Below are 118,708 nucleotides of genomic sequence, written 5' to 3' on the forward strand. Positions count from 1 at the left end.
TCCACTCTCTCTCTACCTATTCAACATTGTACTTCAAGTCCTAGCTAGAGCAATTAGACAACAAAAGGAGATAAAGGGTATACAAATTGGAAAGGAAGAAGTCAAAATATTAATTTTTTGCAGATAATATGATAGTATATATAAGTGACCCTAAAAATTCCACCAGAGAACTCCTAAGCCTAATAAACAGCTTCAGTGAAGTAGCTGGATATAAAATTAACTCAAACAAGTCAATGGCCTTTCTGTACACAAAGGATAAACAGGCTGAGAAAGAAATTAGGGAAACAACACCCTTCTCAATAGTCACAAATAATATAAAATACCTTGGCGTTACTCTAACTAAGGAAGTGAAAGATCTGTATGATAAGAACTTCAAGGCTCTGAAGAAAGAAATTAAAGAAGATCTCAGAAGATGGAAAGATCTCCCATGCTCATGGATTGGGAGGATCAATATAGTAAAACTTGCTATCTTGCCAAAAGCAATCTACAGATTCAATGCAATCCCCATCAAAATTCCAACTCAATTCTTCAACGAATTAGAAAGGGCAATCTCCAAATTCATCTGGAATAACAAAAAACCTAGGATAGCAAACACTCTTCTCAAGGATAAAATAACCTCTGGTGGAATCACCATGCCTGACCTAAAGCTGTAGTACAGAGCAATTGTGATAAAAACTGCATGGTACTGGTATAGGGACAGACAAGTAGACCAATGGAACAGAATTGAAAACCCAGAAACGAACCCACACACCTTTGGTCACTTGATCTTTGACAAGGGAGCAAAAGCCATCCAGTGTAAAAAAGACAGCATTTTCAACAAATGGTGCTGGCACAACTGGTGGTTATCATGTAGAAGAATGTGAATCGATCCATTCTCATCTCCTTATACTATGGTCAAATCTAAGTGGATCAAGGTACTCCATGTAAAACCAGAGACAGTGAAAATTATAGAGAAGAAAGTAGGGAAAAGCCTCGAAGATATGGGTACAGGGGAAAAATTCCTGAATAGAACAGCAATGGCTTGTGCTGTAAGATTGAGAATCGATAAATGGGACCTCATAAAGTTGCAAAGCTTCTGCAAGGCAAAAGACACCGTCAATAAGACAAAAAGACCACCAACAGATTGGGATAGGATCTTTACCTATCCTAAATCAGATAGGGGACTAATATCCAATATATATAAATAACTCAAGAAGGTGGACTCCAGAAAATCATATAACCCCATTGGTATGAATTTCTTATCTTGATACAAAATTTGAAATTAATATTGTTACTCATAGATAGGGCTAGTAAATCTGTTTAGGTTGATTAAGTAACACAAGTTAATGGCTAGATAGTAAATGCATGGTTATATTAGATTTTGGTTTAGTTAAAATAGTGTCTTCAATATAAATAGAAACTGCTTAACAGTTCAGATATACGTTACATAGATTGATAGTCTCCAGAAATCAGAAATCCACTGAATGCCATTTAATATTAATTCATTATTAAAGATCATTTGACTATGAGACATGTCTGCTCCTGATAATACCCCCCTTCATGGTTCAAAGAAGAAGCTGAGCATCAAGACCTCCATATAGAGTTGTTCCAGTTATGGAAATGTAGCTACTGGAGAAAAAGTGCCCTATTCATTACAGCAAAAAAGAAAAAAAAAATACTGTCCAAGAAAGGATGTACAATGCAGGAGAGTTGACAGATTAGCTTTGCAAAGACAGAGTAACCTAGTCTTTCATAATTCCTGCTTCATTTAAGATCTGTTAGATGATCCTGGTCCAGAAGGCTGAAGACAGATCTTCCAATATTTTGAGAAATAGAGGACTGTCCAGGTAGTCAGCTGTCTCTAAAATTTGGTTAAGTTTTGGAAGTTATGTTTTTGTGCTTCCTATATATTCATGTGACATTTAATTCATTCTTGGATTTCTGATGGGGTTGAAGACTAATTATAATCTCATAATCAAACCTAAGTTATTTAGCATTGAATAAGATGATATAGAAAGGATGGTTTTCATATGGTAATATAAGTTAAAGTCAGAACACCATTCAGGTATAGAATTATAAACTCTTTAAGTCAGGATAGATGGTAGAATACTTTCTCTAACTGACAAATATGATGGACTGGATGTTAATTGTATTTCATGGTTGATAATTTACATAATTGCTATGGTTATGCTCAATTTATGTCTGAGAGAAGAGCCTTTTTAATGGACAGAAAGGGCGAGATGTTGGAGATTGGTTCTAATGCTTTGTCTTAATTTGGCTCTGAAAAGTCATGCTTCCAGATGCTGAGGGTCCCTGCCCCCAGCTGACTTTGATTAGTAATCAAGAATTGTCTTACAGCAAATAGCTGGGCAGGGAGATGGAGCCAGGACTTTTAGATTGTGTGGGCAAGGGACAGAGGGGGAAGAACAGACAGAATTCCCATGATGGGGAAGCAGAAAGATGAAACTTAAAGGCCTGCCAACATGTAAAAATCCGGGAAAGTGGCCCTAGGGGCCACTCCCCTAATTAGGTATAGAGTAGAAGAGATAAATATAGACTTAGCGAGACTTGGTGCTCTTGGAGATCTTCTCTTACCTCCCTGTCCGGGACCGGATCCGCATCTCCAGGTGCGGCCCCGCTCCTCGGGGGAAAGAGCCGGGCATGGGCTCGGCAGGAGATGCGGATCCGGTCCCAGCGGGCCGGGGTCGTTCTAACGGCCGGTCCACTCCTCCAGGGTCTGTCACCGCTGGAAGAAGGTAGTGGATGACCGGTGGCTATGGCGACACGTCGACCTGACGCTCTACACGATGCGGCCGAAAGTCATGTGGCACCTCCTGCGCCAGTACATGGCGTCCCGGCTCCACTTGTTGCGCATGGGCGGCTACCTGTTTTCTGGCTCTCAGGCCCCACAGCTGTCCCCCGCCTTGATGCGGGCCCTGGGTCAGAAATGCTCCAGTCTGAAGCGCCTGTGCCTGCACGTGGCTGACCTGAGCATGGTGCCTATCACCAGTCTCCCTAGTACACTGAGGACCCTGGAGCTGCACAGCTGCGAAATCTCCATGATCTGGTTGCAGAAAGAGCAGGACCCCACGGTGCTGCCTCTGCTGGAATGCATCGTGCTGGACCGAGTGCCGGCCTTCCGTGATGAGCATCTTCAGGGCCTTACCCGCTTCAGAGCCCTGCGCTCGCTGGTGCTGGGCGGCACCTACCGGGTCACTGAGACCGGGCTAGATGCCAGCCTGCAGGAGCTTAGCTACCTGCAAAGGCTTGAGGTGCTGGGGTGCACCCTGTCAGCTGACAGCACCCTGCTGGCCATCAGCCGCCACCTTCGAGATGTGCGCAAGATTCGGCTGACCGTTGGGGGCCTCTCAGCCCAGGGCCTGGTCTTCCTGGAGGGAATGCCTGTCCTGGAGAGTTTGTGCTTCCAGGGTCCCCTTATCACCCCAGAAATGCCCACACCTGCTCAGATTGTGTCCTCCTGCCTCACCATGCCTAAGCTCAGAGTGCTTGAGGTGCAAGGGCTAGGCTGGGAGGGTCAGGAAGCAGAGAAAATCCTGTGCAAGGGCCTGCCCCACTGCATAGTTATTGTTAGGGCTTGTCCCAAAGAATCCATGGATTGGTGAATGTGAGGGCGTCACCCATCCATCTCTGGAGCCTAACCTAGCTTGGAGAGTGACCTTACAAGCAAACTGAAGCATGTAAATTCATCAGGCATGAGGGAACTGGAAGTGTCAAGGAAAGGAAGCTAGGACCTTGGGGCTTCCTGAGCTGGGGTTATCTGTAATCTGGCTCACCTCAGGCTCGTCATCAAGCCTCTGGAAGGCCCCGTTCACACATTTAGGAATAGGCATCATAGCTACCTCATGATTCATTTTAAAATCTTTTAACACCCCCTCCCCCTCTTTCTTTTTCAGTACCTGGGACTCAAACCCATGGCCTTAGGTCTGGTAGAGAAGCACTGCTGTGCTGCTGAGCCACCCCAGAGACCTTAGAGAGGGCTCATTTTCAAGTGGAGGTGTGTGGGGTTCAGGGCTCCGAGGTTGGCCTGATTTTCTACATACATGGTTGAGAGGCATGGAGGGCAGGGGCAGGGGAGCATGCTATTGGATTGTCCTGGTTTTCTAGAAGGTTCTCAGTCATATTTACTGTATTTTGTATCCTGCCTTTTTCAAGTTTTCTACAGCATATATTTTACTATTAAAGAAAAATAATGTTTTCCAAAAAATATATATATAGACTTAGCAAATATTAATTCAAGAATACTAGAGGGGAGTGTGTGCTAGCCCTGGGGAGGTTTGGAAGTGCCCAACCATTGACCTAGTAATAACATTGCATGTGTGTGTGTGTGGGTGTGTGTGTGTGTGTGTTTCATTTGCAAATCCAGAGAGCTCTGGCAGGTGGTTAGAAGCCCATCCTGCTGGGAGCTCAGAGAAGATTAAACTATTCACTGTTATAGAGCTTTCTATGGTGGAGATTTCCAGGTGTGGATTGTGGGTTTTCAAGTCCAGAGCTGGGAACAAGCTCAAAATTGGTTGGATTTCACGTTCTGATCTTGAGCCTTTTACTCTGTAGGCCAGGGCCTGCTAGGTCTGGCTTTTAAGGCAGTTAGAGCATTTTGCAGAACACTGGTGGTTGGGAGTCCTCAGTGGAGGGAAGTGGCCATTTCTGTGTGCCTCAAGGCACTTAACCAGAGGCTGGTTACCCAGAGACCTAGGATAGAACCAAATAAAATTGATGGAAAGTCAATTAAATTATTCCTAATAATACTTTGCTATACTTGCAGACAGAAACATAGCATAATCATCATCAGGGGGCTTCATCCAGCAATTGATGGAAATAGATGCAGAGAACAACATACAGCCAAACATTAGGTGGAGCTCAGGGAATCCCTCAGAAGAGCAGGATGAAGGATTGTAGGAGACAGAGTGGTCAAGGACACACAAGAAAACACACAGAATCAACTAATCTGATCTCAAAGAGGCTTACAGTGAGTGAACCACCAACCAGGGATTCTGCATGAAATTGACCCAGGTCCTCTGCATGTATTTTGTGGATGTGTAGCTTGGTGTCCTTGTGAGACCCCTAACAGTAGAAATAGAGGATGCTCTGGTTCTTTTTCCTGTTCTTTGGACCCTTTCCCTCTCTTACTTGTTTGCCTCATCCAGGCTTAATATGAAGAAATGTGTTTAGTCTTACAGCAATGTGATATATGATGTTTGGTTGATATCCTTGTAAGGTCTGCCCATTTCTGAAAGGATAATAATGGATCTGGGAGAGAGGGGAAATTAGGGACAGGCACTAGGAGGAGCAGAAGTAGGGGAAAACTATAGTCGGATGTAATATAGAGATTAAAATAAATAAAATAATAATAAATTAAGCAAAATGGGGTAAAAAATCCAGAAAAAGTTAACAAATTCTAAGTTTGGCTAGATGCTTCAGCAGATACATTTACTTAGTACACAAATCTGATGACCTGCATTTGATCCCAAGAACTCATATAAAGGTAGGAGGAGAGAACCAGCTCTACAAAGTTGTCCTCTATTCCACATGGGAACCATGGCAAGCACACACACACACACACACACACACACACACACACACACACACACACACACACATTTCATATGTACACAATAGGTAATTTTTATATAAAAAGATAAATTCCAAACTCTGTTACTCCAAATAATAAATATAATTTCCTAACATCACCATAATTCCATTCTTGAAGTTAAAAACAGATTAAAAAATTGGCTCAGTAACTTAGTAAGCAAACACACCTGCTGCTAAGCCTGAGGACCTTTATTACATCCTCAAGTCCCAGTGATTGAAGAAGAAAACTTACTTCTTCCATTTCTATTTGACTCACACATATGTAGTATGGCATTTGCATATCCCCAAACATGGAAACAAACACAGAAGGAGCACACAGAAACACACCAGTCTATCAATCAATAAATATAAAATTAAAAAGAAATAGAAATATCAGCAAAAACTCCAGTTCACCAGCCTATTATATTTCAGCCTATAGTTATTTAACATCAACTTTCAATAATTTGATCTATTTTTATAAGTCAGAATATAAAGAAAGGTCACATTCTGTATTTGATTGATAATTCTTTTAAAAATACTAGCTTTATTGAGACATAATTTACATATAGTATAATTCATTCATTTACATTGTGTAATTTTCCAGATGTGGGAGCACACCTAAAATACCTGCACTTGGAAGGCTGAAACAGCAAGATTGCTACAAGTTTGAAGCCAATGTGGATGTTGTGGAAAGATGCTGCCCAAAATAAATAAAAGCAGATGACAAATAACTTGTCTTAAATATATATTCATATTATTTTACAACAAATACCAAATAATTTTATTTATTTTAATTAAGTGTAAGTGTCAGTATGAGCACATGTGCTCACAGAGGCCAGACCTGTTGGATCCCTAGAGCTGTAACTACAGGTGGATATGAGCTGCCTGGTATGGGTTGTGCTGCCAATTGGAGTCCTCTGGAGGAAAAGTAAGTATTCTGGAACACTGAGCTATCTCTCTAGTCCCACAAAGTCACTTTTAGAACTTCACACCTCAGAAATAAACACTTCATACTTTAGTCTTCACTCCTCCCTCCCCTCCATACAAGTCAAGAAACCTGTAGTCTAATGTGTGCTGCTATGAACCGGTTTACTTCATCAGAATATTTCATTAAATGGAATATTAAAATATATTATTTTGATTGACTTCCTTAACTCAGTATAAAATTTTCAATACTTAACTGTATATTAAACAGTATTCTACTACTTATGCTTAATACTTATTTACAAATAATGCCATTGTCATTGAGTAAGTCTTACAAAACATTCATTAACTGATAAGCATTTAGATTCATGCAACTTTTATTATATAAATAATGCTTCTCTGAAGTTTTGTTAACAGTCTTTACAGACATGATTTATTTTTCTTGAGTATATATCTAAAAGCGAGATTGCTCAGTCACATGATAAGTCTCTGAAGGAATTGTCAGTGAAAGGTTCAATCACCAGTACTCCTACTCTCATAAACAAACAAACAAACAAACCTCAAAACAACCCCCCAAACCCAAACCCCCCAAATCAACCAAACAGATTATCAGATCAACAACTGCCTGTCAATTTTACACACCCTCAGCAGCCCTTGACATTATCATCATCATTGCTTCATTATCCCACCTTTGCGTTGATGTTTTGTATGTATGCATGTGAGGAGTGTGCTGTTGTTTACAAGCAGATGTCTGAGAAAAAAAATCAGTGATGTCATTTCACTACATCCACCATGTGTGTCCTAGGATCACACACAAATTGCCATGCTTACTGACAAGCGTTTTTACCCATTGAACAATATTCTAAGCTCACCTTTCCAAGTTTCTTAACTGTGATGACTTTTAGCAATACATATGGAGAGAATAGTCAGTGACAGTCTATAAACCCATTCTAAACCCAATAGTCACTTCTTTTGTTCTAAGTATCTCAGTTTAATCTTGATCTGTCTTTTAAATATCGTTTGCTCCACATACAAACAGTGAGCTGAAATCATTCACTTGGTCTTGATGACTCCCCTGAGGACTAGATCTTGAGGCTTTTTGGTGGTGATTTGGGGACATGCATTCTCTGGGGCATCTCACCCTTTTTTTCTTGCTGAACCTGGTGGTCTTGCCTTAGCCAGGCAGGGGTGTTCTTCTCAGGTTTCAGTAAGATGATGTAGCACTTGGGGATGAAGATGCCACCCAGAAGCCCAGCAGTGGAGGCCAGGATGGAGAAGATCTCTACAGCCACAGTGGACTTTCCCCGGGCACTGTGGTACAGGGGAAGGAAGGCTGTCCAGACACTGCAGAAGAGCAGCATGCTGAAGGTGAGGAACTTGGTCTCATTGAAGACATCTGGAAGGCCCCTGGCTAGAAAAGCCACAGAGAAGGTACCCCCTGCCAGGAAACCCAAGTAGCCCAGCACACAGAAGAAGGTGGCACCAGAGCCTTCCTGGCACTGGATGACAATGTGCTGGGGCTCTGAGATCATATCCCTTTCTGGGAATGGTGGGGAAGTCACCAACCACACCCCACAAAGAACAACTTGTATTAAGGAAGCAATGAGGACCACGGAGGTCGAAGCACTGGGGCTAAGGCATACCTGGATCCTGCTCCCTGGCCTGGTGACTCTGAAGGCCAGGACCACTGTGAGAGTTTTGGCCAGAACAGAGGAGACAGCCACTGTGAATACCACAGCAAAGGTGGTCTGACGGAGGAGGCAGGTGGTGACAGTGGGTCTCCCAAGGAAGAGCAAAGCACACAGGGCACACAGGGAAAGAGAGATCAGGAGGAAGTAGCTGAGAGTTCTGTTGTTGGCTCTGACCACAGGTGTGTCTCGATGCTTCAGGAATACTCCAAGAACCATAACAGCCAGACCAGTCAGCAAGAGTGCCACCAAAGCCAAAATGAATCCCAATGGTTCCTCAAAGGCCAGGAAGATCTCTGTTCTGGGCAGGCAATGGTCTCTGGTATGACTCGAGTACTGCTCCTTGGGGCACAGAAGACATCTTTTCATGTCTATGGGAGACACAAGGACACAATATCTGTAATACAATAGGAACTACACTAGCTCTAAAGGAATGTGTCCTAAGTGCTAATTGTTCTTGCAGTTTTTTCATGAATTAATGTATTTATGACTTATTATTAATGTCCAGGTTTAGAATTGGTAATATTACATGCAGAGGCACAAAGACAAATTTGTTCTCTCTCTCTCTCTCTCTCTCTCTCTCTCTCTCCATATATATATATATATATATATACATATATATATATGTATATATATATATTATTTGAGGGTTTTGTTTTTGCCTTAAAACAGTGTCTCCTGTAACTCAGCCTGGCTTTGTACTGGTTGAGACTCAGATTACCTTCAATTTCTCAGCCTCCTTCCTTACCCTCTTAAGTGTTGTGGTTAGAAAAACTGTACTACTTTACATAACTTATTTGAATTGCGGTGTGTGTCTGCATGTTTGTATGTTCATACATGTATGGTGTGGATGCACATGGAGACCAGAGATTGTCATCAGATATTGTTTCTCAATCATTTCGCACACATTATTATTTTTTAATCAAACTTATTTATTTTATTTGTTTATATATTACATATTTATTCATTTTGTATACATTGTATGTCTGTGTGTGAGCTCAGGCATGCCTTGGTGTGCCTTTGCAGGCCAGGACAACTTTCAGGAATCTAGTCCTATCCTTCCAATATGTGAGTCTCAGGAGATAAACTCAGGTTGTCAAAGTTGACAGAGTGTTTGAACCCATTTCAGTTGTCTCAACAAATATGTTGAGTATGCTCATATATATATATATATATATATATATATATATATATATATATATATATGGAATGATTTACTTTATTTCACTTGTTGAGTGTTTTGTCTGTCTGTATGTATTGTATGTATGCACATTATGTATCCTGGTAACTGCAGAAGTCAGAAGATGTCATTACATTCTTTGTAACTGGAGTTACAGATGGTTATGAGTCATCATGTGGGTACTCCTAACTGCTGAACCATCTCTACAGACCCTCTCTTTATTAGTTGTTGAGACAGGATCTCCAACTGAACCTGGAGACTACACTGCTCAGCCACAAGAATTTTCTCTTATGTGAACTTTTTAGTGCTTAATTTTTCTCTCCAATAGAAAAATTTATCTTAACAAATGTTTTAGACTGAATTATACCCTCCAAATTCATTTTTAAAAATCCTTTTCCTCAGTATCTCAAAATGGGATTATATTTCACAATAAGTCAGAGGGACACATGCATACACACATATCTCCCCTCCATACCCTTCAGGAAAAACATCCTGGGGACAGCTTGGCTTTGCATTTCCAGTTTTCAGCGTGTAAAGGAGTAGGTTCTATATAAAAACAGCCCAGAATATGGTGGTCTGTTGCCATTCAACCTCTGAGATGAACCCAACTAATACAGAGAAAGAAGGAAGTCACACAGAACAACCATGATGCAATACCACTTAAAAGAGTTTGAAAAGCAAGTGAAATTCATCAGTCTGCATGGAAGTCAAGTGTTTTTATAAGGTTTGTAGACACTTGTGGAAGTAGCTTATGCCATGGTTCTTTTAATTTTTTTATGTTTTTCATTTTTTCAAGACAGGATTTCTGTGGGTATTGCCTTGGCCATTCTCAGACTCACTCTGTAGACCAGGCTGCTTTCAAAATCACTTATAAAGATGAGATAGACTCTGCTCCCAGTGCTGGGATTCAAGGCCTGCAGCACTCTTATCCAGTGACACTATGTTTATTGATATGGGGACAAAGGGTAAGCAGTGTTTGCTATTAGACATTTCATTGGGTTGTGCAATTATGGATCATTCACTTGTCCTACTCAACAAAGCACTTCATTATTCACCTATCCTATTTAATAAAGCACTTACTTAAGACCAATTATAAGAGTAGCATTCTCTTTGTTATGGAATAGTTGGAAGAATATTGGCTCTTCTTTGAAAGTCCAGTAGAATTCTACACAAACACTATCTGGCCCAGGGCTTTTTTAGGGGAGGGGGGAGTTGGGAGAATTTTAATGACTGCTTCTATTTCTTTAGGTGTTATGGGAGTATTTAAGTAGTTTATCTGGTCTGGGTTAACTTTAACTTTGGTTAGTGTTATCTGTGTAGAAAATCATCCATTTCATTAAGATTTTCCAATTTTGTGGACTACCGTCTTCTGAAGTAAGACCTAACAATTCTCTGAATTTCCTCAGTGTCTGTTGTTAGGGTTCCCCTTTCATTTCTGGTTTTGTTTATTTGGATATACTCACTGTCTTTTGGTTAGTTTGGCTAAGGGCTTTTTTATCCTCTTGGTTTTCTCAAAGAACCAATTCAATTTTGTGTTGTTTTCTTTGTTTCTAAGTGATTGATATTAGCCATGATTTTGATTATTTCCTGCCTTCTACTCTGCTTTGGTGTGCTCAAGTCTTTTTTTTTCTAGAGCTTTCAGGTATACTTTTAAATTGCTAGTATGAGAGCTTTCTCATTTCTTATTAAGGTATTTAGTGGTATGAATATTTCTCTTAGCACTGCTTTCATTGTGTCCCATAAATTTGGGTATCTTGTGCCTTTATTTTCATTGAATTCTAGAAGTCTTTAATTTCTTTCTTTTTTTTCCATGTCCCAGAGAGTAGAGAGTAGAAAGTTGTTCAATTTCCATGAGTGTGTAAGTTTTCTTGTGTTTTGTTGTTGAAGTCCAGCTTTAAACTGTGATGGTCTGAGAAGATACAGGGCATTATTTTGATTTTCTTATACCTGTTGATGCTTGCTTTGTTACCAACTATATGGTCAACTTTGGAGAAGGATCCATGAGGTGTTGAGAAGAAGGTATATTCTTTTGTGTCCCGGTGAAATATTAGGACCATTTGATTCATAATATCTATTAGTTCTGCTATTTCTCATTAGTTTTTGTCCAGATGACCTGTCAATTGCTGAGAGTGGGCTATTGAAGTCTCCTACTATTAATGTGTGGAGTTCAATGTGTGATGTAAACTTTAGCAATATTTATTTTACAAATGTGGGTGCCATTGTGTTTGGGGCATAGACATTCAGAACTGAGATATTACCTTGGTAGATTTTTTTCCTTTGATGAGTAAGAAATGTCCTTATATGTCTCTTTTGATTAATTTTGGTTGAAAATCTATTTTATTAGATATTAGAATGGCTACTCCAGCTTGTTTCTTGAGTCCATTTTCTTTGAAAACATTTTTTTCAGCCCTCTACTCTTACGTAGTAGTTATCTTTAATGTTGAAGTGTATTTCTTGCATGTAGCAGAATGATGGATTCTATTTTCACATCCATTTTGTTATTTTGTGCCATTTTATTGGGGAGATTGAGTTCATTGATGTTGATCGATATTAATGACAAGTGATTGTTATTTCCTGTTATTTTGATCTTGGTAGTGTTAGTATGTTTGTGTCTGTGTGTCTGTGTATATGTGTGTCTATGTGTGCTTCCCTTGTTTTTGCAAGTATGGAATTACTTATTTCCTGTATTTTCTTAATGTACTTACCCTCCTTGGGTTGTATTTTCTATAGGGCTGAATTTGTGGATAGATTTTCTTTTAATTTGGCTTTGTCTTGAAGTATTTTGTTTTCTCCATCTATGGTGATTGAGTGTTTTGCTGGGTATAGTAGTCTAGATTGGCATCCAACAGAATAAACTACACATGGACCCTTGGGGCTTTTATAGACTTGAACCAACAACCAAAGAACATACTCAGACTGGATCTAGGGCTCCTTGTACTTATATACCAGATATGCAGCTAGGTTTTCATGTGGTCCTGAACAACTGGAGTGAGAGCTATTCCAAAAGCTGTTGCCTAGACATGAGATATGTTCTTGTAGCTGGGCTACCTTGTGTGGCCTCAATGGGAAAGGATATGTATAGCTTACCGAAACTTGATGTGACATGGTAGGGGCATACCCAGGGAGACCCCACCCACTCTGAGGAGAAGGGAATGGTGGAAGGATTGTGGGAGAGGGTGACTGGGAGGAGGAGGGCAGTGAATGTGATGAAAAGTGAATAAAAAATAATAAATAAAAATAAAATTAAATTAAAATGCTCAATGGTGCTCCTTCCTAATGTCCACATAAAGCAGAGATTGTGTAACATCTCAGTAGATGGGTGCAGTGGTTTTTAACCTCAGTAGATGAGAATTATCCCTATAGCTCATATATTTGAATGCTTGATTCCTAGTTGATAGACTGCAGGTGGTGGATTGTTGATGTTTCTGATTGTGGTCTTTGAGGGTTCAAAATTCCAGACCATGCCCACTCTCTACATCTCTGCCCCTGCAGATAATTCTCATCTACTGAGATAACCACTGTGGCCTGTGGATCAGCATATAAGCTCTCAGTTACTGCTGTAGTACCATGCCTGCCTGCCTATTGCAGTGTTTCCTGTTGTGATGGTCATAGATACAGCCTCTAAAACTTTAAGTAAACCCCCAGATCATTGCTCTTATTTTAGAAGCTATCTTGGTCATAGTTTACTTGCACAGCAGTAGAACAGTAACTAAGACAATGGAGAAATACAGCAGGCTCACAGTGCTCTGTTTGTCCTTCAGATCCCAAGTCCATATGCCCTTACCTCTTTGGTCTGCAAATTGTCCCTCAGGGCATGGTCTGCAATCAAAACAGCAGTGGGGGGCTCCCAGTCTGGGCACTTGGCTGAATCCTGGAAGGCAGCTTTCACTGCAGACAGAGGTGGGCACCTAGTAACAGTGAGCATAGTGTCATTGTGACTCTCTAGGAAATCATGCTTAGCCTCACCCTGAGAAGCAGAACAGAACAGTTTCCTCTCAGCCTACTAGATGAGATGCCCTGCAGAAAACATATGTATCCTAAGAGATGCTAGACTGCAGAAGTACCATTGTATGTAATTGGAGAAGGGCTACATATAGCTTCCTTGGCTAATGACTTCAAAACTTAGCTAAACAGTCTTCTAATCTCTCTGTGGTACCTAAATCAACAATTGAAGGCACAGGGCTACAGAGATGGCTAAGCTGTCAGAAGTATATACTGCTCTCTCTGAGAAGCAGGGTTCAATTCTCATCACCCACAGAGCACCTTACACTGTAACTCCAGTTCCAGAGGATCTAATTCCATCTTCTTACCTCTGTAGACACCAGGTGTACACATAATATGTATGCAGGAAAATATGCACACATGCAAAATAAACTTGAAAAGAAACTGTAACATGGTCAGACATTACAGAAGCACTGCCATGTCTGTCTGTCAGTTCAGCCTGCTTGTCTCAGTTACTCAGAAAACCATCATTCTCTCTCTCTCTCTCTCTCTCTCTCTCTCTCTCTCTCTCTCTCTCTCTCTCTCTCTCTTTCTTTCTTTCTTTCTTTCTATCTTTCTTTCTGGAATAGCCCATAACCTGGGAATGCTTCCCTTGCAACTTTTGGCTTTCTTTCTGTTTCTCTGAAGTTCCCTGCAGCCTTGTGATTGCTTTCTGGACTCCATGCCTAACTCAGAAGACATGGCTGTCTCAGTTCCTTTTCCCCATCTCCCTCCTTTGTGAAGCTGCTGAGATTTATAGTTTGACTGTCCTGTTTGTTATTTTTGTATATACTCTAATAATTAAGTATCCTTGAGCTTCAGAAAGAGAAAATTTACAGGTAGTAACCTTTAACACCTTAGCACAGACATAGACACACAGACACAGACACACACAGACACACACAGACACACACAGACACACACACACACATGCACATACCCACACATGCATCCCCCCACTTCCAGTACAGACCTACAAAGGCTGCCTCAGTTTCTTTTAGCACACCTCCAACTCTAGACAAGGATTATCAAAAGGGCAGTGAAGATCTCTGAGATCTCTGCCATAAAAGAAGAAATTAAAACAATTTCCCAGTGCAAGCACATTAAAAGGTATTCCATAAGAGTCTTCTGAACACTTAGCATGTGTCTATGAATCAGAATCTCATTCTGATGAAGAAATCTTTAAGGTCACCATTGACTGGAGATGCCACCAGGACAAACTTAGAGGAAGTTGCAGAAGGAGGGGGATTCTTTGTCCACTGGTATAGGACAGGAAGCTGAAGCGTTTCTATGTGGCAGATTACATACATAGATATGCCTATCTCAAAACAGCTGATTTATTAACATTTGTTAATAAGTGTTAACATTTAAACCTCAAGTTATTTCCCAAAGTCTTGTGTATTTTGGACCACTGATTAACAGAAGGTGGGATTTTGAAGAATGTTTGGATCTTGATGCATCTGATATAATCAATGGGTCAATTCCTCAGTAGACTCATAATTTGATGAACTATTGTAGGTGGAAATAGGATGTGGGATCTAATTGGAGGAAGAGAGAAACAGGGGCTATGCACTAGTAAGATCTAAGTTGTTTATGTATCTAATCTATCTATAGCCTCACCTCCCACTTCCTTGGTCCCACGAATGGGGAAACTTCCACCACACATCCCTGCTGCCAAGACATATTGTCTCAACCACACACACTCAAAGCAATGGATCCATCTGGCTTGGCCTTCCATGAATCAATAAAAACCTTTCCTCACTTCACACCATTTCTAGGGTATTTGTTATGATTGAGAACATCTAACACAGCAAGTACCCAGAGAGTGTCTGCTGAGTCCATTTCTCAGGTGACCCATGGGAAGGTGTCTGGTTTAGTGGGTCACTATCTTCCTTTTCATTGAGCAGGTCCTGAACACAGACAATGAAAATATTCTCAAAAGATCACCAGGTACAGATTCTGATTCTACTTTGGGAGACTAGTATGTTTTTGCCCCCATTTTACACAAGTATGCATTGTGTAATTATGTGTATGTGTGTTTTTACATCTATATGTGATTATGTGCATGTATGTATGAGTGCATGTAGAGGCCCAAGGATAATGTTGGGAATCACCCTCTATTGTTTTTCCACTATGCACATTGAGGCACAAAGTAAAATCCTGAGATAACTGATATGGTGAGTTTTACTTGCTGGCTTGTTTTGGGCATCTCCTTGTCTCCAACTTCCAAGAATACAATTACAGGTGGACCACACTGTCCAATCCACATATACAAGTGTTCTAGAGACCTAATGTCTGGATAGCAAACACTTTAACTGCTAAGCCATCTCTCTAACTCCAGCTCTGATATATTTATATTTACTGGTGAGCGAGTATCATTCAGAGAATGCTCTTTTATGAGGTAAAGAACATAGTCAGTTATAATTGACTGGTCATATCTAGAGTGACATCTACTTACACAGAGATCAAGAACCCTGGACTTTAAATTTTTCTGTGACTTTATCATGGTAACACACAAGAGTCACCTCTGCATCTAGGCAACTTACTTGGATATCCTCCTTCAAATGGACCTTCATTTTGTTCTCTGAAGAGGCTTGAGGGTCTATGATGCCTACATGAACCAAGTGGAATATGCCCTTGGGGATCTTCTGTCCTTGGAGAATGTCAAATTTTGACACCAAATCTCCATTGGCATCAAACGTAATTTCAATTCCATCAGGAGTCTTAAAGTGAACCTTTCTGAGGGCATGAAGCAGCTGAGGAAGAATGGGAAATATTGTAGACTGGTCATGGCAAGTACCCAGGGAATTATTCAAAATTCCACAGGCCATTCACCTCTGCAATTGTACAGATCCTCCTCATCTTAGGACTGGCCCCAGTGGCCAGTAGGTATAAGAGGGCTTAAGGATGTGTGATATTTTCAGAGACTCACAAACACGTTCTAGCTTTTATAAAGTAATCATTCATAATAATTAATCCTGATATTTTAACCTCTTTCTCTCCCTCTGTCTCTCTCTGTCTCTCTGTCTCTGTCTCTCTCTGTATAGCTCACACACTTTAGGCATTTCAGAGGACAGCTATCAGTTGTGTTCTCTCCTTATGCTGCCATATGTTATTCAGGAGTCTAACTTAGGCTTGGGTACAAATTCCATTATCATCTCACCAGCCTTAAATTTACATCCCAAACATCACAATGTGGTGTTATTTCCAGGGTCTCATTTGACTATGTACTACTGGCTTCAAACTTCCCATCAAAACTATTTAGACACCAAACCATAGTAAGACTTCCACAGACTGGCCCCAGCCCACCTAGGTCTCCTAATCACTCTGACCTATATGGCACATTCCTTTAGTACTCATGTGGCTCTTCTTTTTTGTTACCATTCTAGGGTGTTGATACATGCTATCCCTGCCATATGCAATGCTATTACTTTTTCACATGGTGAAATTTCTCATTTTCTATTTGGAACTCAGATATTTCCTGAAAGAGAGAACTTCTCAGACCATACTCAACCCTTTCCTTGCTTCCCACTCCTTCTACTTTACATTTTTTCATAGATTACTGACACAGTAACCACCAGCCTCCTTTTGTTTATTTTGAGACACTATCTTGCTGTGTAGTTTAGATTGGCATTGAACCTGATTCTCTTGCCTTGACTTCCTGCAAGCTAGGATGACAGGCTTGGATTGCTAAGCCAGGTGTCATGTAATTTCTAATCAGTCACTCTCAGCCAAAATGCCAACAATTATCACTGTACATCTGGCTCATATGTATCTTTGCCAGGCACACAGTAGAGACTCAAGTCACCTGAAGGAAGCTAATTAAAACATACCCCTCCTAGGCCACCAATCTTAATGTGTTTACTCTCAGTGGATTGCAGAAGATAGACAGACAAATAGAGATAGGGTGGAGTCAAAAAGGAAAAAAAAACATTATATAAATGTATGAAATTGGTATCCTCTCTGCCTGAACACCATCTTCTATCTGATTTGCACCTCCACCAGGAGCAGATTGGTGTGCTTGCCCTTCTCCAATACCCCATAGCATGCATGTCTCCCAGGAGGTCTGCCACAACCAGAGACACAGGTAAGACCCACACCTCAACATTCATGTCAGTTAGAACCCCCGTAGAGCCCAGCAGATGTGGGATTAATCCTGTCTGCCTGAGCACCACCTTCTCTCTGGACTGCAACCTCACTATGGGGTATAAGAGAGGGGCAAGCATGTCACTCTGCCCTCTCTTATACCCCATAGTCTGCCTGTCTCCCAGGAAGCCAGACATAACCAGGGACACAGGAGGTTCACCCTAACCAGAGATACAGGAGGACTGCTATTACCAGGTATACAGGAGGCCCATTATAACCAGAGACAGTACTGTCTGATTCCCAGAAGGCATGATTTAACCCATCTCACCCATGCCTCCAAGAAGGTAGACTATAGTCAGAGAAACCCAGGCCAGTTAATACCAGAGACAAACAGATGGTAAGAGGCAAGAACAAGAACATGAGAAACAGAAGCCAGTATAATTTGGTGCCATCAGAACCAAGTTCTCCTATCACAGCAAGCCCTGGGTACCCTAGGACACATGAAAAGCAAGATTCTGACCTAAAATCCCATCTCATGAAGATGATATATGCCTTTTCAGAGATATAAATAACTTCCTTAAAGAAAAACAGAAAAAGACAGCCAAACAGGTAGGATCCTTTAAAGAGGAAACAAATAAATTCCTTAAAGAAATACAGGAAAAGACAAACAAACATGTGAAGAAATCGAACAAAACAGCCCAAGACCTAAAAATGGAAATAGAAACAATAAAGAAGAGGGATGCAGGAACCCCTGTTAGGCCAGTGACACAGGTTCCTTCTGGTCTGAGCCTGTGCTCTAAATGGACCTTGGGTGCTGGTTCTACACCCAGTCCCACAACACCCAGAGGAAGCTCAACTTTCAGGTGCTCTAACATGCCCAGGATCAGAGGTGAGGCCACAACATCAGCCACAACACCTGGAGTAACTGAGTCCCCAGAATCCAGGAACACAGGAACCTCTGCCCAAACAGTGGCACAGATTCCTTTCAGTTTGAACTTGCACCAGGAGCAGAATTTGGGTGCTGGCTCTGCACCCAATTCCACAACACCCTAAGGAAGCCCCACTCCCAGGTGCTCTAACATACCCAGGATCACAGGATCACAGGATTACAGAGGAAACTCAATGCCAAGAAACTCAGATACACCCAGGATCACTGGAGCTGTGACATACTCAAGATCAGAGCTGAGGCCACATCATCTTTCCTAAAACCCAGAGAAAATGGGACTCCCCCCACCCCCCCAGGAACCAGGGAAACACAACCCCCAGCCCAGCCATAGTCATGGGTATCTTCCAGCTTGTACCTGTGCCCAGAGCAAATTGGCTCTGGCTTCCCAATCACCCCTGCAACACCCAAAGAAAATTTGACTCAGAAGAGGTCTGAGAATCTCAGGATCATAGGATCAACAGAATCTCAGGATCATAGGATCCCAGAATCACAGGATGCCAGAGAGAGCTGGACTCTGAGTAGTTCTGATACAACCAGGATCACAAGTGCTCCAGTCAGAGGCAGCAGGGGCAGGTAGCAGAAGAGATAACCAGATGGTAAAAGGCAAGTGCAAGAACATAAGCAAGAGAAACCAAGGCGACTTGACATCATCAGAACCTAATTCTCCCAATACAGTAAGTCCTGGATAACCCATCACACTGGAAAAGCAAGATTCAGGTTTAAAAATCACTTCTGATGATGATGATAGAGGACTTTAAGAAGGACAGAAGTAACTACCTTAAAGAAATACAAGAGAACACAGATAAATAGGTAGAGAACATTAAAGAGGGAACACAAAAAAATCCTTTAAAGAATTACAGGAAAACGCAAGCAGACAGGTGAAGGAATTGAACAAAACCATCCAGAATCTAAAAATGAAAAGAGAAACAATAAAGAAATCAAAAAGGGAGATAAATTTGGAGTTAGAAAACCTAGGAAAGAGATCAGGAGTCATAGATGCAAGCATCACTAAGAGAACAGAAGATATAGAAGAGAGAATCTCAGGGGCAGAAATATCACAGAAAACATTAACACAACAGTCAAAGAAAATGAAAATTGAAAAAAGATTCTAACCAAAAGCATCCAGGAAATCCAGAACAAAATGAGAAGACCAAATTCAAGGATAATAGGTATAGAAGACAGTGAAGATTCCCAACTTAAAGGGCCAGTAAATATCTTCAATAAAACTATAGAAGAAGATCAGGGGCACAAGTCCCTTCCGGTCCACACCAGCACAGGGGTACCTTGGGCATGGAGTCTGTGGACACCTGTAAGGTATACACAGGAACCTCCACGGAATCTTAAGACCTCTGTGAGTGGATCACAACTACTGCCAGGAGGCAGGTTCGAACACCAGATATCTGGGCACCTTCCCTGCAAGAGGAGAGCCTACCTGCAGAGAGTATTCTGAACACTGAAACTCAGGAGAGATCTAGTCTCCCAGGTCTGCTGATAGAGACTAACATAAACATCTGAGGAAAAAGATCTAACCAGAGACAACTACAACAACTAACTCCAGAGATTACCAGATGGCGAAAGGCAAACGTAAGAATCTTACTAACAGAAACCAAGACCAGTCACCATCATCTGAATGCAGCACTCCCACCCCACCCAGTCCTGGGCACCCCAACACACCCGAAAAACTAGACCCAGATTCAAAAGCATATCTCATGATGATGGTAGAGGACATCAAGAAGGACTTTAATAACTCACTTAAAGAAATACAGGAGAACAGGGCTAAACAGGTAGAAGACCTTAAAGAGGAAGCACAAAAATCCCTTAAAGTATTGCAAGAAAACACGACCAAACAGGTGATGGAATTGAATAAAACCAATCAAGACCTAAAAAGGGAAGTAGACACAATAAAGAAAACCCAAAGTGAGGCAACGCTGGAGATAGAAAACCTAGGAAAGAAAACTGGAACCATAAATGCAAAAATCAGCAACAGAATACAAGAGATGGAAGAGAGAATCTCAGGTGCAGAAGATTCCAAAGAGAAAATCGGCACAACAATCAAAGACATACAAAACACAAAAAGATCCTAACTCAAAACATCCAGGAAATCCAGGTCACATTGAGAAGACCAAACCTACGGATAATAGGAGTAGATGAGAATGAAGATTTTCAACTTAAAGGGCCAGCAAATATCTTCAACAAAGTTATAGAAGAAAACTTCCCAAACCTAAAGAAAGTGATGCCCATGAATATAGAAGCCTACAGAACTCCAAATAGACTGGACCAGAAAAGAAATTCCTCCCGACACATAATAATCAGAACAACAGATGCACTAAATAAAGATAGAATATTAAAAGCAGTAAGGGAAAAAGGTCAAGTAACATATGAAGGCAGGCCTATCAGAATTACACCAGACTTTTCACCAGAGACTATGAAAGCCAGAAGATCCTGGACAGATGTTATACACACCTTAAGAGAACACAAATGCCAGTCCAGGCTATATACCCAGCCAAAATCTCAATTAACATAGATGGAGAAAACAAATTTTTCCACGACAAAACCAAATTCACACATTATCTTTCCACGAATCCAGCCCTTCAAAGAATAATAATAGAAAAAAAACCAATACAAGGATGGAAACCACGCCCTAGAAAAAGCAAGAAAATAATCCCTCAAAAAACCAAAAAGAAGATAGCCACAAAAACAGAATGCCAACTCTAAAAACAAAAATAATAGGAATCAACAAATACTGTTGCTTAATATCTCTTAATATCAATGGAATCAATTCCCCAATAAAAGATATAGACTAACAGACTGGCTATACAAACAGGACCCAAAATTCTGCTGCTTATAGGAAATCCATCTCAGGGAAAAAGACAGACACTACCTCAAAGTGAAAGGCTGGAAAACAATTTTCCAAACAAATGGTCTGAAGAAACAAGCTGGAGTAGCCATTCTAATATCAAATAAAATAGACTTCCAACCCAAAGTTATCAAAAAAGACAAGGAGGGACACTTCATACTCATCAAAGGTAAAATCCTCCAAGAGGAACTCTCAATTCTGAATATCTATGCTCCAAATGCAAGGGCAGCCACATTCATTAAAGAAACTTTAGTAAAGCTCAAAGCACATATTGCACCTCACACAATAATAGTGGGAGACTTCAACACATCACTTTCATCAATGGACAGATCGTGGAAAAAGAAACTAACAGGGACACAGTGAAACTAACAGAAGTTATGAAACAAATGGACTTAACAGATATCTATAGAACATTTTATCCTAAAACAAAAGGATATCGCTTCTTCTCAGCACCTCATGACACCTTCTCCAAAATGGACCATATAATTGGTCACAAAACAGGCCTCAACAGATACAAAAATATTGAAATCATTGCATGCATCCTATCAGACCACCATGGACTAAGTCTGCTCTTCAATAACAACATAAATAATGGAAAGCCAACATTCACATGGGAAATGAACAACACTTTTCTCAATGATACCTTGGTCAAGGAAGGAATAAAGAAAGAAATTAAAGACTTTTTTTGAGTTTAATGAAAATGAAGCCACAACATATCCAAACTCATGGGACACAATGAAAGCATTTCTAAGAGGAAAACTCATAGCTCTGAGTGCCTCCAAAAAGAAACTAGAGAGAGTACACACTAGCAGCTTGACAACATACCTAAAAGATCTAGAAAAAAAGGAAGCAAATTCACCCAAGAGGAGTAGAGGGCAGGAAATAATCAAACACAGGGGTGAAATCAACCAAGTGGAAACAAGAAGAACTATTCAAAGAATCAACCAAATGAGGAACTGGTTCTTTGAGAAAATCAACAAGATAGATAAACCCTTAGCCTGACTCATTAGAGGGCACAGGGAAAGCATTCTAATTAACAAAATCAGAAATGAAAAAGTAGACATAAAAACAGATCCTGAGGAAATCCAAAACATCATCAGACCCTACTACAAAAGGCTATACTCAACAAAACTGGAAAACCTGGATGAAATGGACAACTTCCTAGACTGATACTAGGTACCAAAGTTAAATCAGGACCAGATTAATGATATTAACAGTCCCATTTCCCCTAAGGAAATAGAAGCAGTCATTAATAGTCTCCCAACCAAAAAAAGCCCAGGACCAGATAGGTTTAGTGCAGAATTCTACCAGACCTTCAAAGAAGATCTAATCCCAGTTTTTCACAAACTATTCCACAAAATACAATCAGAAGGTACTCTACCAAACTCATTCTATGAAGCCACAATTACTCTGATACCTAAACCACAGAAAGATCCAACAAGATAGAGAACTTCAGACCAATTTCCCTTATGAATATCAATGCAAAAATACTCAATAAAATTCTCGCTAACCGAATCCAAGAATACATTAAAACAATCATCCATCCTGAACAAGTAGGTTTTATTCCAGGGATGCAGGGATGGTTTAATATACAGAAATCGATTAACGTAATCCATTATATAAACAAACTCAAAGACAAAAACCACATGATCATCTCGTTAGATTCTAAGAAAGCATTTGACAAAATCCAACACCCATTCATGATAAAAGTCTGGGAAAGATCAGGAATTCAATGCCCATACCTAAACATGATAAAAGCAATCTACAGCAAACCAGTAGCCAACATCAAAGTACATGGTGAGAACCTGGAAGCAATGCCACTAAAATCAGGGACTAGTCAAAGCTGCCCACTTTCTCCCTAACTATTCAACAGTGTACTTGAAGTTCTAGCCAGAGCAATTCGACAACAAAAGGAGATCAAGGGGATTCAAATTGGAAAAGAAGTAAAAATATCACTTTTTGCAGATGACATGATAGTATATATAAGTGACCCTAAAAATTCCACCAGAGAACTCCTAAACCTGATAAACAGCTTCAGTGAAGTAGATGGATATAAAATTAACTCAAACAAGTCAATGGCCTTTCTCTACACAAAGAATAAACAGGCTGAGAAAGAAATTAGGGAAACAATATCCTTCTCTATAGTCACAAATAATATAAAATACCTTGGCATGACTCTAACAAATGAAGTGAAAGATCTGTATGATAAGAACTTCAAGTCTCTGAAGAAAGAAATTAAAGAAGATCTCAGAAGATGGAAAGATCTCCCATGCTCATGGATTGGCAGGATCAACATTGTAAAAATGGCTATCTTGCCAAAAGCAATCTACAGATTCAATGCAATCCCCATCAAATTTCCAACTCAATTCTTCAATGAATTAGAAAGAATGATCTGCAAATTCATCTGGAATATCAAAAATCTAGGATAGCAAAAACTCTTCTCAAGGATAAAAGAACCTCTGATGGAATCACCATGCCTGACCTAAAGCTTTACTAAAGAGCAATTGTGATTAAAAACTGCATGGTATTGGTATAGTGACAGACTAGTAGACCAATGGAATAGAATTGAAGACCCGGAAATGAACCCACACACCTATGGTCACTTGATCTTCGATAAGGGAGCTAAAACCACCCAGTGGAAGAAAGACAGCATTTTCAACAAATGGTGCTGGCACAACTGGTGGTTATCATGTAGAAGAATGCGAATCGATCCATTCCTATCTCATTGTACTAAGGTCATATCTAAGTGGATCAAGGAACTCCTCATAAAACTAGAGACACTGAAACTCACAGAGGAGAAAGTGGGGAAAAGCCTTGAAGTTATTAGCACAAGGGAAAAATTCCTGAATAGAACAGCAATGGCTTGTGCTGTAAGATCGAGAATTGACAAATGGGACCTCATGAAACTGCAAAGCTTCTGTAAGGCAAAAGACACCATCAATAAGACAAAAAGGCCACCAACAGATTGGGAAATGTTCTTTACCTATCCTAAATCAGATAGAGGACTAATATCCAATATATATATTAAGAACTCAACAAGGTGGACTCCAGAAAATCAAATAACCCCATTAAAAATGTGGCTCAGACCTAAACAAAGAATTCTTACTTGAGGTATACCGAATGGCTGAGAAACACCTGAAAAAATGTTCAGCATCCGTAATCATCAGGGAAATGCAAATCAAAATAACCCTGAGATTCCACCTCACACCAGTCAGAATGGCTAAGATCAAAAATTCAGGTGACAGCAGATGCTGGCGAGGATGTGGAGAAAGAGGAACACTCCTCCATTGTTGGTGGGATTGCAAGCTTGTACAACCACTCTGGAAATCAGTCTGGTGGTTCCTCAGGAAATTGGACATAGTACTACCGGAGGATCCAGCAATACCTCTCCTGGGCATATATCCAGAAGATGTCCCAACCAGTAAGAAGGACACATGCTCCACTATGTTCATAGCAGCCTTATTTATAATAGCCAGAGCTGGTAAGAACCCAGATGCCCCTCAACAGAGGAATGGAGACAGAAATTATGGTACATTTACACAATGAAGTACTACTCAGCTATTAAAAAGAATGAATTTATGAAATTCCTAGCCAAATGGATGGACCTGGAGGGCATCATCTTGAGTGAGGTAACACAATCACAAAGGAACTCACACAATATGTATTCACTGATAAGTGGATATTAGCCCAAAACTTAGGATACCCAAGATATAAGATTCTATTTGCTAAATGCATGAAACTCAAGAAGAATGAAGACTGAAGTGTGGACACTATGCCCCTCCTTAGAATTGGGAACAAAACACCCATGGAAGGAGTTACAGAGACAAAGTTTGGAGCTTTGATGAAAGGTTGGACCATCTAGAGACTGCCATATCCAGGGATCCATCCCATAATCAGCTTCCAAACCCTGACATCATTGCATACACTAGCAAGGTTTTGCTGAAAGGACCCAAATATAGCTGTCCCTTGTGAGACTATGCCGGGGCCTAGCAAACACAGAAGTGGATGCTCACAGTCAGCTATTGGATGTATCACAGGGCTCCCAATGGAGAAGCTAGAGAAAGTACCCAAGGAGCTAAAGGGATCTGCAACCCTATAGTTGGAACAACATGATGAACTAACCAGTACCCCGGAGCTCTTGTCTCTAGCTGCATATGTATTGAAAGATGGCCTAGTCAGCCATCACTGGAAAGAGAGGCCCATTGCACTTGCAAACTTTATATGCCCCAACATAGGGGAATGCCAGGGCCAAAAGAAAGGGAATGGGTGGGTAGGGAAGTGGGGGGGGTATGGGGGACTTTTGGGATAGCATTGGAAATGTAAATGAGCGAAATACCTAATAAAAAATTTAAAAAATATCACAAAAAGAGGCAACCCTGGAGATGGAAAACCTAGTAAAGAGATCAGGAAGTATAAATCTAAGTACCACCAACAGAATACAAGAGATAGAAGAGAGAATCTCAGGTGTAGAATATACTATAGAAGATATCAACACACCAGGGAAAGAAAATACAAAGTGTAAAAAGCTCCTAAAAGTCTAAACCTAAGAATAATTGGAATAGAAGAAGGTGACAATTCCCAGTTCAAAGACCCAGAAAACATCTTCAACAAATTCATAGAAAAAAATCTTACTAATCTAAAGAAAGAGATGGCTGTAAATGCAAAAAAGCTTACAGAACACAAATAGATTACACCAGAAAAAAATCCTTCCATCACAACACAATAATCAAAACACAAAATACACAGAATAAAGAAAGATGAATATTAAAATTCATAAGAGGAAATGGCTAAGTAGTATATAAAGCCATATCTATCAGAATTATACCAGACTTCTCAATGAAGATTCTAAAAGCCTGAAGATCCTGGAAAGATGTCATACAGGCCCTAAGAGAACAAAAATGCCAGCCCAGGCTACTATACCCAACAAAACTCTCAATCACATAGATAGAGAAACCAAGATATTCCATGACAAAACCAAATTTAAATAATATCTTTCTACTAATCCAGCCTTACAGATGATACTATAAGGAAACTCCAGCAGAAGGAGAGTAACTACACCCAATAAAACAAAAGAAATTAATCATTCCACAACAACCCCTGACCCCAAAAGAGGAACACACACATAATTCCACCTTGAAGAACAAAATTAACAGGAACTAACAATCATTGGTCTTTAATATTTCTCAACATCAATGCACTTAATTCCCCAATAAAAAGACACATATGTAAACAGGATAAGTAAACAGGACCCAGCATTTTGTTGCATATGAGAAACACCTCAGTGACAATGGACATCCAATACCTCAGAGTAAAGTGTTGGAAAAAAGTTTTTTAAGCAAATGTCCCCAATAAAGAAACTGGACTTTCAACCAAAATTTTTGAAAAGATACAGGGAATAATACATTATACTCACCAAAGAAAAACCCACCAAGATGAAGTCTCAATTCTGAACACCTATGCTTCAAATGCAAGGGTGCTCACATTCATAAAAGAAACCTTAGTAAATCTCGAAACACACATTGAACCTCCCAATAATAGTGGGAGACTTCAACACCTCACTCTTACCAATGAACATATCACCAAAAGAGAAACTAAACAGATACATAGTGAAACTAATAGAAGTTATGAATGAAATGGATTTAACAGATATTTATAGAACATTTCACTATAAAACAAAAGAATATACCTTCTTGTCAGCACCTTATGGTACCTTCTCCAAAATTAACCATGTAATCATATACAAAACAAGCCTCAACAGATACAAGAAGATTGAAATAATCCCATGCATTCTATCAGATCACCATGAACTAAGTATGGACTTCAATAACAACAAAAACAGCAGAAAGCTCACATATTCATGAAAACTGAACAACTCTCTATCAATGATAACTTAGTAAGGGAGGAAATAAATTAAAGCCTTTCTAGAATTCAGTGAAAATGAAGACAGCATGTCCAAACTTATAGGAAACAACGAAAGCAGTTAACACTGAGGAAAATTCATAGCACTGGGTGCCTTCATAAAGAAATTGGAGAGATCTTATACTAGCCACTTAACAGTAGAAATGAAAGCTCTAGAGCAAAAAGAAACAAACACATCCAAAAGGAATAGGCAGAATGAAAAAGTCAAACTCAGGGCTGAAGTTAACCTATTAGAAACAAAGAGATCAACACAAAGAATCAACAAAATCAACAGCTTGTTCTTTGAGAAAATGAGTAATAGAATAGAGAAATCCTTAGCTAAGCTAATTAAAAGACATAGAGTAAGTATCCAAATTAACAAAATAAAAAAGGGAAAGGGAGACATAACAACAGAAACCGAGGAAATTTTAAAAAATCAGATCTTACTACATATGTCTATACTTGACAAAACTGGAAAACTAGACAAAATGAATGACTTTGTAGACAGATGTAATGTACCTAAATGTACATTAAATCAAGATCAAGAAAATGATCTAAACAGTCCCATAACATCTAAGGAGTTAGAAGTAATCAGCAAAAACCTCTCCACCAAAAAAGCCCAAGGAACAGATAGTTTTAGCGCAGAATTCTACCAGACCTTAAAAAAAAAAAAAACAGCTAATACAAATACTCCTAAAATTATCCCACAAAATAGAAAAGAAGGAACACTAACTAATTTATTCAATGAAGCCGCAATTACTCTGATACCTAACCACACAAAGACCCAACAAATTAGAAACCTACAGACCCATCTTGCTTATATCAATTCAGAAATACTCAAAATTATTGCAAACTGAATCTAAGAACACATCAAAATTATAATTCTCCATTTACCCAGGGATGCAGGGATGATTCAATACATAAAAATCCATCAATATAATCCACTATATAAACACACAAAAATTCATGTGAATATCTCATTAGATGCCAAAATATCCTTTGAAAAAATCCAACATCTTTTCATGTTCGAAGTCTTGGAGAGATCACTAATTCATAGCATATATCTAAACATAATAAAGGCAATATATAGCAAAACAACAGCAAACAGAAATTAGATGGAGAGAAACTTGAAGCAATTCTACTAAGTGGGACAAGACAAGGCTGTCCACTTCTCTCTATCTGTTCATTATAATATTTGAAATTCTAGATAGAGCAATTACTCAGTGAAGTGGATCAAGGGGAAACAAATCGGAAGAGAAGAAGTTAATATATCACTATTTGTAGATGGTATGGTAGTATACATAAGTCACCCCAAAGATTCTACTAGAGAACTCCTGTAGATGATAAACAATGTCAGCAAATTGGTTGGATATAAAATTAACTCAAACAAATCAGTAGTTGTTTTTATACAAATGAAAAAGGGGCTGAGAAAGAAATTATGGTAACAACACCCTCCACAACAGCCATGAATAATATAAAATATCTTGGTGTACCTATAACTAAGCAAATGAATGATCTGTATGTCAAGAACTTTAAGTCCCCGAAGAAGGAAATCAAAGAAGGTCTCAGTAGATGAAAAGATCTCCCATGCTCATGGATCAGTAGGATTAACATAGTGAAATTGTCAATCTTACCAAGAGCAATCTATGCAATCCAATGAACTTCCCATCAAAATTCCAACACAATTCTTCACAGACATGGAAAGAACAATTCTCAACTTCCCATGGGAAAACAAAAAACCCAGGATAGAGAAAACAATTCTCAACTACTAAAGAACTTCCAGGGGAATCACTGTTCCTGACTGCAAGCTGAACTACAGAGCAATAGTGATAAAAGTTGCATGGTATTGGTACAGAGACAGACAGTTGATCAATGGAATAGAATTGAAGATGCAGAAATAAACCTACGCACCTATTGACACTTGGTCTTTGACAAAAAAGTAAAAAACATCCTGTGGAAAATAGTATGCATCTTCAACAAATCATGCTGGCCTAATTAGTGGTCTTCATGGAGAAGAATTCAAATTGGTCCACATTTATCACCTTGTACAAAACTCAATTCTAAGTGGATTAAGGACTTCAACATAAAACCAGATACACTTAATCTAATGGAAGAGAAAATGGGAAATAATCTTGAACATATTTGCACAGGAAAAATTACCTGAACAGAACACCAATGGCTCAGGCTTTAAGATCAACAGTTGACAAATGGGATTTCATGAAACCAAATGACACTGTTAATGAGATAAAATGGCAACATACAGATTGGGAAAAGAATCTCATGAACCCTACATCTGATAGAAGGCTAATGACAGCTTCAGGGAGTGCACACAGGACATGCTCAAAGTAGACTGGCTAGCAGGATGAGCCATTTCAATAACTGCTGGGTTTGAGTGAGGCACCATGTATGAAAGAAAAAGGTAGAAGAGTGATTGAAGGGTAATTTCTCATATCATCCTCAGACCTTCCCACATGTATGTACACACCTGTGAATATCCTTCACATGGGCCTGAATGCCTACACACATGTGATTCTACACTGATTAATCAGTCAATTAACCAACCAACCAACCAACCAACCAACTAACCAATGACATTTGCTATCTGTTAGAAATTCTGATTTGCATCATACCTATACTAAAAATCATCCTCTGTTTATGAAAACTCCAATTTGGGACAGTAGAGAAATGTAATATTATCTGTAAGGACTGGGATCACCTGAGATCACACACACAGCATGATATTTTATCCAATGCAGGTTCTGAGATGCCTGTCAGTTGAGAGGATGAGACATCCTTGATGAAACATATGGTCTGCTATACCTCTATAGCTTAGTAAAAACCATTGTTCCTGCTCCCTGTCACCCCTGAATCATCCATCCCACACACGTCTTTTACCTGCCAGGGCTGAAAGTCCTGGGAGTCTGTACATTTCCCATCCTGGTGCTCAGAGGATATCATATCATGTAGGGCATGGGCGATGCTGTAGACAGCTGCATAAGCAGCATCAATTTTACTCACTTCTGGGAAAGGATGTGGCTTGTTTTTCAGACTCTCATTCCCTGAACAGAACTGGACACCTTCTGTCACTGTGCTATTTTGGTAGGGCCATGTACAATTAAAGGTGAACTCCCAGAACTTCTTTATAAACATGTCTTCTGGGGTCTGGCTGGGGCGCAGGTGAGCAAGGAACTCAGGGAAGCCAATAGCCCTGCTGCTATGAGGCAAAAGGCTAAATGTGCTTTGCAACACCTGGGAAATGTTTGGAATAGTTAGAGCAAGTACCATGTGCAGAGTGTCCTTGCTTACCCACACCTGTCCTGAGACAGAAGCAGCCAATAAGCCATGTAGAATGAGCTGGAAATTTGAATTGCTTAAGAAAACTAGAACAACCCTGGCTGTACATTTCTGCATCTTCTGGATAGTCTCTTCAATTTTAGAAAAGGACTGATGGGAAGGGACATGGAGGTGGTATTCAATGCAAACCCCAGCTGGGGTCAGCATCTGTGTGGCCAGAGAGCTGGCCTGCTGCCCAAAGTCATCATCATGGGCAAGAATGATCACCCAGGACCACTGGAAGTGAATTATCAGCTGGGTGACTGCATGGGAGGATGTGAGGTCACTAGTCAGGGTCCGAAGAAAAGATGGAAACTGGATCTTGTCACTCAAGCTGGGTAGTGATGATCCATGACTGACCTGTCAAGGAAGAGCCAGGCAATATGAGAATGCATGAGATCCCGGACTCAGGTAAAAGCTGATGGTCAGTTTGACTGTGAGAAGAAGGGGTCTGGTGAGATAGTTCAGAAGTTCAAGCTCCTGTTCTTCCTGTAGAGGATCTCAATTAGATTGCAAACACCTATATCAGGTTGCTAACAACTATCTATAACTCCAGCCCCAGGAGATCTCATGCTGTCTCTGGCTTCCCCTGGTAACTGTGTCATAGATATACAGAGACATATACACATACAGGTAAGAGTATATTAAAATCTAAAATGTGAAGATATTCATGAAAGCACTTGAATATCATGCTTTGGGATTGTGCTGATTCTACCAACCAGCTATGTGCTCCTCAATGGCTGGTCATCCCTTACAGCCCTGTGGCTCCTGAAGTGAAGTCCAGAACCATAGTTCTTCTTGTCCTCCTCTCAGTATCTGTCCTTTCCACTGCCCCTTCATATTTTGCTTCTGAATCTTGGGTAGGCTTGGTTTGACTCTCTGGTTTGCACACAGTTGTTGAGTTGTTTTTTTTTTTAATTTTTGTGTTTTGATGCTACTGTGTGTGTGTATATGTGTGTGTATGTGTGCCTTTGGTGATGCATATATAGATGTCAGAAAAAAATTATGGAGGACTGCTTTTCTTCTTCCACCAGCTGGGTTCCAGGAGCATAAACTCAAGTAATCAGGCTTGGTAGCAAGCACTTCTACCTGATGAGCTTCCTGGCTGCCAATAAATTATGGGCTCTTATCAAACCACCATTGTGTGCTTTTCCATGTTTGAAAGAAAAAGGAGTCTGATTTGTCGATTTGCTGAGGAAATAGTGGTTCAATGTTCTCAAAAGAGATAGTTTTTGGAGATGTGACAACTAGGTATTTATTTATTTATTTATTTATGTGCACAGATCTGGATATAATTCACAATATGTGTTGAAAACCTGCTCCTGCTACTACAAAATCTATAATAGTTATACAATCTTAAAACAAAAACCCTAGTCTCTTGTTGGTTCAAATGGAAGGATACAATTGACTCAATCGCATAAAAATGGTCATGCCAACCTATTCCATGAAACACACACAAGTAATTGAAAAAGTATATTTTAATAGAAATATTACAGTAACTTATACTAAAAACAGTTGATTGTTTCTCTGAAACTCAAACTCTTATTATTTTACATGTATGAGGGTTTTGCCTGTATTGATTATTATGCATCACATGTTTGTCTGCAGTCTTTGGAGAACAGAAGAGGGAGTCACACTGGTGGAAATGGATTTAAAGATAGATGTGAGCTGCTAAGGAAATAAACTAATGTCCTCTGCAAGAGCAGACCATGGTCTTAACTCTGAGCCATCTCTCCAGTCCCTGGAATTTAACTGAAGCTTATCTTGTAGACCTATACATTGGAATACAAGAAGTATTTTTTTTCCAGACAGGGTTTCTCTGTATAGCCCTGGCTGTCCTGGAACTCACTTTGTAGTCCAGGCTGGCCTTGAACTCAGAAATCTGCCTGCTTCTGCCTCCTGAGTGCTGGGATTAAAGGCGTGCGCCACCATGCGAGGCTAAGAAGTTCTATAAAAACTGTTTAATATATCATGTTTCTGCTCTGGGCATGATAGTGCACAGCACTCAGGATCTAATGAAAGAGGACTAAGAGTTCAATGGAAGGTTTGGTTATACAGAGAGATGCTGCTTCAACATGCACACATAGTGAGACAAATAAACAGACACAGACACAGACAGGTATACCCACACAGACAAGCATATAGATATAAATAAATTCATGAATTTATTGACAGATTTTGCTTAAAAGAGAGCCTCTCTACAAAGTTGTTTATCTCAGATATGACTGTCACAGCAAGAAGCATGTAAGCATCATAGAAAGAAAGAAGGAAAGGGAGAGAAAAAAGGAAGGAAGAGAGAGAGAGAGAGAGAGAGAGAGAGAGAGAGAGAGAGAGAGAGAGAGAACAAAACCTTATACTCACTATTCATAGAAACAGCATGTGTGCGCTTCCCAAAGATGAAAGAGCTGAAGTAATGGTTGTTCATTGGTGTGGCCAAAATACCTGACAAGAACTAACTTGAATGGGGAAGAGGCGCTTTAGGGTCATAGTTTGAGAAGGTAGAATTCATATGGTAGGTAGTATATGCACAGCAGCATATGCTTCCATAGTAGCAGATGTGTAGCTGGGAATCTTTACCTCCTCATATGTTGGTGGAACATAAAGCAGAAAAAAATACAGGAAGTGGGATCATGTATTGAAACTTAAGGTCCACCTCCAGTGACTGTGGGATGGTCAAAGACAGCCTGTTTTCTGGTAAAGCAAGGAGACCCAGCAGATAACTGCAAGGGATGGAAGGCATTTGTCTATCACACTCCTAATCACCAGGCTCCCAAAACTAGGCCTCAGCTCTCCATAATTCTGTGGCCACCAGTGTATATGTACATGTGTATGTGTATGCAAAGTACTCAATACAGATGAAATAAAAATAATTACATCTTTAAAAATATTTTTAAATAGAAAAAGTCTCTGGTTTTTTTTTTTTTTTTTTTTTTGGCAATGCAGGGGGATGATAGTTCTCTCTAAACTATCTATACATGGAGGAGAGAACCATGTTGGACATGGAGAATATTTCAGGGAAGCTGGCTCCTCAGCAGAGCTGCTCACTGCTGTGACCATCACCGTCATCATTAAGAGACTGCACCACATTCACTAAAGAATAAGGCTTTGTGCAACTCACCTGGGGAAACTTGTACAGTCCCAGAAGTCTGGCCATGGAGACAGACAGGGATGACCGTGTGTCCCCAACCAAGGCAGCCTGAGGAGAACCATGCTGGCATGTGTAGTTGGGGATGGGCTCCTCCTGCCCTGTGAGAAAGCCCATTGTCTCATAAAGGGCTCCATGCACTGAGTCTCCAGAGTTTCGAATGGAGAAGCCCAGTGTCAAATTAGGCAACAAGTGAGCACTCCTATTAATCTCCTCAATGGCAAAGACGAAACTCTGGGCCACCCGGTAGTTCCACATAGAGACACTGAGGGAAAGAGAAGCCCACATTTATCACTCATTATGCGGTAAATGGAACAAGAATGAACACTGTGACTCAAGTGATCTGAATAAAAATGTACATCTCAAACACTTGTACAGAGATGTGCACAGGAGAACATTCCAGAGGAGTCAAAGGGGAACCAGAGGGAAGGCAGAGACAGTAACCAAATGGAAAGGTTCAGAAGACAGGAGGGACATTTGAAGATCTATCACATGAACTGCTTTGCTGGTCCACTTTTTTAATTCCATAAAGGCAGAGGCAGGTGGATCTTTTTGTGTTGTAGTCACAATGGATTACATAGCCAGACCCACATAGCCAGAGCTATATAGCAAGATTCTGTCTCAAGAAAACAAAGAAAGAAATCTATTGGATAGTATTATTGGTTACAATTTTTAGTAACTAACATCTATTTCAGAAATGCTCAAAGTAAGCCAGAAGATACAGGGACGAGAAGTGAAATGCTGCCATCAGGACATGACTCAGACACTGCATGCATGAGAGCCTGTCAAAAGCCAATCATGTGCTGGAAATTCCTTTACTTGGCCTTACTCTTTCTTGCTGAACTATGGCAACTGATGTATTTTGGGTTAAAGACTGTCATTTTCTTCTAATAACAGGTGACTCCACCAGGCTCCGATGGACATTCTAAACCTACAGCCACACAGGACAGCCCCAGTTAAAATCAGTGGGTACAAAACAAAAAGACAGGAAATGTGGGAAAGGGACCTCTAGTGTGGAGGAAGTAATGCCAGGTATGGAAGGAAAATAAGAGGGGTTGGGGAATGAGAATAAACTAAATGTACCACATATGAAATCATCAACAATTAAGTCTAATAAAAAATTTAAACATATACATACAAACAATATTAAAATTACTCAACAGGTCATATTTATATTTATTTATATATATGTATCTGCATAATTATGCAGATACAATTAAAAAGGCCATAAGCTGAAAATTTGAAAGGAAGGGTATACATGGACAGTGTTTAAGGAAGGGTTGAAGGATGTATGTATGGGCTCGTTGAGACAGCAGGATCTCCCTTTCTGGCCAGAAATTCAGAAATCTACCTGCCTCTTCCTTTTGAATGCTGGAATTAAAAGCATGTGCCACCACATCCAACTGATGTTGCTACATTTTAATTAAATTAAAAAAAATGATAGTGCTGATAGTAGATTTGTTTTTGTTTTAACTCTGAGTCTCCATTTCACTTAGTCTGATATCACACTCACATCTGAGAATGGACTTGAACTTCTTTTATTTGTATACATGTATGCATACATGTATAAGATAGAGGTCAACTTCTAGCATCTCCATCAACCATGTTGGGTATGTGTGCATGTGCATGTGTATGTATATATGTATGGTGTGCATGGGTGTATTTCCCTGTGCGGGTGTAAAGGTTGATGTGAGATCAAGATACCATTCTCAATTGCTTCTCCACCCTCTACAAATCATTATTCTGTGCACATATATTTTTATAGACCTACACACACTACAACACATAGAGTTCAGGACACAAGGTTCTGAGTCAGTTTTCTTCCTCCACTTTTATGTGAGTTCCAGGAGATCATTCAGGTCACCCATCAGGCTTGAAAGCCAAGCACTTTACCTCATGAGCCATCTCACTACTGCTCTCCATACTACTTTATGTGACAGGTTACCTCACTGACCCTGGACATCATCCATTCAGCTAGGCTGTTGGCCAGCAATCTTTAGGAATCCTCTCATGTCACTGATCCTAACCAGGGTTATAGATGCTCAACATGCTAAGCTTTCACATGGGCTCTGGCAATCTAAACTCAGCTCTTCATGTTTGCATAGTAGACATTTCACCAACTCAGGAACTTCCTCAGCCCTCAAGATCTTTACTCATGATTCTCCCTTCCCAACCTCCCACATTAGACTTTAAATGTTTAAATCATTAAAAATAAGTGTGCAAATAATGAATTTGTTGGTGAGTTTTGTTAATTATTCTATAATGTATACATTTTAAAATATTGCTCTTTACTCAATACATACATTATTACTCATTGGCTTAAAAAATAATATGGTAACCAAATATGGTGGTACACACTGTAATTCCAGCCCTCAGGAAGGGATAGGCAAATAGTGACTTTTAGACTAACCTCATCTACCCAGACAGACACTGTCCCCAAAACTAGGCAAGCTTGTGTGGTGGTTCATGCCTGTAATCCCATATTTGGTGCTACCTGTACTACACAAGGAATTCCAGACTAGTCATCACCAAGTGAGATACAGTCACACACACACCAAAAAAGTCATTTAGATATTGTTAAATGTGAAAATTCAGAAGTAAAAGTCTCCTGCATTTCTGGTTAAATACAGAATGATGGTAGTTTCTTTAGAAAACTCCCTTAATAACTGTTTGTGATTCAGGTCACACAATGTTCCTCAATCTTGGCTAAAAGTAACAATCTCCTGGCTCAGATTTATGAGTCCTAGAAGTACAGTCACATAACCAATATTCAGCAATTGTTGCAATAAAATTAGCTAAATAAAAGCACTCAAAACTAATAACCATAAAGGTTGTGTTGGGAAATACTTTGTGTAGCAATATTTTGGGATGCTGGAACAAAAATGGGAAAAGACAGGTTGTTGACATGGTGCAGTTCATGGAGTTAGATCCTCATCAACTGAGTGTGATAGTACACTTCTATAATCCCAGGAGGTAGAAATTCAAGGTCATTTTTGACTACTTAGAGTTGGAGGCAACATGAGATTTTTAGAAAAAATACCAAGCAAAAGGAATACAGTAGAGAGAAAACATGGAGGCTTATGGTTAATGAAAAATCTATTAATTACACTATCATTTATTTAATAAACACACATACCTGGACCCTATTTAAGAAGAAAGGATATACAAAAGAATCAAAAATCCACACCTAAAAAAAAAATCCACACCTGACCTGTGGAGTACATATATTACAGCCAGTCCATGAGCAGTGTATATTTCAATCTGGTACAGATAAGAAAAAAGATGGAGAGAAGTGATGCATAAAGAGAGCAGCAGAGCTACTTCATCTACAGAGAGAAAAGAAGTGCCAAGTAGCTGGGTCTGAGAAGAAACCCTTATCCAAGGCTTCACACAACCTTGTAAAGCTGCTCCCAGCTTTAAGAGACCCCTATCCTGCATACAGCACTTACCCTGAAGCCTGCAGTTCAGTCGGTGGAGCAGTAAAATTAGACAGGGTACCATTAGAGAACTGAAAAATAGAGAAGCTGCCCCCAACCATTACATCTCCAGGACGGTTAAATTGAGGGCTCTGTCTTGGCAACAGCCAGGCTCTTGGTCCAGAATGGGCAGAGCCAGAAGGACAGCCAAAGAGAGCATGAAGAAGAGTATATAGCCACATGCCTGCTAGGGGGCCAGACAGCCAATGACAGGACAGCCCCATATGGGGCAGTGGCTAGCAGTGAAGGGGGCTTTTATCTAGGAAATTGCCCCTGATAAGCATCTGAGGCTAAGATCATACTGGGACATCTGGGCTTGTAGAATATGGGGAGACTATTGATCATGAGGTGGTGGAGGTAGATGGACACTAAATCCCAGAGCCATTAAAAGTTGTATCCCCTTCTCCTGAGGTTTCCTAACCTCTCTTTATGCAAGGTAGCAGCTCTGGGCATTATCTGATGAGTATAAAAAGAGTGACAATGGGCCCATATTTCTCCTGGGAAACTTGCAAGCCCAAGAGCAGCTGTGCCCAGGGTGCTCAGGGCACTGTTTTGGAGAAAGGCCACAGATGGGTACAAGAAGCAATAAGCCCAGTATCTGACATGACGTATAACCTCTGCATTTCCCCACATGTTTCTGTACTAGGGTGATCTACCAATCCTCCATTGTCTTTGAAGTTCTTTGAGGAAATTCCAGGGAGGTTTTATCATAAAGAATTTGAATCTACATGAAATTACACCAGAAAACAATAAATGTTCTTGTCATTTTCAAGCATAAGCATCATCCCTGGCTACTGAGCCTTTTTCCATCTTTTGAAAAAACAAATCCCAAGGCTGGAAAGATGGTCCAGCAGGTAAATTCACATGGTACATAAACCCACACTGCACTTGGAAGTCATGGTAGGTATAAGCACTTGCTCCCAACAAGCACATGCACATACACGTGCGTGTGTGCATGCGTGCATGCACACACACACACACACACACACACACACACACACACACATCATAATTTCCAATAGATAAGTTTCATGTAAAAACGACAATTTTCAAGTTCTGCCATTCCAACTGATAAATATAATTTCCTGACATAACCATAATCCCATTCTTAAAGTTAAAAATAGATTAAAAAGGTGACTCCACAATTTAGCAAGTAAGGAAACCTGTTGCTAAGCTGAGAACCCTCACTAAATCCCCAAGTCCCACTGTTTGGAGGAGAAAACTGACTTCTGCAATTGCTATTTGAGTTACATATATGTTGTATGTCATTTGCATATCCCCAAAAGTATGCAAATAAAAGAAGGAGCACACAGAAACACATCAATGTATTAATCAATAAATATAAAATTAGAAAGAAAATATATCATCAAAAACTCCAGTTGACTGATATTTCAGCCTACAGTTACTTAACATTCACTTTCAATAGTTTGATTTATTATTATAAATCAGAATATAATGAAAGATCATACCCTATAACTGATTGATAATTCTTTTTATACTAGCTTTTATTAAGACATAATCACACAATGTACAAATCATTTATTTATATTATGTAATTTTCCAGATATGGGAGCACACCTAAAATGCCTGCACTTGGGAGGCTGAAGCACCAAGATTGCTACAACTTTGATGCAAGCCTGGATGTCATGAAAATACCCTGTTTAAAATAAATAAATAAAAGCATATGACAATTAATTTGTCTTGAATATATATTCATGTTGTCTTATAACAATTACAAAACAATTTTATTTATTTTTTATTAAGGGTGAGTGGCAGCAGTATGAGCACATATGCTCACAGAGGCCAGAGCTGCTGGATCCGTAGGACTGTAACTACAGGTTGATATGAACTATCTGGCATGGGTTGTGGCAACCAAACTGGAGTCCTCTGGAGGAGGAGTAAGTGTTCTGAAACACTGAGCCACCTCTCCAGTCCCACAAGGTCAGTTTTATCAATTCATCACCCCAGAAAAAAATACTGCATCCTTTCATCTTGACTCTTCCTGACCAAATTCTTCTCCACAAAGCTCAAACACCACTAGTCTAATGTATGTCACTATGGGTTTGCTCCTTTAGAATATTTCATTTAATATAATATTAAAATATATTGTCCCTTTCGGTCGGTGCCAGCACCGGGTCACCTTGGATGCAAAGTCGGCAGACACCCCCAAGGCCCCTAGAGGACTCTACACTCGATCTTTGGACCTCGGGTGAGTGGAACACAACTGCTGTTCCAATCCAATCACACGGGACCTGAGACAGCATTAGGGAAGCAGAAAACCTGGCCTGACCAGGGTCACAAGTCCCTTCCTGTTGGCGCCAGTACCTGGTCACCTTGTGCTAGGAGTTGGCAGACACCCCCACGGTCCCTAGAAGACTCTCCACATGTTCTTAGGACCACTGACCAGATAGCTCCAGGCTTCGCAAAGGAGACACCACTTCCAGGCACTGTAACACACCCAGGATCTTTGACAACAGGATCCCAAGATAAAAGGAGCTTGGTCACACCAGTATTTCAGGGTCTCAGAGGAACTTGACTGCCAAGAACTTTGACATACCCAGAATCTCAGGTTCAGAGGAGTCTACAAGGAAAGGATCACAGAGAAAGCTGGACTCTGAGGAGTCATGAATCAACTGGGATTATAGGAAGGACAGGGTCCATTCAGATATATTGAGGACAAAATACTTGAGATAATCAGATGGCAGGAGGCAAGCTTAAGAACAGAAGCAATAGAAAGCAAGGTTACATGGCATCATCAGAAACAAACTCTCCCACCATAACAAGTCCTGAAAACACCATCACACCAGAAAAGCAAGACATGGATCTAAAGTCACTTCTTATGATGATGATGGAGGATTTTAAGAATGAAATACAGGAAAATGCAGGTAAAGAGCTAGAAGCCTTTAAAGAGGAAGCACAAAAATGCCTTACAGAGTAACAGGAAAGAAATACCAAACCAGAGATGGAATTGAACAAAAGCATCCCGGATCTAAAATGGGAAATAGAAACAATAAAGAAAACACAAAGGGAGACAACTCTGGAGGTAGAAACCCTAGGAAAGAAATCAGGAACCATAGATAGGAGCATCAGCAACAGAATACAAGAGATGGAACAGAGAATCTCAGGTGTAGAAGATTCCATAGGGAACATGGACACAACAATAAAAGAAAATGCAAAATCCAAAAAGATCCTAACTCAAAACATCCAGGAAATCCAGGACAAAATGAGAATGAAGATTTTCAACTTTAAGGGCCAGCAAATATCTTCAACAAAATTAGAGAAGAAAACTTCCCAAACTTAAAGAAAGAGATGCCCATGAGCATACAAGAAGCCTACAGAACTCCAAATAGACTGGACCAGAAAAGAATTCCTAACAACACATAATAATCAGAACAACTAATGCACTAAATAAAGACAGAATATTAAAAGCAGTAAGGGAAAAAGTTCAAATAACAAATATAAAGGTAGGCCTATTATAATTACTCCAGACTTCTCACCAGAGACTATGAAGGCCAGAAGATCCTGGACAGATGTTATACAGACACTAAGAGAAAACAAATGCCAGCCCAGGCTACTATACCCAGCCAAACTTTCAATTACCACAGATGGAGAAAACAAAGTATTGCACGACAAAGCCAAATTCACTCATTATCTTTCCACAAATCCAGCCCTTCAAAGGATAATAACAGAAAAAAAAAACAATACAAGGACAGAAACTACGCACTAGGAAAAACAAGAAAGTAATCTTTCAATAAACCTAAAAGAAGACAGCCACAAAAACAGAATGCCTACTCTAACAACAAAAATAATAGGAAGCAACAATTACTTTTCCTTAATATCTCTTAATATCAATGGACTCAATTCCCCAATAAAAAGACATAGACTAACAGACTGCCTACACAAACAGGACCCAAAATTTTGCTGCTTACAGGAAACACAACTCAGGGAAAAAGACAGACACTACCTCAGAATGAAAGGCTGGAAAACAATTTTCCAAGCAAATGGTCTGAAGAAACAAGCTGGAGTAGTCATTCTAATATCGAATAAAATCGACTTCCAACCCAATGTTATCAAAAAAGACAAGGAGGGACACTTCATACTCATCAAAGGTAAAATCTTCCAAGAGGAACTCTTAATTCTGAATGTCTATGATCCAAATGCAAGGGCAGCCACATTCATTAAGGAACTTTAGTAAAGCTCAAAGCACACATTGCATCTCACACAATAATAGTGGAAGACTTCAACACACCACTTTCATCAATGGACAGGTTGTGGAAACAGAAACTAAACAGGGACACAGTGAAACTAACAGAAGTTATGAAACAAATGGATTTAACAGATATCTACAGAACATTTTATCCTAAAACAAAAGGATATACCTTCTTCTCAGCACCTCATTGTACCTTCTCCAAAATTGACCATATAATTGGTCACAAAACAGGCCTCAACAGATTCAAATATATTGAAATTGTCCCATGCATCCTATCAGATCACCATGGACTGATCGGATCTTCAATAACAACATAAATAATAGAAATCCAACATTCACGTGGAAACTGAACAACACTCTACTCAATGACACCTTGGTCAAAAAAGAAATAAGGAAAGAAATTAAAGACTTTTTAGAGTTTAATGAAAATGAAGCCACAACATACCCAAAATTATGGGACACAATGAAAGCATTTCTAAGAGGAAAACTCATAGCTCTGAGTGCCTCCAAAAAGAAACTAGAGAGAGCACACACTAGCAGCTTGACAACACACCTAAAAGCGCTCTAGAACAAAAGGAAGAAAATTCACCCAAGAGGAGTAGATGGCAGGAAATAATAAAACTCGGGCAAAATCAACCAAGTGAAAACAAGAAGAACTATGCAAAGAATCAACCAAACGAGCAGCTGGTTCTTTGAGAAAATCAACAAGATAGATAAACCCTTATCCAGACTCACTAGATTGCACAGGGACAGCATCCTAATTAACAAAATCAGAAATGAAAAGGGAGACGTAACAACAGATCCTGAGGAAATCTAAAACACCATCAGATCCTTCTAAAAAGGCTATACTCAACAAAACTGGAAAACCTGGACAAAATGTACAAATTTCTAGACAGATATCAGGTCCCAAAGTTATATCAGGATCAGGTTATTGATCTAAAGAGTCCTATATCCCCTAAAGAAATAGAAGCAGTCATTAATAGTCTCCCAACCAAAAAAAGCCCAGGACCAGATGGGTTTAGTGCAGAGTTCTATCAGACCTTCAAAGAAGATCTAATTCCAGTTCTTCACAAACTATTCCACAAAGTAGAATCAGAAGATATCCTACCCAATTCATTTTATAAAGCCACAATTACTCTGATATTTCAGAGTCTATCAGATCTTCAAAGAAGATCTAATTCCAGTTCTTCTCAAACTGTTCCACAAAATAAAGCAAAAGGTATTCTACCCAATTTATTCTATGAAGACACAATTACTCTGAAACCTAAACCACAGAAAGACCCAACAAAGATAGAGAACTTCGGACCAATTTCCCTTATTAATATCGATGCAAAAATACGCAATAAAATTCTCGCTAACCGAATCCAAGAACACATCAAAATAATCATCCATCCTGACCAAGTAGGTTTCATTCCAGGGATCCAGGGATGGTTTAATATATGGAAATACATCAACGTAATCCACTATATAAACATCTCAAAGACAAAAAACACATGAACATCTCATTAGATGCTGAGAAGGCATTTTGACAACATCTAACACTCATTCATGATAAAAGTTTTGGAAAGATCAGGAATTCAAGGCCCATACCTAAACATGACAAAAGCAATCTACAGCAAACCAGAAGCCAACATCAAGGTAAGTGGTGAGAAGCTGGAAGCAATCCCACTAAACTCAGGGACTAGGCAAGGCTGCCCACTTTCTCCCTACATAATCATATAGTACTTGAAGTCCTAGCCAGAGCAATTTGACACCAAAAGGAGAACATGGGGATACAATTGGAAAGGAAGAAGTCAAAATATCACTATTTGCCAATAAGATGACAGTATATATAATTGACCCTAAAAATTCCACCAGAGAATTTCTAAACCTGATAAATAGCTTCAGTGAAGTAGCTGGATATAAAATTAACTCAAACAAGTCAATGGCCTTTGTCTACACAAAGGATAAACAGTCTGAGAAGGAAATTAGGAAACAACACTCTTCACAATAGTCACAAATGATATAAAATATCTTGGAGTGACTCTAACTAAGGAAGTAAAAGATCTGTATGATAAGAACTTTGAGTCTCTGAAGAAAGAAATCAAAGAATATCTCAGAAGATGGAAATATATCCCATGCTCATGGATTGGCAGGATCAATATAGAAAAGGCTATCTTGCCAAAAGCAATCTACAGATTCAACGCAATAACCATCAAAATTCCAACTCAATTATTCAACGAATTAGAAAGGACAATTTGCAAATTCATCTGGAATAACAAAAAACCTAGGATAGCAAAAACTCTTCTCAAGAATAAAAGAACCTCTGGTGGAATCACCATGCCTGACCTAAAGCTGTACTACAGAGAAATTGTGATTAAAAACTGCATGGTACTGGTATAGTGACAGACAAGTAGACCAATGGAATAGAATTGAAGACCCAGAGATGAATCCACACACCTATGTTCACTTGATCTTTGACAAGGGAGCTAAAATCATCCAGTGGAAAAAAGACAGCATTTTCAACAAATGGTGGTGGCACAACTGGAGGTTATCATGTAGAAGAATGTGAATCGATCCATTCTTATCTCCTTATACTAAGGTCAAATCTAAGTGGATCAAGGTACTCCACATAAAACCAGAGACAGTGAAAATCATATAGGAGAAAGTGGGGAAAAGCCTCGAAGATATTGGCACAGGGGATAAATTCCTGAATAGAACAGGCATGGCTTGTGCTGTAACATTGGGAATTGACAAATGGAACCTCATAAAATTGCAAAGCTTCTACAAGGCCAAAGACACTGTCAATAATACAAAAAGGCCACCACCAGATTGTGAATGGATCTTTACCAATCCTAAATCAGATAGGGTACTTATATCCAATATATATAAAGAACTCAAGAAGGTGGACTCCAGAAAATCAAATAACCCCATTAAAAAATGGGGCTCAGAGCTAAACAAAGAATTCTTACCTGAGGTATACCGAATGGCTGAGAAGCACCTGAAAAAATGTTCAGCATCCTTAATTATCAGGGAAATGCAAATCAAAACAACCCTGAGATTCCACCTCACACCAGTCAGAATGGCTAAGATCAAAAATTCAGGTGACAGCAGATGTGAGGTGAGGATGTGGCTAAAGAGGAACACTCCTCCACTGCTGTTGGGATTGCAAGCTTGTACAACCACTTGAAATCAGTCTGGCAGTTCCTTAGAAAACTGGACATAGTACTACCAGTAGATTCAGCAATACTCTTCCTGGGAATATACCCAGAACATGTTCCAACTGGTAATAAGGACACATGCTTTGCTATGTTCATAGCAGCCCTATTTATAATAGCCAGAAGCTGGAAAAAACCCAGATGCCCCTCAACAGAGGAATGAATACAGAAAATGTGGTACATTTACACTATGGAGTACTACTCCAGTATTAAAAACAATGAATTTCTGAAATTCTTGAGCAAATGGATGTATCTGGAGGCTATCATCCTGAGTGAAGTAACACAATCACAAAAGAAGTTACTTGATACGCACTCAGTGATAATTGGATATTAGCCCAGAAACCTAGAATACCCAAGATACAACTTCCAAAACACAATAAAATCAAGAAGGAAGACCAACTTGTGGATACTTCATTCCTCCCTAAAATAGGGAATAAAATATCCATGGAAGGAGTTGCAGAGACAATTTTGGAGCTGAAATGAAAGGATGGACCATATGTAGACTGCCACACCTGGGGATCCATCCCATAATCAGCCTCCAAATGCAGACACCATTGCATAGGCCAGCAAGATTTTGCTGAAAGAACCCTGATATAGCTGTCTCTTTTGAGGCTATGCCGGTGCATGGCTAACACAGAAGTGGATGCTCACAGTCAGCTAGTGGATGGATTACAGGGCCCCCAATGGAAGAGCTAGAGAAAGTACCCAAGGAGCTAAAAGGGTCTGTAACCCTGTAGGTGGAACAACAATATGAACTAACCAGTATCCCCAGAGCTGGTGTCTCTAGCTGCATATTTAGCAGAAGATGACCTAGTCGGCCATCATTGGGAAGAGAAGCCCCTTGGTCTTGTAAACACCAGGGCCAAGAATTGGGTGTGGGTGGGTTTGGGAGTGGACTGGGGAGGGTATGGGGGTTTTTTGGAATAGCATTTGAAATGTAAATGAAGAAAATATATAATAAAAATAATAAAAATATTATTTTGAGTGGCTTTCCTAACCCAATCTAAAATTATCAATGCATGACCATATGTCAAAAGTATTCTAGGCTCTCACAGCCATTGCAGCACATTGAGCTCCATTGAGACAGCGCTGGGGCAAGCAAGAGTCAGAGGTTGTAAATTGGCATGGAAATTTAAAGCATGTTCTTGGTGCACAGCACAAAGTAGTTCTATATGGGGACCGTAGTTTGTTTTTTGTTTTTTGTTTCTTTTGGTTTTATTTTTGGGTTTTATTTTTTCATCTTCAGTTGTCTCTGATGCAGCTTATATGAAGATAATTGTTCTGTTAACTGAATACCACTCTGTAATTGCAAAAAAAAAAAAATGTCGCTGTTTTGTTGACATTCTGAATGCTTCTAAGTAAATACTTTTAAAAATAGTATTCTAATCCTTTTTATAATTTGTTCTTATTGGCAGATCATGTCCTAGAGTAAGCCATAGAAACATTCATTAACCAGTGAACATATAGATTCTTTCAAGGGCTCCAACATTTCTAAAAGAATCATTAATATACTTTAAATCACATCTTCAACCCCACAGATTTATAGGGGGAGACTTCAACACCCAACTCACCTCAATGTGAAGGTCATCTAGACAGAAACTAAAGAGAAAAATAGTGGCACCAACAGACATTATGACTCAAATAGACAGAACATTTCATTCAAACAAAAAAGAGCATACATTCTTCTCGGCACCTTATGGGACCATCTCCAAAATTGACCATGTACTTGGTCATAAATCAAGTCTCAACATATATAAGAAAATTGAAATAACCTTTTGTATTTGATCAGACCAGAATGGATTAAAACAGAAACAACAGAAAGTCTACCAACTCATGGAAACTGAAGAACTCTCTACCCAATGATTACTAGGTCAGGGAACAAATAAAGAAGGAAATTAAAGACTTCCTAGAATTCAATGAAAATAAATGCATAACATATATAAATGTAATGGATGCAATGGAAACAGTGCTGAAAGGAAAATTCATAAATAAATTGGCCATGTGTCTTCATAAATAACTTGGAGAGATCTCATACTAGCAACTTAACAACACATCTGAAAGCTCTAGAACAAAAAGAAGCAAACACACCCAAGTGGAATAGGTAACAGAAGATATTCAAACTCAGGGTTAAAATTAATAAAATAGAAACAAAGAGAACAAGATCAGGACTCAATTAAACAAAGAGTTATTTCTTTCAGGTAATCAGCAGATAGACACATTCTTAGGCAAAGTAACTAAAAGGCAGAGAGAGAATATCCAAATTAACTAAATCAGAAATGAAAAGGGGGATGTAACAACATACACTGAGGAAATGAAAAGAATCATTAGGTCTTACTTCAAAGAACTGTGCTTCTTCATAGAAGCAGGGGGAGGGGGGATATGATAGGTGGATTCCAGAGGGGAAACTGGTAAAAAGTATAACATTTGAAATGCAAATACATAAAATTTCCAACAACAACAACAACACCCTGTACTTCACAAATTTGGAAAATCTAAACAAAATGGACAATTTTCTTGATAGATACTATTTACCAACGTTAAATCAAGACTGGATAAAGAATATAAATAGGCAGATAACCCCTAAGGATAAAGAAGCAGTCCGTAAAAGTCTCAAAACAACGACTTTAGTAGAATTGCTTTGAGTTTTTTTTCCATTTAATTTGATATTGGCTATCAGCTTTCTGTATATTGTCTTTATTGTTTTTTAGGTATCAAGACTGTCTTCTATCTTGATATCTTTTCAATATTCTTGAAATTCTACCTAGAACAATAAGACAACTAAAGGAGATCAAGGGGATACAAATTAGAAAGGAAGAAGTCAAAGTATCAATACTTGAAGATGACATAATTGTATACATGAGTGACCACAAGAAAAAGTTACCAAAGAACTCCTACAGCTAGTAAACATCTTAGCAAAGTTGCTGAATAGAAAACTAACTAAAAAAATCAGTAACTCTTTTTTATACAAATGATAAATATGCTGAGAAAGAAATCAGGGAAATAACACCCTTCACAATAGCCATTAATAATATAAAATATCTTGGTATAACTCTAAGCAGGTGAGTGAAATACCTGTATGACAAGAACTTTAAGTCTCTGGAAAGAGAAATTAAAGAAGGTATCAGAAGATAGAAACATCTCCCATGTTCATGCATCAGAAAGATTAACATAGTAAAAAGAGGCCATCTTACCAAATCTACAGATTAAATGCAATCCTCATCAAAATTACAATACAATTCTCTACAGACTTTGAAAGAACAATTCTCAACTTCAGATGGAAAAAGAAAAAACTCAGGATAGCTAAAAACAATCATGTACAATAAAGGAACTTCTAGATGTATCATCATCCCTGATTGAAAGCTGTACTACAGGGCAAAAGTAATAACTAATTCACAACAGACTTATTTGTAATAGCCAGAAACTGGAAACACCCTAGATGTACTACAACTGAAGAACAGATAAAGAAAATGTGATACATCTACACAGTGGAATACTATTCAGCTATTAAAAACAAAGACATCATGAATATTGCTGGCAAATGGATAGATCTTGAAAATATCATCTTAAGTGAGGTAACCCAGTCCCTAAAGGACATGCATAGTATATACTCACTTATAAGTGGATATTAGCCATAAAATACAGAACTTTTGACACAAAATGCATAAAACAAAACTTTTGACACAAGATTTATCCTATCTACAAGAAATGAAGGGGATGGAGCAGAGTAGGAGGGAATAGCCAACCAATAACAGACCCAACTTGAGACCCATCACATGGCCAAGCTCCAATCCCTGACAGTAATAATGGTACTCTGTTATGCTTGCAGACAGTAGTCTAGCATGGCTGTCCTCTGAGAGGGTCCACCTAGCAGCTGACTCAGACAGATGCAAAAATCCACAGCCAAACATTAGATGGAGCTTGTGTATTCTTGTGGAAGAATATGAGTAAGAATTAAAGCCCCCAAGGGAATAGGAACTTCATAGGAAGACCAACAGACTTAACTAACCTGGAGCCTTGGGACTCTCAGAGACTAAGCCACCAAAAAGAACATAGATGGGCTGGACCTAGGCCTCCCTGCATATATGTAGCAGATGTGCAGTCTGGTCTTCATGTAGGTTCCAAACAACTGGAGGAGGCGGGAAGATATCCCAAAAGCTGTTGCCTGTACTTGGAATATGTTTTTCTAGATTGGTTGCCCTGCCTGGCCTCAGTGGGAGAGAAAGAAAGTGCTTAGCCTTGCAGAGACTTCATGTGCTCGTGTGGGGGATACCCATAGTCTCCCTCCTCTTCAGAGAAGAATGGGAGGGAGGTGGGTGAAGGATTGTGAGAGGGAGTTATTGGGAGGGGGCCAGTAAGCAGGATGTAAAGTAAATAAGTAAAAAATAAACACTAACAATAACAATCAGGACAATATGTCCCCACTTGTGCTAACAAACCCACTACAGCAGGCCCTGAAGATTACAACATGATGGAATCACAAGAACAAAACTTTAAAATGGTCTTTATGAATATGATATAGGTCCTTAAGGAGGAAATTAATAAATTTCTTAAAGAAATACAGGAAAGCTGGGCGTGGTAGTGCACGCCTTTAATCCCAGCTCTTGGGAGGCAGAGGCAGGCAGATTTCTGAGTTCGAGGCCAGCCTGGTCTACAGAGTGAGTTCCAGGACATTCAGGGCTACACAGAGAAACTCTGTCTCAAAAAACCAAATAAATAAATAAATAAATAAATAAATAAATAAATAAATAAAGGAAAACACAAAGAGTGGAAAGAAATGAATTTAATTCTTCAAGACTTGAAAAAAAAAGAATCAATAAAGAAAACCCAAGAAGATTCCCAGCAAAAAGACCCAGAAAATATTTTCAACAAAAATATAGAGGAAAATTTCCCTAAGCTAAAAAAGCAGATACAAGAAGCTTACAAAACACCAAGCAGATTGGACTAGAAAAGGAAATCCTCCTATTACATAATAACCAAAATAGGAAATATGTAGAACAAAGAAATAATTTAAAAAGAAGAAAGGAAAAAGACCAAGTAACATATAAAAGCAGACTTGTCAGAATTACACCCAATTTCTCATTGGAGATTCTAAAAGATAGAAAGGCATGGGCAGAGGTATTGTACACCCTAAGAGATCACAGATGTCATCCCAGACTTCAATAGCCAGCAAAACTTTCAGTCACCATAGATGTCTCCATCTATAGTGGCATTCCATGACAAAACCAAATTCAAATAATGCCTTACCACTAACCTAGTCCTACAGTGGATACTAGAAGGAAAACTCCAACCCAATGAGGCTAAGTATATATAAGAAAATACAAGAAATAAATAATTTCATACCATTAAAAACCAGTAAAAGAGAAATACACACACACACACAACTAACACAAACATTAAAATAACAAGAAGTAACAATCATTGAACAATAGTATCTCTCAACATCAATGTAGTCAATTCTGCAGTAAAAAGACATAGGCTAAAAGGATGGATGCATAAACAGAATACATCATTCTGCAGTAAAAAAGGAATATATCGCAGCAACAAAGATAGTCATTATCTCAATATAAAGGGCTGAAAAAATGTTTTCCAAGCAAATGGACCCAAGAAAAGAGCTGAAGTAGCCATTTTAATACCTAATAAAATAGCTCATCACAGCAAGACCAACTAACATGAGAGATAAACAGATGGCAAGAGGCAAGCACAAGAACCTTACCAATAGAAACTAAGGCTACTTGGCATCATCAGAACCCAGATCTCTCACCACAGCAAGTCCTTGATACCCCAACACACCAGAAAAGCAAGATTAGGATTTAAAGTTACATCTCACAGTGCCAATGGAAAACTTTAAGAAAGACATAAATAACTCCTTTAAAGAAAAACAGAACAGAGGTAAATAGGTAAGAGCCCTTAAAGAGGAAACACAGAAGTATCTTAAAGAATTACAGGAAAACACAACCCAGCAGGTGAAGTAATTGAAAAAAAAAAACACCCATGATCTAAAAGTGGAAATAGAAACAATAAAGAAATAAACAAATGTAGGCAACCCTGGAGATAGAATACCTAGAAAAGAAATCAGAAGTCATAGATGCAAGCATCACCAACAAAAAAGAGAGAATATCAGATACAGAAGATACCATAGAAAACATTGACATAATAGTCAAAGAAAATGCAAAATGTAAAAAGCCCCTAAGCCACAACATCCAGGAAATCCAGGACAAAATGAGAAGACCAAAGCTAAGGATAATAGGTATAGAAGAGAGGGAAGATTCACAACTTAAAGGGCCAGTAAATATCTTCAATAAAGTTATAGATGAAAGCTTCCTTAGCCTAAAGAAAGAGATGCCCATGAACATACAAGAAGCCTACAGAACTCCAAATAGACTGAACCAGAAAAGAAATTCCTCCTGTTACATAATAAACAAAACAAAGAATATTAAAAGCAGTAAGGGAAAAATGTCAAGTAACATATAAAGGCAGGCCTATCAGAATTACACCAGACTTCTCCTCAGAGACTATGAAAGCCAGAAGAACCTGGGCAGATATCATACAGACCCTAAGAGAATACAAATGCCAGGCCAGGCTACTATACCAAGCAAAACATTAAATTAATATAGATGGAGAAAACAAGATATTCCATGACAAAACCAAATTTACACAATTCATTAAAGAAACTATAGTAGAGCTCAAAGCACACATTGCACCTCACACAACAATAGGAAGAGACTTCAACACTGCACTCTCATCAATGGACAGATCCTAAATGGAAACAGAAACTAGACAGAGACACATTGAAACTAACAGAAGTTATGAAACAAATGGATTCAACAGATATCTACACAACATTTTATCCTAAAACAAAAGGATATACCTTCTTCTCAGCACCTCATGGTACCTTCTCCAAAATTGACCACAAAATTGGTCACAAAACAGGCCTCAACAGATTCAAAATATTGAAATTATCTCATGCATCCTATCAGATCACCACAGACTAAGGCTGATCTTCAAGAACAGCGTAAATAATAGAAAGCCAACATTCACGTGGAAACTGAACAACACTCTACTCAATGACACCTTGGTCAAAAAAGAAATAAGGAAAGAAATTAAAGACTTTTTAGAGTTTAATGAAAATGAAGTCACAACATACCCAAACTTGTGGGACAAAACAAAAGCCGTCCTAAGAGGAAAACTCATAGCCCTGAGTGCCTCCAAAAAGAAACTAGAAAGAGCATACACTAGCAGCATGACAGCACACCTAAAAGCTCTAGAACAAAAGGAAGCAAATTCACCCAAGAGGAGCAGATGGCAGGAAATAATCAAACTCAGGGCTGAAAACAACCACATGGAAACAAAAAGAACTATTCAAAGAATCAACCAAACGAGGAGCTGGTTCTTTGAGAAAATCAACAAGATTGATAAACCCCTAGCCAGACTAACTAGAGGGCACAGGGACAGTATCCTAATTAACAAAATCAGAAATGAAAAAGGAGACATAACAACAGAACCTGAGGAAATCCAAAACATCATCAGATCCTTCTACCAAAGGCTATACTCAAGAAAAGTGGGAAACCTTGATGAAATGGAAAAATTTCTAGACAGATACCAGGTACCAAAGTAAAATCAGGATCAGATTAATGATCTAAACAGTCCCATATCCCCTAAAGAAATAGAAGTAGTCATTAATAGTCTCCCAACCAAAATAAGCCCAGGACCAGATGGGTTTACTGCAGAGTTCTATTAGACCTTCAAAGAAGGCCTAATTCCAATTCTCCCCAAACTATTCCATGAAATAGAAACAGAAGGTACTCTACCCAATTCATTTTATGAAGCCACAATTACTCTGATACCTAAACCACTTAAAGACCCAACAAAGAAAGAGAACTTCAGACCAATTTCCCTTATGAATATCTGCAAAAATACTCAATAAAATTCTCACAAACCGAATCCAAGAACACATCAAAACCATTATCTGTCATGATCAAGTAGGCTTCATCCCAGGGATGCAGGGATGGTTTAATATACAGAAATCTGTCAACATAATCCATGATATAAACAAACTCAAAGACAAAAACCACATGATCACCTCTTCAGATGCTGAGAAGTGAGCCCACACCCCTATGGTCACTTGCTCTTTGACAAGGGAGCTAAAACTGGATAGTGGAAAGAAGACATCATTTTCAGGAAATGGTTCTGGCTTGTAGAAGAAGGCAGATCAAACCATTATTATCTCCTTGTACAAAGGTCAAAACCAGACAATGAAACTTATAGAGGAGAAAGTGGGGAAAAGCGTTGAAGATATGGGCACAGGGAAAAAATTCCTGAACAGAACACCAATGGCTTGTGCTGGAAGATTAAGAATCAAGAAATGGAACCTCGTAAAATTGCAAAGATCCTGTAAGGCACAGGACACTGTCAATAAGACAAAAATACCACAAACAGATTGGGAAAAGATCTTTACCAACCCTAAATCTGATAAAGGGCTAATTTCCAACATATATACAAAGAACTCAAGAAGTTAGACTCCAGAGAACCTAATAACTCTATTAAAAATGGGGTACAGAGCTAAGCAAAGAATTCTCAACTGAAGAATACCAAATGGCTGAGAAGCTGGTACAACAACTCTGGAAATCAGTCTGGCGTTTCCTCAGAAAATTGGACATAGTACTACCAGAAGATGCAGCAATACCTCTCCTGGGCATATACCCAGAAGATGTTCCAACATGTAATAAGAACCCATGCTCCACTATGTTCATAGCAACCTTATTTGAAATAGCCAGAAACTGGAAAGAACCCAGATGTCCCTCAACAGAGGAATGGATTCAGAAAATGTGGTACAGTTACACAGTGGAGTACTACTCAGCAATTTAAAACAATGAATTTATGAAATTCTTAGACAAATGGATGGATCTGGAGGATATCATCCTGAGTAGGTAACTCAATTACAAAAGAACACACATGGTATGCACTCACTGATAAGTGGATATTAGCCCAGAAACTTAGAATACCCACAATACAATTTGCAAAACACATGAAACTCAAGAAGAATGAAGACCAAAGTGTTGATACTTCGATCCTTCTTAGAATGGGGATCAAAATATTCATGGAAGGAGTTACAGAGACAAAGTTCGGAGCTGAGACAGAAGGAATGACCATCCAGAGACTGCCCCACCCAGGGATCCATCCCCTAAACAACCCTCAAACACAGACAATATTGGATATGCCATTAAGATTTTGCTGACAGAACCCTGATATAGCTGTCTCTTTTGAGGCTATGCCAGTTCCTGGCAAATACAGAAGTGGATGCTCAGAGTCATCTATTGGATGGAACACAGGGCCCCTAATGAAGGAGCTAGAGAAAGTACCCAAAGAGCTAAAGGGGTCTGCAACCCTATAGGTAGAACAACAATATGAACTAACCAGTACCCCTCAGAGCTGTGTCTCTAGTTGCATTTGTAGTAGAGGATGGCCTAGTGGGCCATCAATGGGAGGAGAGGCCCTTGGTCTTGTGAAGATCATATGCCCTACTACAGAGGAATGCCAGGGCCAGGAAGCAGGAGTGGGTGGGATGGGGAGCAGTGCAGTGGGAGGGTATAGAGGGCTTCTGGGATAGCATTTGAAATGTAAGTGAAGAAAATATCTAGTAAGAAATGCAGAAAATAAAAAAAAATCTGTACAAATAATGTATTTTTGGAGTATGTATGCATTCATTCTATATCTGCTCTTGACCGTGGATGTGATATGTGTCTGTGTGTTTCTCTGTGTGTCTGTGTGTCTATGTCTGTCTGTCTGTCTGTCTGTCTGTCTGTCTGTATCTTTGTGTGTGTGTGTGTGTGTGTGTGTGTGTGTGTGTGTGTGTGTGTGTATGTATGTGTGTGTGTGTGTGTTTCAGGTTAACACCTTGGTTGTCCCTCAGTGTTGAATCACATTCTGGAATGGATGACCCGATCTCAGATCTCAGTTGAGGGGACTGGAAATGTGAGTGAAACTTAGCAAAAGGCCTTTCTCAGTGGTGGAAGGGGTGGAATGTCTGCTTTGTTATACCTGAGTCCACCCTTCAGATGACTGTTGAGACATAGTTCTTTAAATGAACCCACCTGTCTGTGTAAACAAATAGGCTTTGGGTCTTATAGATACTTCTGATCTACTCAAAATGTCCTGGAAGTTTGGGTTCTAAAAAGTTGAACCAAGCTCTCAGAGGACTAAAGTCTCAGGTGTCTTAAAGGGTTTTTTCCCTAAGCTTTGTGAAAGGGTGTTTGCCTGCATGTATGTATGTGTACCATGTATTTTCAGGTGACTGAGAAGACCAGAAATTGTTAAGTTCCCTGGAACATCAGTTACAGATGGTTGTGAACTGCCATTGGGTGCTGAAAAATGAATCCTGCCCTCTACAAGAACAACAAATGCCCTTAACTACTGGGTTATCTCTTCAGACCTAAAGACAAATATTTTAAGTAATCATTACATTGTATTTTTTTTAAAAACCAGGAATTAAATTGTGTATGTATGGACTAATGAGTCATTTCATCAGGAATATAAACTAGGCCACATCTGGTGATGAATTCCATTTAAAAAAATTTTAATCTAACGGGTATGGGTATTTTGCCTATATGTGTATCAGTGAATTGTTTGTAGGGCTGGTTCCTGCAGAGGTCAGAAGAGGGAATCAGATCCTCTGGAACTGAAGTTACAGAAAGTTGTGAGCCGCCATATAGCTACTTGGAATTGAACCTGGTTATTCTGCAAGAACAGCCAGTACTCTTAACTGATGACCCATCTATCTAGCTTAAATTCCAGATGTTGTTCCAAACCTCGAACAAATAGCTAACTGAGGTTCCTATTTAACATAATCAAAGTGGACTTGGCTACCCAGTTCTTCTTTAGTCCCTACCAGTTGCAGGGTATGCCTTTCCAGTTCAGGAAGTGGGCTGCCCTCCCTCCAGCTGCCCTTCACTATATAATCCAGCCATTTTGGTTATTTGACCTGTTTTTCTACCCTTGTCTCTCCTATCTCTCCTCTCCCCTACTCTCTCTCCTAGCACTGCCTAGCTCAGGGTCATGTTCACTCCGGACTCTCTGTGTCTGGCAATGCTCTCCTCATATCTACAACAAACCTCCTCCACCATATCTAGGAGCAAGGCATGTCCATTTTTAAAGTTTTAAAAAAATTTCATTCAGCAGTTTCTTGACAAATACATATTTGGGGCAAATGGAAGACATAGTGAGTTTATAAATTCTTAAGGCAACTGCTTCTTTGGATGTTGAGCAAGACATATTAAATGAAAAATATAAAATTGGATCTGCGCATTAGGCACAATCACTAGAAAATAGGTAGGAAAGCAGCTGTCTGTGGGAGCAAGAGGCAAAGATGTCCCTTTAGCTTCTGCTCTAGGGTAGTCAAAACATTCTTCCTTATCTTCCATACAATGTACCCAATTAACATTGTTTTTGTCTTGTCATTAACTGAGTATACAGAGAGTTACAAATTTAGTTACCAATGATTTTGACTGAAAGCGTTTGAACAGCAATAAAAATGCATATTATAGCCAAGCCAACAGTTTTTGCACGCATATGTGTATGTGTACAAGTACGGGTACAGGCATGGGTATAGGTATGTATGTATGATGTACACACACACACACACACACACAGAGAGAGAGAGAGAGAGAGAGCGTTTGTGTGTGAGCACTGGTGAGGGGTTCTTAAAGGCACATGGGTGACACATAAATATCTGAAATACCATAAAGTCTCATCCATCATGGATGGGATGACCTCTTGAGAACTGCATCATGGAGTCCCTGAGTGTATACATAAATATACAGATACAGATACACAAGCACACATATAGCGCCTAAACTACTATATGGAATATGTTCATTTGAATTTGTTTCTTTGTAGCCTCTTGATGCACAAAGAACTTCATGGTGTCTGAAATAAGACATCATCACAGTGGTTATCAGCCATACAACAGATCCCAGGAATACTGGAACAGTTTTATTTAAGTATCTTTCCCTCGCCAGAAAGCTGTAGTCACAAACTCATATCAGCATGCCTGTTTTCTTTTAAACTAGGTTCATAGGGGTCAGGCTTGGGGGCAGGGTACCTGCCTGGGGAGCGACGGAAACTACATTTCCCGGGATGCAATACGCGAGACGATGTGGGTGGAGTTGAGCCCGTGGAAATTCGGCATTTATTTGTATTATTATTTTTTGGGGTGTGTGTTTGTGCACTAGCGCGCGGTTCGTGTCTGGAGCTAGATTTCCAGCGTGGTCTTTTTGGTGGTCGTTTAGGCGTTTCTGGGGTTTGTTTACCTAACTGGAAGCTCGGCGAGGTGGGCAGTTCTTATGGCAGAGAGCAAAGAGCTGCTCTGTGTTACAGAGGCCCTGCTGAGGCCCAGCGACTCCGCCCACATGCCCCGAGCCAGGCCTAGGGAAGAGACCTCGGCGACCTGGTCCTTGCTTCCTCTACAGAATCCAATGGCTGTGGCCATGCACAGGAACATGGCCCAGGTAAGTGCTGCGTCCTGCGCTGTCACCCGAGCGCTAGAGCCCCGGAAGAGGCCCCATCATGACCCTGAAGTTCCTAGTTGGTGCTCCTCGCAGGAGAACAGCTGTGTGCAGGGGTTTGTGAGTGTTGCAGAGGGATGCCTCCTGAAAGGGATGCTATGCAGGGAAGATTCTGAGTCCTAGTAGCCAAGTGTTTGTAGAAGCAGTTGTGAGGTCGATTTGCACCTGAGGAATTTGAGTTTAATTCTTCAGACACCGGGAGCCAGTGAGAATTGTGAACAGAGATACTATTGGGAAATAGGATTCTAAATTTTCCTGAAGTTACTCAGATCAAGGACAAACAGGAGGAGATATGAGGGGCAGGAGAGAGTTGTGCCACCGGTGTGACAGCTCTCAGGTGAGATTCAGAATTGTGGACAGATTTGTAGTCATCCCAGGCCTTCTGACCCCACGGTGATCAGGGTCACTGTGTGACTGAAGCCTGTGAAGACCGCCTATGGCTGCTAGATTCTAAGAACCTCCTCCTTTTTTCAGGTTCCCCTGACTTCAGAACCAGTTATGGAGCTTGGCCTGGTAAGTGGATCCTGCCAATACCCTCATGCTACCAACAGTTTTTAGGTTAGTGGTGTCCTTGGTCTATTATCTCAGTGTGCCCTAGTAGCCTGGTGCCTTGCAGTCTTGAACAGGCTAGGTACATAACCCAGAGATGTGTAGGCTGCGGGTTGTATGAAATTCTTGGCAAGTGTGAACAGAAGTGTAGAAGGTTGCTTCTCTCACAGTGTGTGCCAGTATGTGCCTATGCCTGAAGAGGAGACTGAATTACTTAGGCACATGCAGAAATATCTTTCTCCTTAGAATAAGGATCAGTGAGGTGAAGGTGTCAGACCCAGAATATTTCTCTGAAAAGCAGAATGTGTACTTTATATGTAGAAATGACAATGGGAAATTTGGGTGTGGAGAAGGCTGGCAAGCCAACTTATTCTCCTCAGGCTCCTTGTTGCCAGCTGCTGCATGGGAAACTGACTGTGGAGAAGGGAAATGGTGTTGTGTAGACAGTAATTCTGTGGAGACATGAACAAACATCTAGGAGTCCCAGATAGGGAACAGAGGACAGACCAAAGTACAACTTGGTAAGCCAGTGAGCTTTATTGGGGTTACTTACAGGAGTATGGGTGAGAGGTCACTAGATAGCCATGTCAACAAAACCCAGCCCAGCATGGATTGATGACCCTAGGAAACTGGAACCCTGGAGCACATGGCATAACTTGGAGGTAGAGTGACAGGTTTTAGTGTCTTTGCTAGGCATCACATCTGGTCTGATCACTTCGACTATCTCTGCTCTTTATATTGGGCTGAAAGGGGGCTAGTGCATCACAATGTAGCTCAAGCTAGCTTTGAACTTGTGAAGTCTTCTAAGTACTGGAATTATAGGCATGAGTTATAATACCTGGCTTCCACTTGTAATTGTTGGTGGGTGTCTTAGTTAGGGCTTTATCGCAGTGAAAAGACACCATGACTCTGGCAGTTCTTAGAAAGGAAACATTTAGTTGAGGTTGGCTTATAGTTTTAGAGGTTAGTCTGTTAATAGAAATATTTAATCTCAGTCAGTGGTTTTGCCCTCCCTTTGATCATTTGGTTCCTGGATAAATGATACACAACTTTTATTATTATAATAAGCCTTCATCAGCACTAGAACTGGGCAGATATCTACCCTCTATGCTATTAGAATCTATTTCTCCATCAATAACCCCAAGGTATAATTTGCCATGTTCCATCTGGGCAGCTCTTAACTCCAATTTGCTAGCCCTCATGGCTATGTTTTCATGATTCATCTACCCCATGGTGGCTTCCTTTTCTCTTCACCTTCTATTTGTTTGTGCTTTTGCTCAGACCTCAACCCTGAGAACCCCAAACCTGACCTGTGTCTCTTCTGCCCAGTTATTGGCTGTCAGTATCTTTATTTAATCAAGGACCAAGGTCATGCTGTACACATATGTGGATTCTCTGTGGGCAACCAGGGTTTGGGGGTCAGTGTCTAGCATTATAATACATAGTAAATGACCAAACCTCAACATTAGTTCATTATTGTCCTGACAGGAAGCATGGCAGTGTGCATGTAGACATGGTGTTGGAGGAGCGAAGAGGTCTACATCTTGATCTGCAGGCAGCAAAAGGAGACTGTGTCACTGGACATAGCTTGAACAACTGAGACCTCAAAGCCCACCTCCATGGTGATATACTTCCTCTAACAAGGTTACACCTACTCCAACAAGGCCACACCTCCTAATAGTGCTACTCCCTCTGGGCCAAGTATTCAAACTCATGAGTCTACAGGGGCCAAACTTATTCAAAACACCACAGTGGGTGAGGTTGAACCAAAGAATAGCATCAGGTAGGATACCATCATTACAGGGTTGGGGCTGCTTTGTAGTGGGGTCTGTGAGAGGTTGGGGAACTCCTCAAGGACTCTGTGGATCCTATGTGTTGAGTAACCAATGGGTAGGCCAAGGGGCTGCTTCCAGTGTGTAGCTATGGTTGTATGAATAGAGAGGTGTGTGGTACAAAAAGGTGGAAGTGCAAATTGATGATCTCAAGGTCTTGACATAGTAATGAAAGTTGCAAATCCTTGTTTGGTTGTATATGGAATGAGGGATAGGCAGGACTACTGGGCAGTTCTATGGTAGTAAAGCATGCAGCTCTACATGCCAGGGCCAGAATTAGATGTTGCCTATCATCCTATGTATTAGTGCTGGGCATGAGTAGTCAGTGAGATTGAGAGCCTGGAGTAAGTAGTACTCAGGCCTATATTTCCTCATGGGCAGATAAGATTAGATGGGAGATGTGCATTACATTGGAATCTTCAGAAGGAAATGGATCATAAACTTCTTTTTTTCCTATCATCCAGGGCCATGTAATCCTGAGGGTGTAGCTGTGGGAATGAAATCATACAAGAAAAATACGATTCAGAGAGCTGTGTTTGGGAGTAGGGAGATGGCTCAGTGGGCAAAGTGGTTGCTTTTCATGGATGAGGACCTGAGTTCAGATTTCCAGCATCCATATAAAGCATGGGCCCTGTGGACCATGTCTGTAATCTCAGCAGTGGGATTGAGGGTGGGGAGAAGACAGGAAGATCCCTGGACTTCACTGGCTAGCCAGTCTGGTTAAACTGGTGAGTTCTAGTTATATTGAGAAGGCGTATCTCACCAAATATGATAGCAAACATTTGAACATGACATCCAACATTGACTCTTAGATGCACAAATGTGCAGAGGTAGGGTGAACTTATTTCCCCAGAAGTAGTAAGAGTCTTAGGATAAAGAGGTGAGCCCATGTTCCTTGGGTCTGGAAGATTTTTAGGGTCTTCAGGGCTATTGTCTGATAAGACCAAATTTAAGTTAGCGTATCTTCTCTCTAACCATTTTTCTCCCTAACCAGTCTCTGTGACAGCCACAGCATTGATAAGAGGGCGTAGTAGCCTTCATCCTAGGCCTTCAGTTTAGATTTTATCTTTCTGTTTATCTCCCTGTGTTTCCATGGAAGGGTACAATATCAGCAGGCAGAGAGTGGGCAATCAGTAGATGAACGTCTCCTTAGATATGACATGGAGAATATAGAGAGCAAGAGATGTGTATTGGGACAACAAAATTGGAGTGCTTTGAGTTGGAGTCCAGAAGAGAAGCTGATTATAAGCTAAATTGTTTCCATTGTGATAGGATGTGTCCTTTGAGGATGTGGCCATACACTTCTCCCAGGAAGAGTGGGTGCTCCTTGATAAGGCCCAGAGGCTCCTGTACTGCAGTGTGATGCTGGAAAACTTGGCACTTGTGGCATCTCTGGGTAAGGTCCTTGCATGGCTCCCAGTGTCCAGAGTGGTGTCTACCTTTATTTTTACCCATGAGTGATTACTATCTTAGGAGTCATAACAAGTCTCAAACTTTCTCTACTGTGTCCTATGCCTTGGTTTCTGCCTAGTTCCTGTAGTTGTCATTTCTTTCTTCTTTTTCTTTTTTTCTCTTTTGGAGACAGTGTCTCTCTATATAGGCCCAGGTGTATTGGAATTCACTATGTAGACCAGGCTGGACTTGAACTCACAGAGATCTGCCTTCTTCTACCTCCCAAATGCTAGAATTAAAGGAATGTACTAGGCTTAGTTGTCATTTCTTTATGGCTGCCTTTGTGAGGAATTGCTAGTGTTGTCATGCTTATTTTAAAATGAATTGTGAGCTATTCTTGAAGGAGTCTTAAGTGTTTTGTTATGGTTTCTTTCCTAGATACTATTTTATATTAAGTTGCTATAAGTTAGTGTGGGTCACTCACATGTGTGCATTCTCTTCCTCCCTATCTCTCTTTCTCTTCCTCTCTCTCAATATTTGCATTTCTCATGTCTCATGTGCTTGGGGATGCAGGAAATATCTTGATTGCCTCATAGAGTTGATAAATCAAGGTTGTCTTAAAGGAGACCGGACCTAGTGGTAGGCAAGCAGGGAAGGGCATGTTCACATCATATCAGGAGACAGCTGAGTACCCACAGTGTTTTAGTAGAAGATTCACCCATATCTCATTTCTATCTTTACTTCATGTTTACAGCTTTGGCATCTTGTGATTGCACCTGCAACTTTTGGTTCTTGGCTACCTTTATGCTCTGTTGTGTTCTTAGTTTTGACACAAGGTATTGTGAGGCACTTACATAGCTTTAATTAACCCTTGATTACTAGCTTCATTTGGGGACTTTTGCTCAGTGTAGACACATCCCCAATAGACACATCCTGGTGATGGCTGTTGGCTGAGGAATTGCTTGCAGACCCTGCTTGTCTTTTCCTGCATCTTCTTCCTGTATGTTTTGTCTGGTGTGATAAACCCATTCTGTATTTGAAAGCAGCTCCCTCAGTATGTCTGCAGCTCTTTTGTTCTTAGAACATTCCAGTGCTTTCTTTCATTGCCTCTTTTCCATTATTTTTTTCTGTGACAATCCCTTGTCTATGTAGCACAGGCTAATCTCAGACTTATAAACCCTTTTGCCTCACCTTCCCAAGTTTTTAGAGCAAGGTATAATCTAAGTCCAGCTGTGTTGTTCCTTTTTGTGTCTCGCTTACCTTTGTGATATGCTTTCCCTCTCCAGCATTACTTAATTAGCATCTCAACATGTATTTTTCTGATTTCAGGTTCCTGTACTAGACTGGGGGGTGAAGACGTAACTTGTGAGCCTGCAGAAGGGGTGGTGTGTAACACAAGTCCGTCTCCCCAGGAGACTCATCTCCTTGAGATACCTGTCCCAGCTTTGGAAGAGGTTTTGCACCAGAATGAGTTCTTGAGCATACACCCTGTGCAGACATTAGATTTGAGCAGAACAGGTTCCAGTTTGAATGAACACAATAACCGGCATCGGAAGAGTTACAGTGGTGAAAAGTCCTATGAAGGGGATCCTCACAGGGCTACAGCTATGTCAAGTTGCACATCCCATGGGTTGACTAAGCCATTCATCTGTGGGAAGGATGGCAAGGAGGCCCTCTCCTCCGAAGCTGGTGTTCAGCAGCAGGGTGCTTGTCATAGTGAACAGCCCTCCATAGGCTGTCTTCAACAGCAAGCCACTTGTATTAGTGAACAGCCTTATAGTAGTGGCAAGTGTGGGCAAGCACTTTTGAATGGAGAGAAACATTGTAAGGACGGTGAATGCCGAAAAGGTTCAAGCTGCAAACACACGCTTGTTCAGTGTCCAAGTGCCTTCTCTGAGAAAAGGCCATCTGAGTGTAGCAAGTATGAGAAAGCCTTCTCCTGCAATTACAAGCATGCTCAGCATCAGGACAGTCACTCGGGAAAAAGGACATATGAGCATAGTCAGCACGAGAAGCCCTTCAGCAAAAAGTGCCGCCTCAACACACAAGACAGAATTTGTCCTCAAGAAAGGCCCTATAAATGTACTGAGTGTGGAAAAGCCTTTATCTACAAATCTGAACTCGTTTACCATCAGAGACATCACAGTACTAGAGTACATTATGAGTGTGTGGAATGTAGAAAATCCTTCACGTACAAATCCAACCTCACTGAACACCAGCGAATCCACACTGGAGAAAGGCCTTATCAGTGTGAACAATGTGGAAAATCCTTCAGACAAAACTCTAGCCTCTTTAGACACCATCGAATTCATACTGGAGAAAGGCCATATGAGTGCTACGAGTGTGGGAAATCGTTTAGACAGATCTTTAATCTTATCAGACACAGGCGAGTCCACACGGGAGAAATGCCTCACCAGTGTGCTGATTGTGGAAAAGCCTTTAGCTGCAAAGCTGAACTCACTCAACACGAGCGAATTCACAGTGGGGAAAAGCCTTATGAGTGTAGCGAGTGTGGAAAATACTTCAGGCAGTTCTCCAACCTCATTCGACACCGGAGAGTGCACACTGGTGACAGGCCTTACAAGTGCAGTGAATGTGAGAAATCCTTCAGTCGCAAATTCATCCTCATCCAGCACCAAAGAGTTCACACTGGAGAAAGGCCTTACAAATGTGGGGAATGTGGCACATCCTTCACCCGGAAATCTGACCTCATCCAGCACCAAAGAATTCACACTGGCACGAGACCTTATGAGTGTGAAGAGTGTGGGAAGTCATTCAGGCAATGCTCTAGCCTCATCCAGCACCGGAGAGTTCATACCGGAGAGAAGCCTTATGAGTGTATCGAATGTGGGAAAGCCTTTAGTCAGAGTGCTAGCCTCATTCAACATCAGAGACTGCACACTGGAGAAAGACCTTATGAGTGTAGTGAATGCAGGAAGTCCTTTAGCCAGAGTGCCAGCCTGATTCAACACCAGAGAAGCCACAGTGGAGAAAAGCCTTTTGAATGTAGTGAATGCGGCAAACCCTTCACTCATAAGTCTGACCTGATTCAGCATCAAAGGGTTCACACTGGAGAAAGACCTTATGAGTGCCATGACTGTGAGAAATCCTTTAGCCGTCGATCAAATCTTGTCCGACACCAGCGAGTTCACACCTAAGAAGAGTCTTCATCATGTAACATGCTGCTTAGCGTGTTCTTTATCACATCTTGGTGAGAAGGACATAGGCAGAAAGTGCATAAAGATTTATGCCTGCCCCTGATTGGATGAAGGTGGGAAGTGTGCAGCTTTGTGGGTTTTGCCTTTATAAGCAGCTGACTAACATAATTTGTGGCCATTCTCTGGGAATCCCAGGTATGATCCTGGCCAGTATTTAATAAAACTTCTTTCAACTTTGACTCAAAAAAAAAAAAAAACTGCTGTTTAATAAGTGTAGTAACACTGGAGGAGACTCACAGCCCTCTCTGAGTTCAGAGATTATTCATCTGGGCTTCAGAAGTGGAGGTTATTTCAGATATGTGGGAAATTTTGAGGAGACTCATTCCAGTTTTTAGTATGTCTAGAGCCATGTCCTGATTTATGTCATTTGCAGTATCTGTGGTAAAAACCCTGTTACTCTTACCACCTGGAAGATTATGAGTCTGATTATCCCTGCTAAGTGCTTAGAGATTCAGACTTCTCTACTCTGCTCTGGCCTTAGCCTTGGAGACCCCTCCTTTCCTTTTTAGGGCAGCAATCTTATTTAGCAGGTGTGGTCCGAGTTGTGCTTTTAACTTTGCTAGGAAAGACAACTTTGTTCAGGACAGGTTTTGCTCTCACACTGTGCTCCTGATGAATATTTCCAGGCTGGAACTCACCAACTTGTGAAATGCTTGCTACACATTGCTATGACCTAACTCTTGAAAAGGAAGTTTTTTTATGCTCCTTTGATCTTGAAGGTTTTGTTCATTCTGTGGTATGACTTATCAGGTGACCTATGATGTCAGCATGACAGGGTGGACCAACTCCATAGATATCCCCACTTTCTGTTTTAGAAGGTATGGTAGAGCCGCAGGAAGCAGCAGTGTGGATTATTAGTCTAATTTTCATGCTGTCCCTGCCCTCACAGGAAAGACTGTTGGTTTTGTGTTCCTGACTTACTGAAGGTACTGTGATTTTGGGGAGGTGAGAAGTCTTCATGAAGAGAAGTGTTATGACAACCCTGGATATTCCTGTGCCACCTGAACAATTCTATTCACTTTTCCACCAGGATGTCACATAATTCCTAGCACTATTGAAGGTAATCTCTTCTGCAGGCTTTGTACTGGAGCCATTTGATATGAGTTAAGTAGTGAATAGGGTAGTGATTGGGACAGGAACTGAGTTAATGGATATGAAAATAATCCTTCATTTCTTTATTGTGCATATATGTGGCTTGGTGCACATGGACTGTGGTACATGTGTGGAGGTCAGAAGGCAGCTTTTGGAGTTGTTTCTATTCTCCCATGTGGGTTTCAGAGATTGAATTCAGGTCATCAGGCTTTTGGCAAACACTTTTACCTACTGAGTCATGTCTCTGACCCTGGAACATGCTTCTATTAAAACTTCACCCATAGATGTTCCAGTGATTTTGTATGAGTTGACAAATTCTTGAGATCTTTATGGCTATCTCCTATGGCTGTGAGGTTTTGTCGGAGAAAAGAGTGAGATGATTTTGTAGATTCTTCTATTCCCCTGGATTTGCCATGAGCCAAAGCTGTACAGTTAGAAAAACAAGGGGAAGAAGATGACTCTGAGATGGGGTATAATTCTGACTTGTGATTTAAGGGGCAGTAACTTGTATTACTTACCAAGATTGGCTGTCAGTAGAGCAAGGCTGTGACTCTCAGATCTGAGAAGGAAGATGATGGGATCCATATCAGGTTGTGAATATGTTTTGAGAACAGCAGGGCATCTAGGTATACTGTTTTGGGCTACTTTTTATGGCATTGTTTATGTATCATCTGGATGATTTATACTTAAAGGGCATAGCATGGCACTGTGGTGTATACCTGGAGTTCCAGTTTCTAGAAAGGCTAACGAAGGAGGAGTTCATGAGCCCAGGGGTTTGTGGCTCAGTGGGGGCAACAGTACAACTCTATCTCAAAAACAAAACCTCAATTTTATAAAGTCTTGGAATCATTACAGCTATGAAAATGAATTTATCTGTCATCTGTACATTTACAACATGCCACTTTATTTACATTTCCTATCTCTCCTGGAAACAAGTGATTTTGTTTTTAATTTAAACTTTATTTTTTAGGCATATGGATGTTTTCTCTGCATGGATGTACGTGTGCCTAGTGCCTAGGGAGGCCAGAAGAGGGAGTAGGATCTCCTGGGACTGGAGTTACAGATAGTTGTGGGCAACCATGTGGGTACTGGGAACTGAACCCAGGTTTCCTGGAAGAACATCTAGTGGTCTTAACTGCTGAGCCATCTCTTCAGACTCTGCTTTTTCTTAAACAACAGGTTAGTTTACATCATTTAGAATTTTAAATTATTGCCACCAAAACATGTATGCTTTTATATATGTATATATGTTGTATAATTACTTGAAGATTCAACAGTGATGCTCATATGAAAAGTTGTTACTGTTGCTGAATAGTGTTTTGTATGGATCAACTACTGTTTGTTTATCCATTCATTTATTTATAAAATTTCTTTATAGATTTTTCATATGACAAAGCTGCTGTGAATATGTCAGTCTTTATATAGCTATGCATTTTAAGCACCTTTGTGTTAACAATACAAATTGTAATACAGGAGTTATAGATGAATATTTTAAGAACAGTTTAGGAAATGCCAACTGTGATGTGTTTGCTCCCTCTTGCGTTCCCACCAGCAGAACGTGAAAGTGGCTTTTCTCTCCATCCTGACATGTACATCATTTAAGATTTTACCATTTGGTGAGTCTATTGTGACATTTCACTATGTATTTCATTGTATTTCCTTAAGCATTCTGAAATAAAACACTTTTTTTTATGTGCTTAATTGCCACTTCTACATCTGTAATAAAATGACTATTCATGTATTTTTTTATTTTCCTTCAGTGAAACTATTATTATTATTATTATTATTATTATTATTATTATTATTAATTATTTTGAGAACGTGTCTCTCTATGTAGTCCTTGCTATTCTGGAGTGGGCTATGGAGCCTGGACTGGCCTAGAACTCTCAAAGATCCTCCTGCCTCTGCTTCACAAGTGCTGGAAGTACAGACGCCTGACACCATCCCAAGCCTAAATTTATTTTAACAGATAGGACAGAGTGTAACAACAAAGATACACAGGATTTTGTTGATGGTTTAGTGTTATGAATAGTATTTTGTCATGTAAAACAATTGCTTTTGAATACTGGAAGAAAAAATTTTTCCTTAAGGTTTTTGTCATATGTACAATGAAATGCCTATATTGATCATAGATAAGTAAGTTTAGCATACACTTTAAACAGACCACCCATAGGTTTCTTAAGTTAAAACTTTCAGTACTGTACTAAGCCCAGGTTTGTGGTCTTTCCCAGTTTCCTTCTATGAGTACTGTTAAGATCAGTTTTCATCTGCTGAGATGTCACTGTATGTGGAGTCTGGGAAAGTATGTAGCAACATCTTTTCATGAATTCTGTTTCCAACATACTGATTGAATTGCTGCACATGGCTCTTGGAATACAGGTATTAAATCAAACATAGTGATTAGGAGTGGTATGTATTAAATATTAGTTTCTAAAACAGTTGTGATATAATTTATTAGACCTGTGTACCTTTAAAACATTTTTTGATGTCTTTACATGTCTATCTCCCCAAAGCAAGTGTCCTTCTTGCTCTTTTGATATAGTTTTTTCAGTGCATACAATTACTGAGAAAACGACTAATTCTTTAAAAACAATTAAAAGTTGGATAATTCCTTACTTATATACAGTGCAGTATGTACACATCCTCCTAACTGTCATTACCTTCTCTTATTCTTCCCCCTCTTGCTGATTTCCTTCATCCCAGCTAGTCCTCCTGGTTTGGAGTATGTACGTGCCATGCATGCACATGCTTGTGTGTGTGTGTGTGTGTGTGTGTGTGTGCATTCAGAGGTCACAGCAGGAAGCTGATTTTCCTTTAGCATTCTCTTTAGTCTTTGAGACAAGGTCTCTCATTGCATATAATGTCCTGATTGTATTTGCTTACCACTCCCCCTAATTCTTCCCAAATCTACCCTCTACCTTTCTACCCTTTCCCAATTTTCATTTCCCTACTTCTCTCTCACTGTCTTTGTCTCTATCTGTCTCCTTAACTACCGACCCCATGTCCAATTAGTGTTTCCCATATGTGCATGGGTGTGGGGCTATTCACAGGAGTATGAGCAACTTATCATGGTCCACATGAAAGAAAATGGACTCTTCCTCTTCCTTATCCATTAACCTCAGCTAGAAGCTCATGAACCATTCTGCTTCCTTTTGGAAGGTCTACTGGCTTGATCCCCTGCATATAGGTCTTGGGCAGACAACACTAGCTTCTGTGTGTTCAAGAGTGGAACAGTGCTGTCATGTATAGAAGACACTGAAAATTTATGAGCTCATAGGACTGGCAAGATGGCTTAGCAGTTAAGAGTTCTTGCTGATTTTGCAGAACACTGGGGTTTGGTTCCCAACACCGATGTTAGGCAACTGTTCAACTCCAGTTCTGGTGGGCTTTGATTCTCTTGACTTTTGAGAGAACCCAGACACAGGTACTCCTTCTGCACAAACACATTTATGCACATAAAATCAATCATAAGTATGAAGTTGAAAATGATGTTATCTGAACCACACACAATATTTCATCAACATAACATCAAAAAAATTGACAAGTATCTGATAAACCATTTATGAAAATAAGTATTTTAGAGACAGAGTTAAATTAACTTTATAGTTTTCAGAAAAAATGCAATTTATGACTGAAAAACATAAAAAATGTTTATGAGCTGAGTTGGAAATATTTCCAAATTTGGACAGTGAAGAGTTTACAAGAATATGGGAGGAGGAAGCCCTTAGCCATTGCTGTTGGAAATGTAGATGTTACCATTTTGGAAACTGGCTTGTGATTATTCTGAGACAGAAAGACAATCATTGCCTGGAAATTCTGCCACGAAGTCTATACATTCAAAATGCAAGTGTATGTGCACTAGGATTCATTAGAGAAAGATTCAGACCAGGGTCTTCATAACAGCTAAAAGAGGGTCGAGCACACCACGTGCTCACATAAATTGCCACTTCTTTGGCCTCATTGATATGATTTATTTTAGATTGAAATTGGCCATCATTGGGAGGAGAGGCCCTTGGTCTTGCCAAGATCATATGCCCCAGTACAGGGGAATGCCAGGGCCAGGAAGCGGGAGTGGGTGGGTTGGGGAGCAGGGCTAGGGGAGGATATAAGGGACTTTTGGGATAACATTTGAATTGTAAATGAAAATATCTAATAAAAATTGTTTAAAAAAATAAATAATAAAAAAAGATTTTACCACATTTGAGATGGACAAGCCTGATTTCTTTATCCCACCAACATGAACTATCCAACACATGAAATTATGAGTTTTGAATTTTTATTTTATACTAATATTTATTAGCACATTTATAATAGATTTCATATTCTGTACACACATGTGTGCATCTTGATCATAGTGTCCCCCTATTACCTTTTTTCCTCTCATCTTTCCCCACTCCTGCTCATCTCTGCCCTCTTGTGAACTTTTCATTAGTGTTGCTTAGCAGGTGCGTGGCTGAGGGTTTATTGCAGAAGCATGCAGCTTTTAAGTGGATTCATCACTGAAGAAAGACTCTGAACCAGCAAACATTGGGAGATTCATGAGCCCCCCCCCCCACTTGGTCAATAGATGCTCGTGGGGAGGTGGCATGGTAAGCCACCCTTCTACATGACAGAATGTTGATGTGCTCAGATATGGGCAGGCCTTGGGCAAGTAATTAGAGCTGATGTGATTTCCTGAGTGTAGAGACCGCTTTATACCTGGAAGTAGAGTTCCATAATACTCCATCCCTTTCTTTGATTCTCCTTTCTCTCTGTTTCCTCCTTTTCTGTGATGTCCCTTAAGCTCTAGGTGGTTGGTGGTACAGGGCTGAGCATTTAATAGTCATTATTTTCCCCTCAGAATCATCAGTCTCAGCAGTAACTTCCACTCACTTCACAAAGAAACTTTTGGAACCAAACCTGACACAACAGTAGTTACCTATGGGCACAAACGTAAATGTTTAGAAGGCACTTTGAGAGGCACAAAATGTCCATTTAGCAAGATAATCATAAATATTTCCCAACTATTACCTGTGTCCATGTCTCTCATAAGCTCTCACCTAGGTTTAAAGTCCCAGGCATGAATTGTATCCTGAGGAGTGGTCCTCAAATCTAAGCAGAAAGTAGTTCATTGTCCCCATAACAACCACTACCACTGTAATGGGCTTATTTTGATTGGGAGGTCAGTAGTGTTGCATGTAGGGCCCAAAGCTGAGCAAGACTGTTGATGGTGGCTTTTTTCACCCAGCACCCTGCACAGCACCTTCAGACAGTAGGGAAGGGAGGCAGGTTCAATGTCAGCTTAATTCTAGTGTCCTGCAACCAAAGTGTGTGGTGTCTGCACTATACAAATAGTTTTAGATGCATAGAATGGATTTCTGGAGAGTATAAGAGGAAATGAACATTAACTCCCCATGAACCTTTTAGAAAATATTGTTGGAAAGAGTAGAAACAAGATTTCCACATCTCTATGTTTCTCAATGTTGGTGTTTCTTAAAACCTTTTTTGGAGTCTCTATAGCAATGACTGGACTGGAGCTCACTGTGTACATCAGAGTAGACTCATATCCAGAGATTGATCAGTCTCTGTCTCTGGCAGTGCTGGGATTAGAGGCATGGTGGTACAAGCTTGGTTTATTTCCTTAAAAAAGAAAAAGATTTCTGTGTAGGTACCTGAGTGCAGATACCAGTGGAGGATGGCATTGGATCCCATGGAGCTGGAGCTACAGTTGTCAACAGCCAGCCTAGGTGCTGGGAATTAAACTCAGGTCCTATGCAAGAGCAGCAGATTTCTCTTAGCCATTCTTTTTAACCACTGAGCCATCTGTCTACCCCAAATTTTATGGTCTTAACAACTGTTAAAGGTCCCAGAATATTAGGTGTTTGGGAATGGTCCTTAGGCAGTCTCCAAACTGGCCAAATCTTGCTTCTACAATTTTTGGTTGTTGTTGTTGTTACTGTTGTTTTTGGCCTTTTGTGCCTCCTGCATAAATTCCTTGGATTTGGTCATGTAATTTGTACATGTTTTTACTGACATTCAGTTGGGGCAACAATGTTTAAAAGTTTTTTTCAGTTCCCTCTGTAGATGCTGTCATAGACCCAGAGTAAACATGAAAATCTCTGATCCAGTGAGGACGAATCCAGAAAATAATAAAACTATAAATTAGGGAGTAGAGTCTCCTCACCACCACAGGACAGATTAAACTCACAGCTCCTGTCATCTCTACAGCATCACAGAACACACAGGTGGATGTTTTGTTTTGTTTTTCACAAAATGTGTGAAGTCAGAAGTCTGAGCTGCAGATGGCATTGGGGAAGGTGACTCTTGCTAATTTTCCTTTTTACCCCTTCATCTAGTCTTTGTTCTTCCTTCTTTGTATTTTTCTTTTCTCTCTCTTAAAAAGATCATCTTATATTTTTAAATTATGTGTTTGTTGGTGAACCTATGCTGTGTGAGTTCAGGAATCTGTGGGGTCCAGAACAAGACATTGAATACCTGGAGGTAGAGTTACAGATGCTGTGACTTCCCTAATGTGAGTTCTGGAACTGAACTCAGTTCTTCTGCAAGAGCAGTACACACTCTTAACTGTGGAGGAACTGAAATGGTTCTCCAGTGCCTCTTTTCTCTTTTTAGTTAAACAAACATCATTGGTCTGAAGTTATATAAGTTGAGATGGATATTTAGATGCCAACTTCTCAGCATAACTCGCCCACTAAACATGACAAAATATTGTAGAGATTTCCAGAATTGACTTGATCTGAGAAAGACCCACCCATGTATGGATGGAGCATACATAATGAATGTGTTTCTGCTTTACTGTGAACTGTACATGAAAATTGATATGAAATGTAGGCTTGTGCCTGGTGTCATGGCCTTGTAAACCCCAGCTGATTGTATTTGTATTTCAGCTAGGATGGCCAGACAATGAGCTTCTGGGGTCCACCATCTCTGTGTCCCAGTAACTCTGGCCTTGCAGACTTGTACCATAATGCCAAGCTTTTATGTAGGTGCTGGAGATCTTAATTCAAGTTCTCATGATCTATGTCAGGCACTTTACTGGCAGAGCCATCTTTTCTGCTCTGTTCCACTTATCATGTTAACATGTTATGAAGTTTCTTTTCCCTCATCTGTTGTACCTATAATTAAAAATAATTTGGTCTTCTCATTTTGTCCCACAGTCCCTCCCCACCTCTCTAATTTAATATTTTTCTTGTGAATTTATTTTCCTTTCGATCCATTCTACTTAGAAGGCTTTCCTCTGAGTTTTAAAATCAGGAGATACTTTTTCAATTCCACATCCATTTCGGATTGAACTTTCTTCAGTGGTTTTATTCTTTTATTGAATTCATGTTCTAAATACTTGATTGTATTTATCATTTTACTTCACTTAATGCTTGTGTCATGGGGGCATCACTGCATGTTTATTCTCTTTATGTTTATTGAACTATTTCTTTGTGTCTTCTTTAAATTGTCTGAATTCTTTAATAAAGTTTATGAGTGTCCTTTTAAAATTTGTAGAATAAAATTGGTCAGTGCTTCTCTACCTTCCTAATGCTGTGGCCCATTGATACATTTCCTCATGTTGTGGTGACCTGCAACCATAAAATTATTTTCATTGTTACTTCATAAATGTAACTTTGCTTCTATTATCAGTCACAATGTAAATATTTGTGTTTTCTGATGGTCTTAGACAACCTTGTGAAAGGGTCCTGTGAACCCCAGGGATTCATGACCCACAGGTTGAGAAGCAGTGAACTAGGTGCTTCTCATTGGAGGACATTTTGATAGGACTAGTGGATATTGAAGGAGACATCCTGTTTTGTTCTTCATGAAGTTTGTATTTTTTTCAGTGAGACCTGATCATGTGCAGTTTTTGTTGTTGCATATGTGTCTAATGTGGATACATTAAACTAGGCTGCCTAGAGTCTGCGCCTCTTGTCCCAGGACTGGAATCCAGGAAGGGACTCACCAGATTGGGCTAGTGGGTTGGGTGTGGGTCTCAGGCTTGTTGGGGTGAGTGCTAAATACTTAAGCATGAGACTGCCTCAAGAGGCTGGGCTGAAGCACAGGTGTGATTTTCAGGTTGGATCTGGGAAATAGCTAGGGCTTGGGAGAAGGGAATACAGTCTTGCAGGGGAGGGGGGAAGTAAACAAAATATAAGTTGATATGGAGACTGATGTACAGATTGGCCTAGAGCTCACTATATAGGTGAGAGCCACCCTGAACATCTGAAGCTCCTGCCTCTGGCTGAAGCTCCTCCCAATGGCTGGGATTGCAGGTATGTTCCAATACACTCAGCCTGTGTTGTTCTGCAGTCAAGCTCCATGCTTGTGTGTGCCATCCAAGCATTTTACCAACTGAAACATATCCTCATCACCACTTAATGTTCTTCTATTAATTCCAATTTTGATTTACTCAATTGAATCTTATAGTCACATTTTCTAAGTAGCTTTGTTTTTACTAACAATTTTTGTGTTACTTTAAATTTCCTATATCATTGGATACATGATAGCACCTTTACTCCCTCCTAAGCCTCATGTTTATCTTTTCAGACACCAATGGTGATAGGCGCACAGGCGCTACACTGATGGTTTTATGAAAGTCTTGAATCATTTTGGTGAATGATCTGGAGCCAGAACTGGATTGAAGCTAAACCTGCAGCCTGGGTATGAAATTTTGTTTGATCTTTGATCTTAGTGTTTGACCTTTAGGAAAATCCACAAATTAAGTACAACCAGAAATATGCTTCTTGTGCCTGGAGTAAGGGATGTTCAAGATTTCTTGGTGCCATTTCTATGGAATTTTCAGGACAAGATGTGCGTAGTATGATTCTTGTGCCAATAAGGAGAACTGGTAACTTCTTATGGAGGTGCCTGGGAGCAGACATAATAATAGTTTTGCACAGTTGTGGTTTTGGTAACTATTGTGGTCTTTTTTCTGATGAATGGAGATTAAGTTTGTTCATATCACTGGAAAACAATTGCATCATTATGTTAGAAGAAATGAGATGACACCAATAATTCTTTGATTTTAGAAAAGACTGTGGAATAAACACAAAAACCCTCTGAATAGATTTAAACTGAAATAAACTTGAGAAAGCAATTTGAGTAATGGTGAAAAATGTTAAAACTCATATTATTTAGATGTCTCTATTATTAAATATCATGGCATATACATTATCCTACTATTCACCAAGTAGCTGTTTATATGAATGAATGCATGAGGTATTTTATTTTATTTTATTTTATTTTATTTTATTTTATTTTATAACATTGATCTTTGAGAAAGCTTTATATACAGGACAAATTGAAGACCTTTTAAGTGACAATTGTGTTTGTGGAATGAAACCCAGAGCCTTGGCAGGCATGTTGTCTGCGGAGTCAAGTCCTCTATCTTTATTTATGTACTTTAATAAAAGTAGTACATACTTGTAAGTCTCTCTTCCAGGTTAGCCTAACATAAACAATGTTTTTGACTGTGGGACAATGAAATCAGAGCATTTGGCAATGAGTCTAGTCTTTTTAAAAATGTTATTCTTTATTGAAAAGACAAACATGATTTTAAATACCCCCATCTTCTTATCTGTGTATAAATGTCAGAGTTCTTGGTCAGACTTGAAAACACTTTTGCACAAGTCCTTGGCAATCGTTAAATTGTTCTTGGTGACCTTGATAACCCTTTGATCAAAACTGAGGTCAGAGGGAATGAGTACAGTCGTAACCTTGCAGGCTGCAGTAGCAATCCTGGGCAATTCTTCTGTTCTGCTTAATTATTGAACCCAGGATTGACTAAAAAGAGATTGATGCTTAAAATCCTGACTGTAAAGCACTTGAGTTTTGCCAACTGCTTTTGTATTCTTTCTAGAGGAATTTCTAAGGTAATGACAGAGTTTGGAATGAAATATTTCCTAGATGTCATTGAGTGTAAACTTATACTTTATCTTTCTCGAGTACTCCAGGAGATTTCACTGTATGCCACGTCTTCTGATTTATTTCCAAGCAACCCTAGTGAGGCAAGTTGGATGAAGCATAAACACAGAGCCATCAAGTACATGGGTCCTTCTATCTTACCGTGGAAAACTTTTATTTATTTTTTTCTTCAATTATATTGAATAGTTTTGATGGTAAAATAGTCTAGTTCAGAAAATTCTTACCTTAGCCTATATCCTGAAGGGCTCTTCCCTATTCTTTCTTCTAGCAGTTCCACAGTCTAGGCCTAAGACTACGATGTTGATCTGTTTGGAATTGTTCTGTATGCTGGTTCAGATGTAAGGATCCATTTCATTCTTCTACATGTAGACATCCAGATCCTCCATACTAGTTCTTGATAAAATGAATCCAATATGGTCACCAGCGTGGGTTGCAAGGCTAAGCACCGCAGGGGAAGGTCTAACATGGACCATCTCTGAATTCCCTGTGAAACAAACCTGGTTTGCAAGGAGGTTGGTATGTGTTTTCAAACTTATCCTAAGGATTTTTCTAAGGCTCTGCCTCTCCTCCCCAAAAGATACCAAGAGCCATGACTGTGGGTCATGATGGTACCCAATAGGAGGAATCAGGTCAATGCTCCCCCAGCTGGTTAACGCCCACTCATCCAAGGAAGAGATGACTGTTGATCACTCCACTTCTGTGGGGCCTTAATGAAAATAATTAAAAGGGAGGAGATGCCAGGAGCCGTGGCCTCAGCCATGGCTTTGTGGATATTTTCTAGCTTACATAAACAATCCTGAGAGAACATTTGTGGTCATAACAGTAAGAATGTTTGTGGGTAAAGAGGACACTGTGACCGTTGGTTCCAGGAGCTGAAGATTGCCACCTGACCTTCAGAGAGCCCCTGGGCTCTTCCCCCCTCCCTTGGAGCCTCCTCTTGCTTATGTTTATATTGCCACTCCTGAATAAATTTTCAGAGCTTGATCAGTATGATTGACTTGCTCTCATTCTTCATGTCTCTTGTCCCTCCCACTCTCTCTCCTGCCCTGGGTTCCCGCTGATTGTCCCTGCAGGTCCGGGGAAGAAGGGGATAGGAATTCTACTTGAAGAGCAACAGAGCCAACTAACCTGGACCCCTAGGAGCGCTCAGTGACTCAGCCATCAACCAAAGAGCATACATGGCCTGGACTGAGGCCCCTCCCACATGTGTAGCAGACATGCAGCTCAGTCTCCATGTGGACTCCTTAACAACTGGATCAGAGGCTATTCCTAAAGCTATAGCCTGACTGTGGAATCCATTCCCCAACAGGTTGCCTTGTGTGACCCCAGTGGGAGAGGATGCATCTAATCCTGCAAAGACTATTCACTAGGGTAAGAGGGTGGGGAGGGGCAAACCCTCTTAAAGGAGAAAGTGAGGGCACATGGAGGGAGAGATTTTATGAGAGGAAGACCAACCAGGAGGGGTGGCAATGTTTGGGATGTAAATATATAAATAAATAAATAAGTGGCCACTGGCTTTTGGTGCTAAATTTGTATCTTGCTTTTTGTTGAATATATTTATCAGCCGTAGGAGTTTTCTGGTAGGTAGTCTTCAAATCTTTTAAGTATAGCCTCATATCATCTACAAATAATATACATTGACTTATTTTTTCCCTATTTATATTCCTTTAATCTCTTTCACTTTTTCCAGATAAGACTTCACATACTATGTTAAACAAGAGTGGGAAGAATGGATATCCTTGTCTTGTTCCTGATTTTCTTGGACATACTTCAAGTTGAATTCATTTAGCATGAATTTGGCTTGGTGTGTGCCTCTATTATATTGCTATGTTGTCTATATTTCAAGATTCTCTAGAACTTTCATTTATAAAGAGACAGATTTTTTTCCAAAGGCCTTTTATGATTCTATGATCATGTGGTTCTCTCCTTGAGTTGGTTTATGTAATATATTACATTTATTGGTTTTGTAATGTTGGACCACCCCTGCATCTCTAGGGTAAAGCTGATTGAATAACAGTAGATACTTTTCCTAATTTGATCAAAAACAAAGGGATGAGTTAAATGGGAAAAGGAATCCCAATATATGGAAGTAAAGGCAGAAATGATAGACATCCAACCTGGAATGATATTGTAAATGAACAACTTAATAAGCCAAATAAAATTCTTAGTAGAAAGCTTCATTAATAGAATGGATCAGGCAGAAAACAGAGAGTGAAGTATGAAAGACTAATTTGAATTTAGTTTGTAGCTATTTTACTGAGCCTTTTTGCATCTAAATTCATCAAGAGTATTCACCTATAATTCAGTTTTTTACGTTGAGTCTGTCTTGTTTTGGCATCAAGAGAAACATTGACTTTGTAAAAAGAATTTGGAAGCATTCTTTCCTTACCTACTTATTGGAACAATTTGAGAAACGGTAGTATTAGTTATGACTTGAGGTTCTGGTAGGTCCATATGCTGGGTCTTATATTTTCATATTTTGAAGAGTTTAAATATTTTTAGTTTAAATATAATTACTCATTCCTTATTACTTATTTTTAATATTTTAACTTTATATGGCACAAAGGGTTTCTTTTCTGATTTTATATATTTGGAATTCTGCAGAATTCATGGACAAGCATTTCTTTTCTATGTTTAGAAAAAAATTGAAAATATTATCCATGTCTTCACCACAGTTTTATCCTTTTTGCCATTACTACAATCTGAAGGTCAGATATTTTCACGGTGTTTTAGAACTCCTCCAGTCTTTGTTCATATTTTCTTTTCAATTTATTATTGATACTTACTACATTATCTAATTCGTCAATCTTGACTTCCATACCTCACTCTTTGTTTTCTGCCTGTTCCCTTTTCTTGATAATGCTCTCTACTCATGATTTTATTTGGCTTATTATGTTTTTTTTCTTGCAGTGTCAATTCAGGTTGGATGTTTCTCAGCATTTCTGCTGTTATTTTTATATCTTACCATTCCCTTTCCCACTTTATTCATCTTTTTGTTCTTTTAGACTTTATTCATGTCTTTGAATTATTTGAACACACTTAAAATCATTTTTTGAATTTTTTGTCTGGTAGTCCTTCTAGGTAGCTTTCATTTGGTGTCATTATGATGTAGTCATTGATTTGTGGGAGAATCTTATTGTCTTTACTTACCTTTCTGAGCTGGGATTGTACATCTGGAGTTAGTGTGTTAGTTGAGGTTTTCTTTCTTTTCTATTTTTTGTTTGTGTAAATATCTTAAACACTTCTTCTTCTTCTTCTTCTTCTTCTTCTTCTTCTTCTTCTTCTTCTTCTTCTTCTTCTTCTTCTTCTTCTTCTTCCCTTCTCCTCCTCCTCTTCCTCCTCTTCCTTCTCTCTCTCCCTCTCTCCCTTTCTTTCTTTCTTTCTTTCTTTCTTTCTTTCTTTCTTTCTTTCTTTCTTTCTTTCTTTCTTTCTTTCTTTCTTTCTTTCTTGTGATTCCAATGTTCAGTGAAGAACTAAGTCCTAGTAGGTTTGGTGTATGCTATTTCTCTGGTGGACTGGCATTTAAAGTCAGACCCTCTGTCTCTAGTCTTCCTCTGAGGGTAAGGTTTTATTTGTGTCAGCTAGGACCTTATATCTGGGACTATAACTTGTTCTCTGATTTGAGGATTTTTTCACTACCTGTGATCCTTGAACAAGGTCAGATCTGGTCCTCATTCTGGATCCTCATCTATTTCTGGAACTTATTTGAAATGTGTAGCTTTCCAAACACTTGTGGATTTAAAGTGATCTCTGCTTCCCCACCTTGGTCTGTAGCTTTCTAAAGCCACTGCAAGGTGTAGAAATAACCAAATACCAATAAGTCTTATACTAGCTCAGGATTGCTACCTAAGAGAAACATTTTGATGAATGGACAGATGTTTTAAAACTCAAGATTCTTTTAAGCTCTTCTGTGGTAGTTTGAATAGGTATGGCCCCCAAAGACTCATGTGTTTGAATACTTGCCCCTTAGGGAGTGGTAGTATTAGGAAGTATGGCTTTGTTGGAGTAGGTGTGGCCTTAGTGGGAGTATTTTGCTATGGAGGCAGGCTTTGAGGTCTATTATCTATGCTCAAGCTATGCCCATTGTTGAGACAGTCTTTCTGATGCCTTTGAATCAAGATGTAGAACTCTTGGCTTCTCCAGCACCCTGTCTGCCTGCACATTGCCATGATTCCTACAATGATGATTCTGGACTGAACCTCTGAAACTGTAATCCAGCTCCAAGTAAATGTTTTCCTAGAAACCAGAGACAGGTGAGAACAAACACAAAGATAATCCCTGCTAAAATATTTTATTTTTATGTCTCTTGATGTGGATACATTTGCTTTTTCTTAGATGACAGGGGATGGTTCCTGAGAATTTCCCAATGGTGATTATTTCCCCAGACAGTTGTAGGAATCCTGGACAACTGGTCACATATGGTTTATTATTTCATGTCTATATTTAAAGATGAGCTTTTAAAGCATGTGACTTTTGCCAACTTCATGTCTGTGATCTCTAGAGGCATTCCTCAAACAATGACAGAGCTTGGGTTGAAATATGTCCTGAGGACAATGGATTTAAATTTGTTATATGCCTGCATTGTATAGCCTGAGGGGTTTCCATCATTCTATATGTTTCCTGAGTTGCTTCCAAGTCTGCCCCAGCAACTCTACGAGGATAAAGCTTAAACAGAAAGCCAGTAAGTACATTGTTCCCTCTTGTTCTTTCAACTGTCTTGTGCACCTGCTTCTAAACAGCAGAATTGCTATGAGAGATACTGCCCTTGATACCAACAGACATTTCACTAAGAAATAAAATGTGGATTACTGGTCATCAGTTGGTTCTGGAGGCTCTGTAACCCCACTATATTTATTCTTGATCTGTTTCATTAAGGTTCTCTATCTGTGTATCATGGCCTAGACCACTGTCTCCATGGTGAGCTTCCACTACAAGTACAAGAAACAGGTCCAGTACATCCACCGTGACCACCATTCCCTAAGTCTCACCTAAAACTAGAGCCACTTAAGCCATCCTGATCCTGGTGTACATCTTAGTCACTTTCTACTTTATGTGCCAAGTTACAAGTCAGGCTTAAGGAGTAGACCTGTTAATCTCACTAAGAAAGGGAAGTAGAACAGACATTGTGAGTATATGGTGTGTGTAGGGTATTGAATGGATTTGTGTGTGATAATAGAAACAGGTTAGGGAGAGGAAGGATGGAGAGATTACTGGAAGAGACTACTGGAATCTGGGCACGGGATGAGGTGGGTGGGTTGCAGGATCTCTGGGACAAGCTAGAAACCTAGAGAAAAGGAAATTCCCAGGAATCTATGAGGGGGATTGAAAAGGATCAAAATAGTCTATAAAAATTATTGAATAACTAATAATGAAAAGAGTAAGAATTGAGAAAAAACATAATATGCTCTTTCTTGCAAAATTGACAGGATGATGCAAATCAGTAGAAGGTCAAATGATAGGAAGATAGCATTAGAGGGATGTTTGGATATGAGATAGTAATGGGGTATGAATATGATGAAAGAATACAGTATACATGTATGAAAATGTTATGACAAACCCCATTATTCTTAATACATGTTTTAAAAAGAAGAATTAACATTTCATTATTTTCTGACACATATGGACATATGTGTCCATGTATGTTGCACATATGAAGCCACAGTATTATGACAGCATGCCTAAGACCTGTTCAAGATAAAGCCAGACAAAATCCAGCATGGGACAGGGAAGTGGCTGCAAAGTCCCACTCTTAGCTGAGGAGCTCTTGACCATTGATGACTGCTGGGGGAGGGAGACTTGGTTTTCTTCAGGGATTCAGAACATTGGGGATATTCATGTTCCAGTAGATGATTCTAAGCCCATGCACATATAGAAAACACTAAGTGGGTTCAGTGTGTTTAAAGTGGTGGGAGGATAGGATAGGAATTGTAGGGAGGGAATGGAGGGTGATTTTGTCAAAACTCATTATATGTGGATATGAAAGTCTCAATCAATAAAAAAGAGAGAAGAAAAAAAGTGTTCCCACAATTCTGTGATGGAAGTTAGCTTTCTACTATTTACTAATTTATCTCTGGATTTCTAGCTCCTATATACGATGTTCTGTGATACTGAGTTCTCAGAATGCTGGTATTGTTTGTAACCTTAGTTATTCCAAACATTCATTTCACCAGGAGATATTTACCTTTATTCTCCTTTATTGAATAATATCTAATTTATAATGTTTCTTTGTAATTTTTTGAAGGGGAACTAGAGATACAGGTTTGAATCCTACAATTACTGAGAATTCAATAGCCTCTGGGATCTAAGGACTTCTCAGAAATTCCTACTTCCTATAGGTTCTACCCCATGCCTGGGGCCACACAGAGGAGGTTGAGGGAGGGGGATATTAAAAATATAAGTACATTATTCTTATTTATTTTCAAAGCAGAATATACGTATGAACATTGTGCCTGCATGTATGCCTGTGCACAATGTGTGTGGAGTGCCCAGGAAGGTCAGAAGTGGGTCTCAAACCTTCTAAGACTAGAGCTATAGATGGTTGTGAGCACAGTGTAAGCACTGAGAGAGAAACCTGGATCCTCTAAAAGAACAGCAAGTACTTCTGATCACTGAACTTTCACTCCAGCCACCCCTGCCCCTTTTTCTCCTTTCTTTTCAGACAGTGTCTTGGGCCAGGAAGTGAGTACTCAGATTAGGCTGTGCATGAACTCATGGAGGTCTATCTGTCTTTCCCTCCTTAGTGTTGGGATAAAAAGGTGTACTCTCCCACACATGGTGATTTAACATTCTTCTTTAGTCCTGGTTTTGGTTTTCCAACAGGTTTTCTATGTAATCCTGACTGTCCTGGAACTTGGTATGTAGACCAGGCTAGCCTTAAACACTCAGCAATCACCCACCTACCATTACCTTCAGAGTCCTGGATTTTAAGGTGGGTTCCATCAAGCCTCGATAAACATTATGCTTAATATTTTATTGATTCAGAGAAACTGAACAACTCTCTACTCAATAATCACTTGGTCAGGGAAGAGATAAAGAAATTAAAGTCTTTCTGAAATTCAATGAAAATGAAGGCACAGCATACTCAAATTTATGGGACACAATGAAAGTAATGCTAAGAGGAAAATTCATAGCACTGAGAGCCTTCCTGAAGAAATTGGAAAGATCTCATATTAGCAACTTAACAGCATGCCTCAAAGCTCTAGAACAAAAAAAAAAGCGAACACATCCAAGAAGAGTAGATGGCAGGATATAGTCAAACTCGGGGCTGGAATCAATCCATTAGAAACAAAGAGAACAATACAAATAATCAACAAAACCAAGAGTTGGTTCTTTGAGAACAAATGGTGCTGTGTAGAGAGATGACATGAGGTAACTGCTCGTAGCCTGCTAGCTGCAGGGTGACTTAAGGATATCTGAGAATCCCAGCATACTGGGACAAAGAGTAAGCATACTGTCTCTTCAGAGAATCCTGATGTTCTGTCAATTAAGCTGCATGCCTGAAGAAGTGGCCTTCATGATCTTTTTCTCAAGAGAAAAATTCTTTTTGTTTGTGTGTGTGTGTTTATACACTAAGCAACACTTAAAAGAGTTGGACCACAGATGAATTTCTCAGTCTACAAGGAGAAATAAGTCACCTTGAAACCAGATAATTCTCTTGCTTGAGAATTAAAAGCTGATGAGAATTAGAAACTGTTAAGAATCTTTATTCTGATTACTTATGAAAGAAGCAGGAGAATTAAAAGTATGTAGTTGCTCACTTTTCCCTTCATCTTCTGTGTCCTGATTGTTGCTTGACCCTTACCTAGGGATCCCAAAGCACTAGACATTGACAGTGCTGGTATAAGTAGATGTAGAAGGATGAAACTGCATGTAGAAGGGTGCAAATAGATCCATATTTATCCCCCATAAAACTCAAGTCCAATTAGATCAAGAACCTCAACGTAAAAGCAGATACACTAACTCTAAGAAAAGAGTTGAAATAGCCTTGAACACATTGGTATGGGAGACAATTTCCGAATAGAACTCCAATGGCTCAGGCTCTAAGATCAACAATTGATAAATGGGACCTCTTGCAACTGAAAAGCTTCTGTAAGGCAAAGGACACTGTCAACAGGACAAAACAGCTGCCTACAGAATGGGAAACGACATTAACTAACCTTACATCTAACAGAGGGCTAATATCTAAAATATATAAAGAGCTCAAGAAGATAGAGTTCAACAAACCAAATAACTCAATTAAAAACTGGGGTACAGAGCTAAACAAGAAATTCTCAACAGAGGAATCCTGAATGGTTGATGAAACAAAGGAAATATAGGGGCAAAGAGTAGAGCAGAGACTGAAGGAAAGGTCACTCAGAGACTGCACCACCTGGGGATTCATTCCATATGTAGAAACCAAACCCAGACACTATTGCTGATGCCAAGAAGTGCTTGTTGACAGGAGCCTGATATAGCTGTCTCGTGAGAGGCTCTGCCAGATCCTGACCAATACAGGTATGGATACTTGCAGGCAACCATTGGACTGAGCACAGCAATCCCAATGGAGGAGTTAGGGGAAGGACTGAAGAAGCTGAAGAGGTTTGCTAACCCCATAGGAAGAGCAACAATATCAGCTATCCAGTCCCCCCAGAGCTCCTGGGGACTAAACCACCAACCAAAGAATACACATAGAAGCTCTATATGCATATGTAGCAGAGGATGGCCTTATCTGGCATCAATGGGATGGGAGGACCTTGGTCCTGTGAAGCCTTGATGTCCCAGCATATGGGAATGCTAGGATGGTGTGGCAGGAGTGGGTGGGTACGTAGGTGAGAACCCTCATAGAGGCAGCAGGAGGGAGGATGGGGTAGAGGCTTTGCTGAGGGGAAACTGGGAAGGGTGATAATATTTGAAATGTAAATGAATAAAATGACCAATGAGATAAATAAATAAATACACAAAAAAGTAAAAAAACAAAAAACAAACAAACAAAAACAAAAAACAAAAAAAGAAACATTCAACATTCTTAGTCATCAGGGAAATGCAAATCAAAACAACCCTGAGATTCCACCTTACATCAATCAGAATGGCTAATAAAAAACCAAACCAAACCAAAACTCAAGGGACAGTAGATGCTGGCAAGGATGTGGTGAAAGGGGAATACTTCTGCATTGCTGGTATGATTGCAAACTTGTACAACTGCTCTGAAAATTAGTTGGACATTTTCTCAGAAAATTGGAAATACTTCTACCTGAAGACCCAGCACTCCTGGGCATATACCCAAAAGATGCTCACATCCATTCTGTTAGTTTGTGCCTTTTAAATGGGAAATTGCAACCATTGATATCAGTGAGCAGTGTTTATTGATTCTAGTTATTTTCTTTAATGTGTGTGTGTGTGTTCTCACTTGATTTTCTGGTCTGAGTTCATTTATTCCCTGTATTGATTTAGATGTGATTAGCTTCTTTTGATTTTTGTTTCCTTCTAGCAACTTCTGTAGGCCTGGATTTATTTATTTGGTTATTTTATTTATTTATATTTGGACTGTTTTCCTCCTTTCAGATTTCCCCTCCACAAACCCCCTATCTCATCCTCCTCCTCCCTGCTTCTATGAGGGTGCTCCCCCACCCACCCACTTACTTCCACCTTACTGCCCTAGCATTCCCCTATGCTGGGGCATTGAGCCTCTACTGGATCAAGGGTCTCACCTCCCATTGATGCCAGAGAAGGCCATTCTCTGCTACATGTGCAGCTGGAGTCTTGGGTCCCTCTATGTATACTCTTTAGTTGGTGGTTAGTCCCTGGGAGCTCTGGGAGGAGGGTCTTGTTGGTTGATATTGTTCTTCCTATGGGGTTGCAAACCTTTTCAGCTCCTTCAGTCCTTCCCCTAGCTCCTCCATTGGGGTCTGTATTGGTCAGGGTTCTCTAGAGTCACAGAACTTATGGGTAGTCTCTATATAGTAAAGGAACTAACCTGCTGTATGCAGCAGCAAATATCAAAATGAAGAGAACCTGCCTCAAATGATGTAGAAGGGAATGACTGACAGTCGTTACATTTGGAATATATATTGAGCTAAGACATTTACATGTACATTATGACACACAGGAACCCACACTCTCAAATATTCTCACATACCACAGGCACACAAAACAAACAATATTTTTCTCCAGTGTTAAACTTCTCACCTGAAGAAGCTGGATTGAACACAGACATAGGACCTGAATCCAGTTGACAACAGACAGAAGAATTTTAATGTCCTTTCTGGGAATGGTCTTCCATAAACTCAGACTCTACTTGTTTGCCCCTTTAATATCAAGGCATTTATGATTATGGATTAAAATTTCTCCTGGATGTCTTCATATATAAACTTGCTGTGTGTCCTGGGGAGTCTCCCTGTGCAGCACTTATGTTCTCTGTTGCTTCCAAGCAATCATAATCAGTCTAGCAGCACAAGATGGATGAAGCTTACACAAAGAGCCATGAAGTACATCAGTCCCCACTGCTCATTCAGCTGGCTTGTGCATGTGATTCTAAACATCATAAGTACCATGAGAGTGACTTGTCCTCATAAGAGCAGGGGTGGCAATAACGTTCAGTTTTAGAGGTTGTGCTGGTTTTGTTTCTGGAACATTGTATGGGTTCCTCCTCTGTTTTACTGATGGTGTTTGAGTCACATTGTCTGGGATAGAGTCTCCACGATGAACATCCTCAGCAGGGACAAAGGGACAGGTAGAGTATATTCACAATGCCAAGTACTGTCCTAGCATCTTCCCTGTGTTCAGAACCACCCAGCCCATTCTGATCCTCATGTGGGCTTTTGTTTCCTGCTATTCATTATCCTCCATCCTGGTTCTTGATATAGTAATTTTTTGATAATATAAGACTATCATCTCAAAATATACTTGTAGAAACATATCCCCATAGACTCATGTGTTTGAATGTTTAGTTACCATGATAATGAACTAAACCTCTGAACTTTAAGCCAGCCCCAATTAAATGTTTTCCTTTATGAAAATTTCCATGGTTATGGTGTCTCTTCACAGCAATAAAACCCTAACAAAGAGACAAGTTGGTACCAGGGACTAGGGTATTGCTGTGATAGGCCTGACTATGCTTTTGTTTGGAGGAATGTGGAATACTTTTGGACTTTGGATTAGAAAAGAAACAGTTGAATGCTTAAATAGAACTTAATGAGCCATACTTGTAGGAGCATGGAAGACAGTGAATTATGGAGGTCATGTCAAGAGGTTTCAGAGAAAGAGAATGGTAGCATGTGTCCTAGAAACTACCTTGTGATACTTTGGTGAAGAATGTGGACTTTTTTCACCTTGTCTGTAAAGCTTGTCTTAGGTTAAATTGTAGAGTTTTAGATTGATTATATTTACAGAGATTTCAAATTAGCCTAGTGTGGACTATGTTGTGTGGTTATAAGTGGTTGGTTACACTTCTGCAAATCTATAATGAAATGGACCAAAGTGAGAAAGGAAAGTTACAAAATGTACAATTTTAACAGAAAGGAGCATCAGAAAGTGGAATGTAGCTAAATCCTGATTTTGAGGAGACAAGCAGAACAAAGAAAAGTCTGATGTTAAGATTCGCCAACATAGGCACAAGCCCCTTCCGGGCCGACCAGCACCGGGGTAGCTAGGGCACAGAGTCGGCTGACACCCGCCAGCTACCCACGACACCTGCCACGGGATCTTAAGACTTCTGGTGAGTGGAACACAGCGTATGCTCCAATCTCTAAACAGAGACAACTATAACAACTAACTCCAGAGATTACCAGATGGTGAAAGGTAAACGTAATAATCTTACTAACAGAAACCAAGACCACTCACCATCATCAGAACCCAGCACTCCCACTTTGCCCATTCCAGGGCACCCCAACACACCGGAAAGGCTAGACCCGGATCTAAAAGCATATCTCATGATGATGGTAGAGGACATCAAGAAGGACTTTAATAACACACTTAAAGAAATCCAGGAGAACACTGCTAAACAGGTAGAAGACATTAAAGAGGAAGCACAAAAATCTGTTAAAGAAATCCAGGAGAACACTGCTAAACAGGTAGAAGACATTAAAGAGGAAGCACAAAAATCCCTTAAAGAATTGCAGGAAAACCAGACCAAACAGGTGATGGAATTGAATAAAACCATCCAAGACCTAAAAAGGGAAGTAGACACAATAAAGAAAACCCAAATTGAGGCAACGCTGGAGATAGAAACCCTAGGAAAGAAATCTGGAACCATAGATTGGAGCATCAGCAACAGAATACAAGAGATGGAAGAGAGAATCTCAGGTGCAGAAGACTCCATAGAGAACATCGGCACAACAATCAAAGAAAATACAAACTCCAAAAAGAATCTAACTCAAAACATCCAGGAAATCCAGGACACAATGAGAAGACCAAACCTACGGATAATAGGAGTAGATGAGAATGAAGATTTCCAACTCAAAGGACCAGCAAATATCTTCAACAAAATTATAGAAGAAAACTTCCCAAACCTAAAGAAAGAGATGCCCATGAACATACAAGAAGCCTACAGAACTCCAAATAGACTGGACCAGAAAAGAAAATCCTTCCGACACATAATAATCAGAACAACAAATGCACTAAATAAAGATAGAATACTAAAAGCAGTAAGGGAAAAAGGTCAAGTAACATATAAAGGCAAGCCTATCAGAATTACACCAGATTTTTCACCAGAGACTATGAAAGCCAGAAGGGCCTGGACAGATGTTATACAGAAACTAAGAGAACACAAATTCCAGCCCAGGCTACTATACCCAGCCAAACTCTCAATTACCATAGATGGAGAAACCGAAGTATTCCACAACAAAACCAAATTCACACATTTTTCCACGAATACAGCCCTTCAAAGGATAATAACAGAAAAAAACCAATACAAGGACGGAAATCACGTCCTAGAAAAAACAAGAAGGTAATCCCTCAACAAACCTAAAAGAAAACAGCCACAAGAACAGAATGCCAACTCTAACAACACAAATAAAAGAAAGCAACAATTACTTCTCCCTAATATCTCTTAATATCAATGGACTCAACTCCCCAATGAAAAGACATAGACTAACAGTCTGGCTACACAAACAAGACCCAACATTTTGCTGCTTACAGGAAACTCATCTCAGAGAAAAAGATAGACACTACCTCAGAATGAAAGGCTGGAAAACAATTTTCCAAGCAAATGGAATGAAGAAACAAGCTGGAGTAGCCATTCTAATATTGAATAAAGTTGACTTCCAACCCAAAGTCATCAAAAGGACAAGGAAGGGCACTTCATACTCATCAAAGGTAAAATCCTCCAAGAGGAGCTATCAATTCTGAATATCTATACTCCAAATACAAGGGCAGCCACATTCATTAAAGATACTTTAGTAAAGCTCAAAGCGCACATTGCACCTCACACAATAATAGTGGGAGACTTCAGCACACCACTTTTACCAATGGACAGATCATGGAAGCAGAAACTAAACAGAGACACAGTGAAACTAACACAGGTTATGAAACAAATGGATCTGACAGATATCTACAGAACATTTTATCCTAAAACAAAAGGATATACCTTCTTCTCAGCACCTCACGGTACCTTTTCCAAAATTGACCACATAATTGGTTACAAAACAAGCCTCAACATAAACAAAAATATTGAAATTGTCCCATGCATCCTATCAGATCACCATGGACTAAGGCCAATATTCAATAACAAAATAAATAATAGAAAGCCAACACACACGTGGAAACTAAACAACACTCTTCTCAATGATACCTTGGTCAAGGAAGGAATAAAGAAAGAAATTAAGGACTTTTTGTAGTTTAATGAAAATGAAGTCAAAACATACCCAAACTTATGGGACACAATGAAAGCATTTCTAATAGGGAAATTCATAGCTCTGAGTGCCTCCAAAAAGAAACTAGAGAGAGTACACACTAGCAGCTTGGCAACACACCTAAAAGCTCTAGAACAAAAGAAAGCAAATTCACCCAAGAGGAGTAGATGGCAGGAAATAATCAAACTCAGGGGCAAAATCAACCAAGTGGAAACAAGAAGAACTATTAAAAGAATCAACCAATCGAGGAGCTGGTTCTTTGAGAAAAATCAACAAGATAGATAAACCCTTAGCCAGACTCACTAGAGGGCATAGGGAAAGCATTCTAATGAACAAAATCAGAAAGGAAAAGGGAGACATAACAACAGATGCTGAAGAAATCCAAAACACCATCAGATCCTTCTACAAAAGTCTATACTCAAGAAAACTGGAGAACCTGGATGAAATGGACAAGTTTCTAGACTTATACCAGGTACCAAAGTTAAATCAAGATCAGGTTAATGATCTAAACAGTCCCATATCCCCTAAAGAAATAGAAGCAGTCATTAATAGTCTCCCAACCAAAAAAAGCTCAGGACCAGATGGGTTTAGAGCAGAGTTCTATCAGACCTTCAAAGAAGATCTAATCCCAGTTCTTCACAAACTATTACACAAAATAGAATCAGAAGGTACTCTACCCAACTCATTCTATGAAGCCACAATTACTCTGATACCTAAACACAAAAAGACCCAACAAAGATAGAGAACTTCAGACCAATTTCCCTTATGAATATTGATGCAAAAATACTCAATAAAGTTCTTGCTAACCGAATCCAAGAACACATCAAAACAATCATCCATCCTGACCAAGTAGGTTTCATCCCAGGGATGAAAGGATGGTTCAATATACGGAAATCCATCAATGTAATCCAGTATATAAACAAACTCAAAAACAAAAACCACATGATCATCTTGCTAGATGCTGAGAAAGCCTTTGAGAAAATCCAACACCCCTTCATGATAAAAGTCTTGGAAAGATCAGGAATTCAAGGCCCATACCTAACCATGATAAAAGCAATCTATAGCAAACCAGTAGCCAACATCAAAGTAAATGGTGAGAAGCTGGAAGAAATCCCACTAGAATCAGGGACTAGACAAGGCTGTCCACTGTCTCCCTACCTATTCAACATTGTATTTGAAGTCCTAGCCAGAGTAATTAGACAAGAAAAGGAGATTACGGGGATATAAATTGGAAAAGAAGAAGTCAAAATATCACTCTTTGCAGATGATATGATAGTATATATAAGTGACCCTAAAAATTCCACCAGAGAACTCCTAAGCCTGATAAACAGCTTCAATGAAGAGCTGGATATAAAATTAACTCAAGCAAGTCAATGGCCTTTCTGTACACAAAGGATAAACAGGCTGAGAAGGAAATTAGGGAAACAACACACTTCTCAATAGTCACAAACAATATAAAATACCTTGTTGTGACTCTAACTAAGGAAGTGAAAGATCTGTATGACAAGAAATTCAAGTCTCTGAAAAAAGAAATTAAAGAAGATCTCAGAAGATGGAAAGACCTCCCATTCTCGTGGATTGGCAGGATCAACATAGTAAAAATGGCTATCTTACCAAAAGCAATCTACAGAGTCAATGAAATCTCCATCAAAATTCCAACTCAATTCTTCAAGGAATTAGAAAGGGCAATCTGCAAATTCATCTGGAACAACAAAAAACCTAGGATAGCAAAAACCCTTCTCAAGGATAAAAGAATCTCTGGTGGAATCACCATGCCTGACCTAAAGCTGTACTACAGAGCAATTGTGATAAAAACTGCATGGTACTGGTATAACGACAGACAAGTAGACCAATGGAACAGAATTGAAGACCCTGAGATGAACCCACACATCTATGGTCACTTGATCTTCGACAAGGGAGCTAAAACCATCCAGTGGAAAAAAGACAGCATTTTCAACAAATGGTGCTGGCACAACTGGCTGTTATCATGTAGAAGAATGCGAATTGATCCATTCTTATCTCCTTGTACTAAGGTCAAATCTAAGTGGATTAAGGAACTCCACATAAAACCAGAGACACTGAAACTTATAGAGGATAAAGTAGGGAAAAGCCTCGAAGATATGGGTACAGGGGGAAAATTCCTGAATAGAAGAACAAGGGCTTGTGCTGTAAGATCGAGAATTGACAAATGGGACCTCATAAAGTTGCAAAATTTCTGCAAGGCAAAAGACACCGTCAATAATACAAAAAGACCACCAACAGATTGGGAAAGGATCTTTACCGATCCTAGATCAGATAGGGGACTAATATCCAATATATATAAAGAACTCAAGAAGGTGAACTCCAGAAAATCAAATAACCCCATTAAAAAATGGGGCTCAGAACTGAACAAAGAATTCTCACCTGAGGAATACTGAACGGCAGAGAAGCACCTGAAAAAATGATCAAATCCTTAATCGTCAGGGAAATGCAAATCAAAACAACCCTGAGATTCCACCTCACACCAGTCAGAATGGCTAAGATCAAAAATTCAGGTGACAGCAGATGCTGGCAAGGATGTGGAGAAAGAGGAACACTCCTTCATTGTTGGTGGTATTGCAAGGTTGTACAACCACTCTGGAAATCCGTTTGGCGGTTCCTCAGAAAATTGGACATAATACTATCAGAGAATCCAGCAATACCTCTCCTGGGCATATATCCAGAAGATTTTCCAACCGGTAAGAAGGACACATGCTCCACTATGTTCATAGCTGCCTTATTTATAATAGCCAGAAGCTGGAAAGAACTCAGATGCCCCTCAACAGGGGAATGGATACAGAAATTGTGTTGCATTTACACAATGGAGTACTACTCAGCTATTAAAAGGAATGAATTTATGAAATTCCTAGGCAAATGGATGGACCTGGAGGGCATCATCCTGAGTGAGGTAACACAATCACAAAGGAACTCACACAATATGTACTCACTGATAAGTGGATATTAGCCCCAAAACTTAGGATACCCAAGATATAAGATACAATTGGCTAAACGCATGAAACTCAAGAATGAAGACCAAAGTGTGGACACTGTGCCCCTTCTTAGAATTGGGAACAAAACACCCATGGAAAGAGTTACAGTGATAAAGTTTGGAGCTGTAACGAAAGAATGGACCATCTAAAGACTGCCATATCCAGGGATCCATCACATAATCAGCTTCCCAATACTGACACCATTGCATACACTAGCAAGATTTTGCTGAAAGGACCCAGATATAGCTGTCTTTTGCGAGATAATGCCGGGGCCTAGCAAACACAGAAGTGGATGCTCACAGTCAGCTATTGAATGAATCACAGGGCTCCCAATGGAGGAGCTAGACAAAGTACCCAAGGAGCTAAAGGGAACTGCAACCCTATAGGTAGAACAACATTATGAACTACCCAGTACCCCAGAGCTCTTGACTCTAGCTGCATATGTATCAAAAGATGGCCTAGTAGGTCATCACTGGAAAGAGAGACTCATAGGACTTGCCAACTTTATATGCCCCAGTACAGGGGAATGCCAGGGCCAAAATGTGGGAGTGGGTGGGTAGGGGAGTGGGGGGGGAGTGTATTGGGGACTTTTTGTATAGCATTGGAAATGTAAATGAGGAAAATACCTAATAAAAAATTTAATTAAAAAAAAAAGATTTGCCAACATATAACAAAGACATACGTTCCACTATGTTCATAGCAGCCTTTTTTTTTAAAAAATAATAGCCAGAAGATGGAAAGAACCCAGATGTCCCTCAACAGAGGAATGGATACAGAAAATGTGCTACATTTACACAATGGAGTACTACGCTGCTATTAAAAATGAATTCATGAAATTCATAGGCAAATGGATGGACCTAGAAAATATCATCCTGAGTGAGGTAACTCAGTCACAAAAGAACACACATGGTATGCACTCACTGATACTTGGATATTAGCCCAAAATCTCAGAATTACAAGATACAATTCACAGTTCATATGAAGCTCAAGGAGAAAGAAGACCAAAGTGTGGGTGCTTTGGTCCTTCTTAGAAAGGGGAACAAAATATGGGAGCAAATATGGAGAGAAAGTGCAGAGCAGAGAATGAAGGAAAGGCCACCCAGAGACTGTTCTACCAGGATATTCATCCCAGATACAGTCACCAAACTCTGACACTATTGTGGATGCTAAGAAATGCTTGCTGAAAGGAGCCTGATAAAACTGTCTTCTGAAAGTCCCTGCCAGATTCTCACAGATACAGAGTCGAATGCTAGCAGCCAACCATTGAAATGAATGTGGGGTCCTGAAGGAGAAGTTAGAGAAAGCACTGAAGGAGCTGAAGGGGTTTGTAACCCCATATGAAGAATAACAATATCAACCAACCAGAACCCATAGAGCTACCAGGGACTAAGCCACCAACCAAGGAGTACACATGGCTCTAGCTGCTTATGTAGCTCTGCTAAGAGGATGCCCCTGTCAGACATCAATGGGAGAAGAGGTTCTTGATCCTATGAAGGCTAGATAAATGCCCCAGTGTAGGGGAATCGAGGACAGGGAGGTGGGAGTGGGTGGGTTGGTGGAGGAATACCCTCACAGAAGCAGGGGGAGGGGAGCTGGGATAGGGAGTTTCTTGGAAGGGAGAAAACTGGCTAAGGGGATAACACTTGAAATGCAAATAAATTTAAATAAATAAATAAATAAATAAATAATTATAATAATAAAAAGAAAAATATCTAATACTGAAAAAGAAACAAAATAAATAAAATTTTAAAATAAATTTAAAAAATGGATTAAAGGGAATTGTGGCCTTGGGCAAGATTATACCCAGCTATGCTTCCAACTTTTGAAAGGAAATTCAAGAAAATTTTAGAGTCTGATGTGGAAACATAAGCATTTTTTAACCCAGGACTCCAGAGGCAGATTGATTCTCTGAGTTTGAACCCAATCTAGTCTACAGAGTGAGTTTCAGGACAGTCAAACTTAGGCAATAAAGGAACCCATCAAAGAGAGAAACTGGTTAAGATGTCATTCAAGGAGGGGACCATGTTCCAGCCCCAACAAGCAGCAGAACCTGGCTGCATCAGGAATGTGGCTCTGTCTTTAGAGTCCAAGATAGTGGAATTAGATTATAGACTCTCTGTCTGAGACTGAGTAAAGACACTGAGACCAGGAGTGTGGCAGTGGTGTCCCTGCCTAGAAAAGGGACACTCCTAGAGAGTATGGTCTAGATAGACCTAAAGAGGCCATTGCATAAAGCTGTGAACTGGAGTCTGGATTAACTTGGAGACCCCAGTATGTTGGCGTTGTCAGAGCCATTGGATTTCCAGCATGGAACTCCTAACAGGGAGTGGAACCAGCCCATTAGAAAAAATTGTGTTGCATTCAACAAAGAGGAGAAGGAGTAAGAAATCTGAAGAATGTTTTGACATCAGACATGGAGAGGCAGAGTTTGTAGTCTGCCCAGCTAGTTTTCAGTCTTTCTTTGGTCTAGTATTTCCTTACTATGTTCTCTCTTTTATCTTTTGGAAAGGGGATATATATTCTGTGCCATTATATGTTGGAAGTATGTGATCTCCTTTTTGATTTTGGTTTGAGAAGGGATTAAAGCTAAGAGAATGCATGAATCTCAGAAGAGACTTTGAACTTTGGACTTTTAAATAGACTATGGGGACTTTTAAAGTTGTACTGAATGCACTTCTGCATTATTTTATGATTATAAGCCTATGGGAGGCAAGGAGTGGAATGTAGTGGTTTGAATAGGAATGACTCAGTAGACTCATGTGTTTGAATGATTGGTCATAAGGCATAGCACAACTAAGAAGTGTGGTCTTTTTGAAGTATGTGGATCACTGGGGGAGGGCTTTGAAGTCTCAGAAAATCAAATTTGGCCAATGTGTCTCTGTATTCCTTCTTGCTGCATGACAATCTGGATATAGAACTTTTCCAGCACTGTGTCTTTCTGCAGGTTACTATGTTTCCAGCCACAATGATAGTGGATGAAACCTCTGATCTGTAAGCCAGCCTCAATTAAATGTTTTCCTTTCTAAGAGTTGCCATGGTTATGGCATCTCTTCACATCAACAGAACCTTAACTAAGACATTCTTATTTAGCAGTGGACCCTGCATGCTACAATAGTGTCCTACCCAAGCAAGCAAGATGTGCCTACTAGCTCAGTTGTTGCATGGCTGTTACTGAGGTAACCATTTGCTTTCTGACTGAATCTGTGGCCCATGTCTCAAGGGAGCTCATGCCTTGCCCTGTAAATCCAGTCAAATCTCCAAGGCTTGGTAAATAATAGACCTTATAGGATAACCTACTATAGCTGTTTTGCTAAATGGTCACATTGTCAAACTGCTTCTTAAATATTTATGTTTGTATTCATAGATTTGTGATACACTAAACCTTTGTTAGAGAATTTTCTTTTGTATTAGGTTGTAGTTAAAATAGACTAATAACTAGTCAACTGCTTAGAATGAGTGGTTAGTGTTTAGATACAGACAACCTTCCCTCCAGGTGCAAGGGGCATGACATATAAGAAGAAAGAGAAAGAAGTTTAAGAACTAGAAGATATGAAGGAGAGATATAAAATGTTGTCTTCTGTGTATGACATGTCTGCAGCCCTTATGAGCTCCTATGGGTACCCACACAAGGCTCTTTAAAATTAATTCAGTTTTCATTGGCATAGTACAACTTGGGTAGGGGAGGAGTTACTGAGGCCCCACTCATAAACATGGACCTATTTTCAGGAGACTGGGTCTAAAAGCAGGAGAGTCATTTTTCCTTGGATGTTTGATAACTGATACATTGTCCAAGGCATAGTGGATGACACACAATCATGAGCATATAGGCAGCATTAATTTGACTTGGAAGGTGATGTTTAAAAATGACAAATGAGAAAAGAAAAATGTTAAATTGGGAGGGAAAAGGAGATCTACTGGAAAGGAGATGTTGGAGAAGGGTAAGGAGAGTAGATATGATCAAGCTACATTGTACGTATGTTTCAAATTTTAAAATAGTAAATAAAATAATTTAAAAAAATCCCATAGTTCTAAAAAATACATTGAGCCTTTTTGAAATCTATTCCATTGGAATGCATGTACACAATGCATTACAATAAATTTACTAGGAAGTTTAGAGAAGTCTCGCTTGTAATAGCTCAAAATTGGAGTCCACACATAAGCTGTTCATATACATAGTTGTAAATTCATGCAAAGGACTTTCTTTAGACATCAAGATTAATGGAATCTAAAAGCATACAAAAACAAGCAAAAGGCACTCAGAGAATGCTGATACTAAGAAGTGAGAGTTAAAGAACTGTGGAATTTCCAATTTTAATGTCTCTTAATGCTGGTCATTTAACTTCTGAAATCTCCCAAGATATGAGGTCTTGAGGAAAAGCAGTCAGATCTGCCCAGATTCAAATAGAGCCATGTAACTTCCTTGCAAAACCATGGAATGGGACTTGTGTGTCTCTGCTTGCGACACCCTGTGTACTCTAGGGACTCAGAGAAAACTTTTTCTCCCATCTCCTCATAATTGCTTCTGTGGATCTGCTGTCTTATTCTGGATGTTTACATTACAGGCAATTAAAGCAAAGTTGTTGAAAAGTTATTCTCAATCCTCTATGTTGAGGATTGAGAAAACTGTTGCCATGGATCTAGAATTGAAAGTCACAGGTCCTTAAGGGATGAAGAATAGGGAGTTATAAGCATGTAAGTGAGGAACTAGAGTTTTATTTCAACAAGGCATACTCATCTCCTTACTACAGCACACACAGTAAGTACATATGCTCTTTCTACCAAGTCACAGGTGATCAGAGTCACAGGTAGAAAAGAATAGAGGAGAGTCACTATTGTTAAGTATTGAAGCAATATCTTGAAAAGGCTTTCACACAAAATGGGAGCTATTTCCTCTTTAAAGAAAGACTGTCTCTTGCCTTTCCCATTCTGTGCAGACTTCCAACAAGCTCCAATTTTTCCCTTCTCATCTTGTGACAACTCCCATTCTTATTCATATTTATGATATAATTAGATCTGTAAGTGAAAACATTCACATAGATATATAAATAAGTAGGGAGGTAGATATATGATTGATAGATACATAGACAATAGGTAATAGTGTGTGTGTGTGTGTGTGTGTGTGTGTGTGTTGTGTTTCTAAGCTGGTAACCAACAACACCCAGCAATTCCATGCAGGTTGTATGATGTAAACACAGATATGGATGCTTGAGTAAGTACTTTTACTTGTACTGTGTCTCCTGCCCCTACATTACCCTTGTTAAGGGCTGAATTCTGCTCTTTCTATTCTCTCCCGGTGAATAAAAGGTACTAATCTTTCCTTTTAAGATTCATGCTTATTATTTTAAATAATACTTATTTGTACATATGTTTGTGGGTATGTGTATGTTGGAGCAAGCCCAGAGTTATCAGATTCTAACTTTTAGCTATAGTTGAGGGCAGCTCTGAGCTTCCTGATGTTGGTGTTTCAAACAGAATCAAGATTCTCTGAAGGAGCAGCAAGAATTATTAACCACTGACTCCTCTTTTCAGACTCCAAGTTACTAACCATAAGATCTCAGGGACATAAGCCATTAATGGCACTCTAACATCTTTTAAGTAACTAAAAGATTTTTTTTCTTAAAGAAATAGATGCTTTAAACTAGACTCTTCTGTGCAACTGAATGGACAGTGTGTACATTGAACAGCATGGCACATATGTAGTGTGATTGACTGTTCTCTTTGCAGACTGAGCCAGATTTCTGTGTTTCAAAAGAGAATTCTTTCAGTTAGTTTTGTAAAATTTGAGACAATAAATATCCTTCTACATCAGTTTAGGTGATGGCAGGGAAAACACAGTTGCTCTTCTCCTTAGCACTTCAGTGTGAGAATAGTGAAGGGGAGTCTTGAATGAAATCTGAAGGAGAAAGCTTACGATTGACAGGTATGGTTTTGATAATTCTTGATGTATTCTGAAACTCAGGAGACTTCTAGGACATGAGCATGGGATTTGAGTAAAAAAGTGAGGAGAGTCCTGTTAATTCCAGAGTCTAAGAAACAATATCATGGACTGGACAGGGTCAGGTTCAGATCAGGAACACTGCAAATGGAGCAGGCCCACAGGGAATTCTGGGAACTGCTGTTTCTGAGTGCTTCCATCTGTCTGTTCATCCACTATGATTATATACAAAGCTCGTCAAACTCCCTTGGTATTCAGGCTGAGACAGTTTCCTGCTCTTGCAAAATTAATTTATGGAAAATTCTCCATTGAAGTATGTCAGAGAGATGACTAGAATTTGCTTTCTGGTTTGGACCTTTTATTAATTTTCCTTTCTGTGGCTGAAGAAATTTCATACTAAGCCATCCATATACCAATGACCTGTTTTGTTTCTAGATGTTCCATTATATTTTTATATCTTCCCATTACCATTTTAGAATGAATCATTATTCATTATTCATGGATGGAATGCCTGAACCCAATATAGTATTTATCACATAATCTGACTCACTGGAGCTGTCGTGTTTGAATACAGTATCTATTATCTTATCTGAAATTCCAGAATTGCTCCATAGCCTGACAGATTGTACCCTGTGAACCAATCTATTTTGTCTTACTCCATTCTCTGTCTAATTCTATGCAGGTATGCTGTGTTAAGTCTCTCATTGTATTTGATTGCTCTCTCTCTCTCTCTCTTAACCATAGAAGCTTTTCCAACTGCCATGTAACTTAGTATAAAAGTATATGAGTAGAAGAATGCCAATAAAGAACCACATGAGTGTCTTCTGATACTGTCACCATCAGGAACACCTTCATACACTGAGTCCTTCTTAGTGCCCATATATTGAAGACACATGATTAAGATATGCACTGAGAGCTAGACTGGTCCAAAATTTCGCAGAAGCCCTTATGAAAGATTGAAAGGAACCTAGGTCTGTTTGGAAGAGTGGACTCTGTCCCAGTCTGGGGGTGAGACCAGGGACTCAAAGGAGTTAAGGTTGTGGTTCCCAAGGAACTTTGTTTATCCTCTTGAAAAACTGGAATTATCTGTCTAGGACCACTGTCTACTCAGTATTTGAGGCCTTTGAGATATTCTGTGCTCTCATTGTACAAGTTAGCTTAAGAAGTTTCTTGCTGACTTTGTCCCATTTCTCCCTGGAAAAGAGCATATGAGATGCCGTAGTTTTAGATAAATTTTAAATTTAAGTAAGTTCATTGTTTAAAATGAGACTGAGACATATGGCGTGGGTCCATTTGCATTTACATTGTGTTGTAACAGTATATCAACTTTGAAAATTCCTGTTCTCTAGGATCAAGGTTACTGAAGTTCAAGAAGAGGTTCCCTTTGACTGGTTGATGAAGTAGAGAGAGTGCTTTTTTCATACTTTGGAGGTAAAGAAACATTCAAGTTGTATGCTATTTTCATAGGACATGAGAACCTTTATATATCCTCAGGAATTAAAGTATGCTAGGAGGGAAGTAATATTCACAGAGGAATTCCTTTAACAACTCATTTTATGTCAGTTTTTAGTATAGTTAGTGGTTTGTATAGATTTTTACCAGTTCAATAATCATAATCCTTTGATGAATTTCATTATTGATTTCCCTGTTACCAACCTCTATTTGCTCATGGAAATATCTTTATACTATCTTCTTACTTCAGTATTTTTTAACTTATTGGCCTCTTACAAAAGGGTCTAATAATCAATAGTAGGCTGTTTTATAAACAAACAAACAAACAAACAAATAAGTAAATAAGTAAATAAATAAATAAATAAGTAAATAAATAAATAAATGTATTATTCTTTCACATATTCCATTCCAAACAAAGTTTTCCCTCTCTCCCATCTCAGCTTTCCCTTCTCCTCAGAAAAGAGCAGACCTCCTTAGGATATCAATCCAGCAGGGCATAAGAAGCTACAAGACCAGGCATGTACAATCAGATCAAGGCTGGATAAGGCAACTAAATAGGATGAAAAACATCCCACAAGAAGGCAAAACAAAATACCCATGGAAGGAGTTACAGAGACAAAGTTCGGAGCTGAGACGGAAGGAAGGACCATCCAGAGACTGCCCCACCCAGGGATCCATCCCATAAACAACCACCAAACCCAGACACTATTACATATGCCAACAAGATTTTGCTGACAGGACCCTGATATAGCTGTCTCTTGTGAGGCTATGCCAGTGCCTGGCAAATACAGAAGTAGATGCTCACAGTCATATATTGGATGGAACACAGGGCCCCCAATGAAGGAGCTAGAGAAAGTACCCAAGGAGCCAAAGGGAGGAACTACAATATGAACTAACAAGTACCCCCCCCCCCCCCCAGAGCTTGTGTCTCTAGTTGCATATGTAGCAGAGGATGGCCTGGTAGGCCATCAATGGGTGTAGAGGCCCTTGGTCTTGCAAAGATCATATGCCCCAGTACAAGGGAATGCCAGGGTCAGGAAGTGGGAGTGGGTGAGTTGGGGAGCAAGGCAGGGGGAGGGTATAGGTATCAATCATATCTTATATATGATTTATATAGTGAAGATCTGGTTTTCCTAGAGATAAGGTTATGGTTAGTGACTCCATCTCAAGTGATGGTTTCTTACCCATTATTCTTGCTTAAGATCTTAGCCTAGACTCTCAGGAACATCTTGTAATAAGAAAAGCAATAAAAAAGATAAAACAGATAAGTTGCTAAGAGAAATATGGCTCAATAGTTTTGCTCTGGCCAGTTCCAGGAGGAGGCCTCTTTCTTTTGAGGTCTATTGCCTCAGTCTGTGGAACTTGTCACACAGACCCTACTGGGGTTGGTGTGGTATGGGTATACCTTTTAATTTCCATTTTTCTGTGCTTTAGTAGCTGGATTACAGGAGTGAATCAGGTCTACTGTTCATATTAATACACCAACTCCTTTCAGAAAAGTTAGAAGTATCTATTGGACGTTCATTTAGAAAAAAGCAATAGAGGAACCTTGAAGATTATAAAACAGTATAGAAAATGTGAAAACCATGATTCTAAGTTTATATCCTTTGCCTTATTCCCATTTAATGACCCAAAATGTATATGAACATGGTTCTTTATCTTATTTGATTGGGTAACCTGCTATAAGACAGACATTTGTTCTCACATTTATACAATTTAAGCTGTGATAAATGAATACACATTTAAATGCTTTCTTTTTGGGTGTATTGATGTGGTTAAATATGTTTATCCCAGGTGAAAAGAACATGGCTCCTGAGAACTTGCCAGTGGGGATTTTGTTCTTTTCTCAAACAGCTGTGGGAATCCTTGGTAACTGGTCAATTCTTCTTCATTATGTCACATCTGTAATCAATGGGAAAAGTTTGATGCCCAAAGACCAGATTTTAAAGCATCTGACTTTAGCCAATTCCTTGGTTATTATCTCAAGAGTCACACCTCACATAATGGTACAACTGGGGTTGCAGTATCTCCTGGATGACCTCTTATGCAAACTTACTCTCTACAGCAATCGAGTGTCCCGGGGCATTTCCCTGCACTGCACCTGCCTCTTGAGTTGCTTCCAAGCAATCACAATCAGCCTCAGCCACTCCAGGCTGATGGCACTTACACACTCTGTCTCAAAATACATGATTCAGTTCTGCTCTATAAGCTGGCTTCTACATCTGCTTCTAAACATCAAGACAGCTATAGATGTGATTGGACCAAATACTATAAAAAATGTCACCAGGAAAATCATGTTGGGATACTGTTCAGCATTTGCTTTCAGCAATGGTGTTACTGGCCTACATTTGTTCTTTGTTTGTTTCACTGATGGTCTGTGTTTGAGCATCATGGTATGGGCCAGTATCTTTATGGTGAAGCTTCTCTATAGGCATAAGAGTCAGCTACAGTACATTCACAGTGCCCACCATCCCCTGAGAGTATCCCCTGAAGACAAAGCCACAAAAACCATCTTGATTCTTGTGTGTACCTTTGTCCTCTCCTACTCCATGTCCTTCATACTTATTATCTATACTGTGGTTTTTGACAATCCAAGGCTGTGGATAATAAACATATTTACATTCTTAGACACATGCTTTCCCACATTTTGTCCCTTCATCCTTATCAGTAATAACCAATCTACTCCTAAGAACCCTTTACCCTGCTGTAGTAGAAGGAATTTATAATGGTCACTTGTGTTATGATAAATTCAAATAGTCTTTCATCCATTATTGGACATTAGACTCAGCCATGACTAGCTGTTATTAAGCAAGTCAATGGTTCTGTAAATTAAGTATCATTAACTGTTATAGCTATCATAATGCTGGCTAAACAATTCCATGATACTAAGATATCTTTGTTTTCATTCAAAATACTCTAAAATTAGGGGTCATCATGTATTGAAGAATTTCTTATGCCTTCAGATAGTCAACCAGGTCTTGAGGTATGAACTTCTGTGTAGGCACATGCCAGATTCCTGTCCCACTGCTTCAACTGATCTGTAAAAAAACAGAGCAAATAAAATGCAGGATCTCTGGCATATGATAATAACATATTTATGTGAACAACTGCTCTGTTTCTCTGCATGTATCAACTTCACTTATGTTTTTCATCTGATCTCATTTTCTGGGCTGGTGGTCCCACTTCCAAATTCCCCTGAGGGGAGAAGAATCAAGTAATACCTATTTGCATTGATTACTGTTTTTCTTGGAGTTACACTTGAAGTCAGAGACACCCCTAACCATCCCAATCCTGCTGTGTACCATTGTCATTTACTACTCAGTTACTTGCACCCTGTTACTATGTAGGGCAGTCTGAGACAATGCACAGCTTTGGAGAGTAACTTCTACATTTCTACAGACATTCTTCTGTATTTTGTTCCATTGTACTTATGAGTGTTACCAACTTTGTCTTCACATTCTATTTTTCCTCCCATAAAAGAAATACTTTTTAAAAATCGCCTTTAATCCCAGCACTCGGGAGGCAGAGGCAGGCGGATTTCTGAGTTCGAGGCCAGCCTGGTCTACAAAGTGAGTTCCAGGACAGCCAGGGCTACACAGAGAAACCCTGTCTCGAAAAAACAAGAAAAAAAAATCTCTCAATGTGCCACAAATTCTGTTGATGCTGTTCATGGATATATGTATTTATTTGGTAACATGATGGTTAATACTTATAATCCACTTGCCAAGATCTAAAATCATCTAGAAAACAAACATGTGGAGATGTCTTTAAGGGAGCATATAAGTTGTGTTAATGGAGGTAGGAGGACCCAATCTAATTATGCATATCAATTAATCCATTGGTTAAGAGTGCTGGGCTGAATAAAATGAGGAAAACAGAGAACCAGTGTGTATCTGTCCCTGCTCTATGACTACAGATGCAAAGTGATATGCTGCCTGAGCCTCCTGATTCCACGACTTTCATGCCATGAAACTTCTTGCCTGAAACTTCAAGCTAAAATAAACCCTTCCAAAATTAGGTTATTTTGGTAATTGTTCATTAGGAAAATGTGAAAATTAACAAGGATAAGTGATTCAATAGCTTCTTAAATTACATGGGTTAAAATCATATAGGTCACCCCAATGGCCAGAGCATATTCAATGGGAGATAAATTCTGAGGGCTTCTTTCATCTCTTCACAGTGCTATGACATGGATATTACAATGCCTCCTGGAAGATGGTAGCAAATACTGCAGTTTGTGGGAGGCTGTCAACTCGGGCTGACCTCCCAGGTCTTACAACATTATGCAGCATGGGGTCAATAGTTTTATAACTTAGGCAAGAAGAATTTTAGTATTACATATTCATGAGAAAAATTCATAACACAGAGAAGACAAAACTATTTCTTTTTCTCTAAAATGAAATAAATAAGAATTTAAACAATGTCCAAATACACTGAAATCAATGATAACAAACAATTTTATTCAGCATAAAATTGAGAGGCTTCCTACCATGATTTTAAAGATATAAGTAGTTCTCATCTAATCATATCTAAGTCTGTTGAAGTAGTTTTTTCTTATTCCACTTCTCCTTTTCACTAATATATATATATTGGTGGGTGAGGGCAAATTAAAATCCATGTTTGTGTCTAAGTAGTTAAATTATATGGAAGAATTGGGCAGGTTGCTAAGGTTAATCAGTTCCACAATTTCCTAGATAATAGAAGTCTATATAAGGTGTGTATCATTTGGAGAAGAATTTGTTGAAAAGCTGAATGTTTTCTCTAATAATGTTGCAGGACAATAATTCTGCGACTCTGCAGAAAGGAGGATTGCTGTGAATCTGAGACAAGTCTAAAGGAGATAGTGAACCTGAAACAGCTCTAGGCTACTTTGCGAGACCAAGCTAATCAAAACAACAAAACAAAACAAAACATTTATAAACAAACTACTCCTACCATAATCACCACCAACAAAAATCTTTGAGGATTTGTAATTAAAAATTTTCCTAGTTAAAAAACAGTTGGACTTGATATTGCCATTGGTCCTGGTTACCCTCCAGAATGTAAAAGAGAACAAATCTGGTACAGACTTGGAGCTTCATCCCTAATGGATAATCTTCACAGTGCAGGGAGTTCTATTTATACCCCAGGAGGAACAAAGTAATCATCAGACATAACCAGCAATAACACTGTGCACTGTAACAATGCCTGCCCTGGCAGGACATGGCCACTGGGGCAATAGTGGCATAAACCTCATTGTAACAACCAACCACTTTCTGCTTAGTTTTAATTCCTGCTCCAGAAGCTAAAACCCATACCTGGCGCCATTATTGGGCTAACAATCCATGGCTAGACATGTCAAAGGTCATAAGAGAAAACCTATTACTTTTACTATGCTAAGCCAACATAATATTAAACTGATTCCTAACAACTCGTCATATCCACAAATTAATGCATCTCTTGGTCCTCTTCAGATACGCTTCTTCTTGCAGTAGATGGTGATTAACTCAAAGACCCATAAATGTTCAAGGATAGAGAAAAAGTGAATGCATGATAATTCTTATCCATAAACAGGATGTTTCTATACCCCCTTCCTCAAAATGTTCAGGAATCATTGCAGAAAAAAGGTAGAAAACTCTACTACTCTGCTAGAGGTGGTAGATAAAGATAGGGAAACAACAGTGTTTTATGTGCACAGCGGGGCAGCTGCACATGTGAATTCACAGTGACTGTTGCAGTAGGCACAAGGTCAAGCTTGACCAAATCTCATCATATTAAGTGAAGCTAGAGACTAAATTCTACTATAGCTGTGAGCTGTTCACAATTGTGAGCTGTTGGGAAAAAGAGAAACATGGTTTTCTCTAGGAGCTTAGTCCCTAGTAATAAGATAACACTCCTGTAATATCATGCATGTAAGGACAATTGGACAGAACCATTTGGTCTTGACAGGCCTGATTATAAAAAACAGAAAGTTAGGGAATGGAAGGTGGCATTTGGAAGAATGATGGGAGGGGTGAATATGATAAAAAAAAAATTATACCAAACGCTCAGAGAACTAATACAAATTTTAAAAAAAATATAGCTTAATATTTGATCAATCAATTAATTTTCTGTGCTTATTTGAGAAAATACAGATATTTTAATTCATTATACTGCTTATTTTCACTGAAAACTTTGTCTTAGGTTTGTGGAAAGGTCTGAATTTACACATACACACACACACACCTGTATATGGAAAGTAATGTTACCTCCACTTCTCCACATAATCTTTACCAAAGGTTGAAAAAGTGATTCCCATCTAATTCTGAAGAATAAGTATGGATATTTTTATTCTTTTCATGCCTAAGGGCATGGGCATGGTGAAGGATTTTAGTGGATCCTACATGGCAGCCTCATATCAAGTAAACATTTATTAAATAAGCTCAAATCACAACAGCTTACCACAACAAGTTTTGATCTACCATTTTGGAAACATCCCATCTAAAGATGGAATCATAAATCTGGCCCTCTGGCCCTCAATTCTATGCTATTACTCCATGTCCCCAAGCCTGTGACATTTTTGTTTATTACTACCATTGTAATTCTCTCATTATATAAGAGTGTTAGAACCATTCTCTTATGAACAAAGATAATTGTATAACTGTTTCTCTCTCTCTCCCACTCCCAGTGTGTGTGTGTGTGTGTGTGTGTGTGTGTGTGTGTGTGTGTATGTGTGTGTGTGTGTGTGTGTGTGTGTGTGTGTGTGTGAGAGAGAGAGAGAGAGAGAGAGAGAGAGAGAGAGAGAAAGATAATAAGTTCTTATGGTTGCTTGAATAGAGTTGGTCCCCATAGACTCATATGTTTGAATGCTTGGCCAATGGAGAGTTTTATTAGGAAGTGTGACCTTGTTTAGTAGATGTGGCCTTGTTGGAAGAAGCATGTCACTGTGGAGTTAGGCTTTGGGTTTATCTAGTGTTCAATTTCTGCCCAGTGTGAAATTTCAGAGCCTTCTCCTGGCTGTCTGGGAAGACAATCTACTTCTGGATACATTCTAATGAAGATGTAGAACTCGGGCTGGTGAGATGGCTCAGTGGGTAAGAGCACCCGACTGCTCTTCCGAAGGTCCAGAGTTCAAATCCCAGCAACCACATGGTGGCTCACAACCATCCGTAATGAGATCTGACGCCCTCTTCTGGTGTGTCTGAAGACAGCTACAGTGTACTTACATATAATAATAAATAAATAAATCTAAAAAAAAAAAAAAAAACAATTACTTAAAAAAAAAAAAAAGATGTAGAACTCTCAGCTCCTTCTCTAGCATCATGTCCATGTGGGTGCTGCCGTGCTTTCCACCATGATGATAATGGTCTGAACCACTTAAATTGTAAGCCAGCTCCAATTAAATGGTATCCTTTATAAGAGATGCCTTGGTCATGGTGTCTCTTCACAACCATGAAACCCTAACTAAGATGTTGTACCAAGAACTGGGCTATTGTTCTGATAGGTCTGACCATACTCTTGTTTGGAGGAAAGTTTATTTTGGGCACTTGAATTAGAAAAGCAGTAGAATGCTTTAAGTGGGGCCTAATGGGCCATTCTATGCAGTCAACTCAATGCATAGAAGCATTGAAGATAGTGGTATTCAGGATGATTTGAACTTTGAGAGCCTGGCTCAGGAGGTTTCTGAGAAAAAGAATTTTAGTATGTTGGAGAGAGAACATTCTTGTAATATTTTGGTGAAGAATGGGGATGCTTTTGCCCTTGTCTGAAGAATCTTCCTGAGGCTAAGTTTAAGAGACTAATTGCATTGACAACGGAAGTCTCAAAAAAGCCTAGCATAGATTCTTGTGGTTCTCTCTCATGAGGAATATTTTGATCAAACATAGCAAGTTCAGAAAGGAAATATATAAAATGCGTGGCTAAAAGATTAAATGGCTACCAGAAAGGGGAATGGAGCTAAATTTTGTGTTCAAGGATATTAAATGGAACTAAGGGAGTGGTGACCCTGGAAAAGATCCCGCCCAGCTAATTTATTGTTTATTCATTTGCAGTTGAACAAGGGATAGTTATATCATGTTACACATCATTATGACTTGGTTATTTTTTGCTTTGGACATATGGAGATATAATTGTATGTCAAACTGACAATGAATGGATTGTGATGGCTATTCTGGGTTGACAACTTGATTACATCTGGAATGAACTACAAACTAGAAATGGAGCACAAATATGTGACCCAGATCTTGAGGATGGAAAATGCAAGCTTTTGATTCATATATTGAAGCACACCTTTAATCTGGGCCATATCTTCTTTTGGAGGCCTACATAAGGACAATGAAGAAGGAAAGATTCATCTTTTTTAGCCTGCTTGCACTTACTTGCCTGTATATCTGTTGGAGCCTACATCTTCAGGATTCCAGCTTACACAGAAGATCAACTGAAAAACCCTACCTATGGGACTGAGCAACTATTATATTCTTGAACTTCCCATTCACAGCTGGCCATTGTTGGGTTGGACTGTAGCCTGTAAGTCATTCCAGTAAATTCTCTTTATATATTTGTGTGTGTGTGTAAATGTACATGCGTGTACATGTGCATTTGCATATGTATATATTCATCCCATAAGTTCTTTGATTCTAGAGAATCCTGACTAATTCAACACCATTAATCCCAGCACCCAGGAGACAGAGGCCTGCAGATATTTGAATTTAAAGTTAGTCTACAAAGCAAGTTCCAGGAGAGACAAGCTTTGGCAGTGAAGGAAATTATGGAAAACAGAAAGCTGAAGTTTTAATTGAACAAACAGGTCATGTTCTAGTCGAAGCAAGCAGAACTTGGCAGCTTCATTAACATGGCTCTGGCTTTAGAATCATGAATAGAGCACAAAGAAACTGTTTCAGAGAAATACCTTGTGCTGGCAGGTGGACTTGGTATGTATAAGAATCACACAGGTGGTACTGATTTTAAAGGCAGGAAGAGTTCATGGAGAGTAGCTGAGGCTTGGCACTATAAACAGTCAGGAAAGGACATGGTGAAAGTACAGCCTAAGTGGCAGTTAATGGTCCAGGATTAGAGGGTTATGAAAAGAAGTTGAGCCATGGTACCAGGAAGAAAGCCTATGAGGGGCTATTGGTGAAAGTAAGTGTAGCCTAGTTGCAGAGGAAGACTGCAGCATATTGGAGATGCCAGTCCTAGGGGTTGAGCATCAAGAGGGGAAGCAGCAGTGGAGTGGAGTCATCCAGAGCCTACAGTGCTACAGAGAGCGGAGCTGGAGAAGTAACGAAAGCCCATTGGAGGAACCCAGAAGACCATGTGTGGATTCTATACACTGGAATAAGAAGTTGTCATGTTGAAGTTGCTGTGCAGGACCCAACAGTGTATAGAAGCTAAGGCTGTGGGATACCAGCAAGGAAAGCTGCTAACAGGGAGTTGAATCAGCCCAAGAGAAAGAATAGTGTTGCAGGAAACAAAGCTGGAAGGAGCTGAATGTCAGACATAGAGAGGCAGAGTTTAGAGTATTCCTATCTGGTTTTGGTCTTGGTTTGGTCTGGTATTTCCTCATTGTGACATTGTGGAATGGTAGTGTATATCCTGTAATGTTGGAAGTATGTGATCTGCTTTTTTATTTTGATTTTATAGGGAATTACAGTTAAGAGATTTCATAAATCTCAGAAAAGTTCTTGAACTTCAGACTTTTAAACATTGTGACCATTGGGACCATGATAGACTATGGGGACTTTTGAAGTTGGACTAATAGCATTTTGCATTATCTTATGGCTGCAAGCCTATGGGGGGTCAGGGAGTGGAATGTGGTGGTTTCAAAAGGTTTAGCTCCCATACATTCATGTGTTTGAATGCTTGGCCCATGGGATGTTGCCATGTTTGAGTTGGTGTGGCCTTCCTGCAGAAGTCACTGTTGGGGTTGTCTTTGAGATCTCCTAGGGTTCAAGGTCTGCCCAGTGTGAAATCTCAGAGACCCCTCCTGGCTCCCTGGGAAGATCATCTACTTCTGGCTGCCTTTGGATCATGATGTACGTCTCTCAGCTCCTTCTCTACCACCATGTCTGACTGGACACTGCCATGTTTCCCACCATGATGATAAAGGACTGTACATTTGAAATCAAGTAAATGTTGTTCATTTTTAAGAGTTACCTTGGTCATGGTGTCTCTTCACAGCAATGCAACCCTAAATAAGACAGTTATCTACTATGCTTCAAACCCAGCCCTCAAGTCACTCTCATTTCCAGGATCAGGCTCCCTCAGCCCGCCCAGTTGTTGCTGGATTTATAATCATCCTGTAATATATTGAGAGACATATGCTTCATGTTCCAGATAAGACACATGGTACTTAGATGATGGCAACACTTCACTAGGGAGTGGGAAGGGACAATTCACAGAAGAGCAACTGGCTCTGACACAAGTAACTCTGCAGACTATATCCTAAATGACCAAAACTGCAATCGTTAAAAGATTTAGAGGTATGTCTTGCAAGAGATCAGGCCTATGTGTTGACAATCTCAATGATAATAGTCCATGATTACTGTAAAGATTGTCCACATTTGCCATACTTTGGAGGCTTTTATGCAGTGTGCATTCTCTGATGTTAAAGATAGTACTTTTAGCAAAGAATTACACACATTTTTTTGTTCCTTCCTTCAATACTTTCTCATGATAGCCAGTCAGAGAAAGGATGCAGGACCTAGGGAAAACATATGGACTTCAGGATGTGAAAACACATCAAGTAGGAAAGAAAAGTCAAGCAGCATGGAATGCTATTGTAATGCTATAAGACCACTGACTCTGAATCCTTCCCTCCCTGCATTGCTGAGTGACATAGAAGGAGTTTATGTTCCTTACTGGCTAGTTTTTATGTTAACTTTACACAGGCTAGAATCATTTGGGATGAGCAATAATCATTTGATAAAATGCTTCCATCAGATTGATCTAAGGGCAAGACTATTGCTGGTCTGTGTACCACAGGCTATCCATGGAGATCGCTGGCCTTGCCCTGTGGGAGGGTTCAGGTGAAGGGAAAGGGCATGAGCAGGGAGGGGGAAATGCCTTCACTGCCTCTGTTGCCACAGATGCTGACAAAGCTGCTCTGGTGCCAATTCTCCCACAGCCACTGTTAGTCCTAGATACTGCATTGGCTGTGCTAAGCCCAGCTGAGCTGAGCTGAGCCTGCGAAGCGCAGGGGAGCTTCTGGTAGTGAAAGAGAGTGTTCTCTTCCCAGGTAGTGTTACAGCTCTTGTGTGATAGATGCTCTCAGAGTAACTCTCACATACCTTTATTCCTACTGGATAGGATCTTATATACAGTTTTGGGGAGGGTTGGGGGTCTGACAGCAGGTGCTTCCTATTGACTTGGTCTGAGATGCTACGAATGCCTCATCTACATGGGGAGGGGCTTAGAGGTGCTGGCCCTTTGTGACTGATGGCCACAATTCTATGATGGGCTGTGGCTACATGACAGGGACCTGGTGTTGGGAGCAGACAAAGCTCCTACTGTCACTTCAGTATCCCCAGGCAAGCTCTAGCACAGACTTACCAGGCTTCCTCTCAGGGTCCATCGCCCCACAGAGTATGGGGCATTTACTTGAGTAGTGACTAATGTAGAAGTGCATAACCCATTGTGGGTAGAGCCATCAATGCATAGTTGGTTCTGGGAGTGTGTAAGAAAGTAGACTGATGATGCCATGAGAAACCATCCAGTAAACAGTGGCATCAGTTCCTGCCTCCAGGTTCCTGGCTTGAGTTCCTGGCCTGACTTTCTTCAGTGATGAAGTGTGATATATAAATGAAAACAAAATTGAACCTTTCCTCCCCAAATTGCTTATGATCCAGGGTGACAGTGACTTTTCTTCTCCTGATGTATTTGCCATCTCTGAGAGGCTTACTGTCTCTGCCTGTTAACCTTGGCTTAGTCCTGGAAGCATCGAGGCTCTGAACAATCTCATCTAGGCCTAGAATATTTTCAGCATCTGAGATTACTGCTGAATAAGCTCATACTTTCTAGTTCCTTCTGAACCCTGCTGGTTGGTATAACTCAGTGGTTCTGGCTGAAACTCTCCCCTCCAAGATGACTGACTCAATCTGCTCTCTCTCTCTCTCTCTCTCTCTCTCTCTCTCTCTCTCTCTCTCTCTCTCTCTCTCTCTCTCTCTCTCTCTCTCTCTCTCTCCCCTACTCTCTTAAGTAGCTTGCCTATACTCTCCTTGTGAGAGTTGAGCATATTCTGTTTTGTCAAATATTTCTCTGATTTATCACTGTCTGCCACTCAGTTAGACATCACATTTAAACACAGGTGTTTCCTTCTATAAAACTGACTTTGCCTTTATTGCTTGGGAATTAAGGTGTGTACTAAGGGCATGTGTATATTCCAGCCAGAGGGATTAGAGTTGTATGCTAAGGATGAGCCACCACAACTAGAAACAGGCTTTGTTTTCAGTAAAGAATACATTCTTGGTGTGATCAAATATCCTGCAGCAAACAGGGACTGGGAACATAGAGGACACTTTAATTCACTTTGTGAGTTCCATAGATCTTTTATAGCCACAAGAACAACAGAAATAGGAGGGGTTAGAAGAATGCAATCATAATGAGGCAGAACTAGGGTCATGTGTATATTCACACACACACACACACACACACACAAACACGACTGGCTGTAAAATCAGCTGTCCTTGTGCTCGCATCCTTACCCCATGATTCAAAGTTGTCAGTTCTTGAAGGCCAGGAACTCTGAAAAATTTGCAGTTTACAGTGTTTCAGTGGTCTCACTACCAATTACATTCCCATTCTGTTCTTTGTAAGTCTTTGAGAAACTTCAAAGGGTTTTTCCATTTGTTCAAAACTAAACAGCATTTAACTGAAGGTACAACCAACTGATTGGATTTGGGCAGAATTTCAATTGCACAGTTAGTTTCCTATAGAAGGCAGTTGGAGGGATCTGATTTCTCCTGGATTAGTTCCACATTAGAGCTTTTGCATTTATCAAGCAAATAATTTGCCTCTGGAATGCACCAACACCCAGAAAACAGTTTTATCTGGTATGGGAATGTAAGTAAACTTGATGGGAAAGGTTTTTTGTTGACTTTTGCAATTTTTTTTTCAATGCAAAAGTAAGAGGTTTAATTTCCAGCACAGTGGGGTTGATCCTTAGTTAGTCCCTCAAGGTGAGTGACTAGAAGGTAACCCCAGAATGGCTATTGCAAGCAGTTTTTATACTTTCTAGGGGTACAGGTTACATCAGCAATGTTACAGTTCAAACTTATTGACTAAGCATACTGACCTTTAAATCTATTGGCTATCAAGCATGGGCAGATCATGACACACATTTGAACTCTATCTGGGACCTACAAAGTAAAAGTGCAGGGAAAGAGCATGGGAGATCTTTCCATCTTCTGAGATCTTCAATTTCTTTCTTCAGAGACTTGAAGGTCTTGTCATACAGATCTTTCACTTCCATACTTAGAGTAACAACAAGGTATTTAATATTATTTGTGACTATTGTGAAGGGTATTCTTTCCCTATTTCTTTCTCATCCTGTTTATCCTTTGTGTAGAGAAAGGCCACTGATTTGTTTGAGTTAATTTTATATCCAGCTACTGCACTGAAGCTGTTTATCAGGTTTAGGAGTTCTCTGGTGGAATTTTTAGGGTCACTTATATATACTATCATATCATCTGCAAATAGTGATATTTTGACTTCTTCATTTCCAATTTGTATCCCCTGGATCTCCTTTTGTTGTCCAATTGCTCTGGCTAGGACTTCAAGTACTATATTGAATAGGTAGGGAGAAAGTGGGCAGCCTTGTCTAGTCCCGGATTTTAGTCTATTGCTTCCAGCTTCTCTCCACTTACTTTGATGTTGGTTACTGGCTTGCTGAATATTGCTTTTATTATGTTTAGGTATGAGCCTTGAATTCCTGATCTTTCCATGACTTTTATCATGAAGGGGTGTTGGATTTTGTCAAATGCTTTCTCAGCATCTAATGAGATGATCATGTGCTTTTTGTCTTTGAGTATGTTTATATAGTGGATTACGTTGCTGGATTTATATATATTAAATCATCCCTGCATCCCTGAGATGGAGCCTACTTGGTCATGATGGATGATCTTTTTGATGTGTTCTTGGATTCGGTTTGTGAGGATTTTATTGAGTATTTTTGCATTGATATTCATAAGGGAAATTGGTCTGAAGTTCTCTATCTTTGTTGGGTCTTTCTGCGGTTTAGGTATCAGAGTAATTGTGGCTTCATAGAATGAATTGGGTAGAGTACCTTTTGTTTCTATTTTGTGGAATAGTTTGAGAAGAACTGGAATTAGGTCTTCTTTGCAGGTCTGATAGAACTCTGCACTAAACCCATCTGGTCCTGGGCTTTTTTGGTTGGGAGATTATTAATGACTGCTTCTATTTCTTTAGGGGAAATGGGACTGTTTAGATCGTTAATCTGATCCTGATTTAACTTTGGTGCCTGGTATCTGTCTAGGAAGTTGTCCATTTGATCCAGGTTTTCCAGTTTTGTTGAGTATAGCCTTTTGTAGTAGGGTCTGATGATGTTTTGGATTTTCTCACGTTTTGCTGTTTTGTCTCCTTTTTCATTTCTGATTTTGTTAATTAGGATACTGTCCCTGTGCCCTCTAGTTAGTTTGGCTAAGAGTTTATCAATCTTATTGATTTTCTCAAAGAAGCAGTTTCTGGTTTGGTTGATACTTTGAATAGTTCTTTTTGTGTTACCCCCTTCCAGCCTAGCAAGGCTGGCTGTGACCATCTGCCACTTAAGTGGAGCCATCTGCTGTGCTGCTTCTCATCACTCTCCTTTTTAATATTCTGTCTTTATTTAGTGCATTTGTTGTTCTGATTATTATGTGTCTGGAGGAATTTCTTTTCTGGTCCAGTCTATTTGGAGTTTTGTAGGCTTCTTGTATGTTCATGGGCATCTCTTTCTTTAGGTATGGGAAGGTTTCTTCTACAATTTTGTTGAAGATATTTGCTGGCCCTTTAAGTGGAAAATCTTCATTCTCATGTACTTCTATTATATGTAGGTTTGTTCTTCTCATTGTGTCCTGAATTTTCTGGATGTTTTGAGTTAGGATCTTTTTACATTTTCTTTGATAGTTGTGTCCATGTTCCCTATGGAATCTTCTGCACTGGAGAGTCTTTGTTCCATCTCTTGTATTCTGTTGCTGATGCTCCTGTCTATGGTTCCTGATTTCTTTCCTAGGGTTTCTATCTCCAGAATTGATTCCCTTTGGGTTTTCTTCATTGTTTCTACTTCCATTTTATGATCTTGGATGGTTTTGTTCAGTTCCATTCTGTGTTTGGTTGTATTTTCCTGTAATTCTTTAAGGGATTTTTGTGTTTCTTCTACCTGTTTAGCAGTGCTTGTCTGTAGTTCTTTAAGGACTCCTACCTGTTTAGCAGTGTTCTCCTGTATTTCTTTAAGTTATTTATTAATGCCATTCTTAAAATCTCCTACCACCATCATGAGATATGATTTTAAATCCGAATCTTGCTTTTCGGGTATGTTGGGGTATCCAGGACTCGATGGGTTCTGATGATGCCCAGTGTTCTTGGTTTCTGTTAGTAAGATTCTTATGTTTGACTTTTGCCATCTGGAAACTTCTGGTGTTAATGTTCAAGCTGTCTCTGGGTGGACCTTGATCCTTCTGTGATTCTGTTAGCCTTTTTCGGCACTCCTGGGAGTCCAACTCTCATCTGAGTTCCAGTGGTCAGAGCACTCTCTGCAGGCAAGCTCTCCTCTTGCAGTGCAGGTGTCCAGCAGTCTGGAGCTCTGATCTACCTCCTGAGTTCTGTGGTCAGAGCCCTCCCTGGAGGCTGACTCTCCTCTGGCAAAGAAGGTGCCCAGGGGTCTGGGTCTCAGTTCTGCCTCCTGGCTACAGATAAAGGTTCGACAGGACCCTGACCAAGAAGCTCTGTTGCTTCTACTGCCCATGTGCTCTCAGGTGATCAGGAGGTCCTAGGTGTGCTAGGGGTCCTGCAGTGTGCAGAGTCCTCTGGTTCCCTAGATGCCCTTGGCTGTGTTCACGCAGAAGATGGTGGGGCTGTCCCCAGCCTGAATGGATCCCAGCCTCTGGTAGGGCAGGGTTCCTCAGTCCCTGTTCCTGCTGGCACAAGACCCTCAATGATTCTTTGGAGCTGATGTTGTGTTCCATTCACCTGTGATCCCGAAGTCCTGAGGAGTGGAAAGCACTCTGAAGCCCTTAGTGGCCTTCGCTGGGCTCAGAAGGAATATGGGAGGGCCTGTAGGGGGAGTTCTTATGTCCTCCAGATTACTCTGCTACAACCTTAAAACTCCTAAGTATGTACCTATGCAGTGTAGAGTCCAGCTGCCAGCAGAAGTTTGCCTATTCTAGATTATTACCATGTGTTTTGCTGATTTGCACATTGTTTCCCAGAAAACTAAAAAAGGTATCTCTTGAAATACTTTTGCAGTATTTTGGTTCTCTTTGCAGTGTATGAATGTTTTGCCTTCATGCTTGTATGTTTTTGTTAATCAATTGGTTGTTTGGATTCACTCACTATACCACAGTTGACAACCAAGTCTCCAATGTCCATGTAATTTCCAACACTATCTGGGACATTGCTTAACCTTGAAACTTTATGTCATTTATGTTTCTTCCTGTAATACACTGAGCATTCCAAGGGAAAAAAGATTCCTTCCAACAATTCCTAATTTTGTGAATGTGTTCCTGTAATTCATTCTTTTTTTTTTTCTCCAAGGAAATATGAAGGCAAAGTAATGTGAAAGTAGTGCTCAATATTTCAGCTAAATGTGGTTAGGAACACAAACTGGTTATGAAAATAACTTATGGTTTGTCCATAAAGACTCCAATGAATAATAAATTTATTATTTGGGCACCTAGAGTCTAAACACAATCACAGGATCAACTTAGCCATTCAACACAGGACACACATTTATGTTTCCATGGTGTACACTAACCAGTACCCCATGAGTATTCATTGAGTATTTTTCCTATCAAGACAGTGGAGGGGCTGGAGAGATGGCTTAGCAATTAAGAGCATGGCTGCTCTTCCAGAGGTCCTGAGTTTAATTCCCAGCAACCATATAGTGGCTCACCACCATCTGTAATGGAATCTGATGCCCTCTTCTGGTGTTCTGAAAACAGCTATAGTGTACTCATATAAATAATAAAATAAAATAAAATAAAAGACACTGGAAAGAGAGTGAAGGTAGATGGAGCAGATCATGTAGGTTCTGTATCTAATTCTTTAAATCAACTAATAGATATTCCCTAAATAGATATTCATGTGTAATATGAGCTACTTAATGCTAGTGATCTGCTTTCTTCTATGGGGAGTCTACTTCTTGTTTCTGGAGGCTATTTCTTTCTAAATGGAGGCACCTAAGTGTGTGTGGAGGCTACTTCACGCTAGATGGAGCACCCTATTTCTATCCCATATGTAAGTATGATTCATTATGTCAACAGTGCTTCCCCTTGATAGTTCTGATTTAAGTCTATAATAGATTTTTTTTTATGTTTCTTTTCTTCCAGAACTTAAGTTTATTAAAAGACTTTAGGCTTCAAATTCTACATACAGAAATATATATTTATGCAATTTTTAAGACAATAAATAATTGCACTTGAATCTAAATTATTTTTACAATGTATATAAAAAGTTTATTATATGAATATATGAGAAATGGGCAGGAAGGTCTACTTTTTATTAATTCTGCATTTATATGAAGTCTTATTTTTTGTTAGATATTTTCTTCATTTACATTTAAAATGCTATCCCAAAAGTCCCCTATACACTCCCCTCGCCCTGCTTCCAAACTGACCCACTCCCACTTCCTGACCCTGGCATTCTCCTGTACTGGGGCATAGAATCTTTGCAAGACCAAGGGCCTCTCCTCCCAATGATGGCATCTAGGCCATGTTCTGCTACATATGCAAGTAGAGACACAAGCTCTGGGGTGTGTGGGGGTACTGGTTAGTTCATATTGTGTTTCCTCCTAGAGGGTTGCAGAACCCTTCAGCTCCTTGGGTACTTTTTCTAACTCCTCCATTGGGGGCACCGTGTTCCATCCAATAGAAGACTGTGAGCATCCACTTCTATGTTTGCCAGGCATTGGCATAGCCTCACAAGAGACAGTTATATCAGGGTCCTGCCAGCAAAATCTTGCTGGCATATTCAATAGTGTCTGCGTTTGGTGGCTGATTATGGGATCCCTGGGTGGGGCAGTCTCTAGATGGCCCTTACTTCCATCTCAGCTCAAAACTTTGTCTCTGTAACTCCTTCCATGGGCATTTTGTTCCCCATTCTAAGGAGGAATGAAGTATCCACACTTTAGTCTTTCTTCTTCTTGATTTTCATGTGTTTTGCAAATTGTATCTTGGACATTCTAAGTTTCTGGGCTAATATCCACTTATCAGTGAGTGCATATCATGTGAGTTCTTTGTAATTGGGTTACCTCACTCAGGATAATAACCTCCAGATCCATCCATTTGCCAAAGAGTTTCATAAATTTATTGTTTTTAATAGTTGAGTAGTACTTCATTTTGTAACTGTACCACATTTTCTGTATCCATTCCTCTGTTGATGGACATCTGGGCAGGGGGGGAGTATATAGGGGACTTTCGGGATATCATTTGAATTGTAAATGAAGAAAATATCTAATAAAAATTGTTAAAAAATAGAAAAAAGGATGCTATGAATATAGTGGAGCATGTGTCCTTATTACCAGTTGGAACATCTTCTGGGCATATGCCCAGGAGAGGTATTGCTGGATCTACCAATAGTACTACATCCAATTTTCTGAAGAACTGCCAGACTGATTTCCAGCGTGGTTGTACAAGCTTGCAATCTCACCAGCAATGGAGGAGTGTTCCTCTTTCTCCACATCCTCACAAGGATCTGCTGTCAGTTGAATTTTTGATCTTAGCCATTTTGACTGGTGTGAGGTGGAATCTCAGGGTTGTTTTGATTTGCATTTCCCTTATGATTAAGGATGTTGAACATTTTTTCAGGTGCTTCTCAGCCATTCAGTATTCCTCAGTTGAGAATTCTTTGTTTAGCTCTGTACTCCATTTTTAAAATAGGTTTATTTGATTTTCTGGGATCCAGCTTCTTGAGTTCTTTATATATATTGGATATTAGACCCTTGTGATTTAGGATTGGAAAAGATCCTTTCCAAATTTGTTGGTGGCCTTTTTGTCTTATTGACAGTGTCTTTTGCCTTACAGAAGCTTTGCAATTTTATGAGGTCCCATTTGTCGATTCTCGATCTTACAGTACAAGCTATTGCTATTCTGCTAAGGAATTTTCCCCCTGTGCCCATATCTTCAAAGATTTTCCCCACTTTCTCCTCTATAAGTTTCATTGTTTCTGGTTTTATGTGGAGTTCCTTGATCCACTTAGACTTGAGCTTTGTACAAGGAGGTAAGAATGGATCAATTTGAAATCTTCTACATGATAACTGACTTTTGAGCCAGCACCATTGTT

The 118,708-nt window shown here is 39.7% G+C and overlaps 4 protein-coding genes across 4 annotated transcripts; 3 read left to right on the forward strand and 1 right to left on the reverse strand.

Moving 5' to 3' along the window:
* Window positions 1–2,731: 2,731 nt before the first annotated feature.
* LOC147003569 (F-box/LRR-repeat protein 12-like) lies at window positions 2,732–7,061 on the forward strand. The gene is made up of 3 exons (XM_085842253.1): window positions 2,732–3,491; window positions 3,894–3,994; window positions 6,173–7,061. The coding sequence occupies exons 1-2, from the start codon at window positions 2,787–2,789 to the stop codon at window positions 3,969–3,971; spliced, it is 783 nt and encodes a 260-aa protein (XP_085698379.1). The 5' UTR covers window positions 2,732–2,786; the 3' UTR covers window positions 3,972–3,994; window positions 6,173–7,061.
* LOC110297373 (vomeronasal type-2 receptor 26-like) lies at window positions 5,812–37,503 on the reverse strand. Its single transcript, XM_021166128.2, has 6 exons — window positions 37,056–37,503; window positions 33,580–33,871; window positions 30,024–30,821; window positions 15,888–16,097; window positions 13,145–13,268; window positions 5,812–8,551 (listed from the first exon to the last, which is right to left on the reverse strand). The coding sequence occupies exons 1-6, from the start codon at window positions 37,304–37,306 to the stop codon at window positions 7,575–7,577; spliced, it is 2,652 nt and encodes an 883-aa protein (XP_021021787.2). The 5' UTR covers window positions 37,307–37,503; the 3' UTR covers window positions 5,812–7,574.
* Window positions 37,504–56,713: 19,210 nt separating this feature from the next.
* Window positions 56,714–66,834, forward strand: LOC110297222 (uncharacterized). Its single transcript, XM_021165970.3, has 4 exons — window positions 56,714–56,992; window positions 57,524–57,562; window positions 60,703–60,826; window positions 62,152–66,834. Exons 1-4 carry the CDS (start codon window positions 56,828–56,830, stop codon window positions 63,978–63,980), a joined length of 2,157 nt encoding a protein of 718 aa, XP_021021629.1. The 5' UTR covers window positions 56,714–56,827; the 3' UTR covers window positions 63,981–66,834.
* Window positions 66,835–96,556: 29,722 nt separating this feature from the next.
* On the forward strand, window positions 96,557–103,263 carry LOC110297257 (vomeronasal type-1 receptor 4-like). Its single transcript, XM_085841036.1, has 5 exons — window positions 96,557–96,631; window positions 98,287–98,492; window positions 99,160–99,241; window positions 99,703–99,778; window positions 101,057–103,263. The coding sequence occupies exon 5, from the start codon at window positions 101,068–101,070 to the stop codon at window positions 101,986–101,988; it is 921 nt and encodes a 306-aa protein (XP_085697162.1). The 5' UTR covers window positions 96,557–96,631; window positions 98,287–98,492; window positions 99,160–99,241; window positions 99,703–99,778; window positions 101,057–101,067; the 3' UTR covers window positions 101,989–103,263.
* The last annotated feature ends 15,445 nt before the right edge of the window (window positions 103,264–118,708 follow it).

This window comes from Mus caroli, unplaced genomic scaffold (genome assembly GCF_978045245.1).
Source record: "Mus caroli unplaced genomic scaffold, Mus_caroli_1 scaffold_8, whole genome shotgun sequence".
NCBI lineage: Eukaryota > Metazoa > Chordata > Mammalia > Rodentia > Muridae > Mus > Mus caroli.

Coding starts and splice junctions, on each gene's coding strand:
- LOC147003569 (XM_085842253.1), top strand. CDS start 2,787: ATGCGGCCGAAAGTCATGTGGCACCTCCTGCGCCAGTACATGGCGTCC. Junction 3,492..3,893: donor CTAAGCTCAGAGTGCTTGAG/GTGCAAGGGCTA, acceptor TTTCTTTTTCAG/TACCTGGGACTCAAACCCAT.
- LOC110297373 (XM_021166128.2), bottom strand. CDS start 37,306: ATGGGGCTGTCCTGTCATTGGCTGTCTGGCCCCCTAGCAGGCATGTGG. Junction 13,269..15,887: donor ATTTGAAGGAGGATATCCAA/GTAAGTTGCCTA, acceptor CACTGTTACTAG/GTGCCCACCTCTGTCTGCAG. Junction 8,552..13,144: donor ACAATTTGCAGACCAAAGAG/GTAAGGGCATAT, acceptor TGTCTCCCATAG/ACATGAAAAGATGTCTTCTG.
- LOC110297222 (XM_021165970.3), top strand. CDS start 56,828: ATGGCAGAGAGCAAAGAGCTGCTCTGTGTTACAGAGGCCCTGCTGAGG. Junction 56,993..57,523: donor TGCACAGGAACATGGCCCAG/GTAAGTGCTGCG, acceptor TCCTTTTTTCAG/GTTCCCCTGACTTCAGAACC. Junction 60,827..62,151: donor GGCACTTGTGGCATCTCTGG/GTAAGGTCCTTG, acceptor TTCTGATTTCAG/GTTCCTGTACTAGACTGGGG.
- LOC110297257 (XM_085841036.1), top strand. CDS start 101,068: ATGGCTCCTGAGAACTTGCCAGTGGGGATTTTGTTCTTTTCTCAAACA.